The sequence below is a fragment of the Oncorhynchus mykiss genome, chromosome 28 (genome assembly GCF_057628025.1).
Source record: "Oncorhynchus mykiss isolate SJ-2025 chromosome 28, ASM5762802v1, whole genome shotgun sequence".
NCBI classification, from domain to species: Eukaryota; Metazoa; Chordata; class Actinopteri; order Salmoniformes; family Salmonidae; genus Oncorhynchus; species Oncorhynchus mykiss.
The window spans coordinates 24,121,597-24,232,500 of record NC_143049.1 but is presented as its reverse complement, the minus strand read 5'-3'; the positions used below and the strand labels follow the sequence as shown (position 1 = coordinate 24,232,500).

Sequence of the window (110,904 nt, the reverse complement as noted above, 5' to 3'; positions counted from 1 at the left end):
GACACATTTTACTGCCTTAAAATTAATGATATTATAAAAAGGGATTTACAAGGTGTCGAAGCATTCCACAGGGATGCTGGTCCATGTTGGCTCCAAGCTTCCCACATTTGTGTCAAATTGACTAGATGTCCTTTCGGTGTTGGACCATTCTTGATACACACGGGAAACTGTTGAGTGTGAAACCCAGCAGCATTGCAGTTCTTGACACACTCAAACCGGTGCGCCTGGCACCTACTAACTACCCTGTTCAAAGGCACTTAAATATTTTGTTTTGCCCATTCACCCTCAATGGTACACATAAACAATCCATGTCTAAATTGTCTCAACTAAGGCTTAAAGATCTTGTAACCTGTCTCCTCCCCTTTATCTACACTGATTGACAGTGATATCAATAACAGGCTGACTGCACCGCTCGCGTCACGTGCGCTAGCGTTGCAGAATAAATTTAGAAATCTATATTATTCAATTATTGTGTCTGCGTTGCCAAGGACTAAAATAGAAGTCAGTTCTATTTGTGATGCAGATCGCGCTGAAAGTCCTGCCTCTCCTATCCTCATTGGTTTATAGAAGTAGGTACCTACGTGCCATCTCCTCATTGGTTATACCCAGGTGCGTGACTGAAAGACGAACGAGGTCAGTGGCGGTAATGCATCTAATTTATGAAAGTTGCCAATTGCAATAAAGTCGAGAAGAAAAGGCCTGGAAGGAGGAGAGATGACTAGAAATGATTTGGTTGACCGTTTTGTGTGTGGATTGTCAGAGTAGAGGACCTAAATAACAACTCAATGTTTATGTCCCAGAACAAATTACCTAGCAACAGCAAGCTAGCTAAATAGGACAAATTAGCTAGCAACTGCAAGCTAACTAGCTAAATTGCCATATGTTTAATGCTCTTCAACATGTCCCCAAATTAATGTAATTGGTTCAGTTTGTTTTGATATTTTAACTTCTTGGTGACTGGGGGCAGTATTGAGTAGCTTGGATGAATAGGGTGCCCAGAGTAAACTGCCTGCTACTCAGCCATATGAGCTAGAATATGCATATACAGTGGGGCAAAAAAGTATTTAGTCAGCCACCAATTGTGCATGTTCTCCCACTTAAAGAGATGAGAGGTCTTTAATTTTCATCATAGGTACACTTCAACTATGACAGACAAAATTAGGAAATAAAATCCAGAAAGTCACATTGTAGGATTTTTTAAATGAATTTATTTGCCAATTATGGTGGAAAATAAGTATTTGGTCACCTAAAAACAAACAAGCAAGATTTCTGGCTCTCACAGACCTGTAACTTCTTCTTTAAGAGGCTCCTCTGTCCTCCACTCGTTAACTGTATTAATGGCACCTGTTTGAACTTGTTATCAGTATAAAATACACCTGTCCACAACCTCAAACAAGTCACACTCCAAACTCCACTATGGCCAAGACCAAAGAGCAGTCAAAGGACACCAGAAACAAAATTGTAGACCTGCACCAGGCTGGGAAGACTGAATCTGCAATAGGTAAGCAGCTTGGTTTGAAGAAATCAACTGTGGGAGCAATTATTAGGAAATGGAAGACATACAAGACCACTGATAATCTCCCTCGATCTGGGGCTCCACGCAAGAGCTCACCCCGTGGGGTCAAAATGATCACAAGAACGGTGAGCAAAAATCCCAGAACCACACGGGGGGACCTAGTGAATGACCTGCAGAGAGCTGGGAACAAAGTAACAAAGCCTACCACACACTACGCCGCCAGGGACTCAAATCCTGCAGTGCCAGACGTGTCCCCCTGCTTAAGCCAGTACATGTCCAGGCCTTTCTGAAGTTTGCTAGAGAGCATTTGGATGATCCAGAAGAAGATTGGGAGAATGTCATATGGTCAGATGAAACCAAAATATAACTTTTTGGTAAAAACTCAACTCGTTGTGTTTGGAGGACAAAGAATGCTGAGTTGCATCCAAAGAACACCATACCATGTGAAGCATGAGGGTGGAAACATCATGCTTTTGGGCTGTTTTCCTGCAAAGTGAGCAGGACGACTGATCCGTGTAAAGGAAAGAATGAATGGGGCCATGTATCGTGAGATTTTGAGTGAAAACCTCCTTCCATCAGCAAGGGCATTGAAGAAGAAACATGGCTGGGTCTTTCAGCATGACAATTATCCCAAACACACTGCCCGGACAACGAAGGAGTGGCTTTGTAAGAAGCATTTTAAGGTCCTGGAGTGCCCTAGCCAGTCTCCAGATCTCAATCCCATAGAAAATCTTTGGAGGGAGTTGAAAGTTCGTGTTGCCCAGCAACAGCCCCAAAACATCACTGCTCTAGAGGAGATCTGCATGGAGGAATGGGCCAAAATACCAGCAACAGTGTGTGAAAACCTTGTGAAGACTTACAGAAAACGTTTGACCTCTGTCATTGCCAACAAAGGGTAGATAACAAAGTATGGAGATAAACTTTTGTTATTGACCAAATACTTATTTTCCACCATAAATTGCAAATAAATTCATAAAAAATCCTACAAATGTGATTTTCTTGATTTATTTTGTCTGTCATAGTTGAAGTGTACCTATGATGAAAATTACAGGCCTCATCTTTTTAAATGGGAGAACTTGCACAATTGGTGGCTGACTAAATACTTTTTTGCCCCACTGTAATTAGTAAATTTGGATTGAAAACACTCAAGTTTCTAAAACTGTTTGAGTGATGTCTGAGTATAACAGAACTCATATGGCAGGCGAAACCTGAGAAAAGTCCAACCAGGAAGTGGGAAATCTGAGGTTTGTAGGTTTCAACTCAGCCTATCGAAGATACAGTGGGATATTGGTCTTGTTGCACTTCCTAAGGCTTCCACTAGATGTCAACAGTCTTTAGAAACTTGTTTGATGCTTCTACCGTGAGGTGGGGCCGAATGAGGGGAATGAGCCAGGTGTCTGGCAGATTGCCACGAGCTCGTGACATGCAGTCATGTGAAAGTTAGCTTGCGTTCCATTGCTATTTTACAGACAAAGGAATTCTCCGGTTGGAACATTATTGAAGATTTATGATAAAAATGTCCTAAAGATTGATTCTATACTTAGTTTGACATGTTTCTATGACCTGTAATAACTTTTTGGACTTGTTTACCAAACGCCCTAACAAAAGGAGGTATTTGGACATGAATTATTAACTTTATCGAACAAATCAAACATTTATTGTGGAACTGGGATTCCTGGGAGTGCATTCTGATGAAGATCATCAAAGGTAAGTGAATATTTATAATGTTATTTCTGACTTCTGTTGACTGCACAATATGGCGGGTGTCTTTTTTGGCTTGTTTGGTCTCTGAGTGCCGTACTCAGATTATTGCATGGTATGCTTTTTCCGTAAAGTTTTTTGAAATCTGACACAGCGTTTGCATTAAGGAGAAGTTTATCTAAAGTTCCATGTATCTTTTATCAATGTTTATTATGAGTATTTCTGTAAATTGATGTGTCTCTCTGCAAAATCACCTCATGTTTTTGGAACTACTGAACATAACACGCCAATGTAAAATGAGATTTTTGGATAGAAATATGCACGTTATCGAACAAAACATACACGTATTGTGTAACATGAAGTTCTATGAGTGTCATCTGATGAAGATCATCAAATATTAGTGATTCATTTTCTCTTTCTGCTTTTTGTGACCCCTCTCTTTGGCTGGAAAAATGGCTGTGTTTTTCTGTGACTTGGTGGTGACCTAACACATAATCGTTTGTGGTGCTTTCGCTGTAAAGCCTTTTTGAAATCAGACACTGTGGCTGGATTAATGAGAATTTCTATTTTTAAAATGGTGTAAAATACTTATGCTTGAGGAATTTTAATTATGATATGTTTGTTTTTGAATTTGGTGCCCTGCACTTTCACTGGCGGTTTGCGGGGTGGGACGCTACTGTCCCGAATATCCCAGAGGTTTTAACTTGCGTGTCGTGATCACGTTTAGTGTGGGGGGACAGAATAAATGTATGCACGATGGCGCACGCCGGTTTGGGTTTCGTGTAAGGGATCAAGGTGACATCAATAAGTAATCAAAGCTTCAACATGAATTCACCTGGTCAGTCTGACATGGAAAGAGCATGTGTTCCTAATGTTTTATACATTTATAAAAAATAAAAAAAATTGTTTGGCAAAATTGCCCAAGCTCAGTACATGTGGTTGGACATGATTTTGAAGCAAATTCTACACAGGACTGAGAATGACCACTCCAGAACACTCAACACCTATTGGAAAACCATTCTGGTGTACCTTTGGCATTAAATGTTGTGTAGTTGTCCCGCTGAAAATAAAAACTATTCCAGGTTTAGGTATTCAGATGACTGAGGCAGGTTTTCTTATAACTTCTAACCTTTTCATATTTTTGTTGTTGTCCCGACAAACTCACCAGCTGCCGGTGACAAGCATACCCATAACATAATGCTGCCACCACAATACTTGAAAATGCAGCACTCTCTTAGTCTGTAAAAGAACATTGGTTAGCTAAAGACACACCAGAATGGTTTCCCAAGATGTGTTGAGTGTTCCTGAGTGGTCCAACCTCAGTTCTGACTTCAATCTGCTTAAATCAGAGACAAGGTTTGATTGAATAATGCTGTCCATCAATGATTGGCAACCAAATTTACTGAGCTTGAAATTTTGACAAAACATTGGATAAACAGAATGTTGCCATAAGAGTTGTGCAGAGTTGGTAGAATCTTATTCAAAATTATTTGGCTGTAACGGCTGCCAAAGGCACTTACACCAAGTATTATCTCTGGGGTGTGAAGACATTTGTTGCGTATATTTCTTGGTTTATTTTTTTTACATTAACTAATTCATTTTAGGGCAGCAAAATGTGACAACCGCAAGGGATGTATAGACCTCACTAGGCACTGTACATAAAGCTATTTTGATTTTCAATTGCACTTTGTAGGCCTAGGCTGACATTTGTTCATGGTACGTGACTATGTATGAAGCAACAGTAGACATATACCAGGGATCATCAACTAGATACAAAGGGAACCTATTGATAAAGTAATTAAAAAAAACAGACATTGAATATCCCTTTGAGCATGCTGAAGTTAATTATACTTTGGATGGTGTATCAATACACCCAGTCGCTACAAAGATACAGGCGTCCTTCCTAACTCTGTTGCCGGAGATGAAGTAAACCGCTCAGATTTCACCATGAAGCCAATCAATGGTGACTTTAAAACAGTTTTAATGGCTGTGATAGGAGAAACTGAGGATGGATAAACATTTTAGTTACTCCACAATACTGACCTAAATGACAGTGAAAAGAAGGACGCCTGTACAGAATTGAAAAAATATTCCAAAACGTGCATCCTGTTTGCAATAAGGCACTAAAACTGCAAAAACTGTGGAAAATAAATTAACTTTGTCCTGAATACAAAGCTTTATGGTTGGGGCACTTCCAATAGAACACATCACTGAGTACCACTCTTCATATTTTCAAGCATGGTGGTGGCTGCATCATGTTACGGGTATGCTTGTCATCGGCAAGGACTATGGAGTTGTTTAGGATGAAACAGAATAGAGCTAAGCACAGGCAAAATCCTAGAGGAGAACCTGGTTGTCTGCTTTCCAACAAATACTGGGAGACAAATTCACCTTTCAGCAGGACAATAACCTAAAACACAAGCCCAAATCTACACTGGAGTTGCTTACCAAGATGACATTGAATGTGAGTGGCTAAGTTATAGTTTTGACTTAAAGCGGCTTAAAAATATATGGCAATACATAAATGGCTCTGGCAATGATCAACAAACAACTTGACAGACTTTGAATAATTATTTAAAGAATAATGGGCAATCCAGGTGTGCAAAGCTCATAAGAGACTTACCCAGAAAGACTCACTGCTGAAATCTCTGCCAAGGGGGATTTTAACATGTATTGACTCAAGGGTCTGAATATTTATGTAGTCAAGATATATTAGCTCAAGCTGTCAAGTTGGTGGTTGATCATTGCTTGATATCCATTTAAGTCTTGCTATAGATTTTTAAACCTTTAAAAAATGAATTTAAATTTACAACTATAACCTCAGTAACAGTTTCGTGTAGATCGTTGACAAAAAATTACAATTAAATCAAGGGTTGTGAATACTTTCTGAAGGCACTGTAGGCCTATGCTTTGACTTTTGAGGTTTGTTCAAGATGAGTCCTCCTGGCAGGCTGTGATGTAAAACCATACGTGGGTCATACAGGCAGTTCTGTATCAGTTGGTGTGATGGGCTGGCCTTGTCTGTGGGAAAGATAGCAGGTCGTTTGGAAAATTGTAAGAAGACGGTGCTATGTCAGCAGGTTGCCTTGATGATGAAGTTAACCGACATTTAGTTGTGCATGTCCCTGCTGCCTGTGTCTCCCTCTCTCCAGCAAGGTCACGCGGTCCAAATTGGTCCAGCTGCCAGGTTGAGGTTCACGTCACTTTCCTGTAACGTACAGCCCTGGCCCATTTATTACTCCTGCATCGATCTCTTTTGTGTACAGAACAGTAACACACCTAATTTAACTCATCTGAGCTCATGTACTCAAGGCTGTAGAGACAAAGAACATATTTTCACTGCCTGATAACCTTGTAACTCCATATTTGCCCTTTTCTTTTACATGTATTGAAAGCAGTAACTTCCCCCAATGTAATCTGAACAGTTCATGACTCTAGGACCAAGAAAATGTATTCAAAATAGCTTCTAAATTGTCATGATTGTATTTTGGTTAATAGGAAAATATGGCAATGTTTTCTGTTTTGGAGAGGTTTTCATCTGACCGTTACGATATGTAATTAGGCAATTCCATAAATATGAAAGGCGCAAAGCCCATTAATGGTAATTTTGGACTGAATGACAAGCCAGTTCACCAGTCTGTTCCCCACTGAAAGTAAATTAGCCACACTCAGTACAGTACAACCAGTTCAAAACCCGTACATGTCTCTGAATCTCCCCTGGTCTCGGTGACGGACAGAAGAGCAGTTGGTGAACGGGGTCGCTTGCCATCGCCTTGCACTCTGTTAAACTGTATTGCTCCATGCACACACAAGCCTAGCTGCAGACTGCCTGGTGGGTGCTGTGAATCAGCCAGTGATGTGTGATCTCCATTGTCCCTAGTCTAGCAGGTCAATGGAAATGGGCGGATAGTGTGGTTGCACCAGAGGGAGCCTAGTGTTCTGTTCATTCTCCCTTCGGAATGTGCCTGCCGGCCGGCCGTCCGATCCACATGCTGAGTAGTCAGCAGCATGTCCCTCTCTCAGAAAGACGGTCATACCTTTTTCATAATGTTGATCTTTTATTAAAAAACATTTTTGGTGAGTTTGTGGATTGATACGAAAACTGAATTTGATTTTAAATTGTTGATAGGTTGTAGCTGATAGCTCCCTGTAACACATTGTTTTGGTTGGAAACAGTAAAATCTTTTTCATTTTGACCTCAACAAAGCAGCTTACTGAAACCGGACGTGACTAAGATGGCCAATGCACTGGAAGAACTACAGTACCTATTGAAAGTCTGCACACCTCTTGCACAGTCTTCAAATTATTTATTTTTTCTACTAATGTACATAATTTACTCCACATTTACAAAGTGAAATAAATGATCAAAGTGGCTTGGGTGGTAGGAGTGGCAATTTGCACGGTCGGCTCAGCAACATTTGAGAACATTTTAGAGGCCCCCATCTTGACGGTGTAGAGATGTTTCCGTTTTTAAGCTAATATCCTACACAGTTTGCTATTCAGCTGAGAATTTTTTGCACTTTTAAAGCTGATTTCCTTGGGTTCTATATATTCTGGCATGGAGCTGAGAGAAATGTTATGTTCTGTGTTTTGCCATGGCTAATACTGTGTTTTAGTTTTTTGCTCAAACATAACACAAATACTGTTAAATTCATTGTTTTTGGAATTTAATTCTCATTGAGTGTCTAGCTTTTATTTTGGTGATTTGTTAGTTCTCAAATATTATATTATGAAAAAAATATATAGGCACATTATCTTTCCTACATACTTTGTCTGGGTTTAGCTGTTTAAGTTGCGTGTTTTTCAATCCCAACTTTATTTTTTCTTTCACTGTTTGGATTTAGGCATCCTGAAAAACCACTTAGGCAACCTGCTCAAGGATTTAAATTGAAGAAAAATCCATCCACTCCAAATTACCCGCCTGTAGGACAAAGTGAAAAGACCTTAAGCCTGTGTTAAACATTTTTTTTTTTAAAAAGCCATTCCAAATCCACTGCAACAAGGCTGTTAAGTAATACTGCAAGACATGGCAAAGAAATTAACTTTTTGGCCTAAATGTAAAAACCTACAAGCTTGGGCTACATCCAATACCACACAACACAATGAAACCCTGTGTATTGTTGTGGCAGCATCATGTTACGGGTACTGTATGCTTGTCACCAGCAGGGATTGGGGATTTTGTCAAGGGTCAAAATAAATATGAAAGGAGCAAAGCCCAGGTACAAAGTTGGAGGAAAACCCCCTCAGTCTTTTGAAAAGTTAACCCCGAGATAGAGATGTATTTTTAGCGGGACAATTAGCATTGAGAATAATGTATCAGCAGAATGGATTTTCCAAAAGGTGTTGAGTGTTCTTCTGTGGGTTTGAATATTGCTGTCCATCAATGATTGGAAACTCAGTAAAACAAATTCACTGAGCTTGAGCAATTTTGGCAAAAACAATGGATAAATATTGCCCTAAGAGTTGTGCAAAGTTAGTAGAATATTATTTTAAATTATTCATAGCCGTAATGGATACAAATGGTGCTTCCATCAAGTATTGGGCTAAGTCTGGGGTGTGAAGACATTTTTTTATGCTTATTTGCAACATTTTGGCAGGCTATTTGTCTAATTAGATACATGCAGCTTCTGTCATTACTGCCCTAGAAGATTAAATAAACTAATGCTCATCAGAATAATGTAATAAATCTAGTTGACATTGACATCGGTAAAATGTTCTTTCATCTCTGCTTCTCTCTTGCAGCAGGCATTTGGGGACTGGGGAGAAAATGCAATAACCCCCAAAAAATGGGAAAGCTCTAACGTGCAAAATTTCCAAATGACATCGGATTGACCGGTATAAGGAAATTTTAAAAGCAGTGAAAACGACCCAACGTGTTCCTGATAAGATTTCAGTTTGGCTTGGATTGCATACTTTGTGGTTGACATACTATCACCTTTTGACGCTGATAAAGATAGCATCTTTACAGACGGTCCCTAACCATAGTCATTCTCTCAATCATATTTCTCATCTCCTTTTCCTAAGTAAAAATGTCCATTTGGTGTATAATTTTACTGCAAGAAATGCTTAATCCTGCAGAAGTTCATATTATATTAGGCTGTGTAAGAGGATATAGACCTAGACAGAGTCCAGATTTGTTAGGCTATTACATTTAACCCATCTGAACAGTAGACTGCAGTTGCCTTGACGTGCCATATTTGAAGTTACCTTCTTGTAACTCTCGAATAGTGACTAACCAACATAACCGACCGGCACTGCTATCATTTGCTTTTACCACTTCACCAAATCTTTCCCAAACATGACTTTTCTAGCCCTCCCTTCTCTTTATTTTCAACTCTCAATTTTGCAGCCGAACTCTTATTGAATTACACTCTGGCATTGCCCATTTTGCATCTGTGGATCGAAGTTGACTTGTTTTGCCCGTTCTCAAAAGCATTTGGTGATTGGCGTGTAGGCTATTTGGCTCGTGAACAGTTAGTCCCTAAAGCAGGCTTATGTACTATTGTAGATAGACTAAAATAATGAAAGGAAAAACCTTAATGTAGCCTAGATATAAATTGCACAAGAATGATACATTTCTGGTTCTTTGTTCAACCCACCCGCCCTTCATCCACACATTATTTCATGACCCTAAACCCAGCTGCCCTGCGGATAAGATCACGGGGACTGTGGGGTATGAGTCAACCCACGCATCACATGTTTGTTGACACTGAGTCAGGGAGAAGACTACTTGGTTCATGATGGGATGATGACATTAAGCAGTTTTGTTTCAAGTGGGCGTGAACTGCTGGATGCAGTAAGAGAATGCCTGGTCTGTGTCCCAAATGGCACCCTATTCCCTAGATAGTGGACTACTTTTGACCAGAGGGTCAAAAGTAGTGCACTACATAGTATGGGTTCCCCAGGTTTGCTTGTCATTATTCCTGCAGCACTAGACTACTGCAACACCATTTCCCCTGCCATGACCCCTCAAAAGAGCGAAGATGTGGTGGTTCACGGGAATAAAAAAAATGTGCTGTATTTGGATATTGATTAGCGATTGTCAAGGATGCACAGAAATTCCAAAATGTGTATTTTCAGTTCAGATTATTTGTTTGAAATATGTGACCTATAGGCTGTGAGCTTCATAAGCTGTTTATTGATTAAATATTTAGTGAGAATCACAACAGATTTTGTACCCTATTGTAGCTCTTAAATGTGCTGAAGCCTACCTAGGGTGTACAATGTTCAATTACAGCATTTATTTATTCTGCAGTTATTCTATTACCAGTCAAATGTACATGTTAATAGTACAGTCGTGGCCAAAAGTTGAATGACAAATATACATTTTCACAAAGTTTGCTTCAGTGTCTAGATATTTTTGTCAGATTTTACTATGGAATACTGAAGTATAATTACAAGCATATCGCAAGTGTCAAAGGCTTTTATTGACAATTACATGAAGTTGATGCAAAGAGTCAATATTTGCAGTGTTGACCCTTTTTCAAGACCTCTGCAATCCGCCCTGGCATGCTGTCAATTAACTTCTGGGCCACATCCTGACTGATGGCAGCCCATTCTTGCATAATCAACGCTTGGAGTTTGTCAGAATTTGTGGGTTTTTGTTTGTCCACCCGCCTCTTGAGGATTGACCACAAGTTCTCAATGGAATTAAGGTCTGAGGAGTTTCTGGCCATGGACCCAAAATATTGATGTTTTGTTCCCTGAGCCACTTAGTTATCACTTTTGCCTTATGGCAAGGTGCTCCATCATGCTGGAAAAGGCATTGTTCGTCGCCAAACTGTTCCTGGATGGTTGGGAGAAGTTGCTCTCGGAGGACATGTTGGTAACATTCTTTAATCATGGCCGTGTTCTTAGGCAAAATTGTGAGTGAGCCCACTCCCTTGGCTGAGAAGCAACCCCACACATGAATAGTCTCAGGATGCTTTACTGTTGGCATGACACAGAACTGATGGTAGCGCTCACCTTGTCTTCTCCTGACAAGCTTTTTTCCGGTTGCCTCAAACAATCAGAAAGGGGATTCAGAGAAAATGACTTTACCCCAGTCCTCAGCAGCCCAATCCCTGTACCTTTTGCAGAATATGTCTGTCCCTGATGTTTTTCCTGGAGAGAAGTGGCTTCTTTGCTGCCCTTCTTGACACCAGGCCATTTTCCAAAAGTCTTCGCCTCACTGTGCGTGCAGACGCACTCTCACCTGCCTGCTGCCATTCCTGAGCAAGCTCTGTACTGGTGGTGTCCCGATCCCACAGCTGAATCAACTTTAGGAGACGGTCCTGGCGTTTTCTGGACTTTCTTGGGCTCCCTGAAGCCACCTTCACAACAATTGAACCGCTCTCCTTGAAGTTCTTGATGATCCGATAAATGGTTGATTTTAGGTGAAATCTTACTGGCATCAATATCCTTGCCTGTTACGAATCCCTTTTGGCCCGACAGTCTAGGGGGGATGGTAATGAGACGCGTAACATAACTCATGCAAATTATAATTGTGACAAAGTAAAAGTGTGAACAAAATAACCAGGACAACTGAAATCTACCGTCAAACTCAAGGTTTATTTATAAACACATGGTAATGGGGGGAGCAGGAAAAGGGGCTGAGCTGGCCCAAGGAAAGAAACTAAGTATACAAAAACACCCCTAAGCTAGACTAGCCTACTTCAACAACAGCTAACTAACCAAAAATACAGTGGGTGGTCCGCCCAGTTCTAACTAGTGTATTTAACAAGGTCTACCTACGGGTAGTGTATGCCCATGGGCGACTTGTCTTGGTTTCCCCCTTTTCCCACCAGCAACAAACAAACATCATAACCAAAACAATACTCACAGGGGATGACAAAGTGCTATGGAGGTGCTCAAACAAAAGAGAGGTTAAGACACAAAGAGAGAGTGAAACACAGAGATCTACATACATGGCATTTACAGAGAGATTGAGCTCTAGAGCAAACAAATGATGGGGTTTTTAAACCATGGGGAAGGAACTGTGATAGGGTAGGAAACAGGAGGAGGTGTGTCTTCTGATTGTTGACTGATTGGGGAGTGATGATTTTCACCTGTGAGGAGAGAAGGAGAGAAAAGAAACACACACACACAGGATACACACACAGGAGAATGGTATCCGTAACACCTGTGAAGCCCTTTTTGTGCAAAGCAATGATGAAGGCACACGTTTCCTTGCAGGTAACCATGATTGACAGAGAAAGGACAATGATTCCAAGCATCACCCTCCTTTTGTCTGTTATTTGAACTCAATCAGCATGACAGAGTGATCTCCAGCCTTGTCCTCGTCAACACTCACACCTGTGTTAACGAGAGAATCACTGACATGTCAGCTGGTCCTTTTGTGGCAGGGCTGAAATGCAGTGGAAATGTTTTTGGGGGATTCAGTTCCTTTTCATGGCAAAGAGGGACTTTGCAATTAATTGCAATTCAGCTGATCGCTCTTCATAACATTCTGGAGTATATGCAAATTGCCATCATACAAACTGAGGCAGCAGACTTTGTGAAAAACCTTTGGCCACGACTGTATATTCTGATTACAATTATCATGTCTCATTTTATTAGCTTCCAAAATGTAAGTAGATATATCTAGCTGTCCAATAACACATTCTGATTGAATGGCTTGTCCTGCACTTTGTAAAAACCTGCATGTTGGAAAAAGATCGTGGTTCCTTGCTATGTTTAGAAATGTTTAATACAAAGAGGACTGTCCACAAAAATAAGAGTTGAGTCTTCATTCAAAGGCAATGGCAGCTTTGAATACAAAGAGAACTGAGTTATTTAGCAAGAGTTCACCGAGATCAGTTATTTAAAGAGGACTATATGTGAAAATACCCTTAGATGCTTCATATGACTGAGTCAAGGGTAGAACATAGGCTTCCGCCCCAAATTGCACCCTATTCCTTATAGTTCACTACCTTTGATCATAGGGCTCTGGTCAAGAGGAGTGAACTATATCGGGACTATGGTGCCATTGGACGCACCCATGCTCTTGATTCTCCATTCTGTTGATCCATTCTCTTAGCACCCATGCTCTTCTAACCCATTAAGTTTCATGTCCATTTGTCCTGATGCCTCAAGCCTGTTTTTCTCTGCAGCTGTCATGTATGTGATGGGAGCCCTGGGTCCGGCTGCTGGGTACCTGCTAGGAGGAGTTCTCATCGGCTTCTACGTAGACCCCAAGACTGTGGTCAACATAGATCAGAGCGACCCTCGCTTTATTGGCAACTGGTAATGTTCCAGACTTTTCACTGAATATGTTAAATTATGAGATGAAATAAAGATATTAGCCATTTCCATGTTTGGTTGCCATATGTAAATATGATTGGATATATTAGACATGTACATGTTAGCTTGTCAAATGGTGTTGGACTTTGAAATGCGTATTACTATTGTAGTGTTCCATGGTGTGTTTAATGGGGGGCTTGTATGTTGTGGGAATGTGCTATTGAACTCAGTGCAGATAATAGGATAGGTTGTCTTCGACACACAGTAGTTGTATACATAATAAATACTGTACATTACACTGAACATACATGTAATTTTGTAACTAATATAGGGCCTAAGCTAAACCCTCCCTGCTCTCTCAGGTGGAGCGGATTCCTGCTCTGTTCTGTCGCTATGCTGCTGGTCATCTTCCCCATGTTTACCTTCCCCAAAAAGCTGCCTCCCAGAAACAAGAAGAAGAAGAAGAGGAAAAAGATCAGCCTGGACAACGTGTCCAGTGATGATGAGATCACCAAGGAGAAGACCAACAGCAAGAGCCAGACGGTTACATCGTCCATAGGCTTTGGGAAAGACATCAAAGGTATGCTATACAGAAAGCAGATGCGTTCCAAATGGTACCCAATTCTCTGCATCAGGGCTGTTCAATCCTGGTCTGAAACACTGTTTTCATCCTCTCCTTCTAATCAGGGACTAATTCAGACCTGGGACACCAGGTGAGTGTAATTAACTACCAGGTAGAAACAAAGTGTTTCAGCCATCCAGGACCAGAATTGAACAGCCCTATGTGCCCTTGTCAAATGAAGTGCACTATATATAGCTAGGCTAGGGTGCAATTTGGGCGGCTCACTGAGGCTATTATTTGAAGCAGGGATCTTAATGACTCTTGCCTCTCATACTATTACTGATGATCGTCTATCAGCGCTCGGCATGGTTTGTTGCTGCCACAGACTGATATATGTATATCTCTAGAGCTGCTGTCACACAAACAATCAAAGCTCATTGCCACTTGTTTTAATGTTCTAATAAAGTCCACTTCATTAAGCTACTACTGTATGGTGTTTCATACTAATCTGGGCAGGTGAAATGTAGTTCCTTTTAAGGTGATGCGTAATCTGAATAGGAAGTGAATTGCATTATACATAATCCTTTGTCTTCCTGGTGAGCAGATGTGCCCTAGGATAACTCCATAATATAATTGGACCTTCAGCCTTTGAGTCTGTCTGTGATGCTCATTTAGCTAACGTGCTGTGTTCTCTCTTTATATTTGTCTCTCAAACTTTCTCCCTCCCTCTCTTTCTCTCCCTCCCTGTCCCTGTGTAGAGCTGCCTAAGGCTGCAGTGAGGATCCTGAGTAATGTCACCTTCCTGTTTGTGAGCCTGTCCTACACTGCAGAGAGCGCCATCGTCACCGCCTTCATCACCTTCATACCAAAGTTCATAGAGTCGCAGTTCGGCATCCCAGCGTCCAGCGCTAGTATCTACACGGGTAAAGGTGCCCCTAGTATCTACATGGGTAAAGGCGCCCCTAGCATCTACACGGGTAAAGGCGCCCCTAGCATCTACACGGGTAAAGGTGCCCCTAGCATCTACACGGGTAAAGGCGCCCCTAGCAGCTACACGGGTAAAGGCGCCCCTAGCAGCTACACGGGTAAAGGCGCCCCTAGCAGCTACACGGGTAAAGGCGCCCCTAGCAGCTACACGGGTAAAGGCGCCCCTAGCAGCTACACGGGTAAAGGCGCCCCTAGCAGCTACACGGGTAAAGGCGCCCCTAGCAGCTACACGGGTAAAGGCGCCCCTAGCAGCTACACGGGTAAAGGCGCCCCTAGCAGCTACACGGGTAAAGGCGCCCTTAGCAGCTACACGGGTAAAGGCGCCCCTAGCAGCTACACGGGTAAAGGCGCCCCTCTAACATTTCTCTAACTGTATCCAATTTAACTGTTCACCTGTACTAGAGTTGCACTCTGAAGCGCATAGCTTGGAATACAGGTCTGTTGGATCTAAATGACCTCCAGCTTCACCACAGAGAACAATTAGAAGTCAGAGCCTTCCCATTCCTCACAAGCACCTCAGTCTGGGACTCACTACTTGACCATGTCCCAGATGCCCCCTTTATTTGAGGGGGTGTCTTAATTAAAGCTCCCTTCACCACTCCCCTAGAAAGGAGTATCTACTCTGTAATGTGTACTTTGGATGGTGTGTTTGGAAGTGAACAGAAGGCCGAAGTAAATTCTGTTGCAGAATTGTATACGTGTAAATGTGAAACAGATTGCTGTGATCTAATCTTTCCGTTCTAGAGAACACCATTGACCATCTTTCTTGTGCTGGCCCAGGTGTGATCATCGTGCCCAGTGCTGGGGTGGGGATAGTCCTGGGGGGCTACATCATTAAGAAGCTGAAGTTGGGAGCCAGAGAGTCAGCCAAGCTGGCCATGATCTGTAGTGGGGTCTCTCTGCTCTGCTTCTCTACTCTGTTCATAGTGGGATGTGAGAGCATCAACCTGGGAGGCATCAACATTCCATACACCACTGGGTAAGATGCAGACCGCCCTCCTTTCTTTCCTTCACTCAATATCACTCCCTGAATATTTTGATTCTTTCTCTGCAAACATTCCAGCCTCCAAAAACCAATATCAAAGAATTAAGCAATGTGAGGATTTTTTGTTTGTTTGTATACTCAGCAGTGTGCGTGCATTTGTGGTGAAGGACATGATAAAGGCAGAAGGCCCCTGTGGCTGTCACCAGACTGAACAACTTTGATGCATGAAACTGTTATCTAGAATTTGAGGCTGATCGATATGCAATTTTTGGGTCTGGTACTGATTTTAGGAAGGCAAAAGTCACTGATTACCGATATCTGCCGATTTTATATCGTTTTTTAGAGGTGGAATAAAAGACAAATTGACACATTGTGCTCAAAAGGATTAACAAGATACTCTAAATTATGATGATTTATTTAAGCACATTTTATTTGTGGTTTAACATGAAGAAACTATATCCTCTATAAATACAACCCTTGTTTAGTTTACCTTCTTGGGGACCATGTAAAAATGTGTATATCGATGGAAGTGGATAAGAAGTATGCAAAAGTGTTTGTGCTAAACTACCACAAGGGGTATCTGACTGACAAATTCCATTTTGTCTCAAGGTAAATCTGAAACTACACCGTTCACAAATAATTGAGTAGATTTACTACAGCGTTTACAACAGTCGAAGGTCATGTAAACAAACACTTGATGCCACCTCAGTGGTTATGACAAGCACAAGCTTGTCTTACAGAAAGCACATAATAATTACACTGTTATTCAATATAAAATATATTGGCTAGATTTCGACTTCAAATTGCATGTGCCGATGACAGAAAACGTTTATGCAGCCAAATGCTTGTCGCTCTGGTTTTAGTCACACATTCTAATTTAGCTAGCTAACATTAGCTTCTTTGATCTGCGCCAACTGTCTTGCTGTTTGCAGATTGTATATTTCAGGAAAAACTAACCAAATAAGCCCACTAGATAACATAATGGGGCCCAGAAAGTAACAGCATAGATATGTATTACTAACCCAAGATGCTGTACTTCATCTGTATTGTTTAGTGGGAGAAAATTAGGCATAGAGGGCAGAACAAGCAAGGATGTGGGCAAAGTCAAGCATGAGCTAGCGAGACCCGATTGGCGTGTTGTAGGGCGTCTTTGCATTTTTCCGTTAGGGAAAAGCGTTATGTTCGTAACAGATTCTAGTTTTGGGAACTGAGAAATGTGTTTGTTTCACTGATTGCGAAAATGAGCATAATATTGGCCAAGTTTCATGTAGTTCCATCCTCTCCTACTACCTGCTACTGGACTTCCACTACTACAGTGTTCTTTTTGTATCAAGGACGAGTGTTCACTTTGGCACCAGTTCAGTGTTAGCTTAGCTTGCTAGCTTGCAACATGTGCCAACTACCTTTCTAGCTAGCTTACATGAACTAAGTGAGAATGTGCTGAGGACAGGCCTGCTTGCTTGGTGACGAATACATTTAGATGATTTACTTATTCAAATCCGCTGGCTGTGGCAAGCTGCTCATCGTCAAACCACCATGCCTAGTCTCTCTCACAGTGTGACCTAGAGCTGAATGATGTTCAATGAGCAGCTGGTAGAGCGCCCTCTTCAGGCAAACAGTTAACATTTAAAAAAATTACCGCATATTAATTTATTATATACATATAATACCGGCGCTTTATCTGTTGAATAAAGATCGACACAAATATCTCAATGAAAGGCTAGTATCAGACGATTTTAATATCGGTGAACCGATTTATCGGTGGGGCTCGATCTAGAAGGGAACTCTTTTCTGCATTCTTGGGGACTTGTCTCCTCTCTTATGTCCAACCACTGGTGCATCCCAAATGCCACCCTATTCCCATTTAGTGCACTACTTTTGACTAGGACCCATTTGTTCCTGATCCAATTGATTTGTTCATCCCTCCCTGATACAACAATTGCAGATAGTGGGGCAAAAAAAGTATTTAGACAGCCACCAATTGTGCAAGTTCTCCCACTTAAAAAGATGAGAGGCCTGTAATTTTCATCATAAGTGCACTTCAATTATGACAGACAAAATGAGAAAAAAAATCAAGAAAATCACATTGTAGGATTTTTTATGAATTTATTTGCAAATTATGGTGGAAAATAAGTATTTGGTCAATAACAAAAGTTTATCTCAATACTTTGTTATATACCCTTTGTTGGCAATGACAGAGGTCAAACGTTTTCTGTAAGTCTTCACAAGGTTTTCACACACTGTTGCTGGTATTTTGGCCCATTCCTCCATGCAGATCTCCTCTAGAGCAGTGATGTTTTGGGGCTGTTGCTGGGCAACACGGACTTTCAACTCCCTTCAAAGATTTTCTATGGGGTTGAGATCTGGAGACTGGCTAGGCCACTCCAGGACCTTGAAATGCTTCTTACGAAGCCACTCCTTTGTTGCCCGGGTGGTGTGTTTGGGATCATTATCATGCTGAAAGACCCAGCCACGTTTCGTCTTCAATGCCCTTGCTGATGGAAGGAGGTTTTCACTCAAAATCTCACGATACATGGCCCCATTCATTCTTTCCTTTACACGGATCAGTCGTCCTGGTCCCTTTGCAGGAAAACAGCCCCAAAGCATGATGTTTCCACCCCCATGCTTCACAGTAGGTATGGTGTTCTTTGGATGCAACTCAGCATTCTTTGTCCTCCAAACACAACGAGTTGAGTTTTTACCAAAAAGTTATATTTTGGTTTCATCTGACCATATGACATTCTCCCAATCTTCTTCTGGATCATCCAAATGCTCTCTAGCAAACTTCAGTCGGGCCTGGACATGTACTGGCTTAAGCAGGGGGACACGTCAGGCACTGCAGGATTTGAGTCCCTGGCGGCGTAGTGTGTTACTGATGGTAGGCTTTGTTACTTTGTTCCCAGCTCTCTGCAGGTCATTCACTAGGTCTCCCCGTGTGGTTCTGGGATTTTTGCTCACCGTTCTTGTGATCATTTTGACCCCACGGGGTGAGATCTTGCGTGGAGCCCCAGATCGAGGGAGATTATCAGTGGTCTTGTATGTCTTCCATTTCCTAATAATTGCTCCCACAGTTGATTTCTTCAAACCAAGCTGCTTACCTATTGCAGATTCAGTCTTCCCAGCCTGGTGCAGGTCTACAATTTTGTTTCTGGTGTCCTTTGACAGCTCTTTGGTCTTGGCCATAGTGGAGTTTGGAGTGTGACTTGTTTGAGGTTGTGGACAGGTGTCTTTTATACTGATAACAAGTTCAAACAGGTGCCATTAATACAGGTAACGAGTGGAGGACAGAGGAGCCTCTTAAAGAAGTTGTTACAGGTCTGTGAGAGCCAGAAATCTTGCTTGTTTGTAGGTGACCAAATACATATTTTCCACTAATTTGCAAATAAATTAATAAAAAATCCTACAATGTGATTTTCTGGATTTTTTTTTCTTCTAATTTTGTCTGTCATTGTTGAAGGGTACTTATGATGAAAATTACAGGCCTCATCTTTTTAAGTGGGAGAACTTGCACAATTGGTGGCTGACTAAATACTTTTTTGCCCCTCTGTATAAGTGCCCTTGTTCTGGGAAATGTCAGTGTAAATGTCCCGATTTGAATAGCAGCACGGTAAGATATTCTGACTTAATATTATGTTTAATCAGTCTTCAGATAAAGCTGTGATGGACATTTTCCTCTAAGGGTATTTTGGTCTCTTTGTCCCTCTCCCTTTCTCTCTCACCACCTCTTGCTTTATCTCCCTCTTCCTATACTCCCCCCCTTCATCTCCCTCCCCTTCCCTATACTCTGTCTCTATCAATAATATATATCTCTCCCTCTCCTCAGTCCTACTCTGACCATGACCCATCGTAACCTGACTGGAGGGTGTAACGTGAACTGTGGCTGTAAGATCCATGAGTATGCGCCGGTCTGTGGTTCTGATGGCATCACATACTTTAACCCCTGCCTGGCAGGCTGTAGCAGTGTGGGCAACGACAGCAAAGGAGTGAGTCACGACAGTAGGGTTACAAAATGTTAACTTAATGATAACCAGGTTTTCCTGGATTTCCTACTTATTCCCTCTAGATTCCAGAAATATTCCAAATAGGATATCTGAGAATTTGGGGAAATTTACACAACTTTGCAACCTAAAGCTAACCCTAAGGGCTCAGACACACCAATAGTGTTTGCTGGCCAAGAGTACTTAGCACCTCTGAACGTAGTTTGCAAACCAGGTGCTCACCGATTTTACGTGTGGAATCGTGTGGAAAATGTCGGCAGTGAGATGTCCACAGCGGGTGGTCCCTAAAACACAGTGAGCTGAACGATCGGCAGATCAACATTCTGAGTTATATGTGTGTGTGAGAGCATCAAAGCTAAGGCCAGGAGTTATTCTTGGCCATTGTGACTTAACCATTAAAAACGACACTGTTAGGCCCTAGTTATAGCTAACTGTCACGAACCGGCTCGAAGTTCGTAACAAAAGGGAGACAACGTGGAGACGAGGAATAACAAAATATATTTATTAAATAAAGTAAACTAAATACAATGTGTGTGTGTAATCGGTAATCTGTAGTGAAAGTGAGTTTTTGCATGCATAAATGTGATAATGCGGGGTGTTGAAAGGTGCCAAAACAAACAGGTGTCCCATGTCGCTGACGACCCTCCCGGCTCCGCCCACCGGCATCCTAATAAGGAAAACAAGAGCGAAGAGAAATACAGCAGACAGAGTGGGAGGGTCGTCACACTAACTGTTCATAGAACAAACATTCGTGAAGCATCTATTTACAGTGTACAGCCCACATTGGTAGTACTTGAATAACACTCTCCTAGTGGTACGCACAGTTGCTCCCTAGACGTTCACATCTATAGTACAATAAGATGAGCTGAGTGTGATGCTTTGTGTCCCTCCCTCCCTTTCTCAGATCCGGAACTACGCAGACTGTGCGTGTGTCCAGAGCAGGCAGGTCATCACCCCCTCCTCCAACGGCCAGGGCAACCAGCTGCAGCTGGTCATCGTCAAGACCTACCTGAATGAGAACGGCTACGCCGTGTCTGGGAAATGTGACCGCACCTGCAGCACACTCATCCCCTTCCTCATCTTCCTCTTCATCGTCACACTCATCACCGCCTGCGCTCAACCCTCCGCCATTATCGTCACTCTCAGGTATAGACCAAAAGAAAGCACACTTGCAGTGCATTCGGATAGTATTCAGACCCATTCACTTTTTCCACATTTTGTTACGTTACAGCCTTATTCTAAAATTGATTTAAATACATTTTGTTCCTCATCAATCTACACACAATACCCCATAATGACAAAGCGAAAATATAACAAAAACAGAACTCATTTACATAAGTACTCAGACCCTCTGAAATTGAGCTCAGGTGCATCCTGTTTCCATTGATCATCCTTGATGTTTCTACAACTTGATTGAAGTCCACCTGTGGTAAATTCAATTGATTGGACATGATTTGGAAAGACACACACCTGTCTATATAAATTCCCACAGTTGACGGTGCATGTCAGAGCAAAAACCAAGCCATGAGGTCAAAGGAATTATCCATAGCGCTCCGAGACAGGATTATGTCAAGGCGCAGATCTGGGGAAGGTTAACAAAAAATGTCTGCAGCATTGAAGGTCCCCAAGAACAGAGTGGCCTCCATCATTCTTAAATGGAAGAAGTTTGGAACCACCAAGACTCTTCCTAGACCCGGCCGCCCGGCCATACTGAGCAATCGAGGAAGAAGGGCCTTGTTCATGGAGGTGATCAACAACCCGATGGTCACTCTGACAGAGTTCCTCTTTTGGAGATGGGAGAACCTTCCAGAAGGACAACCATCTCTGAAGCCCTCCACCAATCAGACAGAAGCCACTCTTCAGTAAAAGGCACGACAGCCCACTTGGAGTTTGCCAAAAGGCACCTAAAGGACTCTCATACCATGAGAAACAAGATTCTCTGGGGACTATTTTAGAAGGCTGTAACTTAACAACATGTGGAAAAGGTCAAGGGGTCTAATTACTGTCCGGATGCACTGTATAGACACACCTATTTTGTAAGGGTTGAGGTATGGACCCATCCCGGTACAAAACAAAATATACAAACAAGAAGTTGTGTGAAGTAGTTGTATTGTGAGCACTCTTCTCTTCACGGTTTCATCCCTTTTTTCTCTCTAGATCAGTAGAAGAGCAGGAGAGACCCTTTGCACTTGGGATGCAGTTTGTTCTCCTCAGGACCCTTGGTGAGGGATGCAGCTTGGCTAACCAGTGAAATACACTGAATACAGTCGTGCCATTCTGAGAGGTTGTTTTTTTTAGTTAAGTGTGATCTGACTCTCTCCATGAGGAGTAGTTGAAGGGGAATGTCATTTGGGAAAACCCATTTCCTGTCAGAGTATTACTAAGAGGAAAAGGAATAAAAAATTATTCTCTGCATTTTGAGACATGTATTGGTGATAGGGCTGTCAAAGTTAATGTGTTAATTAACTTTTTAGATTTTTTTCACACCTTTCACTTTGGAATGGTGGGCCGCTGCTGTTAAATGAATGTAGGGTAAACACTGGAGTCTCTTGTGATGCTTAAACCATCCACTCTGCACTCAGCTTTCAGCAACAAAGTGGAAGGAAAACTTAGTTTTACCATTAACACTTTCCCAGGTGTTTAAGTTAACTGCAAAAAACGTAATTTGCACAGAAGTAGCTAGCCAGTTATGTTAACATTAGTTATGCTAACCAAACAAGAATGTTTACAATGCCATGGCTTAATGCCTCTAGATTCAACACAATGATTTTAATCAGAAAATAACTTCTATTCCATATAGCTACAGTTTTTGTTGCAGGTCTCATTTCAAAAGATGAAAACCAATTATCCCAACTCTATTGTAGTAGCAGCTTGTGACGAGTTCGTTGGACATGGATAAGAACTAGCCAAGGCTAGATCTAATATATATTACGATTATTATATTATATCCGTATATATATATATATATATATATATATATATATATATATATATATATATATAATTTTTTTTTTACCTTTTATTTATTAACTAGAAAAGTCAGTTAAGAAAATAACAAATTATTATTTACAATGATGTCCCACCCTGGCCAAACACTCCCCTAACCTAGACGACACTGGGCCAATTGTGCACCACCATATGGGACTTCCGATCACGGCCGGTTATGATACAGCCCAGGATCGAACCAGGTTCTGTAGTGACACCTCTAGCACTGTGATGCAGTGCCTTAGACCGCTGCGCTACTCTGGAGCCCAAGCTGTATGATATTTTACATTCTTTTATATCGGACCAAGCTGAGTTTTTATTTTGTTTCCTAACCCTATAATCAAAATATATTACACCTACCGCCCAATGGAATGAGTTCTAAATTGAACCTCTTTTAAATAGGGTCAAATTTGAACAATTTCTCAAATAAATTAATACAGAAACCTCTGTGATCATCTAGCTACATTTAAAAAAAAATCTCTTTAACTGCCCTAATTGCTGATATTTAATATCTCAAGATCAAGTTCAAAACTTACTGTAATTAGGCTGAAGATATTAGGTTTTTGAAATGGGAATATGTGTTTGGCTTCTTGCTCTGAAAGATGTTCTTCCTTCCCCTCAGCCTACATACCTATACCAAACTTACTTCTGCTGTGTTCTAACTATTCCTCTCCTCTCTCCCCAGCCTATATCCCTACTCCCATCTACTTTGGGGCGGTGATCGACACCACCTGTATGCTGTGGCAGCAGGACTGTGGCGTCCACGGCTCCTGCTGGGAGTACGACGTCACTTCCTTCCGCTTCGTCTACTTCGGCCTGGCTGCCAGCCTCAAGTTCATTGGCTTCATCTTCATCTTCCTCACCTGGTACTCCATCAAGTACAAGGAAGAGCGTCTGGAGCGCTGGCTGAAACACCTCTCGCCCATGGACACGGTCAGCGACCTCATCTGCCACGCCGGGGGTCACAAGGGGCACGCCCGTACCCGCTCCTGTCCCGTAAATATACCACGCAACGAACCTCCCATCATCCCCATCCTCAACAGGGGCCTCAGCAGCCAGAGCTGCCCGGGAAACAGCCTGAAGAGCCTGAAAGCAATAACCCCGCCGGCCCCTCGCCCTCCCACTCGCTCTCTAGAACAGGTGTCTGCCCGTATCTGAGTGCTGGGTGTTGTTTCCAACCATCTCCAGCCCTCCCTGCTAGCCACAGTCTGCAATGTGTACCTTTCTCATTCTGGTTCTCACTTGTATAGTATTATAGTGTGTAAACACACACACACACAGGCACTGGATGTCACTCAAACAGTCAGCGGTTGGTCAACACGTATACAGGAAGACACTGGATGGGTACCTCGACTTAGCTAATCTCCTCTTCCTTCTGCCTAGTATGTTAGTTTGCTTTTTTGTTTTCATCATGGAAGTGAATGTTTATTTCCCTGCATATCATTTATTTAGAAAATTGCAAGTGTGATCTTAATGATGGTATTATGGGATGGTGCTATGTGAAAATGACATGAATAATATCCTACATTGCTCAGTTTTATTGTTAATTCTGAGACCTCAGCAGGATGAGGTAAGAAGCTTGGCCGGCTAGCACAACTAAATCCTGTACTATGCAAGGTCTTTTTGCCCTATTATACAATGGCTAGCAGTATTAAAGGCACACAGTGAGTGTTGCCTTCCTTCCCATACAATGTGCAAACGTCATTCAGCATTGCCCTATACCTGCGTGTAATGATGACTGGTTGACTTGGAAAGGATATTATTGAAACATTTGGAATTGGTACTTCTTCTCCTGTATTCTGTGGCAACCTCAGACAGGCCCACAAATACTTCCCTTGCTGTAGTTGTAGTTCAGACAGTTGGCTTGCATCCTAAATGGTTCCCTAATACCTATATAGTGCAATACATTTGACAAGTGCTCATATGCCTTTGGTCAAAAGTAGTGCACTACATGGGGAATAGGGTGCCATTTGGCATGCATACAATGTTTTAACCAACCAGACCCCCTGCTGGCTCTGGTGGAGAAGTCCAGACCATTGCTGCTGGTGCCAAGAGACTGCTGTGCTTCCCATGATCAGCTAAACCACACACCACTCTTTCACATAAGTTATTGTCAGTATTTTAGTGGCCTGTCAGACTTCACCTCACTTTTGAGTGAAGCCTAGGAGTCTGAGGCTATCAGTTTAGTTCAGTCTGTCTGTACCACACCAAGCATGAGTAAAAGGTATGGATGTATAAATGTAATGCATATACCAGTAGCGCTCCCATGTACTGCGTAACCGAGCCACATTATCATTTTTAAACAATACTCTTTAGGGAATTAGTATAAAGTCCAACTACTCAGTATGTCTACCATACAGCATGTGCTACTGAACCACTGTCGGTGATATCAATCATGGCTTCTGAGGTTGTTTTGTCTTTTGGTGTAACCCTTTTTTACTAAGTCAGACTAATTGTTTAAACAGTGCTAAGTCGAGTTTAGGGCTGTGAGTTACTAAACTCCCACAGCTCAGTAATCAGTAAGATTACATGGATGGGGGGGGGGCCTGATTCTAGATCACCACTTCTACTTTAAGACTTGATACAGAAGGCCCATGAGCTGGAGGGCAACAAGATTGTTGAAACATTCAGGTAGCTTGTGGGTGTAACATGCAATATTCAAGTACGTATTGCTGTTAGTTTTGCAGGGTGTTTGAGGACACCTGCTGGTCAGATGTAGTAAGCAATATTGTAGAAAGACAAATTAAACTAGTGTTTTCCAAAGTGAAATAACTAGGCAATTATTTGGTGGAATAATCAATATTTTCAGTTCAATCTAACACTTTAATGTTGGGAGTTAAATTGTGTTTTTCTATGTACCTATGTTGAGTTTGGGCAGTTGGGACAGCACTTACATGATACAATGTGGCAGTTGGGTTAGAGTTAATAGCATTAAAAGCTCTGATTTGAGTTGCCTTTGGGATATTATACTGAACTAAAATATAAATGCAACAAATGAAAATCAGATTTAGTCACATACTTACTTACGAGTCCTTAACCAACAATGCAGTTCAAGAAATGGAGTTAAGAAAATATTGACTAAATAAACTCAAGTAAAAAATAAAAACATGCAACAATTTCAACGATTTTACTGAGTTACAGTTCATATAAGAAAATTAGTCAACTTAAATAAATTCATTATGCGGTAATCTATGGATTTAACATGACTGGGCAGGGGCACAGCCATGGGTTCGCCTGGGAGGGAATAGGCCCACCCACTGGGGAGCCAGGCCCAGCCAGTCAGAATGAGTTTTTCCCCATGAAAGGGCTTTATTACAGACCCATACTCCTCGGTTTCATCAGCTGCCCGGATGGCTGGTTTCAGACGATTCCGCAGGTGTAGAAGCCGAATGTGGACGTCCTGTGCTGGCGTGGTTACACGTGGTCTGTGGTTGTGAGGCTGGTCGGAGGTACTGCCAAATTCTCTAAAATGACATTGGAGGCATCTTATGGTAGAGAAATTAACATCCAATTCTCTGGCAACAGCTGTGGTGGACATTCCTGCAGTCAGCATGTCAATTGCACGCTCCTTTCCCTTGTTAGGCCGGTTGTCCCCAGCACAGGGTGCACCTGGGTAATGATCATGCTGTTTAATCAGCTTCTTGATATGCCACATCTGTAAGGTGGATAGATTATTTTACAAATATGTGCACAACATTTGAGAGAGAAGCTTTTTGTGCATATGGAACATTTCTGTGATCTTATTTCAGCCCATGAAACATGGTACCGACACATTACATGTTGCGTTTTGTATTTTTGTTCAGTATATAAGATGTTGCCGGTTTTAATATGGAAAGTTACCATAGCTCTTTATAACTGAATGATTAAGTGATTTTTAAATGATTAAACTGACATTGCAATGTTATTCTAGATGACCATGTATCTGCCAATAGTAGTGACAGACAGGCTAATTGATGTAATAATTTTCAGTACTCAGTTGGAAAAATACACTAAAGGATAGAAATCACAATTCTTAGTCAAACATTACGTATTCTTTCACATGAAATGCAGTGTATGTAGTGCGCATTTAGGCGCAAATATATTATATTTCTAGCTACATTTTGAATCAAGGATGCTAACTTTAGTGTTATTGAATCCAATGTTAGTGAAAGGCTACATTATGTTATGTTTCAGTGCCTACTTTTCCTACTCGTTGATTACAGTTGAGATGGATTAATACGCCAGTTGTTTATTTAACCTTTTATGCCATTTTTTTTTATTTGGAGATTCTGAACTGCTCTTGACTTCAAGTAATGACACTAAATGATATGACTGACTGACTGAAGAATTTAACTCTTGGGCTTTTTGTTTACTTGCTGCTATCAATAGACCATTTCAACCTGTACCTACAGTACCAGGATGTTTGCTGCAGAATTCCAGTAATCTTGTGATACTCACCCTCAAACCAACTGTTCCTCTGGAGCGAGAAGCTCTCTGTTACCTCCTTGTGTAGTGCTGTCATTGTATGTGGCATAAAACGAGGACTTGACCTGGATGCTACGATAGACTATTTCAGGTAGATTGTAGTTGTATCTTCTTTGTCAGTATTGTATTTATTTCAATTCAAATTAGTGTTTAATGACAAGTTAATGCCTCAATTATATGGTCAACATCATCATAGGAAGAAAATTGTCAATTGTTTGCAGACACACTGTTTACAAATGCCTTGGATACTTGACCTCTGTCAATAAAAATGTGACAAATAAACCAATCCTGTGTATTGAAATGTGATTTTTGACTGATGCAACAAAAAGCCTGGGAGGTTGTTAATGAAGAGCTTGTTGGAGCAGGTAATAAAGATACCATTTTGTCATGATTGAAGCTGGTCATGAGTCCCAAATGGTAACCTAATCCCTACACAATGCACTACTTTTTGACCCGTGGACCCTCAAAAGTAGTGCAGTATATAGGTAGGATATACGGTACCATTTGGAATCCACACACTGTCTGGGACTGTGGGCTGTCTTCTTCCATTGACCCTGACAGCTAAGCATGTAATGATGAATGATACATTTTTAATGGGGCTTGCAAATATAGTCACAAATTTAAATATTGTAAAAAGTATTATTCTTTAGAACTCTATTTTTCATACACTGTTTAAGCTAGAAACATCATTCACACTTAAAGAGCAGACCGGTCAGGATTGAGATGTTGTATACCAAATCAAATTTTATTTGTTACATACACATGGTTAGCAGATGTTAATGCGAGTGTAGCGAAATGCTTGTGCTTCTAGTTCCGACAAAGCAGTAATAACCAACGAGTAATCTAGCTAACAATTCCAAAACTACTACCTTATACACACAAGTGTAAAGGGATAAAGAATATGTACATAAAGATATATGAATGAGTGATGGTACAGAGCGGCATAGGCAAGATGGCGTAGATGGTATCGAGTACAGTATATACATATGAGATGAGTATGTAAACAAAGTGGCATAGTTTAAAGTGGGCTAGTGATACATGTATTACATAAAGATGCAGTAGATGATATAGAGTACAGTATATACGTATACATATGAGATAAATAATGTGAGGTATGTAAACCTATTAAGTAGCATTGTTGAAAGTGGCTAGTGATATATTTTACATCAATTCCCATTATTAAAGTGGCTGAAGTTGAGTCAGTGTGTTGGCAGCAGCCACTCAATGTTAGTGGTGGCTGTTTAACAGTCTGATGGCCTTGAGATAGAAGCTGTTTTTCAGTCTCTCGGTCCCAGCTTTGATGCACCTGTACTGACCTCGCCCTCTGGATGATAGCGGGGTGAAAGGGCAGTGGCTCGGGTGGTTGTTGTCCTTGATGATCTTTATGGCCTTCCTGTGACATCGGGTGGTGTAGGTGTCCTGGAGGGCAGGTAGTTTGCCCCCGGTGATGCGTTGTGCAGACCTCACTACCCTCTGGAGAGCCTTACGGTTGTGGGCGGAGCAGTTGCCGTACCAGGCGGTGATACAGCCCGACAGGATGCTCTCGATTGTGCATCTGTAGAAGTTTGTGAGTGCTTTTGGTGACAGGCCGAATTTCTTCAGCCTCCTGAGGTTGAAGAGGCGCTGCTGCGCCTTCTTCACGATGCTGTCTGTGTGGGTGGACCAATTCAGTTTGTCTGTGATGTGTACGCCGAGGAACTTAAAACATACTACCCTTTTGATAACGTATACTTTTTAAACTATTACTTTTTGTGTCTTTGTCCGTCTCTATTCACTCCAATGGGATGTATTCAACATTCTAAAGCTTCAACTGTTAACTTCTAACATTCTATTCACTGTAAACAAAGTAACTTTTATTTTTACCGTCCCTTTTCTCCCTAATTTAGATCTCGTCTCATCGCTGCAACTCTCCGAAGAGCTCGGAAGGCGAAGGTCGAGTCATGCGTCCTCCGAAACATGACCCGCCAAACCCTGCTTCTTAACACCCACCCGCTTAACTCGGAAGCCAACCGCACCAATGTGTCGGAGGAAACCCCGTTAAACTGACGACCAAGATCAGCCTGCAGGCAACCGGCCCGCCACAAGGAGTCACTAGAGCGCAATGAGCCAAGTTAAGCCCCGCGGGCCAAACCCTCCACTAACCCTTGACAACACTGGGCCAATTGTGCACCTCCCTATGGGACTCCCGATCATGCCGGTTGTGATACAGCACGGGATCGAACCCAGGTCTGTAGTGATGCATTTAGCACTGCGATGCAGACCGCTGTGTCACTCGGGAGGCCAACAATGTAACTTATGACACAAATCAGTTCATTTTGACAACTTCTCCAAGAAATTATACAGAAACGTAGGGCATCCAGAAGTCTTAGTCTACTTTTATCCTATTCAAAATTGAAATCAGAACAGAAATATCTTCTATAAATCAAATGATACAGCCTATTTTAGTAACTACAACTTATTTTCTCTCAACTTCGACAAACAACTGAAATGTTGACCAAAAAATCAGAACATAAATATATTCTACCAATCAAACTATATGTTGCCTGAAGAGTTAAGCAAAGTTGGTAGAATCCTAGTCAAACTGATCCACAGCTCTAATAGCTGCCAAAAGAGGGGAACGCATTTTGTAATTTGGGCAGTGCTTGACTTGGGCAGGAGCTCACCGGCACCTCAAATTTTCCACTGCTTGAGTTCGTTCCCCTTGTAGAATATTAGATCATACGTATTGTGGAGCTCCTGCACCTAAATATAAACAGTACTGGCACCTGAAACTAGTACTTATTTCAGTCCAAGTCAAGCACTGCATTTGGGTGAATTATTCCTTTAAGCTCCTATTTAATGGGAGTTATATTTTATTTGATAGGAGATGATTTAAACTGTATGGGTTTTCAAGGCAGTTTTCTTTGGACAGTGTGTAAATGTGTAATATATGTTGTTTTTCTGGATATAATACAGTGAAGCTTAATGTTGGAACATTGATCAAACTGGACATTGGTGATCCACAGTGGTGCAAAAGTTTTTGGTGTCCCTAGCTCTTGAGAACCCAAGGGGTACCAAGTGGCTTACAGCCAGTCCCCCTCTTGGGTTCTCAACTGAAGGTATGGACCACTGCTGGCTCCATTTGAATTACAATCCAGAAGCTCTGTTTTAATGTTTATAAATGTCTTGCTCATATGAAAGTTAAGTTCCAAATGTTTCCAAAACCGTATAGCCAGCGTCGGGGGATTTGCCTCAGTCAGCAGCATATAGACAAAGATGTTTTTATAACTAACCCTCTGTGATATAGCTATGTGGAATGACCCAATGTAAAGCAATGGCATAGGAGTAAATCCCCCCCCCCCAACCGGCAGAAACAAGATTTCATTGCTGACGTAAGTGACGGAATGACGTTACTTCCTTTCAACATGGCGCTGACAGGTTGCTGACAGAAATCGGTGGGATTTCCTTTCTGGAATAAAGGATATTTTTATGTTTCTTCTTAGTGCTCCAATGTTACCCTCTCTAAAAAAATAAGACTATAACAACACTATTCTGTCCACGGGGCAGCAGCTTTGAATACAGTTCCATTACATCATGTATGAGAGTAAAACGAGAAACATGTTTTTAAACCGAGCACTGGAGAAGATTTTAGCCGATAAGGAGGTGAAAAAAGCTCACCATTCCCAGTTGCGCAAAGCCTGTGAGGTGGCACTAGGTGAGTTATATTGTGGCAATGTGTAAGTTTGGGGTGTCATCATCATTTGTCATAGGCTACACACATCGTCCTACTGCACCAATGACTCTCGGTTCGATACATGAAGTGCTTGGATACATCGTTGCAATTCGTTCATTGTAGTAACGTTCTCAATATGGGCTGCGTTCAAAACAAGTATTGCTTTTAAATCGCTGCAGAATCGGGATTCGATTCAAATACTGGGCCGAAAACTGGTATTGATCACGCTTAATTTTGTAATCTAGTTTGTTAGGATATGTATGCTTGTTGTCGTCTGGGGTGTAGCCTGGGAGAGGGCGCAGGTGTGAGAGGGGTGGTCCACTCCATTGTGACCACACCAGTATCCCGTAATTACCCTGTGCCTTCCAAAGACGGCGTGTTTAGTTACGAATCCTTACTAAATAATTAGTGTTACATTTTGATCAGCGCAAGCCTCTTTGTATGCTGCCATCATTGCTTTAATAATGTTGACAGTGATTACATTGGCAGATTCATTGTTTATAAATGGGCAGATTCACACAGATACAAAGATTTGTAGAGATTTTGTTGTAATTTTTTAGGGAGAGGAAACATGGTAAAAATATATTATATTACATTATCTTAATTCAGGATTAACATTAGCAATTGATGCAATTATTCACTGAGAGTTTGGTCCCACCCTGTGGAGACAGACAACAACATTACAGTGAATGATGTGGCTCAAGAAGGGTACTGTGGGCCGGACTGTGGCAATGGGACAAGAGTTTGCATAACATCACTAGATAAGGTATGTATCCCAAATGGCACCACATTCCCTATAAAGTACACTACTTGTACCCAGAACCCTATGGGCCCTGGTCAAAAGTATTGCACTATACTTGTGTGTGTTTGTGGGCGCACCACTAACCCACAAATTGTGTCAACGGTTTTGGTCTCTAGTCGTAATAGTCTAAATAGGCTATGATCCCAAAAATGTCCCAAGTAGTGAACTGTCCACAGAAAGTTCTGATCCATAATTCCTTGAAGTCAGTCTATGGTAGTGCTGAAAAACATCCCGTGCCAGGAGGTTTATGCTTGCCAGCAGTTGACAACAATAAATAAAATGCAATTGCATATACACTGAACAAAAATATAAAGGCATCATGCAGCAATTTCAAAGATTTTACTGAGTTACAGTTCATACAAGGAAATCAGTTAATTTAAATAAATTCATTAGGCCCTAATCTATGGATTTCACAAGACTGGGAATACAGATATGCATCCGGTTGTCACAGATACCTTAAAAAAAGACATACAGACTGTCTGTCATCTGCCCGGTACATTTGAACCTGGGATTCATCTTTGAAGAGCAAAACTTCTCCAGTGTGTCAGTGGCCATCAAAGGTGAGCATTTGCCCATTAAAATTGGTTACCACACTGAACTGCAATCAGGTCAAGACCCTGTTGAGGACAACGATCATGCAGATGAGCTTCCCTGAGATGGTTTCAGACAGTTTGTGCATAAATTATTCAGTTGTGCAAACCAACAGTTTCATCAGCTGCCTGGGTGGCTGGTCTCAGGTGAGAAGCCGAATGTGCAGATCCTGGGCTTGAATGGTTACACGTGGACTGCGGTAGTGTGACTGGTTGGACGTACTGCCAAATTCTCTAAAATGACTTTGGAGGCAGTTTATGGTGTACAAATGAACATTAAATTATCTGGCAACAGCTCTGGTGGACATTCTTGCAGTCAGCATGCATATTGCATGGTCCCTCAACTTGAGACATCTATGGCGTTGTGTTGTGTGACAAAACTGCACATTTAAGAGTGTCTTTTTATTTTCCCCAGCACAAGATGCACCTGTGTAATGACCATGCTGTTTAATCAGCTTCTTGATATGCCACACCTGTCAGGTGGATGGATTATCTTAAATCAAGGTTCAATAAATTACATTAAAATCTTGTCAAAGGAGAAATGCTCACTAACAGGGATGTAAACAAATTTGCACAACTTTTTAGAGAAGTAAGCTTTTTGTGCTTATGTAAAATGTTGGGGATATTTTATTTCAGCTCATGAAATATGGGACCAACACTTAACATGTTGCGTTTTATATTTATATTTTGTTTTAGAAACATAATTACTTGAGCGGCCGTATCTATTAAATTCAATGGGTCTGCAATGGGTGGGGCCGGTTCTAATAATTCAATGTCTATGGTTGCACCTGCTTCTAAGCATGGTTAAACATCTGGAACACACTTATACAACACTAGATGTACCAGATGGTATATGGTTGTGTTTTGTTTAAGGAAGAAATCTAAAGGGGAATGGAGAGAATGTGTAGGTTGTTTGTTAGACAGTATCTTACCAAATGAGTTTATCTTATAATATGGACTTCTATACATAGGCTAAACTTTCAGCTGTGCTATGAAAGTAATTCCAGAACAGAAAAGCCAGTTTGTCAAAACCAAAGACTATTTGCTCACTAATGAATCAGTATGACAAGTACATAGACTTGCATATCTTATGCACACAACTTCACTGTCAGCTATGTAAGCAGCCAGCCTAACATGCGCCATTGCTTAGAAGTATACTGCCATCCAAGATGAAACCAGGTGGATGATGACCATGACCCCAACCTCTCCTTCAGTGGCTCCTGCTACACCGATACCCAAATGTTTAATTAGCTACATTAAACGTCTGGATGATCTGCTGCCTCTTAACTTGGAGTAAATGGTTTTTAGGGTCAAATGTGGTGTATATTTTGGTGAAAAAAAGATTGATTAAAAAAATACTTACTTAAATTGTTTACTGATTGCCTTTCGGGTTGACAAGTCATGGGGTGCATTTGTTTCTTCTGAATTCCACCAAACACTAGGTTTGTTATTTAGTTCATCTTCATTCTGTATTGATTGTGTCTGGTACACTGTTGAGTGGTCAGTGCCTCCCGTTACATTGTAGTCTAAATAATGATGATGATGATGATGGAGGGGAGGTTACCTCTGTATCTGGTCCCACAGTGTTGCTCTTATTATTTATCTGGCCCAGAGTGATCTCAGTCCTACAGGTCTCGATAGTATTCGCTAGACACCAAACACAAGAAAACCAACCAGAACAGGGATGGACCTACCTGAATTTGTCCAACAAGATACTCTTGTTTTCTTTTTTAATTTTTGCAAAATGTTTCGCTACTGTGTGCACTAATGAATACAACTCTGGTTGGTAGAGGCCAGGGGTGATGATGTCACTGATAATGAGGCCATTGGTGATGATCTCATCATGACTCATGAAGTAATCATAAAATGGACAGTAGCTCCTATGAAGAGAAATTATATTACGGTATTGGATGTTTTCTGTCCTGTTCACAGAGCATCTCAACTGTAATTGTATTGCCAGCGGACATCAATATCTGTATGGAGTATTCAATTTGGCAGGATCTTCTATGAAGGTCAAGGGCAGGAATGTATAGTCGTGGAGGACATCGGCTAATTTGACAAAGTGCCCATGCCTTCATGTAATGAAACCCTCTACTGCTGCCATATAACATTGGCTGTTGATGTACAGCATTATACAGGCCATGCAGGGCCAATATCAAAGGTATTTGGTTAATTGTTTCTCTCTTCCTGTTTTCAGAGGAAATTAAAGAAGAAACAGAGAAGCTGAGGTGGGTTTACTATGAGATGTAGTGTGTGTGTGTGTATGTTTGAAATGTCTGTAGTAAATAATGGGTTGTTTTGATGTGTCTCCTTCTCTTGGCTCCTGAGAACAACAATCTTCCTTTCTGAATATGTTGTTGGTTGGTAAGCCAGACAGGCCCAAAGTTCAGTGCAGCTCAGTGACCCGCACATCTCCTGTTGGCTTCTGTGTGGAGGTTTCATCCCCGTCACACCTGAGCTCTCACATGTCCAAGTCACCACCCCCCAGGCCCCAGGCTGGAACACTGACCAGACACAATGTGATTCCCAAATGAAACTCTACCCCCTATATAGTACGCAACTTTTGACCAGGGCCCATAGGGGAAATGGTGCCATTTGGGACACTCCCACACACACTGTAGCACAGCAGTCTATAAAGCTTTCATCACTTCTCACTCAATGTTAAAAACAAGACACTTTTTTTTTACATTTATTGACAAAAACAAATATGCTTTGGGGAGATGAACGCCTCTCGAGTCTGCATTAATATGCAATTAAAGTTTTGGCTGATCTGCTTCGTTGCCAGCCGAATTCATGTTTGAGGAAATGAGAGGGAGGGTGTGTGGAGCTGAAACGAGAAGTGTGATACAAATATTGACTCCGTAGACTGGCTCCCCCAGCTACTGTAACTGACATTGGCTACATCCTGATTCTCTACCTTTCTCCCAAAATGTGTTCACTCGTACATCTCCCCTCATGCATTTAAAAGCATTGGATTGATGTAAGCATTGGCAGTAGGGAGTGTTCAAGTGCACACGTCTGGAGAAGGGTAAAGAATTGGAATGCAGCTATTGTGTTTGTGTCATTGTCCACCTAGCAGACACTGGTACCCCTCCCCTGTTTTCCTCCCTACCCCTGTAACCAGTTTGCCATTGCTCACTGAGGCACAAATGTCCAATGTTAGGTGGTTGAGTTCCTCAGACATGTTGTTTGGCCTAATGTTTTAACCATTTAGTTGCCACTGTGTGCCCCCCCCCCAGTCCCCCTCCTGGAGACAGCAATGCTGATTCCAGTACCCTACCACCGGTCAAGTCCAAGGATACCATCATTGAAGCAGACAAGTACTTCCTGCCATTTGAGTTAGCCTGCCAGTCCAAATGTCCTCGCATTGTCATCACATCTTTAGATTGTTTACAGGTCAGTGGTAGGTTACACTACACACATGGACGTGCACACATGCATACCCACCCAAATACACATACACACCCAAACACAAACAGCTTCATTAGATGTATGTCTTATCTTGGCAAATGGAACTGATCAAAATATGTCTACAGAATGTGTCTGTATTATTGTCCAATACATGCACCATGGAGGGTTAACCTGACCTTTCTTTCTCCAGAAACTCATTGCTTATGGCCACCTCACTGGAAACGCACCAGACAACACCACGCCTGGTAAGAGGTTGATCGATAGAATCATCGAGACGATATGTGGCTGCTTTCAAGGCCCTCAGACAGACCAAGGTATTCAGCTACAAATTATAAAGGTATGAGCTCTTCTCTTCCTCTCCTCCACACTGTGTGTGACAGACACACCAGCCCCAGCCTGCCTCTCCTCTACTCCCCTCAGTGTTAATCCTGTGTCAGGCCTGACTGGCCTGTGTCTGCCTGTCTTTCTGTCGTCTCGCCACTGAGCAGATAACACACATCAATGGTGTGTTCAGGCCCTTCTTCTCAAGGTTGCGCCAAACTGGTCAATCTAACATTTGGCAGATACATAGCGGACGAAATGCTCAGTTATTGGTTTTTACTGTTCAATATTACTGCCCACTAAGGAATAGCATCAAAATCATGATTTTAGAGACAGGAGGTAACCATAATTGATTTGTTAATGATAGGAATGATTGAAAATGGACATTCTCATGTTGTTATAATGTTTTGTGTTTGGTCATAAAAAGCATATCTTGTTAACTGTGAGCGGTAGTGATTGTTAGTTCGGTGCCATAGAAGTAGGAATGGGTGTCCCCATTCAAGTCAAGAATGTCGTAATGGGTGTACTAGCAGTAATTTAGGGTGTACCCATAGGAGTAAAGCATTCTATTTCAATGGGTGCTGTCACTCTGCAGGCTCTGCTGACATCGGTGACCTCTCAACACATCGAAATCCACGAGGGCACAGTGCTGCAGGCTGTCAGGACTTGCTACAACATCTACCTGGCCAGCAAGAACCTCATCAACCAGACCACGGCCAAGGCCACCCTCACACAGATGCTCAATGTTATCTTTGCACGTATGGAGAACCAAGCAGTAAGCGCTCTCTCTCGCTCTGTCATAATTGGGCCATAGAAATAGAATGACTAGAACAGTCAATGTGCCATGACGGGTGGACCGGCGACCATATTGAGTGTACCCATAAGTGTAGTCTGAGGGCCTTTCCAGTAATTATATTTCTATGATTACGGCATCAATGGAAAAGAAGCTGGAACATAATTATATAATTTTTCAAGTTTATTTAAACTCTCCGATGATATCTAGCATTCAAATCACAGGATAAATTGTTCTGGGTCGTCCAGAAAGCAGGTGCGTCAGGTACAGCTTGCAGCAGGGAAGTGCTTTGCGTTCCGCTGCTTGGTGTTGAAGTGGCTGATGATATATGAACTCTTCTGGGTGTGTGTGCATCTTGGCATGACTCGTCTCTCTGCTATCTTTGCCAAGTGGGATTTTCTTTCCAGTAGAGACGCGCAGGCCTGCCTATCAGCTGGCTGCTGACCCGACCAGGGAACCAACCCTGACTAAGCCCCCTGCATTAAAGAGATACAGTATAGCATTCCCCAAAGTATGTTGCCTTGGTCAGTGTTTGCATTGTTGCACTGAATGCTTTGACCTTTTATGAGCTGTGACGTCACCACTTGGCAGCCAGTTGAGTTCATTTAAACCTAATCTCACAATGCCAGTCAGAAATCAAGAATGTAACATTGTTTATCATTTATGACTTGAAGACACTGGATTCAGAAAACAATGTATGTGCTTAGTACCAACATTGTGATTGGTTTCCTTATACCTGTATACCAGACACCTTGAAAAAAAAATCAAATGATACCCAGTGATGTTTTAGTGCTTGACTTGACAGTGCATGGTCTAAAATAGTTTGGCCTATGATTATGTTTTGTGCCATCTAAGGCTATGCATTAAGTGAAAACTTGTGTGTGTGTCTTCCCTTGTCTCCAGCTCCAGGAGGCCAGACAGATGGAGAAGGAGCGTCTAAGACAGCAGCATCTGCAGCCGTCACCAGTCAGCCAACAGGGGCAGGAGCCTCCTGCCTCCCCTCATCTGGAGCCCCCTGCCTCCCCTAAACAGGAGCAGCACACCGCCTCACCCCCACCTCAGGAGGAGGCCACCCAGATGCCTGAGCAGAACACTTGCGGGGACCTGGAGCCTGAGAACCGTTCTGTGTTCTGCAGTGCTGAGAATGAGCAGACGGAGGCGGACCAAGCTACCGCAGCTGCTGCACAGGGTAAGTCTCTCTCTCTATGGAAATCACTCTACTGTCTCTATGGAAAGTTGTCTACTGTCTCTATGGAAATCACTGTTCCATATTTCAGTGTGTGTCACCTTCATCACTGCATTCGATTAGGAGACGTAAAATCCATGCACGTGAATTAGTATTCCTATACATTCTCTGCTGAGAGAGAGGTTTGCCATGGCAGATTTTGTCACAGATAAGCGCCTAAGTTGGAACGCAGTGGCTGTACAATAACATAGTATAAATGATGTCAGAGCTCAGGCTCTGCGCTTCACAGCTCTGAATGGGTTTTGAATGACCGACGTTCTGAACTTGAGCACCACACGTGACAAGAGGTTGCCCACATCCCTCCCAGCAATTGGGCAAAATGTTTTGTTGCCTGATAGAGAGTAGTGCTGTAAATTAAGATGACTCAATGTATTTTGAAACATGAGACGTTGAGGATTATAATGAATACCGCTTTGATGCCATACAAGCAAGCCATACACCCATGTGCGCATCACAATTCCATATCATAAAACTCATATACAGTGTCAACGTTTTCGTTCACTGTTTGATGTACAGTTACAACATGACATGACATGTTCCAAAGCGAATGAGCCTATGTTTGTCTATTGGGAAGGACATTTTCTGCAGAACACACACCTGAATGCACCCCTTTCTATGCACACCAAAAGTATGATCTGTTTCTCTGAATTGCCTTGTGATTTGATGCTCACTTGACTCAGATTGTGATTTATAATGGGCTGTTTTTTGGATTGCGTAAACAACAACAGTAACAGTGTGTTTTCTCCTCAATGGCACAGCTAGGAGAGCTAAAATAAAACATCTTATAACTCAAGGCTCTTCTTTGATTCATAAGTGCATTGAAAGGACTTCGGAAGTGTACACACTTTGGAGAGGTGTGTGGCCACTTGGAGACACCAGTTATTATTCTTATGTTGCACCTTGTCATTTTGTTGTTTTATGTTGCACCTACCCTACATTTTCCAGGAATATTCTTATCATGTTACTGAATGTATCCAGAGTATTTTCAGATTTCGATATCAACAAATGTGGTGAAAAGCGGTGCCTGAAAAAGTACCCAATTGTCATACCTGAGTAAAAGTAAAGATGCCTTAATAGAAAATGACTCAAGTAAAAGTGAATGTCATCTAGTAAAATACTGCTTGAGTAAAAGTCAAAAGTATTTGGTTTCAAATAATACTTAAGTATCAAAAGTAAAAGTATAAATCATTTCAAATTCCTTATATTAAGCAAACCAGACGGCACAAGTTTTAAAGTTTACGGAGCACAATCCAACACTGACACACAGTAATTTACAAATGAAAGCATGTGTGTTTAGAGAGTCCACCAGATCAGTGGCCATGGGGATGTCCAGAGAGGTTCCCTTGATAAGTGCGTGAAATGCGCCATTTTCCTGTCCTGCTAAGCATTCAAAATGTGATGAGTACTTTTGGGTGTCAGGGAAAATGTATGAAGTAAATAGTACATTATTTTCTTTAGGAATGTAGTGAAGTGAAAGTTGTCAAGAATATAAATGGTAAAGTACAGATACCCAAAACAACTACTTAAGTAGTACTTTAAAGTATTTTTTACAACACTGGTGAAAAGTACAGTACATGAAATTAACAGTGTAATGTTTGAATTCAGCCTTGTCTGGTGAACTGTTGTATTCTCAACTAATAATTTCCCCATAATCTCCCAACTGTCCCTTTCAATTTCTACCATGCTTATGCATATTATTTTCATATTTCTTCTGTAAGGAACATTTCAATTTAGCCCTATCTATACAGCCCAATTACCACGAAGGTAAAGGGCTACAGAGCTCTTAGATGGCGGGAAGGAAGCTTCCATCATAATTCAAGGGCTATGTTCTAAATGACACCCTATTCCCTTTATAGTGCACTACTTTTGAAGTGGTGTACTTAGAAGTAGTGCACTTAATAGAAAATAGGTGATGTCTGAATATGGTGTACATTCTAGACTCCTTGGCCTGATCAGAGGCAGTTGAACTCTACAAGGTATTACAAGGCAGAGGTCCTTAATTGGGATTCATAATGAAATGGTCTTCAGAGACTTCTGCGGTTTAATATGTTTTGTACACATGTAGCTGTGCCGTGGTAGCAGTAGGGGAGTGATGGTAAAATAACTCTCTCAAAGACTTATGTGCATCTTTTTGTTGTTGGTATAAATATTTTACTGTCACACACACCAGATATATTCAGTGAAATGTGTTGTTTTACAGGGTCAGCCATCGTAGTACGGCGTCCCTGGAGCAAATTCAAGTTAAATGCCTTGCTCAAGGCACCATCGACAGATTTTTCACCTTGTCGGCTAGGGTATTCGAACCAGCGACCTTTCGGTTACCGGCACACTGCTCTTACCACTAGGCTACGTGCCGCCCTTAAATCCTACAGGATATTGTCCTCTACTGAAACTTGAAAGTAATTACATTGCAGCTCAATCTGTGTCAATCTGATTTAAGTAAGTATGGTGAAGTGTGTTTACATCGCTCTAGGTTTTTCTCCGCAAGATGCTGAAGGGGTTGTTGAGCAAGAACCATTCAACTATGAGGAGGAGCAGGCTCAAGAGATGGTCCAGACCATGCTGCAGGAAGTTGTCAATACAGTTGTTGGAGGTAACACGGCATTTTCTTAACTTTATACTCTTATATAGTCTGTCTTGTCTGTAGAAAATTGGACTCACTTTATTTAGTTCCTTGAAAGTTGTTGACCATGCACAAGGTGGATGGATTGTGAAATGGAAATGATCTTTCTTTATCATACAATTTTAGCCCCACAGTTCTGTTTTCTGAGATGATCCTAAGTTCTATTTTAGCTGCCAAGGCAGCAGCTACTCTTCCTGGTGTCCAGCAAAATTAAGGCAGATATACAATTTTAAAAACATTACAATACATTGACAACAGATTTCACAACACATTAAGCATGTACACTCAGGCCACTACTCTACTACCACATATCTACAACACATAATCCATGTGTACGTGTGTGTATAGTGCGTATGTTATCGTGTGTGTGTCTGCATGTGTCTGTGCCTTTGTTTGTGTTGCTTCACAGTCCCGCTGTTCCAGAAGAGGTATTTGTATATTTTTTTTAATTGCATCAGTTACTTGATGTGGAATAGAGTTCCATGTAGTAATGGCTCTATGTAGTACTGTGCGCCTCATACAGTAGTCTGTTCTGGAGTTGGAGATTGTGAAGAGACAGGTGGCATGTCTTGTGGGGTATGCATGGGTGTCTGAGCTGTGTGCCAGTAGTTCAAACGGACAGCTCGGTGCATTCAACATGTCAATACCTCTCACAAATACAAGTAATGATGAAGTCAATCTCTCCTCCACTTTGAGCCAGGAGAGGTTGACATGCATATGTCTGTTTGCCTGCGTGCGTGTGTGTGTGCTTGCGTGCGTGTGTGTAGAATGCAGGGAGAGTGTGTGCAGCGCTACAGAGTGTGTAGACGATATGCCAGTCCCGGTGGAGGAGGAGGGCGGGCTGGGCAGCGACACAGAGAACGTCCATGCCAACGGTATCCCTGGCACACCTATATCTGCCAGCTTCACCCCCTCACTGACAGATGACAGGATCTCTGTCTCCTCCAACGACACTCAGGTGCCCATCTACACTGCTCCCCAACATAGAATAGCGTTGTATGCATCTTAAATGGCACCCTATTCTCTTTATAGTGCACTACTTTAGACCACAGCCCTATGGGCCCTGGTCAGAATTAGTGCACTATATAGAGAATAGGGTGCCATTTGGGATTCATACATTGTCTATGGAGTTTTAACATCTGTTTGGTGCATTCATGTACATTTGTGCATATGAAAATGTATAATTTTTTCGTTAATCTCAGATGAGTCTGTGCGTTTCGTTTTCTAGGAATCTGGAGCTACGAGTGGTTCGTCTCCTGTTGCTAAGTTCTCCCATATCCTCCAGAAGGATGCCTTTCTAGTTTTCCGCTCTCTCTGCAAACTCTCTATGAAGCCACTGTCTGATGGACCTCCTGATCCTAAGTTAGCTCTCCTTCATACCCTGTCACACCTAGTTACTGTATGAATAGACCGGTAGGATATGGCCACAGGAAATGACTGTAAGATTGAACCTCTTGTTAAAACTTTACTTAAAGCCTACAGGTATAATAACTTAGCTTTATAACTTGTTTTATAATGTCTTGTAATAAGGCTAATAGTATGTTACATCCCTCTATGCCAGGGTTGTCCAATTCTGGTCCTGGATGGCTGAAACACTTTGTTTCTACCTGGTAGTTAATTACACTCACCTGGTGTCCCAGGTCTGAATTAGTCCCTGATTAGAAGGAGAGGATGAAAACCAGAAGTGTTTCAGCCCTCCAGGACCAGGATTGAACAGCCCTGCTCTATGCATGACCACTGTATATTAGATGATAGTAGGACATTATATACGTGCTCATGGCAAGTCTTAACATGCATTATATGTGGATGCTTAAAGTAAATGTTGTTTTCTGCTTGTCTCTGTAGATCTCACGAGCTGCGCTCCAAGGTGCTGTCCCTCCAGCTGCTGTTGTCCATCCTGCAGAACGCGGGGCCCGTCTTCAAGACCAACGAGATGTTCATCAACGCCATCAAGCAGTACCTGTGTGTGGCGCTGTCTAAGAACGGCGTCTCCTCTGTCCCCGAGGTCTTTGAGCTCTCGCTCTCCATCTTCCTCACCCTCCTCTCCCACTTCAAGACTCACCTCAAGATGCAAATCGAGGTACTGGAACTGTCTCGATTCATTATGGGTCTGTCCCAAATGGCACCCTATTCCCATTGAATCATTACAACATGATTTTAGACCGGATTTTGTTAACAGATATGGTGGAGTTTCATCACCGAGTTTTTTTCCCCTCAGGTGTTTTTCAAGGAGATCTTCCTCTACATCCTGGAGACGTCCACCAGCTCCTATGATCATAAATGGATGGTGATCCAGAGCCTCACCAGGATCTGTGCAGGTCGGTGTCTGGTTTGTCTACTATACTTCACACTACCAGGGTTTGTCTATCTGTAAAACCTGATGAAGGGTTAAAACACGTTGGTTTTACCAATAAAGAAAAGCTGCTGGATTCCCTCTTCACTTCAGTTTGCTCCTCTGTTCATGAACTTTGAAGGGAGAGCGAGGTAGCAGTAGTACTCCTTCCTCTTTGGTTGTCTGTCTCCCCGGCCCCCAGGTATGATACAACCTCCCACTACTGAGGCTTTGACAGACAGACACTCACCTCTGTCTCTTGCCTCTCCTCACAGACGCCCAGAGTGTGGTGGATATCTATGTCAACTACGACTGTGACCTAAACGCTGCTAATATATTTGAGAGGCTGGTCAATTACCTGTCGAAGATAGCACAGGGCAGAGTGGGGCATGAGCTTGGCACCACACCTGCTCAGGTAAGAGATGCTTCCAATGGACACTCTCACTATCCATAGATCTCCTTTCCTGTTGTGTGACCATTTTAATGTGTGTTTTTTGTTGTTGTTGTAGGAACTGAGCTTGAGGAAAAAGGGTCTGGAGTGTCTGGTGTCCATTCTCAAGTGTATGGTGGAGTGGAGCAATGATCAGTATGTGAACCCTAACTCTCAGACCAGTCTAGGTAAGATACCACTTACTTACTACTGTTGAATAAGAGCTTCTGTGTTTCTCCTGAGACCAAACTGTCCTCATTCATAACCAGAGCTACTGCAATAGCAAAGCAAATAGCAAAGGCCCTTCTTACTGACACGCAAACCCGCTGAGGCTTTAACTACACACCTGAGATCTCTCTCCAGCTCACACTGAACTACGTTTTTGTTTATCGTTACGTTTTCCATCACTGATCTGGATCTGTTTTGCTCTCTATCTTTGATCTTGTAAGGAAGAGCAGGTAAATCCTGAAATGTATTCATAGCCTTAGACACCCATTGTTCCAGTTAGAGCCTGAGGTTGATCTTGATAATCAGTTTTAGCAAAAATCCCCTCTGCCTTAGTGTTAGGTAGTAGCTACCTTTCAGTTTGTTGTGTGGCCTTGTGTTTGCTAACCCGCTGTGAACACAGGTGGTGTTCAGGCTTACTGCTGCAGACCTGGTATAGTAGTGAGCCCCTGAGATGATACAGGTTGAGACCTCTAACAGTGTTTATAAAGGAAAAGGGTTATTCTTAATATTATGGGATGTCCCTACGTGCCGCCCCTCTTCTGTAGGTCAGGAGAAGCCCGTGGATCAGGAGCCCAGTGAGAGCACCAAACCACCAGAGAGTATCAACCGCTATGGCAGCCTCAACTCCCTGGACTCCAGCGCCTCCTCAGGCATCGGCTCCTACAGCACCCTCATGTCAGGAACGGACAACGCAGAGCAGTTCGAGGTCCTCAAGCAGCAGAAAGAGATCATCGAGCAAGGCATCGACCTGTAAGTGTGTTGGAGACTGGAAGTGTAGTCAGAGCAGCTATCAGTGGCCCAGAGAGCTCAGTGTGGCTGTGTTTGAGAGTCGGACTGAGCACACTGGCTAATCTACAAATCACCTTGCATCCTAAATAACTAATCATTATGATTTGTAGATCAGTCAATCTGCTCAGTCACTTATCACAGACTTATCCTCCTCTCTTTCTTCCTGTGCAGGTTCAACAAGAAGCCAAAGAGGGGCATCCAGTACCTGCAGGAGCAAGGGATGCTGGGTACCACACCAGAGGACCTAGCCCAGTTCCTGCACCAGGAGGAGAGGCTAGACTCTGTAAGCACCTGCTGAAATTACATGCAATGAATGAGACTAACTTCCTCTTAGCCTGTAAAAAGAGATATCTAACTTGTGTTCTTCTTACTGATGTCCACAAACATATTGGATATACACTGTATTTACGTTATGTTTGTGTATATTGAAATGCCTCTGTATGGACTTCCTTCTTTGCTTATCAGACTCAGGTGGGTGAGTTCATCGGGGATAACGAGCGCATTAATAAAGAGGTGATGTACGCCTATGTTGACCAGATGGATTTCCAAGGCAAGGACTTTGTCTCGGCTCTGCGTCTATTCCTGGAGGGCTTCCGTCTGCCCGGAGAGGCCCAGAAGATTGATCGTCTCATGGAAAAATTTGCGGCCAGATATTTAGAATGTAACCAAGGGTGAGTCTCTATCAGTAGACAGACTGCATGGCCTGCGTCCCAAGTGGCACCCTTTCCCCTTTATAGTGCACTACTTTTGACAATGGAATAGGGTGCCATTTGGGATGCAGTCCATGGTGTGGCTTTAATAGATGTAGGTTGTTCTAATGTTAGGCCGAGGCTGCGGATCCGAAGGTAACCGGCATGATCCGCCCCCCTGGAAGCCTCTTCCCCAGAGCTGATGATCCGGATCACGTTCTGTTCATGTACCTCTACTTTCCTCACAAATGTTTGTGGTCACCCTGCCTTCACATTTCTCACTGTTAATCCTGTATGATAATTCTTCAAGTTTTACCCACATGTCTGCATGCCAACCATTTGATCTCAATCAGCTTAATGAGAATGTGCCTTTAGATCTTGAGATGTACAGTGTTGTTACAAAGGTCCTGTAAGCCCAGTGGGGCACTCCGTTTTGTTTTGGCCGCATGAGAGGAATAATGGGATCTTGCAGATATCAACTGATCTAACTTTATTAAACAAGCACCTTTTTCCATTCATCTCTGAAATTCACCAGAGTAGCCTGTTCCCTGGGCAGCCGAACGAGTAGAGCAGAGACTGTGTGTAAAGCTTCTGACTTTTAGGTGTCGGGAAGTGGGTTCCAGAGAATTCCTATCCGCAGCCACCCTGATAATATTACACAGTACATGTTATGACATTGGGGGTTTTCTCTGTTCCTTCAGGCAAACTGAGTTCGCTAGTGCAGATACGGCCTATGTCCTGGCTTATTCAATCATTATGCTGACAACAGACCTTCACAGTCCCCAAGTAAGTATCTCAAGCAAACAGTTTCTTGATTAAGAGAGGTCATTTTCTCATATGTTAAAACATGAGCTGTGACCAAACATTTGTATTTTTTTATTTTTAAAAAATGTAGGTGAAGAATAAAATGACAAAAGAGCAATACATCAAGATGAACCGAGGAATCAACGACAGCAAAGATTTACCTGAGGAGTACCTGTCAGCTATTTACGATGAAATCGCAGGGAAGAAAATAGCCATGAATGAAACCAAAAAATTAACCCTCAAATCCAGCAAACAAAGTAAGTTGCTGGATGACAAAATGACACGGGTCAAGAAGAAACAAGCACACTAAATGGATTCAAAGCTTCTCTGTCCTCAGAGGCACAGTGATTGCATCAACATAGGGTATTGTGTGGCTAGTTGTTGACAGTGTGTGTACAGTAGGTGTGTTTTATATGTGAGAGCATGCCCACCAAGTCTCTGTTTCCTCCAGGTGTAGCCAGTGAGAAGCAGAGACGTCTGCTGTATAATGTAGAGATGGAGCAGATGGCTAAGACAGCCAAGGCCCTGATGGAGGCAGTCAGCCACGTCCAGGCTCCCTTCACCAGCGCCACCCACCTAGACCACGTCAGACCCATGTTCAAGGTAACCCACCTAGACCACGTCAGACCCATGTTCAAGGTAACCCACCTAGACCACGTCAGACCCATGTTCAAGGTAACCCGCCTAGACCATGTCAGACCCATGTTCAAGGTAACCCACCTAGACCACGTCAGACCCATGTTCAAGGTAACCCACCTAGACCACGTCAGACCCATGTTCAAGGTAACCCGCCTAGACCACGTCAGACCCATGTTCAAGGTAACCCGCCTAGACCACGTCAGACCCATGTTCAAGGTAACCCACCTAGACCACGTCAGACCCATGTTCAAGGTAACCCACCTAGACCACGTCAGACCCATGTTCAAGGTAACCCACCTAGACCACGTCAGACCCATGTTCAAGGTAACCCACCTAGACCACGTCAGACCCATGTTCAAGGTAACCCACCTAGACCACGTCAGACCCATGTTCAAGGTAACCCGCCTAGACCACGTCAGACCCATGTTCAAGGTAACCCACCTAGACCACGTCAGACCCATGTTCAAGGTAACCCGCCTAGACCACGTCAGACCCATGTTCAAGGTAACCCACCTAGACCACGTCAGACCCATGTTCAAGGTAACCCACCTAGACCACGTCAGACCCATGTTCAAGGTAACCCACCTAGACCACGTCAGACCCATGTTCAAGGTAACCCGCCTAGACCACGTCAGACCCATGTTCAAGGTAACCCACCTAGACCACGTCAGACCCATAGAATTGAAATAAACATGTATTTTTTTTAAGAATAAAAAAAAATACACTCGTTCTATTTCTATGGTTAGACCTATGTTCAAGGTAACTCACAGAGACCACGTCAGACCATTAGAATGAATTACCAGTAGGACAAACATTAGAATGAAACTCATTATATTTATATATTCAGACCAATGTTCAAGGTACAACATCCCACTGCTGCTACCATATGCCACCATTACTCACAGTACTAATGCATTCCTTTCAGTATAAAATGGGAATGTAGCTGATGCTGTAACCAAATGCAGAATACCATTTTAAGATCATATGAACCCTCATGAAATCCTTCTTTGTGTATTGACGTTGTGTGTTTTTCCCCCCCAGTTGGCATGGACCCCGTTCTTAGCAGCGTTCAGCGTGGGTCTTCAGGACTGTGATGACACTGAGGTAGCCTCTCTGTGTCTGGAGGGGATCCGCTGTGCCATCAGGATAGCCTGCATCTTCACCATCCAGCTAGAGCGTGACGCGTACGTCCAGGCCCTGGCGCGGTTCACCCTGCTCACAGCCAGCTCTGGTATCGCTGAGATGAAGCAGAAAAATATTGACACCATCAAGACTCTCATCACCGTCGCCCACACTGATGGCAACTACCTGGGCAACTCCTGGCACGAGGTTAGTCTCAGTCTGTCTTCTATGCTGGTCCTGGGGACCCAAAGGGGTGCACGTTTTGGTTTTTGCCATAGCAGTAAACAGCTGATTCAAATGATCAACTGATCATTCAGCTTTGATGATTTGAATCAGGTGTGTAGTGCTGGGGCAAAACATTAAATGTCCACCCCTTTCATTCCCCAGGACCAGGATTAAGAAACTCTGTTCTATAGTATATTGTCACTGCATTTTAATTTTTTATTTAACCAGGTAGGCTAGTTGAGAAGGCTAATGAGAAGTTCTCATTTACAACTGCGACCTGGCCAAGATAAAGCAAAGCAGTGTGACACAAACAACAACACAGAGTTACACATGGAATAAACAAGCATACAGTCAATAACACAATAGAAAAAAGAGAGTCTATATACAGTGTGTGTAAAGGGCGTGAGGTGGTAGGGCAATAAATAGGCCATAGTAGCGAAGTAATTACAAATTAGCAGATTAACACTGGAGTGATAAATGTGCAGATGATGATGTGCAAGTAGAGATACTGGTGTGCAAAAAAGTAAATAAAAACAATATGGGGATGAGGTAGGTAGATTGGATGGGATATTTACAGATGGGCTGTGTACAGCTGCAGAGATCGGTAAGCTGCTCAGATAGCTGATGCTTAAAGTTAGTGAGGGAGATATAAGTCTCCAACTTCAGCGATTTTTGCAATTTATTCCAGTCATTGGCAGCAGAGAACTGGAAGGAAAGGCGGCCAAAAGAGGTGTTGGCTTTGGGGATGACCTGTGAGATATACCTGCTGGAGCGTGTGCTACGAGTGGGTGTTGTTATGGTGACCAGTGAGTTGAGATAAGGCGGAGCTTTATCTAGCAAAGACTTATCGATGAACTGGAGCCAGTGGGTCTGGCAACGGATATGTAGCGAGGGCCCACGACAGCATACAGGTCACGGTGGTGGGTGGTATATGGGGCTTTGGTGACAAAACGGATGCACTATGATAGACTGCATCCAGTTTGCTGAGTAAAGTGTTGGAGGCTCGCTGAAGTCGAGGATCGGTAGGATCGTCAGTTTTACGAGGGTATGTTTGGCAGCGTAAGTGATTTTGGATTGGAGATGTTTAATACGAGTCTGGCAGGAGAGTTTACAGTCTAGCCAGACACCTAGGTATTTGTAGTTGTCCACATATTCTAAGTCAATGGTTCACCTCTTGATCAACCAGGATATGTTTTCAATGGCTTCTCTCTCCCAGTATATTGTCACTGTTTTTTAATTGTTGACCGACTTCGTCGATATCAGAAAATGAATTTGTTCTCAATCACTTACCAGGCTAAATAAAGGTATTAGAATATTAGTAACTCTCACTTCTCTCCTGCTAGTTATCACAAATGAGAATGGTTTTTAAATGACATACCAGGCTAAATAAAGGTTGAATTAGTAACAGAAAGTATTAACCCCGACTCTTCTGTCCTGTCTTTCACAGATCCTGAAGTGTATCAGTCAGTTGGAGCTGGCCCAGCTTATCGGGACAGGGGTGAAGGCTCGCTACATCTCAGGGACAGTCCCGGCCAAAGGGGGCCTCCTGGCCAGCCTGAGAGAGCAGGCCTCAGACAGCTCAGAGTACCTGGGACTGGGTCAGTCCTCTTGCCTTTCCATGACAGAGGTTGCATCCCAAATGGCACCCTATTCCCTTTTCCACCCTAACCCCATTGGGCTCTGCTAAAAGTAGTACGCTATATGGGATATACTAAGGTGCCATTTGGAATGCACAAGGCTTTTAGATGAGTCTCTGGGCTATTGTCACAATGCCAGGTTTGGTTTTTATATTCTATTCATAATGTGTAATATAATCTTATGTATCATTGTCTGACTATTGGTGTTTTCTGAAAACATGTACCTTAGCTATTTCTCATTACACATTGTTTGTCTTGCAGTTGGAGGTAATGTGGACCGTAAACAAATAGCCAGTATTCAGGAGTCCATTGGAGAGACAAGCTCCCAGAGTGTCGTCGTTGCTGTTGACAGGTAGGCTGATAGAATGGGCCCTATGATGGAATTTATTTGCTGTTTCCTCTCCAGTTTTATTACTCAATAAACCTCTAAAAGAAGTCACTATTGCAAATGGAGAAAAATTCATCTTATGTTGTTTGTTTTTTCTCAGGATATTTACTGGTTCTACCAGACTCGATGGCAATGCAATAGGTTGGTATTGATTGATATATCTCTACAAAAAAAATGCTGTGTAGATTTAACCTCATTTGTGCTGAAGGTAATAATGGTTGAACAAAAATAATGGTTGAAACAAACCAAATAAATCAGTTTGAATCGAGGTAGGTAGTTTGAAGTTATACAGGGTAAATGTATGATACATTTGATCATTATTGTCTGAGTATACATGAATATTAACAGCTTGATATGCATTTGTTGTCATTTTGCAGTTGATTTTGTCCGGTGGTTGTGTGCTGTATCCATGGACGAGCTTGCCTCACCGACACATCCGCGTATGTTCAGCCTTCAGAAGATTGTGGAGATTTCCTACTACAACATGGGCCGCATCAGGCTTCAGTGGTCTAGAATTTGGGAAGTCATCGGGGACCATTTTAACAAGGTTTTTGTGTTTTTTAACTAGGTAGCAATTTCTGTTGTAAAAATGCATCATCTGCATGTATTTATATGGAGCTGTTCTCTTGCTGGTTTTCGGGGGAGACAACAGTGGTTCAGATGCATTTGTATCTGTACAGGTTGGATGTAACTCCAATGAGGATGTGGCTATATTTGCTGTTGACTCCCTGAGGCAGCTGTCTATGAAATTCTTAGAAAAAGGAGAGCTCGCCAACTTCCGTTTCCAGAAGGATTTCTTGAGGCCTTTCGAACATATCATGAAGAAGAACAGGTCTGCTTTTGTTTTATTTTGTAACCTGCACTAATTAGTGCATGGAATGAAATTCCAATGCTTGTCAAAATTGCTGCAATTGTATCCTTTGTGGCCTTCTAAAACAAATAAATGATTCAAACCTTGAAACAATTCACTTATTCAAATCTTGAAATGATTCAACGATTCAAAACTTGAAATTATTCAACAATTCAAACCTGGAAAATGATTAAAACCTTGAATTGAAGCAATGATTCCATAATGATTCAATCTGTAACGCCAACAGGTCTCCCACCATTCGAGACATGGTGGTGAGGTGTATAGCTCAGATGGTGAACTCCCAGGCTGGGAACATCCGGTCAGGGTGGAAGAACATCTTCTCAGTGTTCCACCTGGCTGCCTCGGACCAGGACGGGAGCATCGTAGAACTGGCCTTCCAGACCACCGGCTACATCGTCAGTAAGTGTTGGGTTCTCTGAGTCTGACCAACACTAGCTACTCCTTGGGCAATGACATGACTTACCGATGTCAACATGAAGAATAATAGAGGATGGTAGTGCAAAGAGAAACTCAAAGAGGAACTCAAAGAGAAACCTGTCTATTACCCGTTCCTGTATCTAGTCATTTCTCTGTTTTTTCTGTTTTTGTTCTCAGCGAATGTATTTGAGAAGCACTTCCCGGCCACCATTGACTCTTTCCAGGATGCTGTGAAGTGTCTGTCTGAGTTTGCCTGCAACGCCTCCTTCCCTGACACCAGCATGGAGGCCATCCGCCTCATACGCCACTGTGCCAAATATGTGTCTGAGAGGCCACAGGTGAGCAGTGAGCACTATGTTGAGAAGGACTTGAAATACTCCAATAATTAACAGTTTGATGGTGTATAGCAGAGATAAAACTAAGATGTTTAGTAGTTGGGCAGAAGTTATAAAGTATGAAATAGTCAAACAAACCAAACATTATTGTAGGGTTATGTAAGTGATAATGGAGATCACCTAGACGAAAAGGTAATGTATGGATTCAGGTATAATTTATTCAGGACAATCCAACTCTCTGAATGGCCATGACATTCCTCTCTTACCCATGGATGTACACCTCTCCTCCTTCTCTTGCCAGGCCTTCAAAGACTACACCAGCGATGACATGAATGTAGCCCCGGAGGACCGGGTGTGGGTGCGAGGATGGTTCCCCATCCTGTTTGAGCTCTCCTGCATCATCAACCGGTGTAAACTGGACGTCAGGACAAGGTAAGGCCCTTCTCATCCTACCTGGAACAAACATCTAGGAAGTTTTCCCAGGCCACTGTGCTTCTGCATTGCTTGCTCTTTGGGGTTTAGGCCAGGTACCTGTAAAACACTGTGACAACTGCTGATGTAAAAAGAGCTTTATAAAATACATTTATTTGATTGAATACCTGTGTCCCTAGTCCCTGTCTCATCTCCTGACTGGAGGATAATGAGTCAAATCAATGTATGCACAATGAACTACCAGCAGTAGTCTTTATTTTGTCAACCTGGCATGAATTAATGAGTTTCACAAGTGATATGATCATCCCTGCTTTTGTAGCCTTAATGAGTAAAATAGCAGAATAAACTCGTCGAGTGTGGACCCTCTACTAATAAATCATCCCTGTTTCCTTGCCATTGCTCTAGGGGCTTGACTGTGATGTTTGAGGTGATGAAGACCTATGGTCACACCTACAAGAAACACTGGTGGCAGGATCTGTTCAGGATCATCTTTAGGATCTTTGACAACATGAAACTTCCAGAGCAGCAGACTGAGGTTAGACTAAGCTAACCTAATTTTCCGGAACTTTGTGTCACTGCCATAAAATACATAGTGTGTGTCCCAAATGGTTTGGCACTATGAGTACTGGTCAAAGGTGGTGCACTACATAGGGAATAAGGTGCCAGCTGCTGCCTTTTTATGAACTTTGTTTTCCTCTTCAAACCCAGAAAGCTGAATGGATGACCACCACCTGTAACCATGCACTTTACGCCATCTGTGATGTCTTCACTCAGTACTTTGAGCCTCTCAGTGATATTCTCCTGGATGATATCCTGTCCCAACTGTACTGGTGTGTACAACAAGGTGAGAGGAGAGGGCTGGTTGGTTCCTTGTCTCATCTAAAACACCTCAGAGTTTAGGACTCTCTCTTTCTTCACTCTATCTTTGATCTGCTCTCCCTTCTCTCTCTCTCTCTCTCTCTCTCCTCTCTCTCCTCTCTCTCCTCTCTCTCTCAGACAACGAGCAGCTGGCGCGCTCAGGGACCAACTGTCTGGAAAATGTAGTCATTCTGAACGGGGAGAAGTTCAGCCCAGAGATATGGGACAAAACCTGTAACTGTATGCTGGACATCTTCAAAACAACCATCCCTCATGCGTAAGACCCTTTTTAATTACAGGAAGTTATTACTGCATTTGAACCACTGTAAGTGTGCAGAATTCATAGCAAGAGTAAATTGCCTCTGTTCTGTGTCGGGTCTGCTGTCCTTAGGTTACTGACGTGGAGACCAGCTGGAGGAGAGGGGGAGCTGATGCCACAGTACGACCTCTCAAACCTGGTAGGTTTACTGCTCGTGTGTTCACCATTCCACTTTGACCGTTTATTTGGGTTATGTTTGAGACTTCACACTGATTTCCCAATACAGTACTTCTTAACGCTCAAATGAATCGAAACAGCATGCTGAGTTGTGATCGATGTTCCCTCTGATATTTTTCGGCACTGAGCAAATTTCAGGCCAGCTGAGCGCAAATGTGAACGTTGTGTTTACTGTGAACACTGAGGCTGTACCCGCGTTAATTTATTGTTTTAACACCACTGACTGATCATAATGACCTAACTGATCATAATGTAGGACTATCAGAGGGGCCTAGCATAAAAAACAATGGAGAAAATTCATCACATAACATTTTAACATGGAAATAGCGGTTCTACCATTCAGCATACAGTATCAACCAATGTGTGGAGTTTAATGTAGGCCTACATGCAGGGCTTGACACTAACCTATTTATACACTTGTCCTTCGGACGAGGAGGTGACTGACATTTGGTTGTTTGATGCAAGAAACCACTTTACAAAATAAAATGGATTATTATTCCCATACCATTATTACAGAGAATAAGACAAATTATCCTACTCTCTGCCTTGTCTCGACACTGCCCCTTTAAGACACAAAAAAAGCTCTTTACCTGACTCGCATTTCAAAGATGGCTAGAAGTGTACATGTTTTGTGCTCTTGTAGGAAGCAATCACTCCCCCCATTGTTGACTAGAAATGATCTATAACTGGGCTAATAACTCACTAACTAGTAAATAATATGAACAAATGTGCACAAGTGGCTACATGCAGCTCTCACTTTTATCTTAAAACAAGCCCATAATAATCGTGACCGCTCATGCTGTAAAACCGTCCAGTTCAAAGTGAATGACACAAATCCATATATAGCAATGATTTATTTGCATATAGGCCTACTATAGGTTCTGATTGGTTATGGCGCACCGGTCTGTGTTGTAGGGGCCAGATTTGTGCGTGTCAATGTAAAATAATCCTACAATTAAATCTCTTGCATAGTTAGTTTTGCCTACTAAGTCTTGCATAGTTTTTGTTTCGGTATGTTGCATTGAAAGTGGCTAATAGGAATCATTGGTTGTGATTTTGTATGATGTGTTTCAAATCTAGGCTACATACCGGTCCCTCTCTTGTGTTCTCAGGACTCCATATCCCAGAAGTCAGTGGACATTCAGACTCGTACGGAGGACCAGCAGTCAGTGTGCAGTGTGGACAGGATCTCCCTGGAGAACCAGAGGCAGAGGACATACAGCGGCTCCTCGGGCACACATGAGGATGGCCCCAGGGCTAGGAACCCAGCCAGTGAGTTTGTGTGGAGGTATATGGGCAAGTCCTAGGCAGCCCTCCCCTTGTTGTCTCTCCCTTGCCAATGACCCATGACTCTCCCTTTCTCTCCCCCTGTCCCTGTCTCTCACCTTCTCCCCCCCTGTCCCTGTCTCTCACCTTCTCCCCCCCTGTCCCTGTCTCTCACCTTCTCCCCCCCTGTCACCATCCCTACCCCTCCAAATCTCTCCCTGTGGCCATGTTTCTCTCCTGCCTCCTATTCCTCTCTTCCTGCCCCTCAAACTGGCTGTGCTGTGTCTGTCAATGTGTTGCAGAGATGCAGGAGCAGAGGTTATTCTCAGCGCTGCTCATTAAGTGTGTTGTGCAGCTGGAGCTGATCCAGACCATAGACAACATGGTCTTCTTTCCCGCCAGCAGCAGGAAGGAGGATGCAGAGAACCTGGCTGCTGCACAGGTAACCAAAGAGTTAGTGTTGAAGTCGCTCTGTTTCAATAACTGAAGCAAAGCCATTAAGGGCAATATTTATTTTATGGCAAATAATATTTTAAGAGGGGCTGTCAATGTTATTACAACTAACAACTAAACAAAGTTTGAATCAGTAAGGCTTACTAACATTTGGTTATAACTGAGCATTGTGTTGTCAACCTCTCCAGAGAGACACAGTAGATGCAGATGTCCAGTTGGAGGCCCAGGACCAGGGAATGTACCACTATCTGACCTCGGATCAGCTCTTCAAACTGCTGGACTGTCTGCTGGAGTCCCACCGCTTCGCCAAGGCCTTTAACTCCAACAACGAGCAGAGGACTGTCCTGTGGAAGGCTGGTATGTGACTCAGGACCCTCGATACCAGGGGTGTCAAGCGGCCCGAATCCTGCACGGGAGGGGGTCCAATCCGGCCCGAGGGTGGTTTGAGTAAAACATTTAAATAAGTAAACATTTTAAAAAAATAACTAATTTAAAATACTTTAAAATGACTATATGGGCCTATATTCATACCGTTTCTTGACTGTCCAGCTTGCTAATTTCCACTGTGCACAGTCAATGGACCTACATTAATAGAGTTTCTTGACTGTCCATCTCGCTAATAATCACGAGACAGTCAGGGATCATCGAAAATTTTAAAAACTACAGATAGAGGATTTTTTTGATGCCAAGGAAATCAAACAGATTTTCAGTGTGGCCTTCCAGACCTCATTGAAGACCGAATGCGTTCCCCGGGGGGTTCACCGATGGGTTCGACACCCCTGCTCAATACCTTCACACTGTCACAGCAAACTCTAATCTGGAGGTGTATGTGTCAGGCGTCTCAGAGTAGGAAAGCTGAGTTTGGATCATTTTTTCCTTTTAGATCACAATGAATAAAATGACATGGGCGGAGGGGATCTTATCCCAGATCAGCACTTCTACTCTGAGACACTTGATACATACGGACCCAGACTAACATACAGTAGCAGTTGTCTCACAGCATGTTGGTGTTTCTAAGGTTTCAAGGGGAAGTCCAAACCCAACCTGTTGAAGCAGGAGACCAACAGTCTGGCCTGTGGCCTCCGCATCCTGTTCCGCATGTACACAGATGACAGCCGCAAGGCAGCCTGGGAGGAGGTGCAGAGAAGACTGCTCAAGTGAGAACATAAAGATTTTTTTTTTCCTGTTCTTTAACAAGACACTTTAACAAGAACTTCGCTAGAGGAAATGGTGCTATTGGCTTGTGTTAAGAGTTTGTCTGTTCAGCACCTTTTAGTCCCTCATTGTGGACAAGAGTGAATAGCACAGACTTTGAGACAGGAACCTATATTTTGCTAGTCTGGTCAGTCAGACTGACTGCTGCGCTCACATTTTGTTTAAAGTGAAACAGAATGCGAGTTATCCCGAGATCAGGCTGGGTTCCACCAGGCTAATATTCTGCTGCTCGGATCTGGAAATACGTTCCACATTCACTCACTTCCGTAACGTCTCTCTGTCTATTGCAGTGTGTGTGGGGAGGCCTTGGCCTACTTCCTCACTCTGACGTCAGAGAGCCACCGGGAAGCCTGGACCAATCTCCTCCTCCTCTTCCTTACCAAGGTTGTGAAGATCAGCGATGACAGGGTGAGTCAATCAGAAAGTAGAGCCACATACACCTCTGACATGAAGTTTCCCCTAGGTACAGATCTAGCATCAGTTTCCCCTACCCCAGTCTTTAACCATAGTGGGGGAAATGTAAGACTCATCCAAGATCAGCGTCTAGGGGCAATTTCACCCTAAACCCCATATATACAACACTGTACCAAAAAATAAGTTGTAATTTTCCCTTCCCATGTCTTTGATGGAGAATGAGCTAATTGGGTCCCTTCCTGTATCCCTGTACTATCCAGTTCAAGGCCCATGCATCCAGGTACTTCCCGCTTCTCTGTGAGATCATGCAGTTTGACCTGATTCCAGAACTCCGGGCCGTGCTGCGTAAGTTCTTTCTCCGCATCGGCAACGCCTTCGACATCTCACTGCTGCCTAGTCACCGAGAGGAGCTAGGTCCTGCTGGGAGCCAGTGACATCATCACTAGTGGACCAGGACCAGCACAGTACACAGGCTGCTCAGTCTCTCTCTGGGGTGGGAGAGGGGAAGGGTGCATCCCAAATGGCACTACATTATGGTACTGGAAGCTCCTCCATGCTGCACAGTGATGTTAACGGTAGTGTGGTAAGTGGGGCCCAGAAAAGCACTGAATGAATGGCTGCAGTATGGCTTCCTTGTACAGCATAGAAATACCCTACAATATCATACAGATGATGGTTATAACAGTGCAATTATTCTGGTCATTTCTCCCCCTCTGACCAGAGGACTAACTAACATTGTGGAGGCTGTGATGTGCTTTTTGGTATCTCTTGGCATTATTTTATGGAACTGAGGAGGTATGAAATTGTTAGTGAAAAGGATGAGTAACGTTAGCAGTGATTTTTCTTTTGCACAGCCACTAGGTACCAAACAGCAGCCTTCCAATACAACTAGACAATTCAAAAGTAGCTTTGTAATATACTAAGGCCATGTTTACAGACTAGACAGACCAGTTCTGATCTTTTTTTAAATTCCACTAATTACATCAGATCTGATTTGTGAAAAAAAAGATCAGAATCGGGCTGCCGGTGTAAACGCAACTTAAAACCTGTCATGCATTTTTCTTTTGAAATCTAACAGCACTTGTCATTTCAACTTAACCTTACCATGACACTATTGTATGAAGATGAGTAAATGTTATTCCACTCTGTATATACTGTAGTACTTTGTTTAAATTTAAACACATTTGAATTTGCTAAATCTTGTCAGCAGTCACCACATGTTTGATGTATTGTCATTTAAAAAAAGAAAACAATTCTACATTGAATATATGGAGGTTAAATAGATGTCTGAGTTCTGAAAATCAAGACACACATGGTGTTTGAAGCTGTACTGTGAGGATAGTGTTTCTTGGCGAGTCAGTTATATTGGGAAGAAGAGGTGTACATGACACACTGTTAATTACCACCAGGAACATTCTCATTAGTCAATAAAGGTTTGTCTTTGCATTGATATGTAACTGACAGACGATTCAGTTGCCTCAAAATGCTTATTTTGCTATTTGTCATGCATGGCTTAGGGGCCTGTCACAAATTAAACAGCTATCAGGTGAACTGAAACACAATGTACAAAACTTCCTTATTTAAAATAGTTTATTCTATTAAGTTGAAAATGAGGTCACATCTTGGCCAAACATTTTACACACGGTACATATAAAAAATGCCATTTGAACAATTTACATTACAAATGTAGTGCTATTATTATAGATGTCCTGAACTGTTTCGAAGACTAAGAGCTCTATTCAATCCATATTGCAGAAGTTCAGCATGACTGAAATTTAAATGTTCGGAGACTGCATTTACAGTAACCGATGCATGTCAGCTCAATCAGCGATACAGAATTAATAGTCCTAAGGCAACCCTAGTACACTGTTCTTTTAGAGGATGGCAGCTGAGGCTGCAGGCTTTTGTTCCAGCCCACCTCTTACACACCTGATTTAACTAATCAACTTTAATAGTGCTTGACTGGAGAAAATGCCTGCACACAGTGTCCTTATAGGAATGGAGTTTTTCTCCCTTGTACTTACTAACCATTCTGAGACAATCTGCATATTTTTCATTACAGGTCCATGAAAGTACAATCTATACATTTTTCATAAGAAGCTCATAATTCTGCATTGCAAGAGGTATTTTGAGGTAGACCATGATACACAAGTCAAGGGTTAAGTTAGTAGACACATCGATCTAGAAGCTAAAGCAGATGATCCTTCTCTGTTGAGGAGATCCTGTCAGCATGACCACTGATGTGGATGCATCAAGCCAAGTGAGGGCAGTGTACAAACGTAGGTCCCCTACACAACAGTTTCTTCACAGAAATGTTTACACCACCATTGTGTGGCTATTTTTGCACAGAAAATCAGGTCTAACACGTGTGAAGCGTTGTACAACCTGAGTGTGTACGGAACCAAAGTGCTTTGAGTAACCATGTTAGAGCGGAGATGGTTAGATTAGCCATGGTAGGTAGAGGGGCCTTCCCAGTCCTGCACGGTAGACTCTCTGCTGGCCAGCCTCTCCCTGCAGGGGGTCTGGCCAGTCATTAAGCGCTTCAGCGTCTCCGAGGTGCCTGGCCTCATCCACGGCTCCGTGGCAACCGTATCCACGGAGCCCTGAGTGTGTGGGGTGTGAGGGGAAACCTGCAGAGACATATCTTCATCACCAGACAGGTCTGCTGGAAGAGAGAGACCGTAAACAGATATCATCAACCTAACAATGATTAATAGACAGATCTCCCAGGTAAGATGGCTGACAAATTGTTCCATTCCGGCACATTGGGGCACTGACAGCCTCAGTTTAATCTTTATACAACACCCACCTCTTCTGAGGCCATGGCGGCTCACAGCCAGCAGCCTCTTGGTCCTATGGTGGTTACGCTCTCTACCATGGTGCTGTGTGTTGAGACTGGCCTCTGACTGGCGGGAGTAGTTCTCTGGATGGCCAACAGGCTCTCTGGAGCTCCCCCGCTCCTAAACAAGCCAGAGCACAAGGTATAATGATGGTAGAGGAATATAGCATGTTCAATGGAGAGCTGCCACTGGCCTCTATTTAAGAAGTGAGGATATATTCATGATGTATGGGTCAGGGGTTGTATGTACCAAGTGTCTCAGTGCTGATTTAGAAACCATTTAGCCTTTTAGCCTTTCATGATGAAAAAGATTACAAGGACAAAGGGGACCTGATCCTAGATCAGCCCTCTGATGCTTGGAGAATACTGTCCCAGATATTAGAGACTGAACTTTGAGTTATAGAGGGTTCTTACATTGTGCAGGTCTGCCCTCTTGGCCAGCCTCCTCCTCTCCCTGGCTGAGAGCTGGGGCTTCTGTTCAGGTGGGGGGGACACTGGGAAGGCTCCACCCATGGGATCTTGGGGCAAACCACAGGTAAATAGTTAGTAGTGTGCTTCTCAAGACACTCCTTCCCTTACAACAACTGGTGTACATCCCAAATGGCTCCCTATTGTGTACTACTTTTGACCAGGTCCCATCGGCCTCTCCCATAGGGCTCTGGTCAAAAGTAGCACATTATTTAGGGAATACGGTGCCATTTGGGACGCAGCTTTAGTTGTGTGATTCTCAAGGCGCTCAATCCCATACTACACATGATAGTAGTGAACCACCACCAGGCTTTACCAATGAAGGCACTGTCAGACTCCAACAGGGAACCTCTCATAGGATCCCCCACTGCATTCCTCTGGGGAGAAGAGTGTACAGGCATTGTGTCACACACAGACAAGCATGTACTGTACAGCAAAGAGACCACTCTGTGGTTTAGGGCGATAGCTAAACAAACTGGCAAGTAGAAACTCACCAAATAATGGTTTTGTTGCTGGGGTGGTGACAAGTGAAAATAATCTGCAAAATAGAAAGACAAATGATTTCCAAGCCCTTAAAGTGCAAGTACTCCACCTGTAAATATCCTCATGTTAGTGATAAAGCAGTGAACAGAGGTGAGCAATGAGTATTTAAGCAGTTAGGTTGATATTAGGTCTGTAGTCAGCGTGTGGAGTTTGATATTGAGAGTGTGTGTGTTACTGACCAGCGGCAGGTTTCCTCCTCAGGCTGTTGTTGATCCTGCGTAGCTCCTCCCTGTAGTCTGCCTGTCTCTGGATGTCCACACTCTGTCCATCCCTGTCGCTAGGGTGCTCACAGTAACCATGGCCTTCCACCTCTCTGGAGTCAACATCTGCAGTACAAACAAGGCTTCTCCACTCAATACTCAATGCATGACAATACTGATCACCCGGGTCAAAAGTAGTGCACTAAAAAGGGAACAGGAAAACGAGTGCAGACACAGCCTTAGTTGCTGCATTTGTTTTATGAGCATAGTGTGCTGTTAAAGGGCAAATCCACCACTTTTCAACCTCATTTTCATTATCTCCAGCACAATACCAGTGTAAACATATGTGAAAACAGCACATTTCTACATTTTGCAGAAAAAAATGCAGATAAAAATATCCAATGACAAGTTACATTTTAAAAACAGTGATGTTCAAACACTAAGATTTGCAGTGCTGTGGGGAGCAATAAAATATCCTCCTGGGATTGAAAACTCAGGTTTTAAAGTTTTTTTTTTACATTTTAATTATGTTTCTTAACCACAGATCATAGAAATGCACTGTTTTTACACATGTAGACTGGTTTCGTGCTGGAAATTATGAATAGAAGGTTGAAGTGTCAGAATTGCCCGTTTAAGACTTAACAATCAATAGCCTGGATTACGTTCCACATGGCACTCCATTCCATACAGTGTGTTACTTTTAACCTGACCCTATGGGCACTGGTCAAGGGTAGACCACTACATAGGGCATGGGTTCTCAAATGTTTTGGGCAGGGGACCCCTTTAGTGATAGCAAATTCAACAGGGACCCCTCATAACTCGAGTGAGATTTAAATAGCAAATAAATCATTTGACTACGACTTTGGCAATGCATGGCCAGACGAACCAAGTCTCAGGCCCAGGGAAGGAACATTTTAAAGGCCCAACTCTTGGCATAGGAAAGAAAATGTTGCAATTTTCAAGCTAATTTCCTGCAATTCTACATGACTCTGTTCTGGTAAAAAAGCTGAGGGATGGGCCTGGAGAAATGTAACCATTCTCAAATTCATAGACAGAGCTATGGATGCAAGGACAATCCATGATAACAAATTTATAGTTTCACTGTTTTGAGGCTATACAGTGTTTGTTTACATTTACATTCTTTACAAACAGGGGATGTAAAACAAGCTCATATTTTGGATTCGATGGGATACAACAATTAAACCAAGCTCCTGAGGCATTTATAAAATATATATTCTTCAAGAATTAATGGATATTTATATACATACACGCACAGTTGAAGTCGGAAGTTTACATACACCTTAGCCAAATACATTTAAACTCAGTTTCACAATTCCTGACATTTAATCCTAGTAAAAATTCCCTGTCTTAGGTCAGTTAGGATCACCACTTTATTTTAAGAATGTGAAATGTCAGAATAATAGTAGAGAGAATGATTTATTTCAGCTTTTATTTCTTTCATCACATTGCCAGTGGGTCAGAAGTTTACATACACTCAATTAGTATTTGGTAGCATTGCCTTTAAATTGTTTAACTTGGGTCAAACGTTTCAGGTAGCCTTCCACAAGCTTCCCACAATAAGTTGGGTGAATTTTGGCCCATTCCATCTGACAGAGCTGGTGTAACTGAGTCAGGTTTGTAGGCCTCCTTGCTCGCACACGCTTCAGTTCTGCCCACAAATGTTCTATAGGATTGAGGTCAGGGCTTTGTGATGGCCACTCCAATACCTTGACTTTGTTGTCCTTAAGCCATTTTCCATAACTTTGGAAGTACAGTGCCTTGCGAAAGTATTCGGCCCCCTTGAACTTTGCGACCTTTTGCCACATTTCAGGCTTCAAACATAAAGATATACAACTTTATTTTTTTGTGAAGAATCAACAAGTGGGACACAATCATGAAGTGGAACGACATTTATTGGATATTTAAAACTTTTTTAACAAATCAAAAACTGAAAAATAGGGCGTGCAAAATTATTCAGCCCCCTTAAGTTAATACTTTGTAGCGCCACCTTTTGCTGCGATTACAGCTGTAAGTCGCTTGGGGTATGTCTCTATCAGTTTTGCACATCGAGAGACTGAAATGTTTTCCCATTCCTCCTTGCAAAACAGCTTGAGCTCAGTGAGGTTGGATGGAGAGCATTTGTGAACAGCAGTTTTCAGTTCTTTCCACAGATTCTCGATTGGATTCAGGTCTGGACTTTGACTTGGCCATTCTAACACCTGGATATGTTTATTTTTGAACCATTCCATTGTAGATTTTGCTTTATGTTTTGGATCATTGTCTTGTTGGAAGACAAATCTCCGTCCCAGTCTCAGGTCTTTTGCAGACGCCATCAGGTTTTCTTCCAGAATGGTCCTGTATTTGGCTCCATCCATCTTCCCATCAATTTTAACCATCTTCCCTCTCCCTGCTGAAGAAAAGCAGGCCCAAACCATGATGCTGCCACCACCATGTTTGACAGTGGGGATGGTGTGTTCAGCTGTGTTGCTTTTACGCCAAACATAACGTTTTGCATTGTCTTCTTGCCACTCTTCCATAAAGGCCAGATTTGTGCAATATACGACTGATTGTTGTCCTATGGACAGAGTCTCCCACCTCAGCTGTAGATCTCTGCAGTTCATCCAGAGTGATCATGGGCCTCTTGGCTGCATCTCTGATCAGTCTTCTCCTTGTGTGAGCTGAAAGTTTAGAGGGACGGCCAGGTCTTGGTAGATTTGCAGTGGTCTGATACTCCTTCCATTTCAATATTATCGCTTGCACAGTGCTCCTTGGGATGTTTAAAGCTTGGGAAATCTTTTTGTATCCAAATCCGGCTTTAAACTTCTTCACAACAGTATCTCGGACCTGCCTGGTGTGTTCCTTGTTCTTCATGATGCTCTCTGCGCTTTTAACGGACCTCTGAGACTATCACAGTGCAGGTGCATTTATACGGAGACTTGATTACACACAGGTGGATTGTATTTATCATCATTAGTCATTTAGGTCAACATTGGATCATTCAGAGATCCTCACTGAACTTCTGGAGAGAGTTTGCTGCACTGAAAGTAAAGGGGCTGAATAATTTTGCACGCCCAATTTTTCAGTTTTTGATTTGTTAAAAAAGTTTGAAATATCCAATAAATGTCATTCCACTTCATGATTGTGTCCCACTTGTTGTTGATTCTTCACAAAAAAATACAGTTTTATATCTTTATGTTTGAAGCCTGAAATGTGGCAAAAGGTTGCAAAGTTCAAGGGGGCCGAATACTTTCGCAAGGCACTGTATGCTTGGGGTCATTGTCCATTTGCAAGACCCATTTGCAACCAAGCTTTAACTTCCTGACTGATGTCTTGAGATGTTGCTTCAATATTTCCACATAATTTTCTTTCCTCATGATGCCATCTAGTTTGTGAAGTACACCAGTTCCTCCTGCAGCAAAGCACCCCCACAACATGATGCTGCCACCCCTGTGCTTCACGGTTGGGATGGTGTTCTTCGGTTTGCAAGCCTCCCTCTTTTTTCTCCAAACAACGATGGTCATTATGGCCAAACAGTTCTATTGTTTCATCAAACCAGAGGACATTTCTCCAAAAAGTACAACCTTTGTCCCCATGTGCAGTTGCAAACCGTAGTCTGGCTTTTTATGGCGGTTTTGGAGCAGTGGCTTCTTTCTTGCTGAGTGGCCTTTCAGGTTATGCCAATATAGGACTTGATTTACTGTGGATATAGATACTTTTGTACCTGTTTCCTCCAGCATCTTCACAAGGTCCTTTGCTGTTGTTCTGGGATTGATTTACAATTTTCGTACCAAAGTACATTCATCTTGAGGAGACAGAACGCGTCTCCTTCCTGACCGGTATGACGGCTGCATGGTCCCATGGTGTTTATACTTGCGTACTATAGTTTGTACAGATTGTCACGAACCGGCTCAAAGTGCGTAACAAACAAGGAGACAACGTGGAGATAAGGAATAACAAAATATATTTATTTAACTAAAGTAAAACTAAATATAATTAACAATGGTGTATGTAGTCAGTAGTGTAAGTGAGTGGTTGCCTGCATAAATGTGATAATGAGGGGTGTTGAAATTGCCGCCACATCCAAAATCTGTGTCTGCATGGAAAAAGTATCCTCAATGAATGGGGAAGAGGTGCATTTATCCTGGGACACACCCGAGCCCAGGTGTGTCCCATTTTGCTGACGGCCCTCCCGGCTCCGCCCACCGACATCCTATTAAGGAAAACAAGAGCAAAGAGAAACAGTTTGGCAGACAGAGTTGGAGGGTCGTCACAAGATAAATGTGGTACCTTCAGGCGTTTGGAAATTGCTCTCAGGGATGAACCAGACTTCCCATGATGTCAAGCAAAGAGGCACTGATTTTGAAGCTAGGTCTTGAAATACATCCACAGGTAAACCTCCAATTGATGTCAATTAGCCTATGAGAAGCTTCTAAAGCCATGACATAATTTTCTGGAATTTTCCAAGCTGTTTAAAAGGCACAGTCAACTTAGTGTATGTAAACCTCTGACCCCCTGGAATTGTGATACAGTGAATTATAAGTAGTGAATTATAAATGAAATAATCTGTCTAAACAATTGTTGGAAAAATGACTTGTCATGCACAAAGTAGACGTCCTAACTGACTTACCAAAACTATAGTTTGTTAACAAGAAATTTGTGGAGTGGTTGAAAAACAAGTTTTAATGACTCCAACCTAAGTGTATGTGAACTTCCGACTTCAACTGTATATCATATTATTTTCATACCGAAAATGGATGTAGCAACTAAGGATTCTAGCTTTAAACACAAAACATTTTGTGGAATACAAATAGTATTAAAATGTATAATTGGTAGAGCACTGAGGATACCTCTTTTCTTTTCTTTTCTTTTTTCTTTATATATATTTTGAGATCTGGCCACAGGCCCCACTTTGACAACCCCTGACATAAGGAATAGGGTGCCATTTGGGACAGGCCCATTATTCAAACAGTCACTGTATATCTTTACCTCTGTATCTGAACTGCAGCGAGTCGTGGATCCTGTGCAGGTTGTTGGGCTCTGTGTTCCTGGAGGAGGGTCTCCTGACAGGGGCCTGCAGCCGCAGTCTGGCCATGTCAAACACATCCACCTGGGGCTGCTCCCTGTCCCTGTGCCTGGACACCAGCACACAGTCACATCGTTCAGCGTGTACACACCGCACTGGGGCTAACATATAGCCTAGACCAGGGGTCGTCAAAAGGTAGTTTTGTTTTTTTTGGCCCACAAACATTTTTGAATTAATAAAAAATGGCGGTCATACCACAGATTCTCAATTGGATTGAGGTCTGGGCTTTGACTTGACCATTCCAAGACATTTAAATGTTTCCCCTTAAACCACTTGAGTGTTGCTTTAGCCATATGCTTAGGGTAATTGTCCTGCTGGAAGGTGAACCTCCGTCCCAGTCTCAAATCTCTGGAAGACTGAAACAGGTTTCTCTCAAGAATATCCCTGTATTTAGCGCCGTCTATCATTCCTTCAATTCTGACCAGTTTCCCAGTCCCTCCCTGCCATGCTGCCCTACAGAATGATGCTGCCACCCCCATGCTTCACTGTGGGGATGGTGTTCTAAGGTGATGAGAGATGTTGGATTTGCACCAAACATAGCGTTTTCCTTGATGGCCAAAAAGCTCAATTTTAGTCACATCTGACCAGAGTACCTTCTTCCATATTTTTGGGGAGTCTCCCACATGCCTTTTGGCGAACAACAAATGTGTTTGCAAATGTTTTCTTTAAGCAATGGCTTTTTCCTGACTACTCTTCTGTAAAGCCCAGCTCTGTGGAGTGTAAGGCTTAAAGTGGTCCTATGGACAGATGCTGTGGAGCTTTGCAGCTCGTTCAGGGTTATCTTTGGTCTCTTTGTTGCCTCTGATTAATGGCCTCCTTGCCTGAACTGAGTATTGGTGGGTGGCCCTCTCTTGGCAGGTTTGTTGTGGTGCCATATTATTTCTATTTTTTTAATAATGGATTTAATGGTGCTCTGTGGAATGTTCAATGTTGCAGACATTTTTTTATAACCCAACCCTGATCTGTACTTCACAACTTTGTCCCTGACCTGTTTGGAGAGCTCCTTGGTCTTCATGGTGCCACTTGACTGATGGTGCCCCTTGCTTAGTGGTGTTGCAGACTCTGGGGCCTTTCAGAACAGGTGTATTTTTACTGAGATCATATGACACTTAGATTGCACACAGGTGGACTTTATTTAACTAATTATGTGAATTCTGAATGTAATTGGTTGCACCAGATCTTATTTAGGGTCTTCATAGCAACGGTGGTGAATACATATGCACGCACCACATTTCTGTTTTTCATTTATAATTTTTTGAAACAAGTAATTTTTTCACTTCACCAATTTGCACTATTTTGTGTATGTCGATTACATGAAATCCAACCAAAAATCCATTTAAAATTACAGGTTGTAATGCAGCAAAATAGGAAAAATGCCAAGGGGGATGAATACTTTTGCAAGGCACTGTATCTGTGACCAACAGATGCATACTGTATCTGTATTCCCAGTCATGTGAAATCCATAGATTAGGGTCCAATTCATTTATTTAAATTGACAAATTTCCATATGTAATTCAGTAAAAAAGTTATTATTTCGCGGATGACAGACGTTTAGGGAATGGGGAGAAAGTGCACTAACTCAACAAAAAAACGGAATGATTTTCTGTGCAAAATTTCCATATGACTGGTTAAATAAATAGAAAACATGTTTCTGATAAAATGTCAGTTCGGCTTGCACTATTCGCTGTAGACAGCATGTCTACAGACAGTATCTAACAGAGCATTCTTATTCTCTCAAGATGCTGAAAGATTAATTTCTCCACTGCTGTTCCGGAGTTAAAATGTTGCCTTAATTTGGTGTAGAACTTTACCGTAAGAAATGCTTAATTCTACATGCACTGATATTAAGGCTATGTGAGAGGTTATAGACCTACAGTCAGTGTCCAGATTTCAGTTTCCATTTAACCCATCTGAACAGTAGGCTACAGTCCCAGTCTTGTGACTGTTTCTCAAACATTACTTTTCTGACCCTCCCTTCTTATTTATTTTCAACTCTGCATTTCGCAGCTTTTCCCTTATTGAATTAAACTCAGACATTGTTATTTTTGCCTCCAGGATTGATGTTAACTTTTTCTGCGTGTTCCCAAAAGCTTTTGGCGATTGGTGTGTAGGCTATTTGGCACGTGTACAGTTAGGCCCTAAAGCTCTCCGGATATAAATTGCACAAGAACTATACATTTATTGATTTAAGGTATTGTTTTCTGTTTTCAACCCACCCACCCTTCATCTACACAATATTTAATTAGTCTACACCTGTCAGTCCCATGGATATAACTGTGGGGACTGTGGGTTATGAGTCAAACCATGCATCACTAACTCACAGCACTACACACGACCAACAGTGGAGGGCATCACCTCACCAGTCTTACCTGTCACTCATAGGAGAGTCCAGCTCCTCCCACTCTGACTGCAGTAGCTGGCCCTCCAGTCGTTTCTGCTCGCTACGCAGCTGTCTACGCAGCTCGGACAGCTCGCTGATCACACCCCGCTGGTCCTCTGGCACAGACACACACGTCAGCATCACAGACGTTGAGAGAAAATTAAGTTTCTACCTGCTGTGTACTGTATTATAGTGTGAGGCAGTGTTACCGGCAGCTCTCAGCTGGTTCCTGCGAGCTGGGACTGGGGGGGACTGGAGGCCTGACAGAGAGCGCTCCTACAGGGGGAAGAGAGGGAGGAAGACAAGATCCAGTCGTTGTGCTCCACTGATACTTCCTCAGTCAAACTATTTCTCTCCATGGTGGTGTGGAAGAGGACATGCTGTGTGCTCTGGAAGTCACTCACAGACAGCGGGACAGTAGTAACGCGATGGCTGTCCATGGACGGAGGTCTGGGGCTGTACTGGGGAGCCTGATGCCTCTTTTGGAGGGTGGGAATGGGGGGAGACGGCTCCCTTGGTACCTTCAGACAGACAACCACATGAATGTCCTCACTTATCTCATATGAATCTCTCAGGGCCTGCTTCCTGACTAAAAAGTACTTTCAATAGAGATTGTTCATTGAGCATGCTTTTTAATCCAGGACTAGGCTTAATGTCTGAACAGTAAACCTCCCCTCAATGCTCAGAGGGTCAAACAGAGAGCCTTCCATCGAGCTCACCTCCTGTAGGCGTGCCCATCTCTCCTTCTCATACTGCTTCCTCAGGGCAGAGTTCTCCTTCTCCTCTGCCTCTTTCTTCGTCCTCTCCACCTCTTTCTTTCGCTCCTCAGCCAGACGGATCAGCTCATCATTCTTGGCTTTTTGCTGGAGGAAAAAAAAAAAAAAAAAAAAACTTTGCTAAGTCCCCTTAGTGAGTGAGTTACAATAAAGATTTGCTGAACTGAATGACTCATGTCAAACGATAGCATTCAGGTGATAGACATGTTACTTGTAGTAGTAGATGAGTATTGCAGTGTAATCTAATGCTACAGCTCCCTTAGTGAACCCAAGCCCTGGTCCAGTTAATACTGACCTCCATCTCCTTGCGTTTCTTCCTGTCCTGTTCTTCTTCATACTCTCTCTGGATGCGTTCCCTCTGCTCAGCCAGCCTCTTCTCCTCCTTCTCCTCCTGCAGCCTCTGGCACTCTCGCTCCTCCGCTTCCTTCCTCCGCTTCTCCTCAATCTTAGGCAGCAGGACAGACAACCAGGGTCATCAGTGAGACAGTCTGTATGCGTGTATCCAATCAGATATCAAAGCTGAGTGTATGGTTAACCAAATCATCAATGCGCATCAGTACAACATTGAGTTTATGCTCAGGAATAAGCTTTTTTTTAAATGTGACTTCTGATCAAGTTTAGGGGAAGGTTTATGTCTGGTGATAATATGAAAACGCTACTCTAGCCATCACAGTACTGATGTGTAACATCCAGTACCTGTTGTTTGAGGTAAGCCTTGTACTTTTCCTGTTCTTGGAGCTGCTGTGGTGTGGGCAGGTTCCCAAAAATACTGCCTCTGGCAAACGAAGGGGCCTGAGCAAAACCTGTGTAGAGAAACCCACCAGGCAAAACAACATAGTAGCTGAATATGACAGTGAATTGGACAGGATGGTGAAGCTGTAATCGCTCATGGACGGACTACGTAAATGATACCGTAGGTCTGTCATGATACAAACGGGATGCGAGACATGATGAGCAGCATTAGTTCCGGTGCTTAGGTTTTTCGTCACTGGTTATTTGGACAAATCACGATTTCACAGGTGTTAGCATCTGACTTTCAGAAGCAGAGGGCTAATAGACTTGCTCGTAACTTGCAGAGAGGGTGGAGCTCTTCATTCCGTTTCCGATTCTCGCTCTCTCTCTTAACATGCATCGAGCATCTGACCAATTACACAAGACTTTAGTTCTGGATTAACCAAGATTACTGAGGGTGCCACTACCACTTTGGGTTGTTTCCCAAATGGCAGCCTAGACTCGGGCCCATAGGGCTTTGGTCAAAAGTAGTGCAATATGAAGGGAATAGGGTACCTTGTGAGACGCAGCTTTCCTCTCGGTCCTTAGAATCACATCAATGTGAAAACCACTATCTACCTGAGACTCTATGGGTGGAGGGAGGTCTAGTGTCCTCTCGGGGCACTGCCATGGTGGCTCTTGCACTCTTCTGCCATGTCTCAGGGTTGATGTAGGCCTCTTCATTATGCTTGTGCATCTGGTGCAGATCGGCTGGTAACACAATACACACGATTATGATTAGCAATATCCTTTTAAAGATTAAAAAACATTACACAATGGCTTTCTCTGCTATCAGTCTCCAAAACATTTGAACTGAAACAAAGTTTAGAGAATATGTGGACCATAGTGTGGAGGAAGGGAAATAACAGGGATATGGTGGAAATTACAAGATTGTTATAATGTTGTTATTGCATCAAATGGTCGTTTTATGCAACAGAATAAGGGGTTGTTAGAATGCTCATCTGTGTGTGTTCTACGAGGATGGACCTCTGGGTGATACCGCATTCCAGAGCATGAGTAAATGTTTCTGTTCTATAAGGTACCCGGGGGAGATGGCTCCAGTATGGAGTTGGGGGGGCCAGACCCTGGTCTCTACACGAAGAGGACAGTCTTTCCAGCAGATACTGTCTGTTGTGAATTATAAGTATCTTCCATACAAATCTTAACCTTGTGACCCACTCCATACATCTGTTGTGTGTCATGTAGACTCAAGGAGGTTTGCTATAAAATGCTGTGGCTCAAACCAGCAGGTTGAGTTCTCAGTGATCACCTCCAGGGGTGGTTACCGACCAGCTCCATTACTGCACTAATTAAATAATACAGTTTGATTGTTTAGAAAAAATCTAAGTCTCTCCTTTTGATTACAATAATTCCACCACAGGAACATACTGATGAGGTTGCCCCTGCTGTCTCTGAGAGGGGCTCCTCCTCCTCCTCTCCCCCAGGGGTCGTGGTTCTTCATGTCTGCCTCCAGCTTTGCCTCGTAGCGATCTGTCTCCTCCCTGTCCAGCCTCCGCCGCTCTCGTCTCTCCTGGATCTGTAGTCAGGTTAGGATGGAACACTGATCAGAATACCAAATAAGATATTTGTCTATTCATAACGCATAACGAGTCATCACCAGTCACAGAGGGCAATGGAAGAGGCTGGAGTGCAATGGTATATTGCTGTTGGAATGTCTAAACATTTTCAGTTAAATACTTTTTTCTAACACTTGTAATATTCTATATCAAGCTACAACTCATCTGTTACCTGGCAAAAAATCTGACTCCTCCCTTTCCTGGGGTCACCCTGCCGAAATAGCACACTCTGTGACAAAACGCACGGAGACGAAAGATTCTGCTGACTTCCACATTCACATTCTCAATGTACCTGTTGTCTTAGTGCCTCCTTGTAACGTAACACACTCTCTTTAGATGGCTTGACCTGCTCTGCAGGGAATACTCCAATCCCTGAACCCATGGTAGCAGCATCACTGGCAGGTCTGCTGAACAAGAGACAATGTTAATTCACTCATGTATTCCTTCTGTTCATTACTATAAAAAGCAGATAAATTTGAAATGTTCAATACTATGCAAAAAGGTATGGGAAACAGGAGACACAATTGATGTGGTTTGTCACTTTTCATGCCTTACGTAATGAATATCAATGTGAAAAATATCTTCATACAGCCACTAGGAGGCGAGAGAGCGAGACAGCTCAGAGCTGTCCAGACCAGTACAGACTGCAGCAGTGACTCAGCAGGGAGGGAACAACTCTGACCAGACCTGTGCAGACTGCAGCAGTGACTCAGCAGGGAGTCAACACTCCTGTCTGTCCAGATGGCCAGTGGACATGACCGTCTCATAACAGAACACTAGCCATCGATAGGGGGAACAGCTCTGTTTGTTCCTTTAGAGGAGGTGCCCCCAACTGGTGAATAGGGGATACACTCATTGTAGGTGTTGAAGAGTCCCGATTCTCTAACCTTCTCCAGAAGTGGGCACTCGTTCACTTCCCCATATTCCTCACAGCAGTCCATTCCTTTTCAATCAATGAGGGGGAGTGTACAAGTACACACTTCAGGAGAACGGTAGATAATCAGAATGTAGCCTAGGTGTTGAAGGGAAGAGAAAGGATGAGATTGGTACAACACATACCGTGGAGGGGGCTCTGGGTGGCTGCTCCCATTGTAATGGCTGTGAGGGCTGTGTTGACCCATCTGGCTGGGGTGAGGCCCTGCAGGAGGAAGGCTGAGGTAGGACATGGGCTGCACCCCTCCTGTCAGCGGGATCTGACCATCTAACATAGAAACACAGAACACTCATTATGCTGGATCAGAGAACACATGTATTATATGCCAAAATGTGCACACTACTTTGTATGAAGTGATGCATTGGTTATGCATACTAAATAGTATGCTAGTATGGACATTGGGACATAGTAAATTGTTTTCACTCCAGCAAACATCCATTCATTTTTTTGTAAGTGTATTGTAACATGGAACTCTTTTCATGTGTTAATATAGACTATAAGCTAAGGACCCTGGAACTAAACACCTCCCTCTGCAACTGGATTCTGGACTTCCTGACGGGTCATCCCCAGGTGGAAAGGGTAGGTAACAACACATCCGCCACGCTGATCCTCAACACGGGGGCTCCTCGGGTGTGTGCTCAGTGCCCTCCTGTACTCCCTGTTCACTCATGACTGCATGGCCAGGCACGACTCCAACACCATCGTTAAGTTTTCCGATGACAACAGTGGTAGGACTAATCACCAACAGCGACGAGACAGCCTATAGTGAGGTCAGCGACCTGGCTGTGCGGTGCCAGGACAACAACCTCTCCCTCAACATGATCAAGACAAAGGAGATGATTGTGGACTACAGGAAAAGGAGGACCGAGCACACCCCCATTCTCATCGAAGGGGCTGCAGTGGAGCATGTTGAAAGCTTCAAGTTCCTTGGCGTCCACATCACCAACAAACTAACATGGTCCAAGCACACCAAGACAGTCGTGAAAAGGGCACGACAAAACCTATTCTCCCTCAGAAGACTAAAAAGATTTGGCATGGGTCCTCAGATCCTCAAAAGGTTCTACAGCTGCACCATTGAGCGCATCCTGACTGGTTGTATTATTGCCTGGTATCACAACTGCTTGGCCTCAAACCGCAAGGCACTAGTGCGTACGGCCCAGTACATCACTGGAGCCAAGCTTCCTGCCATCCAGGACCTGTATACCAGGCGGTGTCAGAGGAAAGCCCTAAAAATTGTCAAAGACTCAAGCCACCCTAGTAATAGACTGTTCTCTCTGCTACCGCACGGCAAGCGGTACCGGAGCGCCAAGTCTAGGTTCAAGAGGCTTCTAAACAGCTTCTACCCCCAAGCCATAAGACTCCTGAACATCTAATCAAATGACTACCAACACTATTTGCATTAACCCCCCCCTCTTTTACACTGCTGCTATTCTGTTTATTATCTATCCATCGTCACTAACTCTGCCTACATGTACAGCTCAATTACCTCAACACCGGTGCCCCCGCACATTGACTCTGTACTGGTACCCCCTGTATATAGCCTCGCTTATATATATATATATATATGTATATAGCCCCCTGTATATAGCCTCTGTTATTTTACTGCTGCTTTATTATTTGTTACTTTTATATATATATTTTTTTTTGTATTTTTCTGAACTGCATTGTTGGTTAAGGGCTTGTAAGTACTTCACTGTTGTATTCGGCATGTGACAAATAAAATGGGATATATAATAGACTGGTAGGTAGGTGGTGCTTACAGTAGGCCAGGTTAGGGTCCAGTGGGTTCCTTGCACCATAGTAGAGATGGGCCTCATCATAGGGACTTCTATATGCATCTGCCAATGTGGATGGTGGATGAGGAAGGAAACCTGCCATCCTGAAACTCAATCATATGGCAATGTTAAATTGTCAGACAAAAAAATAATGTAGTGAATTTATCAGCTTGAAAACACACCTGGTCTATTCAAAATGGCACCCTTTTTCCTATATAGTGCACCACTTTTGACTGGAGCCCGGGTGCCATTTGGGACGCAGACCAGGATTACTGTCATAGCAACCTAGGTGGCAGGTAGCCTAGTGGTTTGAGCGTTGGGACAGTAAGTGAAAGGTTGCTGGTTCGAATACCTGACAAGGTGAAACATTTGTTGATCTGCCTTTGAGCAAGGCACTTAACCCTAATTTGCTGCAGAGGTGCCATACTACTATGGCTGACCCTGTAAAACAACATTTCACTGAACCTTTCCAGTGTAATGTTATGTGACAATCTTTTTTTTGTTTTACCTGGGAGTGTCCATGCTCCTGTGAATGGCCTGGCTATAAGGGGAGGTGCCTCCACTGTTGAGGCCCAGGGTGTGGCTGTAGTCCAGCAGGGGGGACTGGAAGGCCACGCAGGGCTGCTCAGGGGGAAGCCTCTCTCTGTTTTCCTCACTGGGTCTCCCATTCAACTCATCCCCTGGTAGGTCCACAGCTTGGCCTGGTGGGCACCAGCTGTCTTTTCTCTTTCTGGCATGGTCATCACTATTCACTGCTCCAAACTGTTTGATCCGATCTGCCTTTTCCTCCGGGTCAGTTGTCCCTGTCACAGCAACTCTGAGCTCTAAATCCTTCTCCCTAATACGACAAAGGACATAACACACAGCTCATATGAGGTAACCATATCTGTGTTTGAAAACCTTAGTCTATCTTAGTGCGATGGGCTACATGATGTACATAGACGCATTTTAGCAGCATTGTGGTCGGAGGTAGATTTGTTTAAGCTGCGTTTACACAGGCAGCCCAATTCTGATAATTTTGGATCTTATTTATTTTACTCCATATATGAACAACAACTTACACAAACAACTTATTTTACCTTTAACTAGGCAAGTCAGTTAAGAACAAAATCTTATTTTCAATGACGGCCTAGGAACAGTGGGTTAACTGCCTTGTTCAGGGGCAGAACGACAGATTTTTTTTTACCTTGTCAGCTCGGGGATTTTATATTGTATGCTCACAACCCCGTCCCTAGTGCCTGCATTATTTTCCATTTGGCCTTAAAAAATTCTCGTCGCCCATACTATTTCAATAATTATTGGCAAAAGATCTGATTTGTCAAAATATCAGAATTGGTTTGCCTGTGTAAAGGCAGCCTTATAATCAAATCTACCTCAGACTACAAAGCTGCTAAAATGTAGCCCATCTCACTAAGATGGAAAATGTAAGGGTTTGTTCTTCATTGGACAGCAGGATCAAACGCAGATATTGACACCCACCTCTTCTTATTCCTTTGCTGTTCAGCTATCTGCTCCTGCAGCTCATGCCTGTACCTCTCCTTCCTTCCCTGCAAGGCAGCAGCTGCATCTGCAGCCCCTGTCAGACATGCCATGTCACCACATTTGAGGAATATCATCAAATGTTCAATTAGTCCAACAAAAAAACACAGCAGTTAATCTTAGTAATGAACTTCAGAACAGAGTGGGTCTTACCAATCATAAGCCCGGTAACGAATTCAAGCTCGTCCTTCTTGGTAGAGGATCTGGATCTTCCACTGGGTCTCATCCCTGCTGGTACCTGCAGCCTGGCAGATAGGACGTCAATCAGCACTCACAGTACACTCATCATACCTCACAGACGAGTGTCTCTCGGTATTCTTCAATGTTTGTTTAGTGAGCGAGTGGTTGAATTGTGTGTGAAGTTTTGAGTGCAGAGGGTAACAAAATGCTTAAGGTCCACTATTGGTTTGTCTGATTTCAGGCCGGCTTGGGATTTAATATGATCTTATTGTACGAGCGGAATCTAAATCAACAAGCCATGATCCAGCTACAGTGTGACATCAGACCTTTCATCTGTCCTTTTCCATCCAATGTCCTTAAAATTGAAACCAAAAAATGTGTTTTATCCAGATTAAAGTTTATATTTTGTCTACTGTTTACATACATTTACATAGAGAAAATGCACTGCATTATAAAATCCATAACAAAAAGAGAGACATGGCAATCCAATCATGTTCACTTGTCCAAATTGGTTTTAGCACAATCCTTTGGAAGTTAAAGTTATCAAAATTATAGGTATAGTGATTTAGTACAACTTGACGTACTTGGGTTTGGGGGTTAGAGAGGATGTCCCCTGGCTTGCCTCCAAATAATCCTCATTAGGAACAACAGACCCGTTAGTCTCCTTCCTGTCTGCATATTGACTACTCTCTGTGTAGTCAGGCAGTTCAGCACCTCTGTCCCTGAGCCTTGATATGTCCCTGGGCAAAAAAGAGGAAGACAATGAACAATACTTTTTCAAAACATAGACATAAAAACATACTGCAAATACCATGTCAGTAGGAATAGTTAACCAATTACATAGCTAAAAACTGAAACCATTAAAGGTAAGTGTAACATCATTAACAAGTTGGGCCAACAGGGAATGGGTGGAGGGAGGGGATAGAATGTAATTTGTTTAATATTATTTTCATATTGTATATTGTTGTGCCTTTTTCTTTGTTTGCTGATCAGGTAAGAAAAAACGGTATATTTGTAATTACACATAACAAGAATTGCACGACAATGGCACCGTGACTAGGAACATGGACGTGTACAAACAGACTGCCTATGACCTCCGTAAATCAAGAGGCAAATTGACAGTACAGGGACAAAGTGGAGTCGCAATTCAACGGCTCAGACACGAGATCTACGTGGAAGGGGCTCCAGACAATCACGAATGATAAAATGGAAAGCTAACCACGTGGAAGACACTGACACCTCGCTCCCAGACAAGCTAAACACCTTCTTCGCCCACTTGGAGGAAAACATTGAGCCGCTGACGCGGGCCCCCGCTGCTCACGAGAACTGTCTGCTCTCCTTCGCCGTGGTCATTTAAGCGTGTTAACCCTCGCATGGCTGCCGGCCCAGACAGCATCCAAAACACTGCCTTATCCCACCTGGACAAGAGAAATACCTATGTAAGAATGCTTTTCATTGACTACAGCTCTTTTCATTGACTACAGCTCAGCCTTCAACACCATAGTGCCCTCCAAGCTCAGGACCCTGGGTCTGAACCCCGACCCTATGCACCTGGGACCGGGATTTCCTGACGGGCCGACCCCAAGTGGGGTCAGAGGGGCCCCACAAGGGGAGCGTGCTCAGCCCTCTCCTGTACTCCCTGTTAACTCATGACTGCGTGGCCACGCACGTCTCCAAATCAATCATCAAGTTTGTTGATGACACAATAGTGGTAGACCTGATTACCAACAACAACGAGACAGCCTTTAGGGAGGAGATGAGAGCCCTGGCTGAGTGGTGCCAGGAAAATAACCTCTCCCTCAATGTCAACAAACAGGAGCTGAACGTGGACTACAGGAGACAGCAGAGAGCACATCCCCATCGGCGGGCTGTAGTGGAGTTCCTCGGTGTGCACATCACTGACAACCTGAAATGGTCCCTTGACACAGTGTGTAGAAGGTGCCACATCACCTCTTCAACCTCAAGAGGCTGAAGAGGTTCGGCTTGTCCCCCAAGACCCTCACAAACTTCTACAGACGCACCATTGAGCGCATCCTGTCGTGCTGTATCACTGCCTGGTACGGCAATTGCAACATCCGCAACCACAGGGCCCTCCAGAGGGTGGTGGTGCGGTCAGCCCAACGAATCATCGGGGGCACACTTCCTGCCCTCCAGGACATCTACAGCACCCGGTGTCATAGGAAGGCCAAGAAGATCATCAAGGACCCCAGCCCCGTTCACTCCGCTACCATCTAGGAGGCGGAGACGGTACAAGTGCATCAAAGCTGGGACCGAGAGACTGATGAACAGCTACTATCTCCAGGCCATCAGACTGTTAAACAGTCACCACTAGCTGGGCTCCGCCCAGTACCCCGCCCTGAACCTTAGTCACTGTTACTAGCCAGCTACCACCCAGTACTCTACCCTGCACCTTAGAGACTGCTGCTGTATGTACATAGTCATTGAACACTGGTCACTTTAATGTTTACATACGGTTTTATCCACTTTATCTATATACTGTATTCTAGTCATGTCTCATCCTATACAACTACTGCTGCACACACCTCTTCTATTCATATACTGTCTAAAAGTCACCAGTGGTGATTTATCAATATATTGATAAGTCACCTTGTCCGAGAGAGATTTTATTGTCATCAAAACGGTAGGGTAAGCCTACATGAAACACAGCCCTTATTTTAAGTGTTTCTAAAATTCCTTATGGGAAAAATGAATGGTGGAAAAACTATTGGAACCAATTCTCTGTTTGACTGCAAGGTTTTAAGGGTATTATGACACCTCCATTATGGAATTGTGTTTTTAGAAATGTTGATAGATTAATCAAAAATGAAAATCTGAAATGTCAAGTCAATAAGTATTCAACCCCTTTGTTATGGCAAGTGTAAATAAATTCAGGAGTAAAAATTTGCTTAACAAGTCCGATAAGTTGCATGGACTAACTCTGTGCAATAATGGTGTTTAACATGATTTTGAATGACTGCCCCATCTCTGTAATCCCCACATACAGATAATTGTAAGGTCCCTCAGTCAAACAGTGCATCTCAAGCACAGATTCAACCACAACGACCAGGGAGGTTTTCCAATGCCTTGCAAAGATGGGCACCTATTGGTAGATAAAAATACATTTAAAAAAAAATATCACATTGAAAATCCCTTTGACTATAGTGAAGTTGACTTAGTTGACGGAGAGGAAGGAAACCACTCAGGGATTTCACCATGAGTCCAATGGTGATTTTAAACCAGTTACAGAGTTAAATGGCCGTGATAGGAGATAACTGAGGATGGATCAACAACATTGTAGTTACACAATACTGACCTAAATGACAGAGTGAAAAGAAGGAAGCCTATACAGAATACAAATCATTCCAAAACATGCATCTTGTTTGCAATAAGGCACTAAAAAACTGCAAAAAAATGTGGCAAAGAAATTAACTTTATGTCCTGAATACAAAGCATTATGTTTGGGGCACTTCCAATAGAACACATCACTGAGTGCAACCCTTCATATTTTAAAACATGGTGGTGGCTGCATCATGTGATGGGTATGCTCTTCATCGGCAAGGGAGTTTTTTGGGGGATAAAAAGAAAAGGAAAAGAGCTAAGCACAGGCGAAGTCCTAGAGGAAAACCTGGTTCAGTCTGCTTTCCAACAGACACTGGGAGACAAATCCACTTTCATCAGGACAATAACCTAAAACACAAGGCCAATTATACACTGGAGTTACTTACCAAGACAACATTGAATGTTCCTTAGTGGCCTAGTTACAGTTTTGATTTAAATCACTTGAAGATCTATGGCTGTCTAGCAATAATCAACAACCAACTTGACAGAGCTTGAAGAATTTTAAAAGGGGGAAAATATTGCACAATCCAGGTTTGCAAAGCACTTAAGAGACTTGCCCAGAAAGACTCACAGCTGTAATCAATGCCAAAGGTGATTCTAAGATGTATGGACTCGGGGTTGAATAATTATCTAATAACATATATGTTTTATTTCTATTAATAAATCAAAAAGTAAATTTTTCTTCCACTTTGACATTGAAGTATTTTGTGTTGATTTTTGACCAAAAAAATGACAATTAAATCAATTTTAATCCAACTTTGTAACCACACAATTAAGAAAGTCAAGTGTGTGAATACTTTATGAAGGTATTGTATTTATATTCTGGTCTCTGACATTGCTTGCTCTGATATGAATTAATTTATTTAAACTTTTTTGATTAGTTGTGTATTGTTTTGTATTGCTAGGTATTACTGCTCTGTTGGAGCTAGAAAACATAAGCATTTCGCTGCACAGGTGATAAAATCTGCAAATCTGGGTACGCGACCAATAAATATTGATTTGTTTTGACCTTATGTCCAAAAATATTTTATTTGTATCACATAGGAAGTGTTTTTAAAAAAATACCTTAAGTCTGTTTTGTAGTGTCTTCTTTGCCACGTCCTCTCTTCTCTCTCTAGCCTCGTCTGCCTTGGTCTCCTTCTCATCATCAGATCCAGCTCTTCCTCTGTGAGGTCTGCCTCAGAGTCAAAGTCCACTCTCACCAACCTGGCCCTCTCTCTGGGAAGCAGCAGCTCATCCTCAGGCCACAGGCCCTCCATCCTCCTGCCCTCCACTAGGCAGCGTCCTCCCCTGTGCAGTCGCCTCCTTCCTTCTGTCAGCGTGGCTGCGTCTCTCATGGAGGGGGCCTGCTTGGGGTGCACCGGGGGTCGGGGGCTGCAGTGGACATGTATTTCTGGAGGAGCTCTGAGAGAAGCAAGCTGCTCCTGTGTGTATAAGGGGGAAAGGACAGCTTAAAAATGATCGACTTTTCGTTCCAAGCACCCTTTTTACTTGCAGAAGATAGAGTTGAGCACGTTCTCTTAAGACATGTTTAAGGTGACCTGACGTCTAAAGTTCTCTCTCTCTCAATGAACTCTAAGCGGCTTCAGTTGACTGAGCATGGTATAAAATAGGCTATATGCAGAACTGTCTAGGTTACCTTAGCAGCTCTCCTCTCACCAATGGGAAGGGATGGGTCTGGTTCTGCAGCATTGAGATGTTTTTTCTATAATTAAGGAACAAAATTGGCCAAATCAGCCCATATCAGAGATTGTAAAAAAGATATATATTTGGTAGAAAAATATTTGGAAGATAACTGCACTGACTCCTTGCATCCACAACATTCCAGTAAATCTTGTGGCCCATGCATGGATGCTGACAGGTTACAAAGTAGTAAAAACTATATAACTTTTGGCATTGGTAATATTATTACCTGAGCCACGTAGCGTCTGTAGTCCAGACGGAGCTCTTGCTGTAACTTCTGTTTCTTCCTCTCATAGTCTTCACCCAAAGGTAAACTTAGACAACAATTCTCCTCTGAAAAACAGGATGACATACATGAAATAAGACCTCCCAACAGCCAGGATTTAGATCTACCACAAAGTGATTACAAATTGGGTTTATAACTTCAAATCTATACTGTACCCTTCCCTTGTTCTGTGGCTGACTTAAATGTTCGGATATTTGTGAATGTGGGGTCATGGGCCTTGTAGTCTTTTGTCTGTTGATCAGTAAATACGTCACAGGTCAGAAAATTGCAATAATTTGTTCAGCTGTCACCAAACACATAAAGTAGCATGCATTGCACTCATGTCCAAGTCCAACATTTTCAGTATTCTAGCACCACAGTAAAAGGAGCATTGAAACACACCCTTATTTCAAGGTAAGGTGGATCCTGTTCCAAGCTGGCTTTATCCTCTGCCACTCTGTCCTTCTGTAGCTGGATGAATTTCTCAAGTTCATCATCCATCTCCATTTATATTACAGGCTCACTGAAAAAGACAGTGACAAAATGTCAAATGTATGAATACAGCTCAACTGTACTAGCAACGTACACACATTATAACGTTATCTAGCTAGTAAACAGACACTTCAATGTTTCTGTGAAATGGTTCAAATAGAGATGATGTTGACGTTTGCAAGAAAGGTCTTGAATTGTAAACATTTGGGCGCTACTGGTAGCTAACTGGCTACGTTATCGTACAATAGTAGTAGCAGCTAGGTAACGTTAGCTAGGTAGCTAGCATGACTGTAACTAAACCATCTACGTATGCTGTTGTAATTTCCTCTGATCATCTCATTGACAAAATGTAGCAATGATCCGCTGTCTCTTTAATTTCCGTTGTCAAGCAACCACTGAACACAAAATCATGTTTTAGCGAGAGACATGTGGTCGTACTTCGTAACTCTTGCGTTGTTAATTAAACAGAAAATAGAAAGTCCAGTCAGCGGTGCCGTTGATTGGTGTTTATTCTGACTATAGACAGAAGGAAGCGCATAAAAAAACACACATTAGGGCCAGGCACTGGTTTTAGCTAACTAGCATTTAAACTATACCTAGCTAGCTAACAAGCAAACTGACATTAACGTTACACGCAAACATGAATACTTTTACACGAGTAAGCGAACATGCCAGATTCTCATTATAAACTCAATTAGCTAGCTAACGGAAGTTAGTTGGCCAGCTAACCTGTTTGCTAGCTCACGCTACAACGACAAATGAATGTAAGTCAGGCGTTGACTGGAAAACTGTTGCTGAGTTGGTTTCCTAACACGCCAAGTGAAATATTAAAATGGCATAAACAATACTCACCATTTGAGCAACCAAGTTAGCTAGCGAACTTGCTAACATTTGCTACTCCGGTAGCTAAAGCTACAAGGCAACAGCTGCCAAATGGCAACAGCAAAGATGATGGATATACTGACAAGATACACGTTTCTCCGCCCTAACAATAGAGCCCCACAGTACGAGTCATAATCAAATGTTAACTCTAACATGAGCAGATGTCAGGTCTTGAACCTTGTGAAATTGCTGTGCAATTTCCGGCGAGCGTTTACTGTACCCGTTTTAATTTACTGTTCTAACAGTGGCCAATCAGGCTACTGTGGCTAACTGATCATAATGTAGGCCTACCAGAGGGGCCTAGCATAAAAAAAACAATGAAGAAAATGCATCACATAACATTTTAAATGGAAATAGCAGTTCTATCATTCAGCATACAGTATCAACCAATGTGTGGTGTTCAATGTAGACCTAAATTCGATGTGGCTTTCCGTCCAACATCTCAGACCCTATCAAATCATCACAAAATAATAATGCATGTTCAACCGTTTCCTCTACCACTCATCCATTACACATTACAGTACCATGTTAACCTATTAATTTCAAATATTAATTAAATCCCGTATGCCCTAATCACATCCTACACAACATCCTCCCTTCTGTTCCCATGACATGACACTATCCCCCGTACAGATTTCGTTGTACTATATAACACATTTCTGCCCTTACTACTTTCATCCCATTGTCTCTGCCAGCAACCTAACCCATTTTTACAAATCAATGTTTTAATTTCCCCTCTACCCAACTACACGTTTTGTCTTGTTTTGCACACTTTGTACAAAATAATAAAATGCAGTACTACAGGATATTTCTTAACGTAGCTCTTTATTAGCTAGCTATAACTGGCATGTTCACGTATCGCCAACCAGGATCAAACTGCCTATGACCTTACCTTTTGGGTGATCTTAACCAATCATAGCACAATATGATATGGCGGTAAAATGTATCCAATTACAATTCAGTATGTTTACACATATGAATATTACACCTTTATATCCACAAAATTATTTTTCACTGCTCTTTTTGCTATTATATCTACTATATAATTTCAATAAACACCTGTATGAGCCGGAATCCAACAGTACTGAATTTCAATAGCATTTCAATGTAACCCCAACAACATCATCATCATTATTATTATTTCTAACCATAAATCCTCATGTTCTGACTTTCACACAAGCAGTTTAGAGGGAACATTGGTCATATCAGTCAAACAAGGAATTGGTTCCAATCGTTTTTTCCACCATACATTTTTCCCATAGAGGATTTTAGAAACACTTAAAATAAGGGCTGTGTTTCTTGTAAGCTTACCCTGATGTGACGTTTTGATAACTGTAGATCTCTCTCTAGGACAAGGTTACTTTTATCAAAAGAGTCACCTGTATTTACCTAATAGCTAATGTGGCTATCATAAAGAACTACAAATGCCATGATGACCTGGACGAGACTGACAAATCGAGGCAAAGGTAAGACTCTGGATAACTAAAGGTCCTCAATGATGTCCCCATTGCCCTTGATTCCAAGCAATGTTGTGATGCTATTTTTATTGACTTGGACAAAGCTTTTGATACTTTAGACCATTCCATTATTTTGGGCCGGCTAAGGAGTATTGGTGTCTCTGAGGGGTCTTTGGCCTGGTTTGCTAACTTTCTCTCTCAAAGAGTGCTGTCTCAGCCACTGCCTGTCACCAAGGGAGTACCCCAAGACTCAATCCTGATACAGTCTCATACTCAGCTGGCCCCTCCCCAGATTTTGTGTTAAATGCTCTACAACAAAGCTTTCTTAGTGTCCAACAAGCTTTCTCTAACCTTAACCTTGTTGTGAACACCTCCAAAACAAAGGTAATGTGGTTTGGTAAGAAGAATGCCCCTCTCCCCACAGGTGTGATTACTACCTCTGAGGGTTTAGAGCCTGAGGTAATCATCTCATACAAGTACTTGGGAGTATGGCTAGACAGTGCACTGTCCTTCTCTCAGCACATATTCAAGCTGCAGGCTAAGTTAAATCTAGACTTGGTTTCCTCTATTGTACTCGCTCCTCTTTCACCCCAGCTGCCAAACTAACCCTGATTCAGATGACCATCCTACCCATGCTAGATTACGGAGACATAATTTATAGATCGGCAGGTAAGGGTGCTCTCGAGTGGCTAGATGTTCTTTACCATTCGGCCATCAGATTGTTGGCCTCCTTGCTCGCACACGCTTTTTCAGTTCTGCCCATACATTGTCTATGGGATTGAGGTCAGGGCTTTGTGATGGCCACTCCAATACCTTGGCTTTGTTGTCCTTAAGCCACTTTGCCACAACTTTGGAAGTATGTTTGTGGTCATTGTCCATTTGGAAGGCCCATTTTTCGACCAAGCTTTATCTTCCTGACTGATGTCTTGAGATGTTGATTCGATATATCCACATCATTTTCCTTCCTCGTGATGCCATCTATTTTGTGAAGTACACCAGTCCCTCCTGCAGCAAAACACAACATGATGCTGCCACCCCTGACTTCACGGTTGGGATGGTGTTCTTCGGCTTCGGATGGTCATTACGGCCAAGCAGTTCTAATTTTGTTTCATCAGACTAGAGGACATTTCTCCAAAAAGTACAATCTTTGTCCCAATGTGCAGTTGCAAACCGTAGTCTGGCTTTTTTATGGCGGTTTTGGAGCAGTGGCTTCTTCCTTGCTGAGCCGACTTTCAGTTTATGTCAATATAGGACTAATTTTACTGTGGATATACAGTGCCTTGCGAAAGTATTCGGCCCCCTTGAACTTTGCGACCTTTTGCCACATTTCAGGCTTCAAACATAAAGATATAAAACTGTATTTTTTTGTGAAGAATCAACAACAAGTGGGACACAATCATGAAGTGGAACGACATTTATTGGATATTTCAAACTTTTTTAACAAATCAAAAACTGAAAAATTGGGCGTGCAAAATTATTCAGCCCCCTTAAGTTAATACTTTGTAGCGCCACCTTTTGCTGCGATTACAGCTGTAAGTCGCTTGGGGTATGTCTCTATCAGTTTTGCACATCGAGAGACTGAAATTTTTTCCCATTCCTCCTTGCAAAACAGCTCGAGCTCAGTGAGGTTGGATGGAGAGCATTTGTGAACAGCAGTTTTCAGTTCTTTCCACAGATTCTCGATTGGATTCAGGTCTGGACTTTGACTTGGCCATTCTAACACCTGGATATGTTTATTTTTGGTCCTGTATTTGGCTCCATCCATCTTCCCATCAATTTTAACCATCTTCCCTGTCCCTGCTGAAGAAAAGCAGGCCCAAACCATGATGCTGCCACCACCATGTTTGACAGTGGGGATGGTGTGTTCAGGGTGATGAGCTGTGTTGCTTTTACGCCAAACATAACGTTTTGCATTGTTGCTAAAAAGTTCAATTTGGTTTCATCTGACCAGAGCATCTTCTTCCACATGTTTGGTGTGTCTCCCAGGTGGCTTGTGGCAAACTTTAAACAACACTTTTTATGGATATCTTTAAGAAATGGCTTTCTTCTTGCCACTCTTCCATAAAGGCCAGATTTGTGCAATATACGACTGATTGTTGTCCTATGGACAGAGTCTCCCACCTCAGCTGTAGATCTCTGCAGTTCATCCAGAGTGATCATGGGCCTCTTGGCTGCATCGCTGATCAGTCTTCTCCTTGTATGAGCTGAAAGTTTAGAGGGACGGCCAGGTCTTGGTAGATTTGCAGTGGTCTGATACTCCTTCCATTTCAATATTATCGCTTGCACAGTGCTCCTTGGGATGTTTAAAGCTTGGGAAATCTTTTTGTATCCAAATCCAGCTTTAAACTTCTTCACAACAGTATCTCGGACCTGCCTGGTGTGTTCCTTGTTCTTCATGATGCTCTCTACGCTTTTAACGGACCTCTGAGACTATCACAGTGCAGGTGCATTTATACGGAGACTTGATTACACACAGGTGGATTGTATTTATCATCATTAGTCATTTAGGTCAACATTGGATCATTCAGAGATCCTCACTGAACTTCTGGAGAGAGTTTGCTGCACTGAAAGTAAAGGGGCTGAATAATTTTGCACGCCCAATTTTTCAGTTTTTGATTTGTTAAAAAAGTTTGAAATATCCAATAAATGTCGTTCCACTTCATGATTGTGTCCCACTTGTTGTTGATTCTTCACAAAAAAATACAGTTTTATATCTTTATGTTTGAAGCCTGAAATGTGGCAAAAGGTCGCAAAGTTCAAGGGGGCCGAATACTTTCGCAAGGCATTGTAGTTACTTTGTACCTGTTTCCTCCAGCATATTCACAAAGTTCTTTGCTGTTGTTCTGGGATTGATTTGCACTTTTTGCACCAAAGTACGTCCATCTCTAGGAGACAGAACGCGTCTCCTTCCTGAGTGGTATGACAACTGCATGGTCCCATGGTGTTTATACTTGCGTTCTATTGTTTGTACAGATGAATGTGGTACCTTCAGACGTTTGGAAATTGCTCCCAAGGATGAACCACACTTGTGGAGGTTTACAATTTATTTCTGAGGTCTTAGCTGATTTCTTTTGATTTTCCCATGATGTCAAGCGAAGAGGCACTGAGTTTGAAGGTAGGAAATAATCTGTCTGTATACAATTGTTAGAAAAATTACTTGTGTCATGCACACAGTAGATGTCCTAACCGACTTGCTAAAACAATAGTTTGTTAATTAACAATACATTTGTGGAGTTGTTGAAAAACAAGTTTTAATGAGTCCAACCTAAGTGTATGTAAACTTCTGACTTAAACTGTATCTACTGCAGCCCTCATCCTCCACATACAACACCCGTTCTTCCAGTTACATTCTGGTAAAGGTCCTCAAAGCACACAAATCCCTGCATCGCTCCTCTTTTCAGTTCGCTGCAGCTAGCGACTGGAACGAGCTGCAACAAACACTCAAATTTGATAGTTTTATATCAATCTCTTCATTCAAAAACTCAATCATTGACACTCTTACTGACAGTTGTGGCTGCTTTGTGTGATGTATTGTCTACCTTCTTGCCCTTTGTGCTGTTGTCTGTGCCCAATCATGTTTGTACCATGTTTTGTGCTGCTACCATGTTGTGTTGCTGCCATGCTATGTTGTTGTCTTAGGTCTCTCTTTATGTAGTGTTGTGTTGACTCTCTTGTTGTGGTATGTGTTTTGTCCTATTTATTTATTTATTTATTTATTATTTTACCTTTATAAAAAAAAAATATATATATATACACTGCTCCAAAAAAATTAAGGGAACACTTAAACAACACAATGTAACTCCAAGTCAATCACACTTCTGTGAAATCAAACTGTCCACTTAGGAAGCAACACTGATTGACAATAAATTTCACATGCTGTTGTGCAAATGGAATAGACAACAGGTGGAAATTATAGGCAATTAGCAAGACACTCCCAATAAAGGAGTGGTTCTGCAGGTGATAACCACAGACCACTTCTCAGTTCCTATGCTTCCTGGCTGATGTTTTGGTCACTTTTGAATGCTGGCGGTGCTTTCACTCTAGTGGTAGCATGAGACGGAGTCTACAACCCACACAAGTGGCTCAGGTAGTGCAGCTCATCCAGGATGGCACATCAATGCGAGCTGTGGCAAGAAGGTTTGCTGTGTCTGTCAGCGTAGTGTCCAGAGCATGGAGGCGCTACCAGGAGACAGGCCAATACATCAGGAGACGTGGAGGGCAACAACCCAGCAGCAGGACCGCTACCTCCGCCTTTGTGCAAGGAGGAGCAGGAGGAGCACTGCCAGAGCCCTGCAAAATGACCTCCAGCAGGCCACAAATGTGCATGTGTCTGCTCAAACGGTCAGAAACAGACTCCATGAGGGTGGTATGAGGGCCCGACGTCCACAGGTGGGGGTTGTGCTTACAGCCCAACACCGTGCAGGACGTTTGGCATTTGCCAGAGAACACCAAGATTGGCAAATTCGCCACTGGCGCCCTGTGCTCTTCACAGGTGAAAGCGGGTTCACACTGAGCACATGTGACAGACGTGACAGTCTGGAGACGCCGTGGAGAACATTCTGCACCCTGCAACATCCTCCAGCATGACCGGTTTGGCGGTGGGTCAGTCATGGTGTGGGGTGGCATTTCTTTGGGGGGCCGCACAGCCCTCCATGTGCTCGCCAGAGGTAGCCTGACTGCCATTAGGTACCTAGATGAGATCCTCAGACCCCTTGTGAGACCATATGCTGGTGCGGTTGGCCCTGGGTTCCTCCTAATGCAAGACAATGCTAGACCTCATGTGGCTGGAGTGTGTCAGCAGTTCCTGCAAGAGGAAGGCATTGATGCTATGGACTGGCCCGCCCGTTCCCCAGACCTGAATCCAATTGAGCACATCTGGGACATCATGTCTCGCTCCTTCCACCAACGCCACGTTGCACCACAGACTGTCCAGGAGTTGGCGGATGCTTTAGTCCAGGTCTGGGAGGAGATCCCTCAGGAGACCATCCGCCACCTCATCAGGAGCATGCCCAGGCATTGTAGGGAGGTCATACAGGCACGTGGAGGCCACACACACTACTGAGCCTCATTTTGACTTGTTTTAAGGACATTACATCAAAGTTGGATCAGCCTGTAGTGTGGTTTTACACTTTAATTTTGAGTGTGACTCCAAATCCAGACCTCCAAGGGTTGATAAATTGGATTTCCATTGATAATTTTTGTGTGATTTTGTTGTCAGCACATTCAACTATGTAAAGAAAAAAGTATTTAATAAGAATATTTCATTCATTCAGATCTAGGATGTGTTATTTTAGTGTTCCCTTTATTTTTTTGAGCGGTGTGTATATATATAAAAATATATATTAAAATGTAATCCCAGCCCCACAAGAGGCCTTTTGCCGTTTGGTATGCTGTCATTGTAAACAATAATTTGTTCTTAATGGACTTGACTAGTTAAATAGATGTCAAATAAAATAAACTATCTAATATTTGTTAAATATAGTACTGAATATACTAGCTACATTTATTTAAATGGACAGTTCTGTGAAATGTCTTGTGCAAGTATTAAATTGACACAATACCTGTTAGTGAAGGTGTCCGCTTGAGGTGACATGCAGGGATTTGTAGTTTTGTATGATATCTACTTTGATGCTAATTAGCATTTTCAAATCTGAGCCAAATCTATTGATAAAAGTCACCTTGTCCGAGAGATATTTACGTGGTTATCAAAATGTCACACCAGGGTAAGCCTACATGAAACACAGCCCTTATTTTAAGTGTTTCTAAAATACCCTATGGGGAAAATGAATGGTGGAAAAATGATTGGAACCATTTCCCTATTTGACTGCTAGGTTTTATGGTTATTATGACACTTCCACTGTTGGGCTCTATGGGAGTAGTTGTCCACAAAGCGGAATGAGGGTTGTTGACTTCAACCACTGGTATTCAATAGAGAGAGATGCTGTCATATAAATAAGAATGAACAGTGACGCCCGCAGAACCTCTCACTCTAGCATTTTGACTGGTAAACTCATGGGTACACTCGCAATGGCTGTTTGGTATTGTGATGTAATGTAGAATGTTAATTCAAATTAGGCTAGCTGATGTGTCTCATGCAATTTTTGTAATGTCATTTGAGTTGATTTAACTTCCTGCTTTGTTCCTATGGGTACACTTGCAATGGCTGCCAGTCCCCCATTATGCAGTCATTGACTTGAATAGGGACGTCCGTTCTATTCATTCTCATTTCTATGGATGCTATGCTACTCATAGAAATAAGAATGAATAGAACGTGCTTGGAAGCTCTAACCCTGGCAATTAAACTGGTAAACTCATGGGTACACTCGCAATTACTGCAATAATCAACTGATGCTGGATTGCCATGGTATTGTGGAATGTTCATTCAAATGATGCGGCTCATGCAATGGAATGTATTTTTGGTAAACTCAGTTGAGTTGACTTGAGGGTGCAGAGCACTCTCGTCTGAGTGTGCTAAAGCGCAGAATAATCGATTCATTTACGAACGCTCAACACCGGTTGAAAATGGCCGGTGTCAGTAAACGTCGGTTAAAAAAAAGGGTCATTAAATTGTTGCCAGCAGTTAGTCACCAGCCTAATCAGCTCTGCTAGGTAGGGCGAGTAAAATGATCAGAGTGAGGTGTTCTCTCATTTGTGTCTGGATGTAGCTAGCACGTTAGCCAATTTGCTTGAGTGCCGTTGTGACGTCAGAACGCTTGGATCAACCCACTCCCCGGACAGGGCGTCCAGTGTGCGCTCCGAGAGCGACACGCTCCGAATTTACGAACGCCCAGCTCTGGCACTCTATATTTAATTTATAAAAACACCCTTAACAAAGCACAGGACAGATTGAAGGGTACACTTCCTGCTTTTACTTCTTGGCATGGGTACGCTCAAAATGGCTGCCAGTCCACCCATTATGCCATCATTGACTTGAATGGAGACGCCCTTTCTATGAATTAATGACTCCCGAGTGGCGCAGCGGTCTAAGGCACTGCATATCGTGATAGGCACTGCATATTGTGATACAGCCTGGTTCGATTCCAGGCTGTATCACAACCGGCCGTGATTGGGAGTCCCATAGGGCGATGCACAATTGGCCCAGCGTCGTTATGGTTTGGTCGTGGTACACTGTCATTGACTTTACAAAAACTTGCTTGGTGGGCGAAACAACGAAAAAACGCCACCTGCTGGAGGGAGATAAGATTTCCCCCCTCTTTCCTCCTCTTCCTCTCTGAACAGAAACGTAACAAAACCAAAATACATCATGGTACTTGTAGTCAATTTGAAGCTAAATACACAACTAATTTATCAAACGTTATTGAAGCAGGCATAGCACGCAATAAGATAATTAGTCTAGCTTAGTATTGTTAAATTCTGGTATGCAGTGGCTGAAAGAATACTCAGTTGTCATACTTGAGTAAAAGTAAAGATACCTTAATAGAAAATGAGTCAAGTGAAAGTCTAAAAGCATTTGGTTTTAAATATACTTAAGTATCAAAAGTAAATGGAATTGCTAAAATTTTCTTAAGTATTGAAAGTAAAAGTATAAATAATTTCAAATTCCATATATTAAGCAAACCAGATGGCACAATTTTATTTTTATATTAACTGATAGCCAGGGGCACACTCCAACACATACATAATTTACAAACAAAGCATGTGTGATTAGCGAGTCCGCCATATCAGAGGCAGTAGGGATGAGCAGGGATGTTCTCTTGATAAGTTTGTGAATTGAAAAGTTTTCCTGTTAAAATGTAACAAGTACTTCTGGGTGTCATGGAAAATGTATGGAGTAAAAAGTACATTATTTTCTTTAGGAATGTAGTGAAGTAAAAGTTGCCAAAAATATAAATGCCCCAAAACACTACTTAAGTAGTACTTTATTTTTACTTGAGCACTTTACACCACTGGTATGTGCCTGGTTTGGACTATAACCAAAATATCAACTCTAACGCACCAAAGCGCAGTTTAGAAAACCACATGTACCACAATCCATTGCGAACTAGGTTTCGCAACAGAAAAAAACAACCGCTTCCGTGTTGTTATTCTGGCATATATCTAGCTTGTAATACGTGAGACAAAGCGCAATTGCTAGCCAGTTAATTTGGAATTTAACCATAATGGTTTTATAAGATCAATACATAGTGTAGTTTTATTCGCCAGAATGTCGTTGCTACAAAGCTCAAAGAAAAAGGACAAGCGTATTTTGTCCGGTACCTGCCCAGACCCGAAATGCCAGGCGAGGCTATTCTTCCCTGCTTACGGCTCGATCAGCATTGAATGCACTGAATGTGGCCAACGCCACGAACAGAATAATCTTTTAAACGTGGAAGAAGTAACTGATCCAGACGTTGTGCTGCACAATTTGTTAAGAAATGCCCTACTCGGTGTCACTGGAGCCCCAAAGAAGGGAACCGAGCTGGTGAAAGTGATGGGGCTTTCCAACTACCATTGCAAGCTCCTCTCTCCTATTCTCACAAGGTATGGAATGGATAAGCAGACGGGAAAAGCGAAACTGCTGAGGGAAATGAATCAAGGAGAGATGTTCGACTGCTCACTTCTAGGTGATCGGGCGTTTCTAATCGAACATGAGCATGTATCTACAGTTGGCTATGGCAAGGACAGATCCGGGAGCCTGATATACCTCCACGACACTTTGGAGGAGATTAAGAAGGCTAACAGCAACAAAGAATGCATAATACCTGTTCATGTGGATGGAGATGGACATTGCCTTGTTCATGCTGTGTCCAGGGCCCTGGTAGGCAGAGAACTGTTCTGGCATGCCTTAAGAGAGAATTTGAAACAGAATTTCAAGCAAAATCTGGATCGCTACAAGGCACTCTTTCAGGATTTTATTGATGCAGCTGAATGGGAGGACATCATCAACGAATGTGACCCCCTTTTTATCCCACCGGAGGGTGTGCCACTGGGACTTCGAAACATTCACATATTTGGCTTGGCTAATGTGCTGCACCGCCCCATAATCTTGTTAGATTCACTGAGTGGAATGAGGAGCTCTGGGGATTACTCTGCAACTTTTCTCCCTGGGCTTGTACCGGAAGAGCAGTGCAAGGGAAAAGATGGGAAGTTCAACAAGCCTATATGTATCGCCTGGAGTAGCTCTGGGCGTAACCACTACATCCCTCTTGTCGGAATAAAAAACACACTCCTCCCCAAGCTGCCGCCCAGGCTACTCCCCAAAGCTTGGGGGGTCCCACAGGAGCTCATCAAGAAGTACATTAATTTGGAACAAGACGGGAGCTGCGTCATCGCGGGAGACCGGAGCTTACAAGACAAGTATGTGATGAGACTGGTCAATGCCATGGAGGAGATCTTCATGGAGAAGCATGGAATCCACCCCTCCCTGGTGGCAGACGTGCATCAGTACGTTTACAGGCGGACTGGTATGATCGGCGTCCAACCCGAAGAGGTGACGGAGGCTGCCAGGAAATCAGTCATGGAAAACCGGCTTCATCGCTGTCTGATCTGCAATGCACTCTCTGAGCTTCATGTTCTACCTGAGTGGCTGGCTCCAGGTGGTAAGCTCTACAACCTGGCTAAATCCACCCACGGGCAGCTCAGACCCGACAAGAACTACAGCTTTCCGTTGAACAATGTGGTCTGCTCTTACGACCCAGAGAAAGACATCCTCATTCCTGACTACAAACTAAGCACCTTGAACACCTGCAACTGGTGCCACGGCACCTCAGTGCGCCACATCCATGGCAACGGCTCTGTGGTGTACTTAGATGGAGACAGAACCAACACCCGCTCCCAGGGGGGAAAGTGCGGCTGCGGCTTCAAGCACTACTGGGAGGGAAAGGAGTATGACAATCTGCCAGAGGCTTTCCCCATCACTCTGGAGTGGGGTGGGCGTGTCGTGCGGGAGACAGTGTACTGGTTCCAGTATGAGGTTGAGGTGACCCTGAACAGCAACGTCTATGATGTTGCCATGAAACTGGTTACCAAGCATTTCCCTGGGGAGTTTGGGAGTGAGCTCCTAGTGCAGAAAGTGGTGAACACCATTTTGCATCACACTGCCAAGAAGAACCCAGATGAGTATAACCCAGTCTCCATTGACGGTGCGCATGCTCAGAGACTCACAGACGTGGTGGAAATCCAGCAGGCCGTTGACACACAGCCACCGACTAAGATCATACTAACTGGGCAGAAATCAAAGACCATTCACAAAGAGGAGCTGACCATGAGTAAAGCAGAGCGGAGCCTTCAGCAGAGCATCAGCGAACAGGCCCTAGTGACCCAGAAAAGGAGGACAGATCGACTGAAGCAGGAGCAGAAGGGAGTCCAGGGACATGGGCGGCCGTCCTCTCCGAGTGCTACTCAGGAACCTTCCTCATCCGCTCCAGCCACACCCACCAAATCTTCCTTCTCTTCCACTTCCATTAAGGAGAAGAAGATCCGTGTCACCACTAGCGACGGGCGGCAGGCCATGCTCACTCTACAGGCTCAAACCACCTTTTCTGAGCTCCAGAGGAGCATTGCGAACGAGTTCATTGTGTCTCCAGCCCAGCAATGTATTCGACATGGGTTTCCCCCCAAAGAACTTTTACCTCCCAAGGATGGAGAGGAGAATGAGCCTGTGGCTCTCCAACATGGGGACAGGGTGACTGTGGAGATCCTGAGAGGTCCAGAGGATCACAAGGTTTCCGCCCCAAGTGCCTCCAGTTCCCATTCATCCCTGCATTCCCTCCACTCTGTGAAGAGTGATGATACAGTGACTTCCAGCAGAATGAATACTAGCAGAGAGCTACAGGAGAACATTGACCTTGAGATGTCCTCCCTCTGTCTCCTAGCAACCTTAATGGGTAAGCAAGAGGAAGTGTGGGAAAATTGTTTCTTATCCAAATCAATAGGAATCTTTACTTTATATAATTATTTACTGTTAAAAAAAAGACAGTCTAGCAACACGTGACATACCTGTTTGAGTTATGCAGAAAACTGCTGTGATGTCATTACAAAAAGTAAAAAATATCTTGCTGTAGAGGGAGAACCAGTTTGTTGATACACCTTTAAGACTATAGTACCAGGCATGCCTTAGATCATCCCTTCAGTAAATATAAGGCTAGAAACAGAATGTGATGGGTGTGAGAGGCTAGTAACTGATAGGCCTATAGGCTTTATAGACGGTAGCTTTACACAGCATACGGGCATGCTGTTCTTGGATTGGTTACAAGAAGCAGGATGAATGATAGTGCTACAGGTATTGAGTGACTGGTGGGCTTACCAGGGATGGATCAAGGCCTAATCTTTGGACATAATGACTTTTTCCCACTTGAAATAATTATAATCTATTCAAGTGCTTTTTCTGTACATCAGCGACGTGGCTTTTGGAATTCATTGAAACGCATGCAGCAGCACTCTCGGAGAGGAGAGTGCAGACTGTATGAAAGGGATGATGTGGTCATCGCCACTCCTTCACCTAACAACAGAGTCTGAGTTCCAGTCTCTGGACACTCTTCAGCCTTCAGTGTCTTACTAGCATATTGCAATGCAATCTTATCTGGCCTGTAATATTAGGACCAGTAATATTAGGGCCAGTAATGTAAGTTGGAATAGAGCCTTGGTAATTGCAAAGGGTGGCAAGGCAAATGAATGACAAGGCAACCTATTTTTACTACAGAATTAGGATTTTTATCTGAGGAAAACCACATGATAGCGTGTATTCTATTAATTTCTATTCTATTTCACATGCTAATTGCGGTATTTTTCATTCCTACGCAGGAGAAGATGTCTGGTCATATGCAAAAAAACTGCCTCACTTATTCCAGCAAGGTGGAGTTTTCTTCAACATTGTGAAGAAAGATATGGGTAGGTAAACATGTTTTCTGTTGTTGTGCTCTTTGCATTTTGCATAACTTAAATGACAACTACAGTATATATTTTTTATATTCAACATTTGCATGTGAAATGTACTGATCTGTGACTACCTATAATGGCTCTTGTCTCGTCTGCAGGCCTGATGGATGGCAAGCACTGCACCCTCCCACACTTGACTGGAAAGACGTTTGTGTACAACGCAGCAGAGGAGTGTCTGGAGCTGTGTGTGGATGCAGCGGGACACTTCCCCGTGGGCCCTGACGTGGAGGACCTCGTCAAGGAGGCCCTGGTGCAGCTCCGCTCTGAGGCTGCCTCCAGGAGTCGGGAGGGAAGCCCCTCTCACAGCCTGCTGAGGCTCGGAAGTGGAGGTGTGGTGCGCAAGAAGGAGCAGCTCCAGAGTGTCAACGCCTTCCAAGGTAAGGGCCACTCCCTGGGCAGCGCCCCGGGCGGCTTCTCCCCTGAACACAGGCCCATCACCCGCCAGCACAGCAGCGGGGTGGACCTGAGCGCCAGCGTCTCAAAGGGACCTGACCTCTCTGACATCTCAGAAGATGCAACCAAGGAGCTGGTGCGCATGGCTCCTGGTTTCGTCACCATGAAAGACAGCCGACACCTAGACCCTAGTATGATTGAAGAACAGAGGAAAAAACTACAGGAGATGGTCTCATCCATCCAAGCCTCCATGGACAGGCACCTGAGGGAGCAGAGCAATGCAGGGGCAGGCACTGGGGGCCCTGCAGAGAGGACAAGTGGGGCTAAGATGAGTGCTTCCCAATCTACCCCAGGGATAGGTGAACAGGAAGCCTCTTCTATGGACGTATCTACTGCTGGTGCTCATGGCACACCAGTGAAGGCAGGGAACAAGCCTGATGGAAAGGATGCAGGGTCAGAGGAGCTGGAGGAAATGGATAGCCAGGATGCAGAGCATACCAACGCCCTGGAGCCGATGGATCATTCCTGATGGGAAAAAGGCCCAGCCCTATAGTTATCTCAGTCATGATCAGTCACACCTCTGTCTGGTTGACATTTAGTATGTGAATGCTTCAGGTTGTATCAAAGCTTTGGTATTCATTGTGTTTTGTTGTCTTTACTGCATGATTGCCAGAGGTTGACCGTTACTGCCTTTGGTGACAGACTAATGTTATTATACAGAAACATGCACCAAGCTCCAAGGAGCGAAGCTGGTTCTCATGCTTGAAATGCATTCCTGTAGATGCCCCCCATGTCTTAAGACAAGAGGTAGTAGAACAGCTTGAGCTGATGAGATCCCATCCCACGCCAGTATTGTAATGTCCGCAAACATCTGCTTCAGCAAAGTGCACACTGTAAATGTAACGAGTACCATCATCACATTTTCTGATTTACCAAAATATTTGCTATAAACAACAGTAACATTTTCCAAATGTAGTTTTTTTTCTTTTCTTGAACTTTGCTCTCCATGTGAATGTTTGCTGTCTTAATTCCTGAAGGAAGGAGTCACATGCCCTTATGATAAGCATATACATCGACTGATGTTTGTTGTCGGAAAACCCTGTGATCTTTTTTTGTTTGTATTTGGGCCATTTTATAAGAATTGAAAGATTCTGTTTAAAATGATCATTTAAATGTGAGTGCCATTTGAAAGAAAGTGTAGCACTGTTCTGAATATAACCAATTGATTGGTGGAATTTAGAGATTGACATTGAAGTGTGCACTGATTGGGGAAAATGCCTGTTGATTCTTTTGGGTTCAAGGCTACTTACTGATGTTTGAAGAGTAATTTATGTTACTTTTGAGATTTCTCATAAAACCCAAACGAGTGGCCCAAGTTAAGTGTGCTGCGAAAATGCTGAACTACTTGATGTGGTGCTGTATTCTGTTGGAAGGGCCGGCATAACATACTACACACACCTGGGAGTATATTCCATTACTTGTATGCAATTTCCTTTAGTGAAAGATGGAATGCAGTGCAGGATTATTATTTTTTGAAATACTTTAGAAAGACTTTTGTGTAAGACTTGATTTGTGAATTTTCCAGGTTTACAGATTATCTTTTTAGGAATGATAAATCAATTCAAGAATAGCAGATAATTATTTTTCCATGATCTGCCTGCAGTTTTTGTTGTTTTGTAAACATGCAATGCTGGCATTTTATTATTCAATCTAATAAATGTATGTTTGCACTTGAATGTTGTTATGCAGGGGTGTGTTGAACCCTGTAGGCTCCCTTTAGTGTTCTCACCATTCATTAGGATATAAACTTGGGATGAACCAACCATAGAAATATAGTTATTCATTCTAATTTAATGGAAACCACAATCAGTTGGTATTACTAAGAATTGTGATGTATGTCTAGTTACTTTATGTCTATTCAGCTCTAGGGATGTTTTTAAGTGCTGTGAACATTTATGTTGCCGATTTGTGACATGAGATGTCTGATCTTTTGGTGCAGAATGTGATGAAATCCTTGAAAGAGATTTCATGGAGGTTGTACATTTTGATATCTCATGAACAAAGTACTACATCTCTCAGTGGTGTGAAGTATATTTCCAATTGGTTGTTCAGCCAATCCAGTTGATTGTAAACTTATAGACAAACCGTGTAGTACCATGTTGCATTCAGATCAGTTTTGTGGCATTCAATTCCTCTCGCAACATTATAAAATGTAACTTTTGGTTTGTTTGTTGGAATTTCAACCAAAAACCGAGTTGGGGTGTTTTATAGGCCCTCACATTGGAAGGCAGAGGCTTCACTGTTAACTAATTTAAGTGGCCATTGAGATAAAGGCATTATGGGCCACATTGAGTTTACACTTTTGTTGCCAACCCAGATTTTGGAGTATTCCAAATCACCTTGTTGTTCTAGAATGACATGGTAACTTTGGATGCTGCCATTATCAGCTTATGGCCTTATATCCTTGAGTCTTACTGAGTCTTGGCCTGACTTCTGGACAAGGTTTCTTATTATGGCAAAAAGCAGTACCTGCCTAAAAAAACACATTAATTGCAGGTCATTTTTTAAAGAGCTCCACAGCTTTTCTTTCTAGTGAACAAAATGTAAAACTTAGCACTTTCATAAAAATAGGGAATATTAGAATAAAACATATACTAGATATACTCAAATATAGATATTGTCAGTCCAAGGGAACATTTAAAGGAAATATTAAACTCAGACAACACTGTTTTGACAAACTTGAAGTTTGTTTCTTTGTGACTGCTGTACTAATTATATGTATTGTAAGCCAGTTGTATTATAATAGTATATATTGTAGTATACTTTGATCTGTACAGAAACTCAAGTTCTTTCATTTTTTGTTAACTTTTTTTCTTGTTTGCTAATAAAAGATTGAAGATACCATGGCTACAACATTGCTGTTTGCATGTGTGATGACTTTTCAACCAAACAATAAAGTAATTTCTTCACAATGTTGTATTGTGGTCACTAATACTTCCTTAACTACTTGCCTTTGAATTCACTTACAATTATAATTTTTTAATTAATCATGTAGATCCACTTGATCAATAGCATATGTTTGGTCCCATCTTGAAGTTTGCCTCTTATCAAAAGTTTGCTGTCCATGATACAACAGGTGTAAACAGTACAGTGAAATGCTTAATTACAAGCTCTTCCTCAACAAAGCTGTGTTCAATATCAAAGGTAAAGAAATAGAACATTCTAGGTCAGATCAAATTAAAACACACAATGTATTCTATATACAAGGCCAGCACCATATCAATGTGCAGAGATATAGTGGTAGTTGAGGTAGATATGTACATGTAGGCAGGGGTAAAAGTGACTGGACAGCAGGGTAAATAACAATAAATAGTAGCAGCAGGGTATGGGGAATGTGTGTGGGCGTCAATATGTGTGTGTGCAGGGTTGTCGTGTGAGTGTGCACTGTCTGTCTACTTGACGGGTATATCTTCATTTCACCCGGGATGGGTCACTGCATTGTGGCGCACAAACATGAATGTGACAGAATATACAGTATATTAGACTAATGACAGGCAATTATGAATTCAAGGGTCTCTATCTGTCGTCCACCAGATGGTAGCATTGCTTCAACTTTGAAATATCAGAAACTTTCCACGTTCCATCTATCCCATGTCATAATGTAATTGTAAGATTTTTATGAATGACTTGGTGACCAACAGCCCAGTTAAAAATGCAGGCGTTGTCGTGGGCTTTGTAAAATACCTGGCTGGCTGAAAATGATTTTGATATATTTGACAATGGGAAGAGAGTCTACGTGTGGCTGTGGATCCAAGCACCTCTCTCGAAGGGGGTGGGCGCGAGAATCGGTGGTATATACACATTTCTGAATACCGGTAAGTGTCCCGTAAAGAGACAGTACTAGCTACCAGTATCTTTCCTACGGTGGAGCTGTCAAAAGGAGATGCGATGTGAGTAGCAAGATGAAGACATTAGCTAGCTGGAAACAGAATACAGAATCGTTTTTGATCATCAGTCAAAAACTCAACCTCATGAATAACTCAAAATAATTGTATTCACTCAGCTAGCAAAGTGTATAGTAACTAGCTGTCTTGTTTTAGCTAGATAGCCAGATAGATTACTTATCTACTGTAGCTAACTTTCTAGCTAACTTGCTAGTTTATTGCTAACTAGCTACATTTATTGATGACTTCATAGCTAGTTGAACTGATCTCTTATTTCAGAAAACTACATTTAATCAATATAATAAGATGCTTCTTGTACGCTTTCTCCATAAATAAAACAACTTGAACAGGAGACATATGGCCAGATGCAGCAGAAGAAGTCGATACTTTTGGTATGTTTGATGTGTATGTTGTCGCCTGTGAACATTATTATCATCTCCTGGCTTGTAATATTAACCTTATTGGTCTTTCCTTTCTCATAGATGTTGGGGATGCCCCAAGAAGCCTTTACAGAAAGTCAAGGGAAGAGGTAATACCTGAGTTGTCAAAAACAGAAGACAGTCAACTCCTGAGAAAATAGTATTTAATGCAGTGGCGACATGTCATTCAGGGCAGATCACCTGTTTTGAGCCGCACCTATTTAGCTAAAAAATATTATTATTTTGCCTGTTTTGCATGTTGTTTTGGCATTAATACGTGTCACATCAGTTTGCAAACAATGTTTAAAAAATATAAATAAAATAAAAATCACTGAGTTAATTAAGCCGCATACAAACTTGGTCTCATTTTTGCTTTCTTGAGTAAGGCAGTTCCAAAATGTTTCAGCCTAGCTCAGTGCCTTCTGTGATGGTTGGGCAGCCAGCGGAAAATAAGGAGCGTAGTGGTTGGTAATTTTCTCTAGTTACGCCGTGATTGGCTCAGTGTTCTGTCACTCATGGGGACCTAATGTCACCGCAAAATCTACGGGTAGAGCTAGAAAGTTTAAGCCCCTTGGGTGCTGCAATATTAGAAGTGCAATATTAGAAGTGCTCATCCAAGAAGGCTCAAGGTCATTGACCACGTTACATCTACAGTAGCTTTGAATGGACTGATCATGTCACCATCATACTTTCAAAATCTTAGCTAGCAAGCTAGCAGTCATCATGAATCAAGTCAACAATCTACTGGCAAATAAGAGAAATAATTAAGATACATTTTTTAAACTAGGGAAGTCAGTTAAGAACAAATTCTTATTTACAACGACGACCTACACCGGCCGAACCCGGACAACGCTGGGCCAATTGTGCGCCGCCCTATGGGATTCCCAATCACAGCTGGTTGTGATACAGCCTGGATTCAAACCAGGGTGTCTATAGTTACACCTCTAGCACTGAGATGCAGTGCCTTAGACCGCTGCGCCACTCAGGAGCCAAAAATCCTGAGAATGCCAGACTTTGATGACACCTTCCTGTTCAAGTGAGCACAGCACAACAAGGCGAGTCCAAAAGTGTCCCGTATGCTTTTGCATAAATTAGCTAAGAAAGTAATTCTAAGTGTATGTTGTGTAGTATGCTGTTAGTAGCCCATGTGCCTCACCCTAATAATTTGGTCCATTTTCCCCTCATAATTTAGCCTACTGGTATGACTTGGTGGTGCACATGTAGCCTGTAGCCTGTTTTAGAAAAATGTAATAATTTAATATTGTAAGAGCTTTTATTGTCTGCTTATATGCCCCCATTATTTATCCTACGGTTCTGACATGGTGTACAGGGAGAATACTGTCAGAACGTCCCATGTTCTGAATTCTGTCGCTGTACATTTCAAAAGTGCTGAACAAATAGTTATATTGACTACGTCTGTCCTAGCTCGCTCATGTCTTAATCGAAATTACAGATTGCCTCTTATCCCCTCCTCGCCCCCTTATGCCATAGTTTGTACATCTCAATTGTCAATAGAAACCACATTTGTTTAAGCAAGTCAGCCATACCAGCTGTTTCGCTGCCAGACAACGCTCCGATGATAGCCAGGTGTAACAGTGGTAAGGGACTGTTGGGACATCATTATGTCATGTTGGGACAGCTTTATGTAGGCCCTAACAGTTTGTCAGCACCGTTTGTCACCCTTATAGTGCAATTAATGTATTGTTTAGTGTTGTGTTGTATAGTGGCTTTGTTGGCGTGCATCAAAAACATTTTCTCCCCATCTTCACTACTACTGCATCAATATGTTTTGACCATGACAATTTACAATCTCGGGTTACTCCAAGCAGTTTAGTCATCTCAACTTGCTCAATTTCCACATTATTTATTACACGATTTAGTTGAGGTTAGGGTTTAGTGAGTGTTTTGTTCCAAATACAGTGCTTTTAGTTTTAGAAATATATAGGGCTAACTTATTCCTTGACACTCACTCTGAAACGAACTGCAGCTCTTTGTTGAGTGTTGCAGTCATTTCAGTCGCTGTAGTAGCTGACGTGTATAGTGTTGAGTCATCTACATATAATAGACACTCTGGCTTTACTCAAAGTCAGTGGCATGTCGTTAGTAAAAATTGAAAAAAGCAAGGGGCCTAAACAGCTACCCGGGGGAATTCCTGATTCTAACTGGATTATATTTGAGAGGCTTCCATTAAAGAACACTTTCTGTGTTCTGTTAGACAAGTAAATCCACATTATGTCAGGGGGTGTAAAGCCATAACACATTGTTTTTACCAGCAGCAGACTATGATCGATAATGTCAAAAGCTGCACTGAAGTCTAACAAGACAGCCCCTACAATAATTTTATCATCAATTTCTCTCAGCCAATCATCAGTCATTTGTGTAAGTACTGTGCTTGTTGAGTGTCCTATAAGCATGCTGAAATTCTGTTGTCAATTTGTTTACTGTGAAATAGCATTGTATCTGGTCAAACACATTTTTTTCCAGAAGTTTACTAAGGGTTGGTAACAGGCAATTTGAGCCAGTAAAGGGGGCTTTACTATTCTTGGGTCTGAGGGCACATGCTCTCTAGTAGGCTCAAATTGAAGATGTAGCAAATAGGATTGGCAATATCGTCTGCTATTATCCTCAGTAATTTTCCATCCAGATTGTCAGACCCCGGTGGCTTGTCACAATACTTTTTTCACCTCTTCCACACTGACTTTACAGAATTCAAATGTACAATTCTTGTCTTTCATAATTTGGTCCGATATACTTGGATGTGTAGTGTCAGCGTTTGTTGCTGGCATGTCATCCCTAAGTTTGCTTATCTTGCCAATCAAAAAGTCATTAAAGTAGTTTGCAATATCAGTGGGCTTTGTGATGAATGAGCCATCTGATTCAATGAATGAAGGAGCTGAGTTGGCTTTTTTTTCCCAAAATGTAATTTAAGGTGCCCCAAAACCTTTTACTATTATTCTTTAAATAATGTATCTTTGTTTCATAGTGTTGTTTCTTTTTCTTTAGTTTAGTCACATGATTTCTTAATTTGCAGTACTTTGCCAATCAGTTGGGCTGCCAACCTTATTTGCCATAACTTTTGCCTCATCCCTCTCAACCATACAATTGTTCAATTCCTCATCAATCCAGGGGGATTTAACAGTTTTTACAGTAATTGTCTTAATGGGTGCATGCTTATTAGTAACTGGAATAAGTAGTTTCATAAATGCGTCAAGTGCAGCGCCTGGTTACTCCTCATTACACACCACAGACCAGCAAATATTCTTTGCATGGATTCTCAGTGTCAGCATCGATGGCAAAAGGTGCTCAACCCAGGGACGGTGAAAGGGCCATGGACCAAGGAGGAAGATGAGAGGGTGAAGACAGTTTCTATTCTGTGTGTTCTGTCTACCAAATAGGTTTATCACATGCTAAATTCTGAAACGTGCCGTGTGTAAATGTATCTGTGCACAGGTATGGCCCCAAGCAATGGTCCATCATTACCAAGCATCTGCACGGGCGTATCGGCCAGCAGTGCCGGGAGCGCTGGCACAACCACCTTAACCGGACTCAGGAGGAGGATCAGATCATATACGCTGCTCACAAACGTATCGGCAACCGCTGGACTGAGGAATCTAAGCTGCTGCCTGGCAGGTAATAACACTCTTATAAGTTAGAGCACTGTTATAGCAAAATGTAACACTCAGTATGCATCCCAAATGGCAGCCTATTCTCTATATAGTGCACAAATTTGGACCAGAGTCCTATGGGGATCTGGTCAAAAGTAGTGCACAATGTAGGGAACAGGGTGCTCTTTTGGACGCAGTCTCTGATATGCAGTCAATCTCATGATTGATAGGCCGTCATTGTAAATAAGAATTTTGATTTGCCTTGTTAAAATTTTTTTTTTTTTTAAGATTGATCAAATATTTTATTTGTCTGAAATGCAGAGATATATAACAAATAACAATCAATATAACTTTAACAATATAGGACATAATATTGTTCTTATTCAATTTCTTTGGTCTGAATCCCCCATAGGAGAGACAACTCTATTAGAATCACTGGAACTCCACCATGCGTAGGAAGGTGGAGCATGAGGTCTACCTGCAGGATGTCACGACACAGATCGACAAGACCAAGGCTCCCATCAAGAGAAGGACCAAGTCCTCCTGCTCCTCTAGGGACTCCTGCAGAGCCAGAATCATTATGCCATGATTATCCCCACAAAGGTGATCACTGAGCACCCATCTATGGTTTCTACCAGTCAGCACAATCAACTAGACTGAACAATAGCCAAGTGTTTGAATTGAAAATCACCATTGAAATCAGGATGAAATCAATCCCAAACTGTTTGTTGATTTTATGACACTGTTTTTTGTGTGTATGTTTTGTTAGATTTCAGGATATTCCCTTGGCTTGTTGGAGGGCCAGTATATGGAAAGTGTTCCTGAAACGGCTTACTTTGTCCCAGTGAGTGTCCCATCTCTGCACTCACTTAGCTTAGCTTAACCATGTTGCAAGTGAACCCCTCCCCTACCACCATCGTACAGTAGCTCCTATATAATTCAGTAAGAGAGGAATAAGACTTGTAAATGAGAAAATTAGCTGTTTATCCTTTTCCTGACCAATCTCTCATGTACCCCAGGAGTCATTCACTGACTAATAAAGAGCAGAGAATTAAGGAACTCAAGTAGCTCTTTATGGCAGCTGAGAGCGAAGTCAGGAATCGGGCAGCTTCCTGTGTAAGACAGAAGAACCCTTGTATGTGTAGTCAATAGTGTAGTACGCTCTAGAACACATCCTTATCACCCTTCCCACCGGCTCCTCATCCTCCATCTTACTCACCTCCGGTTAGCTGCCCCTCCTAGCTGCTACCATCCTGTCCTTCCCTGCTTCATACTGTAGTATCTAGCAGTGAGTCATCATTAACAGCTTCTCATAGTAGCAGTGACTGTTCATCATCTGTTTCTGCTCTTGCCAACTCCATTGCTGTCATTGTCAAACCAAACATAATCTCTGTTAACCTAGAGGTAAAATCATGCTTAATTTGGTCAGCTGCGTGATTCATTTCTAAATTAGAAATTGACCATTCCGGCAAAAATTCGCAACCCTCGCAAAAGGAAACCCTCAGCCAAAGCCCCCCCTCCGTGTGGGCACATGCACAAAGCACTTGAGGCGAAGCAGTTTAAGCACTGCCTTTGGGCCAATCCTGATCCCATTCAGTCCTGGCAGATTCTTTCGGTCTACTGTACACGCAGAATCTGCCCATGGGAGATTAAGCCAAACATGACCATTTTTGTATTTGTATTTATTATGGATCCCCATTTGCTGCTGTCAAAGCAACAGCTACTCTCTTGGCATGGCAGTTGCATGAGGAGTTGGCAAGGGCAGAATCATACTGGCGCCCAGGCTAGCTGTTCAAAACACCTGTGAGGCCTCTTTGGATAGAAGTGGACCTCTAATGAAAATCATGTAGATTTTCACTTCTGTGCAAAAATGCACAGTTCATGTTAAAGTTTTGGGATGTAACTGAGGCACCTGCTCCTGCTCATATCTACCCGTAGTCTCATTATATTTACATTGGTAAATGTACTTATCCTGTTTAGGGTCAAGAGTTTTTCCCGGGCAGATTATTTCATCTGGGAAACTCCTGGTCCTCACATCCCTACGTCCAAGCGTTCATAGCGACGTTGCTTTTTGATCCTTTGATGTGGGCTCCTCCTATCATTGTGAGGCAGAATTCACCAAGCGTTGGATAGTTCACCCACTAATAGGGAACGTGAGCTGGGATTAGACCGTCGTGAGACTGGTTAGTTTTACCCTTTCTGGTTCTAACCTTCGTCTAGCTCTGGTCCAGGGCATTACGTACGGCTTGCTTACGCTGAGCCTTCAGCATCAGCAAGCTGCATGTAACACCCTGGACCAGAGCTAACCTCTCCCTGACCTCTCGCTTGACACTAACTATAGGACTTGGCAAGAGAGCACAAACAGATCTGGGACCAAGCTAGCTAAAAGTCACTCAGATAAGTCACTCAGCTAAAAGTCACTCAGATCATTTTTACCCAGATGTATAATACTACTAGGCAATCTTACTGTAGGTAGAAAACATCAGATTTCCTACTTCTATTTTTACACAAAACAACCACCTGTATTTTTTATTTGTCTGTTTTTGCTTAGAGGTTAATAGGAAAATTACATGACCACATGTAGCCAATGAACCATACTGGTACTTACATACTGGTGTAACGTCTGCTTCCAACTCACACTCTAAAACACATAGATCCCCTGAACGCAGCTCACTCTCCAGATCCCAATCACCTAAATTCTGATCACCTGTTCACACACCTGTATGTCATTTACACACACTATTTAGTTCAGTTCATTGCACCCCATCATTGTGAGTTATTGTTTGTTTTTTGTATACATTCTATTTGGAGCGCTGTTTATTTCTGTTTTAGTCCTCCTGTGTAGCGTAGTTTTTGGCCATCCTCACTAACAATGTTTTTTGCCTATTCCCTGCCTGTACATCAGATTTCCCGTCATCAATCTCTTGCCTGATCTCACTACGTTATTAGCTTTTTTCCCTGCCTGTACTGTTACCTTTTTGGATTCCCTGTGTACGACCTTCTGCCTGTCCCTGGAACCTGCTACCTGCTTCCCCCTGTGGTCCTTTACTAAATAAACACCTGCTACCCCCTGCACTTGAAACCAGCACTCTGTTTCCCATCATACTCATTACAACTGGTACTTACCATACTTACATATTTTTATGTAAAAACCTTATTCTGAATGTGCTCAATTAGCACATATTATTTAATACGTGAATATGAAGAGAAATTTATAAATTGAAGTCTTGAAGACCATAATAGCAAGAGAAAGTTGGAGGCATTTAATGATTGTTTTCTGCGTTGAAGGTGCAAAAAAATTGGAATGGTACCTTTTTAATTTATTGTGCAGAAACTTTTGAAGATTTTGTCATCCAAAATAATATTTATATTGGTCATCTGAAGTTGTTAATGCTGTTTTACTGCTTAAGAAAACCCCACCTGATATTTATTGTTAACACTTAATCACTGAATCATGTTTGATACTGAATGTATAGTTTTCAAAACGTATATTGAAATTGACTGTTACTACTTTGCACAGACTGTTAAATATTTTCTAATGATTTTCAATTGGACAATAGCTTGTGTATCTATTGTGTCTCCCTAGAGATGAAAGCACTGCAACATTCACAGAGCACATTATGTCCCATATTCACTATCTGCTCTATATTTTTACGAACACAGTTTACAGCATTCCACCTCAGCTGTCTATACAAAAGCAAATTGCACTTATTGTTTTCAAGATGTGTGTATTTCTTTGGATGGAGCATGCATATTTTGTTATAATTTAATGTTGTTATTAACCAGAAGTAAAGTTGATGGAGGTGATTGTTTTTGCTGCTACAGAGACAGCAGAGACACCCACTTATCAGAGGGTCAGACGCCACTGGAGGAACACTGCCTGAGATATCCTTTAATTTGAATTGTGGAAGTTGGTTGTTAAATAACTTGCTCTATGGGTGTCCAAAGAGCAAGGTTTATGTTTATGAAAGGTACACTGATGCAGTGTAGAAATGTAAATTGCTTACTTTCTTAGCAAGGTTTTTTAAACATGGATTTGAATTCAAAATCATAAAACAGTATGTAGCAAGTTCCGTGAGTATCACGTTTAACACAGGAATAAATACACAGGAGATCATTGGGAAGATGGGCGAGACAAGCACAAAGACAGGTGAAACAGATTAGGGCGTGACAGTATCCCTCCCCTAGGGACAACTTAAGTCCCAAAATGTATTGTATGCAGCTGCATAAATGACGTAATATGCCAGGGAGATATGTACAATATATCACAAAAGTGAGTACACCCCTCACATTTTTGTAAATATTTGAGTATATCTTTTCATGTGACAACACTGAAGAAATGACACTTTGCTACAATGTAAAGTAGTGAGTGTACAGCTTGTATAACAGTGTAAATTTGCTGTCCCCTCAAAATAACTCAACATACAGCCATTCATGTCTAAACCGCTGGCAACAAAAGTGAGTACACCCCTAAGTGAAAATGTCCAAAATTGGGCCCAAAGTGTCAATATTTTGTGTGGCCACCATCATTTTCCAGCACTGCCTTAACCCTCTTGGGCATGGAGTTCACCAGAGCTTCACAGGTAGCCACTGGAGTCCTCTTCCACTCCTCCATCACGACATCACGGAGCTGGTGGATGTTAGAGACCTTGCACTCCTCCACCTTCTGTTTGAGGATGCTCAATAGGGTTTATGCTCAATAGGCTTTAGTTCTGGAGACATGCTTGGCCAGTCCATCACCTTTACCCTCAGCTTCTTTAGCAAGGCAGTGGTCATGTTTGAGGTGTGTTTGGGGTCGTTATCATGTTGGAATACTGCCCTGCGGCTCAGTCTCCCTGAAGGGAGGGGATCATGCTCTGCTTCAGTATGTCACAGTACATGTTGGCATTCATGGTTCCCTCAATGAACTGTAGCTCCCCAGTGCCGGCAGCACTCATGCAGCCCCAGACCATGACACTCCCACCACCATGCTTGACTGTAGGCAAGACACACTTGTCTTTGTACTCCTGACCTGGTTGCCGCCACACACGCTTGACACCATCTGAACCAATTAAGTTTATCTTGGTCTCATCAGACCACAGGACATGGTTCCAGCAATCCATGTCCTTAGTCTGCTTGTCTTCAGCAAACTGTTTGCGGGCTTTCTTGTGCATCATCTTCCTTCTGGGACGACAGCTTCCTTCTGGGACGACAGCCATGCAGACCAATTTGATGCAGTGTACGGCGTATGGTCTGAGCACTGACAGGCTGACCACCTACCCCTTCAACCTCTGCAGCAATGCTGGCAGCACTCATACATCTATTTCCCAAAGACAACCTCTGGATATGACGCTGAGCATGTGCACTCAACTTCTTTGGTCGACCATGGCAAGGCCTGTTCTGAGTGGAACCTGTACAGTTAAACCACTGTATGGTCTTGGCCACTGTGCTGCAGCTCAGTTTCAGGGTCTTGGCAATCTTCTTATAGCCCAGGTCATCTTTATGTAGAGCAACAATTCTTTTTTTCAGATCCTCAGAGAGTTATTTGCCAAATCAAATCAAATCAAATCATGAGGTGCCATGTTGAACTTCCAGTGACCAGTCAGTATGAGGGAGTGTGAGAGCGATGACACCAAATTTAACACACCTGCTCCCCATTTACACCTGAGACCTTGTAACACTATCAAGTCACATGACACCGGGGAGGGAAAATGGCTAATTGGGCCCAATTTGGAGATTTTCACTTAGGGGTGTACTCACTTTTGTTGCCAGCGGTTTAGACATTAATGGCTGTGTGTTGAGTTATTTTGAGGGGACAGCAAATTTACACTGTTATACAAGCTGTACACTCACTACTTTACATTGTAGCAAAGTGTCATTTCTTCAGTGTTGTCACATGAAAAGATATACTCAAATATTTACAAAAATGTGAGGGGTGTACTCACTTTTGTGATATACTGTATACTGTTGCTAAGAAAGTAATATGTTGTGTTAGTAGCCCATGTGTCTCACCCAAATAATTTGGTCTATTTTCACCTCTTAATTTCGCTTACTGTTCTGGCTTGGTGGTGCCTATAACCTGTTTAAAAAAAAAAAAAATGCAACTTAATTGAGTATGATCCCCAAATAGAGACAACGATTACCAGCTGCCTCTAAATGGGAATCATACACAAACACCAACATAGAAAAATAAACCTAGAACCCCACATATAAATAATAAACTAGACTAAACACCCCTAGTCACTCCCTGACCTACTCTACCATAGAAAATACAGGCTTTCTATAGTCAGGACGTGACATGTAATCATTGAGTATTGTAAGAGCTTTCATTGTCTGCTTATATGAAAAACCTTATTCTGAATGTGCTCAATTAGCACATATTATTTAATACGTGAATATGAAGAGAAATTTATAAATTGAAGTCTTGAAGACCATAATAGCAAGAGAAAGTTGGAGGCATTTAATGATTGTTTTCTGCGTTGAAAAATAATTTAAAAAAAATAATATTTATATTGGTCATCTGAAGTTGTTAATGCTGTTTTACTGC

The 110,904-nt window shown here is 42.6% G+C and overlaps 4 protein-coding genes across 24 annotated transcripts in view; 3 read left to right on the top strand and 1 right to left on the bottom strand.

The window, feature by feature from the left end:
* LOC110508185 (solute carrier organic anion transporter family member 5A1) overlaps positions 1-27,705 on the top strand; it is a 42,243-nt gene extending 14,538 nt beyond the window's left edge. For both annotated transcript variants that reach the window (XM_036966465.2, XM_036966466.2), the window contains exons 3-10: positions 13,309-13,441; positions 13,801-14,018; positions 14,759-14,923; positions 15,768-15,966; positions 19,796-19,955; positions 20,875-21,116; positions 22,128-22,192; positions 23,641-27,705. In XM_036966465.2, the coding sequence (XP_036822360.2) occupies positions 13,309-13,441; positions 13,801-14,018; positions 14,759-14,923; positions 15,768-15,966; positions 19,796-19,955; positions 20,875-21,116; positions 22,128-22,192; positions 23,641-24,113 (1,655 nt within the window). In that variant the 3' untranslated portion in view covers positions 24,114-27,705. The remainder of the gene's footprint in view (positions 1-13,308; positions 13,442-13,800; positions 14,019-14,758; positions 14,924-15,767; positions 15,967-19,795; positions 19,956-20,874; positions 21,117-22,127; positions 22,193-23,640) is intronic.
* A 3,076-nt stretch (positions 27,706-30,781) lies between these two features.
* On the top strand, positions 30,782-58,441 carry LOC110508767 (brefeldin A-inhibited guanine nucleotide-exchange protein 1). 3 transcript variants are annotated; one of them, XM_036966251.2, is made up of 38 exons: positions 30,782-31,113; positions 34,721-34,751; positions 35,763-35,919; positions 36,125-36,271; positions 36,851-37,030; positions 37,952-38,237; positions 40,768-40,887; positions 41,685-41,875; positions 42,146-42,279; positions 42,763-42,997; positions 43,136-43,235; positions 43,525-43,664; positions 43,759-43,867; positions 44,453-44,657; positions 44,868-44,979; positions 45,162-45,367; positions 46,087-46,171; positions 46,281-46,446; positions 46,641-46,792; positions 47,870-48,157; positions 49,623-49,773; positions 50,074-50,164; positions 50,301-50,341; positions 50,578-50,747; positions 50,881-51,032; positions 51,298-51,470; positions 51,666-51,826; positions 52,125-52,255; positions 52,661-52,790; positions 52,964-53,099; positions 53,252-53,390; positions 53,505-53,571; positions 54,722-54,881; positions 55,178-55,317; positions 55,517-55,685; positions 56,347-56,485; positions 56,834-56,951; positions 57,218-58,441. In XM_036966251.2, exons 1-38 carry the CDS (start codon positions 30,993-30,995, stop codon positions 57,389-57,391), a joined length of 5,607 nt encoding a protein of 1,868 aa, XP_036822146.2. In that variant the 5' UTR covers positions 30,782-30,992; the 3' UTR covers positions 57,392-58,441. The 3 variants fall into 3 exon arrangements, with proteins under 3 accessions (XP_036822146.2, XP_090080889.1, XP_090080890.1); XM_090224763.1 differs by lacking the exon at positions 30,782-31,113 and adding an exon at positions 31,799-31,897; XM_090224764.1 differs by lacking the exon at positions 30,782-31,113 and adding an exon at positions 34,516-34,601.
* Positions 58,442-58,529: 88 nt separating this feature from the next.
* On the bottom strand, positions 58,530-83,359 carry LOC110508768 (centrosome and spindle pole-associated protein 1). 18 transcript variants are annotated; one of them, XM_090224772.1, is made up of 29 exons: positions 82,654-82,923; positions 82,240-82,317; positions 81,712-81,832; positions 81,486-81,561; positions 81,274-81,377; positions 81,001-81,066; positions 80,427-80,785; positions 76,607-76,762; positions 75,996-76,087; positions 75,783-75,879; positions 74,812-75,141; positions 74,289-74,407; positions 72,654-72,795; positions 71,887-71,998; positions 71,407-71,554; positions 70,597-70,728; positions 69,943-70,049; positions 69,542-69,691; positions 69,190-69,333; positions 68,875-68,991; positions 68,680-68,746; positions 68,460-68,586; positions 65,994-66,139; positions 60,987-61,133; positions 60,759-60,802; positions 60,581-60,641; positions 60,211-60,314; positions 59,767-59,917; positions 58,530-59,622 (listed from the first exon to the last, which is right to left on the bottom strand). In XM_090224772.1, exons 3-29 carry the CDS (start codon positions 81,814-81,816, stop codon positions 59,402-59,404), a joined length of 3,624 nt encoding a protein of 1,207 aa, XP_090080898.1. In that variant the 5' UTR covers positions 81,817-81,832; positions 82,240-82,317; positions 82,654-82,923; the 3' UTR covers positions 58,530-59,401. The 18 variants fall into 18 exon arrangements, 17 of the variants coding, with proteins under 17 accessions (XP_090080898.1, XP_090080891.1, XP_090080892.1 ...); XM_090224765.1 differs by having other exon boundaries at positions 71,887-72,001; positions 74,289-74,413; positions 82,654-82,878; XM_090224766.1 differs by having other exon boundaries at positions 74,289-74,413; positions 82,654-82,878.
* Positions 83,360-90,588: 7,229 nt separating this feature from the next.
* LOC110508766 (deubiquitinating protein VCPIP1) lies at positions 90,589-99,382 on the top strand. The gene is made up of 3 exons (XM_021589552.3): positions 90,589-94,966; positions 95,883-95,969; positions 96,116-99,382. The coding sequence occupies exons 1-3, from the start codon at positions 92,305-92,307 to the stop codon at positions 96,937-96,939; spliced, it is 3,573 nt and encodes a 1,190-aa protein (XP_021445227.3). The 5' UTR covers positions 90,589-92,304; the 3' UTR covers positions 96,940-99,382.
* Positions 99,383-110,904: the final 11,522 nt, after the last annotated feature.

Coding starts and splice junctions, on each gene's coding strand:
- LOC110508767 (XM_036966251.2), top strand. CDS start 30,993: ATGTATGAGAGTAAAACGAGAAACATGTTTTTAAACCGAGCACTGGAG. Junction 46,793..47,869: donor ACGTCAGACCCATGTTCAAG/GTAACCCACCTA, acceptor TTTCCCCCCCAG/TTGGCATGGACCCCGTTCTT. Junction 56,952..57,217: donor TGAAGATCAGCGATGACAGG/GTGAGTCAATCA, acceptor TGTACTATCCAG/TTCAAGGCCCATGCATCCAG.
- LOC110508768 (XM_021589560.3), bottom strand. CDS start 81,816: ATGGAGATGGATGATGAACTTGAGAAATTCATCCAGCTACAGAAGGAC. Junction 59,918..60,210: donor AGAGGGCAGACCTGCACAAT/GTAAGAACCCTC, acceptor TGGCTTGTTTAG/GAGCGGGGGAGCTCCAGAGA. Junction 59,623..59,766: donor CCGCCATGGCCTCAGAAGAG/GTGGGTGTTGTA, acceptor TCTCTCTTCCAG/CAGACCTGTCTGGTGATGAA.
- LOC110508766 (XM_021589552.3), top strand. CDS start 92,305: ATGTCGTTGCTACAAAGCTCAAAGAAAAAGGACAAGCGTATTTTGTCC. Junction 94,967..95,882: donor TCTCCTAGCAACCTTAATGG/GTAAGCAAGAGG, acceptor ATTCCTACGCAG/GAGAAGATGTCTGGTCATAT. Junction 95,970..96,115: donor CATTGTGAAGAAAGATATGG/GTAGGTAAACAT, acceptor TCTCGTCTGCAG/GCCTGATGGATGGCAAGCAC.